The 144,179-nt window shown below is 43.4% G+C and overlaps 4 protein-coding genes across 6 annotated transcripts; 2 read left to right on the top strand and 2 right to left on the bottom strand.

Moving 5' to 3' along the window:
- Positions 1-28,772: 28,772 nt before the first annotated feature.
- Positions 28,773-32,858, top strand: LOC120046500 (calmodulin-1). Its single transcript, XM_038991786.1, has 6 exons — positions 28,773-28,893; positions 29,727-29,757; positions 31,594-31,737; positions 31,830-31,936; positions 32,017-32,152; positions 32,248-32,858. Exons 1-6 carry the CDS (start codon positions 28,891-28,893, stop codon positions 32,274-32,276), a joined length of 450 nt encoding a protein of 149 aa, XP_038847714.1. The 5' UTR covers positions 28,773-28,890; the 3' UTR covers positions 32,277-32,858.
- A 15,903-nt stretch (positions 32,859-48,761) lies between these two features.
- LOC120046499 (tetratricopeptide repeat protein 7A-like) lies at positions 48,762-98,708 on the bottom strand. Its single transcript, XM_038991784.1, has 21 exons — positions 98,372-98,708; positions 96,723-96,921; positions 95,202-95,365; positions 94,653-94,821; positions 80,756-80,886; positions 80,492-80,616; positions 79,630-79,708; positions 79,346-79,515; positions 78,293-78,356; positions 77,762-77,899; positions 77,075-77,158; positions 76,267-76,371; positions 73,210-73,327; positions 72,796-72,853; positions 72,297-72,369; positions 72,000-72,160; positions 64,030-64,146; positions 63,655-63,761; positions 59,257-59,391; positions 57,167-57,369; positions 48,762-49,609 (listed from the first exon to the last, which is right to left on the bottom strand). Exons 2-21 carry the CDS (start codon positions 96,853-96,855, stop codon positions 49,391-49,393), a joined length of 2,553 nt encoding a protein of 850 aa, XP_038847712.1. The 5' UTR covers positions 96,856-96,921; positions 98,372-98,708; the 3' UTR covers positions 48,762-49,390.
- A 72-nt stretch (positions 98,709-98,780) lies between these two features.
- LOC120045602 (multiple coagulation factor deficiency protein 2 homolog) lies at positions 98,781-102,787 on the top strand. Of its 3 annotated transcripts, none has more exons than XM_038990503.1 (4): positions 98,781-98,880; positions 99,240-99,452; positions 101,908-102,067; positions 102,183-102,787. In XM_038990503.1, the coding sequence occupies exons 2-4, from the start codon at positions 99,286-99,288 to the stop codon at positions 102,312-102,314; spliced, it is 459 nt and encodes a 152-aa protein (XP_038846431.1). In that variant the 5' UTR covers positions 98,781-98,880; positions 99,240-99,285; the 3' UTR covers positions 102,315-102,787. The 3 variants fall into 3 exon arrangements, with proteins under 3 accessions (XP_038846431.1, XP_038846432.1, XP_038846433.1); XM_038990504.1 differs by having other exon boundaries at positions 98,815-98,880; positions 99,217-99,452; XM_038990505.1 differs by having other exon boundaries at positions 98,820-98,880; positions 99,244-99,452.
- A 2,894-nt stretch (positions 102,788-105,681) lies between these two features.
- Positions 105,682-107,592, bottom strand: LOC120045854 (homeobox protein prophet of Pit-1-like). Its single transcript, XM_038990787.1, has 4 exons — positions 107,580-107,592; positions 107,204-107,320; positions 106,240-106,463; positions 105,682-106,026 (listed from the first exon to the last, which is right to left on the bottom strand). The coding sequence occupies exons 1-4, from the start codon at positions 107,590-107,592 to the stop codon at positions 105,682-105,684; spliced, it is 699 nt and encodes a 232-aa protein (XP_038846715.1).
- Positions 107,593-144,179: the final 36,587 nt, after the last annotated feature.

Genomic DNA, 144,179 nt, shown 5'->3' with positions numbered 1-144,179 from the left:
AGGGCACGACAACACCTCTTCCCCCTCAGGAGGCTGAAAAGATTTGGCATGGGTTCTCAGATCCTCAAAAAGTTCTACAGCTGCACCATTGAGAGCATCTTGACTGGCTACATTACCGCTTGATATGGCAACTTCTTGGCATCCTACCGTAAGGCGCTACAGAGGGTAGTGCGTACGACCCAGTACATCACTGGGGCCGAGATCCTTGCCATCAAGGGCCTCTATACCAGGCGGTGTCAGAGGAAGGACATAAAATAGTCAAAGACTCCAGCCACCCAAGTTATAGAATGTTTTCTCTGCTGCCGCACGGCAAGCGGTACCGGAGCACCAAGTATGGGAGCAAAAAGCTCCTGAACAGCTTCTACCCCCAAGCCATAAGACTGCTGAACAGTTGATCAAATGGTCACTGACTATTTACATTGATCCCCTTTTTTATTTGCGCTGACACTCTTGCACGGCTCTATGCACACTCACTGGACTCGACCCATACACACTACACTGACACTCCAACACACCATACGCTCACACACACAAAACACACGCGCATATTGACGCCACACAGAAACACTTTCACATACGCTGCTGCTATTCTGTTTATTATCTATCCTGATTACCTAGTCACTTTTCCCCCACCTACATGTACATATTACCTCAACTACCTCGTACCCCTGCTGTAACGTATATGCTAGGAGTCAGGAAGCAGGTGCACAAGGTGAGTTTAATAATGAGAATAAGCAAATAAGCAAAACAGGAGAAGCGTACTGAGCGTGAACAAAACCAATAGTGACTGAGGCTGCTGAGGGCTAAATAAATGGAAAGTAATAAAGGTAACGATGAAGTCCAGGTGTGCGTAATGATAGTTCCCAGGTGTGCGTAATGTTGGTTGCCAGGACCGGTGGTTAGTAAATCGGCGACATCGAGCACCGGAGAGAGAGAACGGGAGTAGGCGTGACACCTGCACATTGACTTGGTACCAGTACTCCTTGTATAACCTTGTTATTGTTCTTTTGTTGGGTTACTACTTCCTTTTGTATTTTTTTAAACACATTTTTTTAACTTTTTTACTCTGTACTGTTGGGAAAATGCTCGTAAGTAAGCATTTCACGGTAAAGTTGTATTCGGCGCATGTGACAAATAAAATTTGATCTGGTACAAGCAGCTCCTATGTGTACATCTATAACACAGGCTTTAAGGGCAATGGGAACTACCTGTGTCTGGATATACATTTACTTGACATTTTAGTCATTTAGTAGACACTCTTATCCAGAGCAATTAGGGTTAAGTGCCTTGCTCAAGTGCACATCGGCAGATTTTTCACCTAGTCATCTCGGGGATTCGAACCAGCAACTTTTCAGTTACTGGCCAAATGCTCTTAACTGCTAGGCTACCAGTTCAGAGACTCCCAGTTCAGAGTCTCTTCGATGACTGTGTCTACATGCTGGGCTTGTATCGCTGCACCTGCTTCGATTAATTTAATGGGAATGGGCTGACCTGTAGGGCCATCAATTAGTGTAATTGGCAGAATAAATGTGATCTCAACACTGTCTGTATCGATGTGCTAGGCAGCTATGACTGCTCCGGATATCTAAGGGATGGAAGAGAGTGTGTCATCCCTAATATCTGCCCTGCTTCGGCCGGGTCTGTCAACACCGTAGTTCCGTTCAACTGCAACTGTGGCACCGGATACATGACATTCAATGACTCCAAGTGCACGAACCTGGATGAGTGTGCCATTGGGCACTGTAGCCCCTTCTTCACCTGTGCCAACTTCCCGGGCTCATTCACCTGTAAGTTCAGGGCAGGGTACAGGGGCAACAGCATCACCTGTGAGGACCTGGACAAGTGCTCCATGGCACAGCAGTGCAACCCCAATGCCCTCTGCACCAACCTGGCGGGCATGTTCATCTGCAGCTGCCAAGTGGATTACTCCGGGGATGGGGTGATCCAGTGTCCAGATGTGAACTGGTGGACAATGGAGGCTGCTGGAACAATGCCACCTGCGTCAACAGTAAAGGTTCCTTCTCCTGTCTGTGTCCACACCCTGGTCCACACCCTGGTTCGACCTGGTCAGCCGCACCATCTGCCAGGATATACACTGAGTGTACAAAACATCAAGAACACCTGCTCTTTCCATGCCAGACTGACCAGGTGAGTCCAGGTGAAAGCTATGATCCCTTATTGATGTCACGTGTTAAATCCACTTCAGTTGGTGTAGATGAAGGGAAGGAGACAGGTTAAAGAATGATTTTTAAGCCTTGAGACAATTGAGACAACGATTTTGTATGTGTGCCATTCAGAGGGCGAATAGGCAAAATATTTAAGTGCCCTAGAACAGGGTATGGTAGCTGCCAGGCGCACCGGTTCGAGTGTGTCAAGAACTGCAACGCTGCATGGGGTTTTCACTCTCAACAGTTTACCATGTGTATCCAGAATAGTCCACTATCCAAAGGACATCCAGCCAACTTGACACAACTGTGGGAGGCATTGGATTCAACACGGGCCAGCATCCCTGTGGAACGCTTTCGACACCTTGTAGAGTCCATGCCCCAACAAATTGGGGCTGTTCTAAGGGCAAAAGGGGGTGCAACTCAATATTAGGAAGGTGGTCCTAATGTTCTGTACACTCATTGTAGATGTCCCAGGCCATGGAGGAGCCGTGCCACCTCAATGAGCGCTGCTCCAACACTTTGGGGGCATACAGGTGCCCTAGCCAGGTGACCATGGCCTGTACGGATATCAACGAGTGCAAAGTGGACAACCCCTGGCACGTCAATGCCACCTGTTTGAACACAGTGGGCTCCCATACCTGTACCTGTAAGCACGGATTCACAGGCAACAGCTCCAAGTGTGAGGATGTGGACGAGTGCGTTGCAAATGGCACCTGCCACCCGTGGGTACTGTGTGCTAATGTGCACGGCGACTTCTCCTGCTCTTGCCAGCAGGGCTTCACCGGGGACGGCTTCTGGTGCCAGGATGTGGATGAGTGTGCCCTCTCCAACGCCGCCACCTGTTCCCCCATGTCAGAGTTTGTCAACTCCCCCAGAGCCTACATTTGTTCCTGTATGAACAAGACAGTGACCTATAATGACACCTGTGCCTCTGCCTGCCACCTTCATGGGCTCTGCCAACCCTCATCCGCTGGCTACCTAGGCTTTGAGGGGGATAGACTCACCTGCTCTGACTTAAGTGAGCGACAGGAAAATGTGTGCTCCCAGAATGAGACTGTGTGAATATCCCAGACTCTTTTGCCTGCCTCTGCAAAGTGGGCTACAGACAGAACGAGACAAACTGCGCTGGTAAGAAGACTTGATTTAGTCACAAAAACTACCAGAACCACTCAATATTTCACAATAACCATTCAATTGCAAAGTCCTGTCTCTCTTTATTCAAAATCTGGTGTTTGATCTTACTTAGAATATGTTGTTCTGTACAATTGATAATGTGGTGAGACGGTGTTCAGGGGACTAATTCTCTCTCTCTCCTTCTCTCTCTTTTCCAATATGGATGAGAGTGAATCTGGAGAAAAGGAGTGCAGTATGTTTGCCCAGTGTGTGAGAGCCACCTCTGGTTTCTGTCGCCGTGGCTTCGCTGGCGATGGGAAGAATTGTTCTGGTAAGCATACCATTTCTCTTATCATTTGTATCATCAGTATACATTACATTACTTTGTTTAGACTGTTCATCTATACTGTACCTGCCCTGCTTTTTTGCTTGTGAGCTTTCTTTTAGCAACTTATGGGGCTGTTTCCTTGACACTGTCCGATTTTGGATGAATTATAAACATTGATGAGTGCCAAACCCAAAATGGAGGATGCCACCCCGTTGCCAGCTGCTACAACATGGTTGTGTCACATCTGCTCCCACTACGCCCTCTGGTGATCATCCGGTGTCGTCCTAACCTGCAGTTCTCCCCCTGTATACTCTCTCTCTCTCTTGGTGTGATTGTGTGGTTGGAGACAGGTGTGCTGGAGTCAGAGCAGATCCCTACCAGCTGCAAATCGTCCCATAAATCAAGACCTCTATATATACTCATTCCTGCCACCTCCACTCTGCTAGATTGTAATCTCTGCTCAGTCAGTTGTTATCTTAGCCTTTTGTCAGTTCTCAAGATCCTGTTGCTCTGCTGTACTTGTTTCCCTGCCTTACACTGTTTTGTCCTCTCGTTGCAGTTACCTCTCTGTCTCCTGTACCACATCTCACCACCCAACCACCTTGCCCTGGACTTCACTCACCACCACACCCTTGGATTTCCCTCAGGACCTGTTTACCCTGTTCAACTCAGTCAACTCCAACCTCACTCTATACTTAGGGTTTTTTCTGCAACTCATCTGAGCAACCCCAGTTCTGCACTCCATATCGCTCTGTGTACAATAAACATTTTGCTTCATTCATCTCTGCTTCTGAGTCCGCTCTTGGGTTCCCCTGTGTTCGCTTCATGTAACCCGTTGGTTCCTTCAACTGGCACCGAGGGCACTGGCTATGAGTGCCAGGATGTTGACGAGTGTCCCGACAACTCCACCCAGCCCCACAACTGCAGCTGCCTGATCCTTTCCAACAACACAAACGGTTGTCGGTGCCAGGAGGGGTACAAGGGGGACGGGTTCGTCTGTAAGGATGTGGATGAATGTCTCTCACCCTCCACCTGTGCGGGGAACATGACGTGCCACAACGCCCCCAGGAGGTACAACTGCACCTGTATCCTGGGCCTAGCTTACGGAGCAGGCACGTGTGTGTCTGAAGAGGACTGCCTGAATACCAGCAGTATGTGGCACCCTCACGCAGGTGTTTCAGCCTAGCTCAGTGCTGTCTGTAGTGGTGGTGGGTTAGCCAGTGGAAAATACAGAGGGTAAGGGTTGGTTATTTTCTCTAGTTGAACCGTGATTGGCTCAGTGTTCTCTCACTCATGGGGACACTACGTCACTGCAAAATCTACAAAGAGAGCTCGATGCAGCCCCTTGGATGCTGCCATAGAGTTACATTAGAAGTGCCATCCAAGAAGACTCAAGGTCATTGGCCACAGAAATGTCAAATCAGATTAAGTCTATGGTAGCTTTGATTGGACTGATCATGTCAACATCATACTTTCAAAATCTTAGCTAGCAAGCTAGCAGTCATCATGAATCAATTCGACAATCTACTGGCAAATCCTTTTCAATTCTTGTCTTATGAAGAGAAATTCTAGATAAAAATGTATCGGTGCTCATCGGCCATTGGACAAACATTATACAACAAGTTGGAAATCACAAAATTCAACAATGAGGGGTTTGGAAGGAATCGGTGGCTGACTGCAAGCATTGCAAAGCAATCACTAGCGTGCTATTCAGTGGAGTGGGCGTGTGGTCCAAGTCTGGGTTTAAGGGTCTTTTTTCCATGCTTAAAAGGATAAACATTCAACATTGGCCACGCTGTCAATCCAACATGACTTCTGCCGCGTTCAAAACATCCAACTCTGAATTCCATGTTAAAAACTCTGGCCTCTTTCTAAAGCTCCGACCTGAAGATCACTGACATCATGATTTGACCATGTTTTTTTCAGAGTTCCCAGTTGTCTTGAAAGCACCATAAATCCAGAGAATGACAGATTTTGATGAGTTTCATGACAAAATTTGCCCACGAAGGACCGACGCGCCACCTTCCTTTTCAAGTGAGCACAGCACAACAAGGTCCAAAAATGTATTGTATGCTGCTGCATAAATTATGTAATATGCCAACGAGATATGTATTCTGTAGCTAAGTGTATGTTGTGTAGTAAGCTATTAGTAGCCCATGTACCTCACTCTAATAATTTGGTCCCTTTTCCCCTCATAATTTAGCCTACTGTTCTGACTTGGTGGTGCACATGTAGCCAATAGCCTGTTTTTAGAGAAATATCATCAAATATTGTAAGAGCTTTCATTGTCTGCTTATATGCCCCCTTTATTTATCCTATGGTTCTGACTTGGTGTACAGGGAGAATACTGTAAGAACGGCCCATGATCTGAATTCTGTCGCTGTACATTTCAAAAGTGCTGAACAAATAGTTTTAATGACTACATCTGTGCTAGCTCGTCATTAATGTCTTAATCGAAATTACGGATTGCCTCTTATCCGCCCATCGTCCCCTTATGCCATAGTTTGTACATCTTAATTGTCAGTAGAAACCAGATTTGTTTAAGCAAGTCACCCATATCAGCTATGTTTTTTAATAAGGCAGTAAATGAGGCTGAATGAGAATAAATTCTGCCAGACAAGGCTCCGCTGATAGCCGGGTATAATAGCGGTAAGGTGTTCGGACTTCTGTTGGGACAGCTTTCTGTAGGCCCTAACAGTTTGTGGGCACCGTTTGTCACAGTTATAGTGTAATTAATGTATTGTGTTGTGTAGTGGCTTTGCTGGCATGCATCTAAAACAATTTGGGGGAGTTTGCACCACCAAGATTTACATGCTAAAATCGCCGCTGGCGTGGATGATAGTTTCATCCTGACGGCGCCCTGTCACAAACATGCCCTCTGCCACAACAGGCCCAGGTCGTTCCTATGTGTGTGGCAGCCAGGCCTCCGGGCATCAGGCCCGGTGTGTGGACCTGGATGAGTGCCAACAGAACAACGGAGTATGACACGCTGCTGCCACCTATTGTACTCCCCTTTACCTTCCATTCCCTAACTCTGTGTGTGTGGGTGGGGGGGGGGTGAAAGTGTATCATAATGTCATAATTATAATGTGGTGTGCCACTGTTTGAGTAACTGTGCGTTTCATTCACAGAGAGTGATTTGTACCTGTTTGGTGACCAGGTGGAAGATTGAGGATTGTGGTTGGACACAGAAGATGGGATCTCTCCTTACGTCACATCAATTTTGGATTTCCGCTTCATGGGCAAGCTGTTTGATCGGATCTATGTAAGTATCCACATCTTTACTCACAACTCTGACACTGGAACCCCCGAACTAAAGAGAGCAAGATAATAAGTGATGAGTACTATTTACATTTTTAGTACAATTCTATTTTTCCTCTATTTTGCAGTTGGAAGAAAATGTACATCACTGTGATTCTTCTCTGAAATGGCCTTTGCTGTGGACATTTAGTCAAACATTATTCTCTATCCTGCCTAGTTCTCAGATAATGGACTGTTCCAGTTCGTCAGTCAGAACTAGTTCCTGCTTCCTGTCCCCTTCCCTAAGGGTTTCTGCCATGCTGGCAGTGTTCTGGTACGATGCTGACCTCACCCAGGGGGAGGGGAAGCTGCTCTATCAGGTGAGAGGTCAAGGGTTGAGGGGTCAGGGGTGAGAATTGAATTTGGGTCAAAGTGGAATCAAAGTGGGGATGGACTAATCTAACCTTCTCTTCATTATCTTCTCTCATAGGAATACCACCAGCTGAATATGTCTGATATATATTCCCAAATTGTCTTCAATCGTACAGCGGAGGATGTTACACGGTACAGAAGGGCAAACCTGCGTTCACCCCAGCCTGCATTCTAAAGATCACCTGGTATCATGTGATGGCTGTCTACTACCAGGAAATAAACCACCTAGAGTATTGGTCTGTTTTCAATGTCCATGTTCCAGTTATGTCATACTCCAATAGAGGCATATACTGTAGGTGTCTATTGCTGGTAAACATGATTGCATGTCTAGCAGGAAAGTGGGTTATTGGACGGTAGGGTGTGGTTTGGTTTGCTCTGATGTTTGTCCTAGTTTGGCATCCATTGCTGTGTGCAATGTGAGAACCTCAAGTGTTAGCTGGGAGAATGTAACCTGGGAGAATGTAACCTATGTCAGTTCTCACCTATTATTTTTATTCCTGTGGTGCCACCTTGTGCCCACTTCCAGACTAACACCTTCTAGTACATCCTGACTACCGACGGGGAGCACTCCTTCGCCCTGCTATGCTTCGGGGAGTTGGGGTCCTGGCCAAAGGCTCCAACACTTTTTCAACGAGATCACAAATGAAATTAATCTATTTGGCCCAGGGTGGCGGTATAGGCCTTAGGAGGTGAGGGGAAATATAGGTCAGAGCCCAAACGGGACCCCCAGAAGAGGTGCCAGGTGTGGGCAGTAAATGAGCCTTAGCCGAAGGAGTGGGCCAAGGGGGTGTCGTCGTGCCCCTGTACCCACGCCCAAGCACTGGAGGATCTGGCATACGGGCCTGAGACCCTGCCCCTCAACCAGCAGGATCGGGTACGGATAAGGGAGCAACGGGGACTGCGCTGGGGTGACATGTTCCAGTCCATCCTGTCCAATGTATGTATGACCCACAAGGTCCCCTGTTGGCTGGATACAGCGAGCGCTATTTCACTAGAGCCACTGCACAGAAACACATACAGTGAGAACCAACAGTATTGGAACAGTGACAGTTTTTAGAGTCAGAAGTTTGTAGAGTCAGAAGCTTGATGTAAACATTGCGTGCTAGGAATATGGGACCAAGTAATACATTTTGACTACTGTAATACACATAAGTGAATTTGTCTTAATACTTGTGGTCCCCAAAAATGGGGGGGACATGAACAAAAAGTGCTGTAATTTCTAAACGGGTCACCTGACTTGAATGAAAATACTCTCAAATTAAAGATGACTGTATGCACTTTAACATCACAGCGATTGTATCATTTCAAATCCAAATTGCTGGAGTATAGAGCCAAACATCAAAAATGGGTCACTGTCCCAATACTTCTGGAGCTCACTGTGGGTAACGTCTCATTTAAATCATATAGTGAAAAAGATCAACCTGCCATTTGGAATGTTGTTCAAACCAATAAAACCATTCAATGATGTAATCACCGACTGCATGTCTTTTTAAACTACAAACTCATTCTTATTGCCTAACGATAGTTACGTCTTTTATCATTTCTAGTTGAGGATCTCCTTCCATTCCAGTGGTGTTGTATCCTGTCTCCTCTGTGCCACCTCTATCTGGCCATGACCCCCCTGGACCGTTGCCAAGGTTATGGCTGGGTGAGCGACTGCTGCATAAAAGCAGCCAAGGCAACACACAGCATTGGTGATCGCTTACCTCTACTCAGCGGAATGGGGTTAATTTACTTTCAACTCCTGTCAACTCGTTGAATTAATTATTATTTACTTGGATCACAATATATTTAAGCAATAAGGCCCGAGGGGGTGTGGTATATGGCCAATATACCACGGCTAAGGGCTGTTCTTAAGCACGACGCAATGCAGAGTGCCTGGACACAGCCCTTAGCCTATCACATGAATTGACGCTGGAGAGACGAAGCAGGTAAGGGGAGTCAAACATTAATAAATAACAGACATGGAACGAGACAGGAACAGCGTCAGCAAACAGAAAACAAAAAACAATCAATGCAGCAGCGGGGAACAGAGCTGGGGAACTGACAAATATAGGGGAGGAAATGAACAGGTGATAGGTGAGTCCAATAACGCTGATGCGCGTGACGAGGGAAGGCAGGTGTGCGTGATGAATGGCAGGAGTGCGTAATGCAGGGCAACCTGGCGCCCTCAAGCGCCAGGGGGACGGAAGAGCGGGAGCAGACGTGACAGTACTCCCCCACCTGGGCAAACCGGCCGAGACATGGGCGCTGGGCAAGCCGGTTGGGGCGTGGAAGCCTGTCGATCCCGCTGCAGAGAGGGAGCCCGATGATCCGGTGGAGAGTGACAGGATGGGACGCCATCCGAGTCAACCGGGGCAAGGAAACCTCTCGAGCCAGCTAGAGCGTGGAAGCCCGACGAGCTGGTTAAGGCACCCGCGGTTCCATCGGCGGCGACCCAGAGCCAATGCCACCATACCAACCGGAACGCTAGTACTCCCCGATGCTTCGTATGTTGGCTGCTGCATTCTGTCACATGAGTTGACGCTGGAGAGATGAAGCAGGTACGGGGAGTCAAACATTGAATAAATAACGGACATGGAACGAGACAGGAACAGCGTCAGAAAACAAAGTCAAAAACATATCAATGCAGAAGCGGGGAACAGAGCTGGGGAACTGACAAATATAGGGCAGGAAATTAACAGGTGATAAGTGAGTCCAATAACGCTGATGCACGTGATGAGGGAAGGCAGGTGTGCATGATGGATAGCAAGAGTGCCTGATGCAGGGCAACCTGGCGCCCTCAAGTGCCAGGGGGGGGGAAGAGCGGGAGCAGACGTGACATAGCCTTGGTATATTGGCCATATAACACAAACCCCCGAGGTGCCTTATTGCTATTATGAACTGGTTACAAATGTAATTAGAGTAGTAACAAGAAACGTTTAGTCATACTCGTGGTATACGGTCTGATATACCACAGCTGTCAGCCAATCAGAGTTCAAGGCTCGACCCACCAATTTATAATAATATATATCCCACATGTTTGGCCCCATTATGTGATAATAGACAGATCCATCGCACCGTGCCTGTCAGTGTAAATGTACTGTATACAGCCTTGGTTAGTGAATGGTTTCCTAGTCATGTGTATCTATTATGTCTGCAGGCATGGTGTACAGTAGCCTTCATTTCATCACCTTCAATGGGACTGAGTACTCCTTCAAGGCCCTGCGGCAAGTTTGTCATTGTGCACCTCTCCTCCTACACCAGCTCCAATATCTTCATGCTGCAGGGCGAGAAGGATGAGCTGGAGACAGATGGACAGGACAGACGGGTCCCCGCGGTGGTGATGATGGCTGCTTTCCACAAGGTCAGTGTGTGTGCGCGCATGTGTGTGTGCCTTATGGGTTGTATTATGGGCTGTAAATCTCATGTGGTTAATTATCCTTACCTCGGTGTGAATGTGTGTGTGTGTGTGTGTGTGTGTGTGTGTGTGTGTGTGTGTGTGTGTGTGTGTGTGTGTGTGTGTGTGTGTGTGTGTGTGTGTTTAGGTTAAGTGGCGGTGTGCATAGTCAGGGCAGCAACTACTCTTCCTGGGATCCAGCAAAATTAAGGCAGTTTATACAATTTAGAAAACATTAAAATACATTCACAGATTTTACAGCACACTGTGTGCCCTCAGGCCCCTACTCCACCACTACCACCACATATCTACAGTACAAAATCCATGTGTACGTGTGTGTATAGTGCGTATGTTATCGTGTGTGTGTATGCACGTGTCTGTGCCTATGTTTGTGTAGCTTCACAGTCCCTGCTGTTCCATAAGGTGTATTTTTATCTGTTTTTTTTAAATCTAATTTTAGTGCTTGCCTCAGTTACTTGATGTGGAATAGAGTTCCATGTAGTCATGGCTCTATGTAACACTGCGCTTCCCATAGTCTGTTCTGGGACTGTGAAGAGACCTCTTGTGGCATGTTTTGTGGGGTATGCATATGTGTTAAGCTGTGCGCTAGTAATTCAAACAGACAGCTTGGTACATTCGACATGTCAATACCTCTCATAAATACAAGTAGTGATGAAGTCAATCTCTCCTCCACCTTGAGCCAGGAGAGATTGACATGCATATTAGCTCTCTGTGTACATCCAAGGGCCATCCGTGCTGCCCTGATCTGAGCCAATTGCAAAAAAAAGTCCCTTTTTGTGGCACCTGACCACACAACTGAACAGTAGTCCAGGTGCGACCAAACTAGGGCCTGTAGAATAGTGTTGATAGTGCTTTTAAGAAGGTGGAGCAGTGCTTTATTATGAACAGACTTCTCCCCATCTTAGCTACTGTTGTATCAATATGTTTTGACCATGACAGTTTTACAATCCAGGGTTACTCCAAGCAGTTTAGTCACCTCAACTTGCTCAATTTCCACATTATTTATTACAAGATTTGGTTGAGGTTTATGGCTTAATCAATGATTTGTCCCAAATACAATGTTTTTAATTTTAGAAATATTTAGGCCTAACTTATTACTTGCCATCCACTCTGAAACTAACTGCAGCTCTTTGAAAAGTGTTGCAGTCATTTCAGTCGCTGTAGTAGCTGACGTGCATAGTGTTGAGTCATCCGCATACATAGACACGCTGGCTTTACTCAGTGGTATGTCGTTAGTAAAAATTGCAAAAAGTAAGGTGCCTAGACAGCTGCCCTGGGGAATTCCTGATTCTACATGGATTATGTTGGAGAGGCTTCCATTAAAGAACACCCTCTGTGTTCTGTTAGACAGTTAACTCTGTATACACAATATAGCAGTTGGTGTAAAGCCATAACACATACGTTTTTCAGGCAGCAGACTATGATTGATAATGTCAAAAGCTGCACTGAAGTCTAACAAAACAGCCCTCACAATCTTTTTATCATAAATTTATCTCAGCCAAACATCAGTCATTTGTGTAAGTGCTTTTTGAATGTCCTTCCCTATAAGCATGCTGAAATGTTGCATGCTGAAATTTTGTCAATTTATTTACTGTAAAATAACATTGTATCTGGTCAAACACAATTATTTCCAAAAGTTTGCTAAGGGTTGGTAACAGGCTGATTGTTTGACTATTTGAGCCAATAAAGGGCCCTTAACTATTCTTTGGTAGTGGAATGACTTTTGCTTCCCTCCAAGCCTGGGGGCACACACTTTCTATTAGGCTTACATTGAAAATATGCCAAATAGGAGTGGCAATATCATCCACTATTATCCTTAGTAATTTTCCATCCAAGTTGTCAGACCCCGGTGGCTTGTCATTGTTGATAAGACAAAAAATATTTCTCCTCTTCCACACTCACTTTACGGAATTCAAAATTACAATGCTTGTCTTTCATAATTTGGCCAGATATACTTGGATGTGTAGTGTCAGTGTTTGTTGCTGGCATGTCATGTGTAAGTTAGCTTATCCTGCTTATTATAGTAGTTGGCAATATCAGTTGGTTTTGTGACGTATTAGCCATTTGATTCATTGAATGATGGAGCTGAGTTTGCCTTTTTTCCCAAAATGTAATTTAAGGTGCTCCAAAGCGTTTAACTATTATTCTTTATGTAATTTATCTTTGTTTCATAGTGTACTACTTTTTATTCAGTTCAGTCACATGATTTCTCAATTTGCAATACATTTGCCAATCGGTTGTGCAGCCAGACTTATTTGCCATTAGTTTTGCCTCATCCCTCTCAAAAATATATATTTTTTAATTCCTCATCAATCCACAGGGATTTAACAATTTTTTTGTGTCATTTTCTTAATGGGTGCATGCTTATTAGTAACTTGAATAAGCAATTTCATAAATGTGTCAAGTGCAGCATCTGTTTGCTCCTCATTATACACCAGACCAACAAATATTCTTTACATCAACAGCATAGGAATCACTACAAAACATATTGTATGACCTCTAATACACAATATTAGGCCCAGCCTTTGGAACGTTGGTTTTCCTAGATATGGCTACTATATTGTGATCACTACATCCAATGGATCTGGATAGTGCTTTCAAGCAGATTTCTGCAGCATTAGTAAAGATGTGATCAATACATGTTGATGATTTCATTCCTGTGCTGTTTGTAACTACCCTGTAGGTTGACTGATAACCTGAACCAGGTTGCAGGCACTGGTTAGAGTTTGAAGCTTTTTCTTGAGTGGGCAGCAAGCCAGTCAATATTTAAATCACCCAGAAAATATACCTATCTGTTGATCACATGCATTTCACACATGTTATCCAGATACTGACTATTATCACTTGGTGGTCTATAGCAACTTCCCACCAGAAGCCATATTACTTCAACATTATTTAACATAAGATCCTCTCTAATCTTTACAGGAATGTGGTTCTGAATATAAACATCAACACCTCCACCATTGGCAATTTCTGTAAATGTTATAACCTTATATTGCTACCACTGTATCATCAAAGGTATTATCTAAGTGAGTTTCAGAGATAGTCAGAATATGAATTCCAACTGTTACTAGCAAATTATTGATTTCATGAACCTCGTTTCTTAAGCTACATATGTTAACGTGGGCTATTTTGAGCACTTTTCTTCTGGGATGCTTACTTGTTTTCATTGCTTAACTGGGAAGCTTAGCAGAAGTAGATATGCTCATGTTATTTATGTTAGTGCAGGGTGAGCTGCACACAGTGGACTTCCTCCTAGGGCACACCGCCTCAGTGCTAACAGTATAAATCTGGTTCAAAGGCACATGATTACTGCATACAATCGCTGTAGGATAAGCAGAAGCATTCAGGGCAGTTAGAGGGACATACATTACGTTACTTAAATTGTGTTTACAAACACCCCTGGTATAATGTACATTTGCTTAAACATTGTGACAACTCTGTGTCACAATGGTAGGAATTAACTGAGCTGGGCTTGGGTCATTGATAAGTCATTGTCTCAATGCAACCTTATAATGCTGTGAAAGGATCCAGGAAACACACTGATTTGGGTGGATCCTATCCTTCTTATTTTCCAAAAGGCATCAAAATTGACAACAAAAGTTACACCCATTGAGCTTCAATTATCACGTAGCCAGTTGTGAAGAGAATCCTGCTAAAGCGCTCAGTGCCACGATTCAGAGACTGCACAGGGCCGGATAATGTTTAGCAGAGAGTCAATCAGCTCTTTAAAATCCAGTTTCAACTGTTCAGAGCTGCCCTTCATAATGTCATTAAAACCCACATGAACTATGATAGAATCGATTTCCATGTCCTGACGTAGTACATTCGGGAGCAGTTTAGACATTGTTTTTGCACCAGGAACGGTCACATTTCTTACAATGGAGTAGAAGTCGACGGATTAATCGCCATGTCTGATTAATTAGGGCCAATTTCAAGTTTTCATAACAATCGGTAATCGACCTTTATGGACGGCGATTATGGCCGATTACATTGTAGTCCACGAGGAAACTGCGTGGCAGGCTGACCACCTGTTACGGGAGTGCAGCATCAAAAGGACCTTGTGGCTGCAAGGAGGTAAGGTGAGTTGCTAGCTAGCATTAAACTTATCTTATAAAAAACAATCAATCTTCACATAATCACTAGTTAACTACACATGGTCGATGATATTACGAGGTTAACTAGCTTGTCCTGCGTTGCATATTATCAATGCGGTGCCTGTTAATTTATCATCAAATCACAGCCTACTTCAACTTCGCCAAACGGGTGATGACTTAACAAAAGCGCATTTGCGAAAAAAGCGCAATCGTTGCATAAATGTACCAAACCAAAAACATCAATACACAAGTATATATTTTCTTAAACTTGCATATTTAGTTAAAATACATTAATTTTTGCAGGCAATATTAACTAGGGAAATTGTGTCACTTCTCTTGCGTTCAGTGCAAGCAGACTCAGGGTATGTGCAGCAGTTTGGGCCGCATGGCTTGTTGCGAACTGTGTGAAGACCATTTCTTCCTAACAAAGACCGTAATTAATTTGCCAGAATTTTACATAATTATGACATAACATTGAAGGTTGTGCAATGCAACAGCAATATTTAGACTTAGGGTTTCCACCCGTTCGATAAAATACGTAACGGTTCCTTATTTCACTGAAAGAATAAATGTTTTGTTTTCGAAATTATAGTTTCCGGATTTGATCATATTAATGACCAAAGGCTCGTATTTCTGTGTGTTTATTATGTTATAATTAAGTCTATGATTTGATAGAGCAGTCTGACTGCAGGGTGGTAGGCAGGAGCAAGCTTGTAAGCATTCATTCAAAAAGCTCTTTACTGCGGTTTGACAGCAGTTCTTAGCAATGCTTGAAGTACAGCGCTGTTTATGACTTCAAGCCTATCAACTCCCAAGATCAGGCTGGCAATACTAAAGTGCTGATAAGAACATCCAATAGTCAAAGGTATATGAAATACAAGTGGTACAGAGAGAAATAGTCGACGCGTCATAATTCCTATAATAACTACAACCTAAAACTTCTTAACTGGGAATATTGAAGACTCGTGTTAAAAGGAACCACCAGCTTTCTCATGTTCTGAGCAAGGGACTTAAACATTCGCTTTTTTACATGGCACATATTGCACTTTTACTTTCTTCTCCAACACTGTGTTTTTGCATTATTTAAACCTAATTGAGCATGATTCATTATTTACTTGAGACTAAATTGATTTTTTAAATGTATTATACTAAGGTCAAATAATAGTTCTCATTGTTCATTCAGTATTGTTGCAATTGTCATTATTACAAATGTATGTATGTATATAATCGGTATCGGTGTTGAAAAATCATAATCGGTCGACCTCTACAATGGAGCTGGCCAAAATCCTGGCTGGGGAGCAGCCAGGAGAACCCTTTATGGATGGGCGAGAGGCAGGAGAACTTGAGCCCGTTGCTCCCGGCGCCTGGTGCAGGCCTCCGACAGATGGAGAAGTCCTACTCGATCCAGAAAAGGGACTGAAGGTTGCTGAAGTCGACTTCGAAATCGTAGGAACAGGCACTGCGGCTGCAGACACCCCCAGCGACGAAGGTGCAGGAAGATCAGGCTCCAGGACAACGAAACTATTTGTTGTTTGTATCCACTCCGGGCCTCTAGTTGGGAGTATAGACTGTGGCCGCTGTCTTCGGCTTCCACGGCTCGTGAGATGCGACCATCGTTGATTGCCTTGCTCCTCTTGCTGTGCTCCTTCCACTCCGCTATTGCCCGGCCAGCCTGATAATGACAAACGACAAGGTGGAGATGCATCCAACAAGTACGAACGCCGTCCACCCACCAGCGTAGAAAAGGTCATCATTCCACTCTGCGTTTTCCCCAGTTTCTTACGTAGGCTGGCGACCTGTGTGATCAAGGAAGCCACCTCCAGCCTCTAATCTTTGGCAAGCAAACAATTGCCGGATTGGAACTCTGAGTGATCTGATTTGTCCCGAAACAAAGCTCCTACAGCGCTGGAACAGTTCATTTATTTCTCCAGACAAAGAGCGCTCCATTGCAAAGCTCATCTGGTATCATCTTCGTTAGCTTGATGGCTAGCAGCTTAGCATCTCTGTCAAGCAGGCTTCAACCCGTCTGCTAAGTGGGATTCCGGGACAAGAAATAGCAGTCCTCGCTGTTAAAAGCTAACTGCGTCGCGAAATCCACGACTGAATACCAGGTTTGGTATTCATATTTAAAGATTATTGGTTGTTTTAATCAAAAATAATAAACTAAGTGTTTCCAGCATATGGTTGTATCACAACCAGCCGTAATCGGGAGTCCCATAGGGCAGCGCACAATTGGCCCAGCGTCATCCGGGTTAGGGGAGGATTTGGCCGGGGGGGCTTTACTCTAGTGACTCCTTGTGGCGGGGCGAACACAGGCCACCCTCCACACCACCATGTGTAGCCCCCAGGCGAGACCTTTGGGGAGTTGCAGCGATGAGACAAGACTGAAATTGGGGAGAAAAAAGGGGGCAAAGTAAAGCAAACAAATGCAATCCTCATATCACCTTGAGGTGACATAACAACAGTGCCCTCTGCTGTCCTTGTAGATGAGGTGAACTGTACTTCGGTCAGTCGCTGTGCGGCGGGGTACGCCTGGGGGCTACACATGGTGGTGTGGAGGGTGGATGGAGGGGATGGTGGACAGCAGCTGGCTGCTTTGGTGGAGGCTCCCCAGGCCTTCTACAACCGCACTAGGGGCCTCTGGAGTTCCAACCACACCGATGACTTCCGGCAGTCTGACGGGAAGCTGATGATCTTCCCCAACAACAACCCTCCCCCGGAGGAGAGCCTACACCCCTTTGGCCTGTCCTGTGAGTGAGGCTTAAAGTCAATAAATCACATTGAAGGAGTTGGAGGCATATTGAATGTACATACCAACATACCACTTAGAATGTAGCGTTCCAGTGTGGTCTCTCTCCCCTAATATAGTGGATCACACAGATGAGTTACCCCTAACTCCACTCACAGTCACACATGGAGTGCCAAGTATTAGTAACAATTCACAGACATTGCTAGGTGTTTAAAGGAGTGGTCTTTCACCCTTTTAGCTTCGGTCTGACAAGTGGGTAAAAATACACACAGAGCCCCTCGGTTACATATACGGTCCTGTCTGTTCAGTCAGTGTATGTTGAAATCAGTTTGCACGTGTGTTCATGACATACTGTCTTCTAACGACACTGGCCTAGGTCTGGAGTCCCAGGAGCTGTACCTCAACCTGGCTATGGTGTTTGGTGACTCAACTGCTACGTTAGCCGAAGGTCCAAGAATTTGTATCTTTATTCTACATGTTGGTCCTTCCTCTTTGAGTCCCATACTGTTGTATGCTCTGTGAAAAAGTTGCACCCTGGACAAATATCTAGGAGCAGCTTACCCTCCCCAATTACAGACTCTAATCTTAATTATTACCCTAATTGGGCTGGTTTAGCGGGATAAACACAGAATGGACCTTAGATGAGCCTCTGTGCTACTTCATCCTACTCCAACGCATTCTACCACCCGTTGTGTAAGAATTCATCAAATGCGGTGTAGTGGTGATTGAGGTCAGTTGGCATGCCTCTCTATAGGCCATTGACATGCTCCAATTTCTCTCCTATGTAGGTAACATGCCTCCCATCGTGACTGAGCCCACGGTGATCCGCTGTAACTTCAAATCCACTGTTCACGTGCAGATCAGCACTCAAAATGGCAACAATATAAGCTTCTCAATGCTCTTCCCCAGACCACCACAAGCCTCTGTTGGGAAAAGTGAGCTACAAACACACACATACACATGCAACTCCCCTCTTAGCGAAGTTACCTATAATTCCCTCCTGTATCTCTCCCTATAGGTGATGGCATATTGACCTGGACACCACTCGACATCCAGCTCGTCGACCTGACCATCAGAGTTAATAACCAGCTGTTCAGCTCTCAGTTCACCCTCATCCTGCAGGTGTGCAACTGCTTCAACGGTGGCACCTGCCAATTCGACAGCATAGTGGACAACCATCTGCAGGGGAGATTTCAGGTTAACAAATACAGACATGCATAGACACAGACAAAACAATATGGGGAGCACTTCTATATGGACTTGGGTGTTTTCTCCCAGAGCGCACTATAGTCCTGGGTTTTGAGTGTGAGATGATATTCCCATGCCGATCAACCCACACACGCTTCCTTTGTGCCTTGTCCTCCCAGGTGGTAGGGTGTCTGTGGCCTAATTCTGTGGGAATACCACCGAAGTGTGTAAAGGGAAGCCTAGCTTCCCAGGAGTGCAGTGCCAGTCCCAGTCTCAATCCCAGGGAGAGACAGACCAGTTCACCTGTGGATAGTGCCCCCCCACCCACCGTCTATGAGGACAGGCAGGGATACAAGTGCTTTGAGGATGGTTAGTGTGCTTAGGATAACAAGGGTTGTGTTCATTAGGCACAAAATGTGGTATAAAACAGGGAGGGACTACCTGAAGCTCGTTTTCGTTTCCAGTTGCGAAACATTTTCAAACGTTTCCGTTGCATGCCCTAATGAACAAGACTCAGCTAGCAACCCCTCACCTGGATTCAGGAATTGATTCATTACTCGCGAAGATAAACTCCTGGCCCTATTCATTACCATTGAGCTGTCCTCATTCATGTCTCTCATTCTTTTCCTCTCAGACTTCTGCCTCCCTCCCTTCCGCTTTCGATGTCACAAGATGGCTGACAGCATCAGCTCAGGGTACAACTAAACCTGCAGGTGCAAGCCTGGCTTTACTGGGGACGGATGCCACTGTACAGGTACTGACCCTTGACCCCTAGATGGAGTTTTGTCTGAACTCTGACAAATTTCTAATATGGCTGCCATACTCTGTATATACACATATAAAGACAATGTAATAGATCTATAGGCCATATGTTACAGTTGTATTTATGGGGAGATTAATGTACATAATGGTAATTTTCTTCCTAATGCAGACATAGATGAGTGCCTGGACCACTCGGCCTGTTCCAAAGCCAAATTTTAGGGTTAGGTCCGTCCGATGCTCCTGTTGCTACTGTACTGAGGAAATCGATGTCTGTGGTACGTACACAGTATTAGCCTGTTATAACTGTTCCAGCATTAGCACTGCATGAAAGAGTATCTATGTAGGACATTATAACCCTGTCATGCATATAAAGGCTTTATTAAGGGCCCAGTGCAGTCAAAATTATGTTATTCAGTCAATCAATCAATCAAATGTATTTATAAAGCCCTTTTTACATCAGCCGATGTCACAAAGTGCTGTACAGAAACCCAGCCTAAAACCCCAAACAGTAAGCAGTGCATATGTGTCACGCCCTGACCTTAGAGCCGTTTTATTTCTCTATTTGGTTAGGTCAGGGTGTGATTTGGGGTGGGCATTCTATGTTGTTTGTTTCTATGTTTTGGCCGGTTATGGTTCTCAATCAGGGACAGCTGTCTATTGTTGTCTCTGATTAGGAATCATACTTAGGCAGCCTTTTTTCCTGTTGGTAGTTGTGGGTAGTTGTCTTTGTTTGTGCATGTATAGCCTTACAGAGCTTCACGTTCGTTTTTGTTGTATTATTGTTTTGTTGGCGACATTTGCAAATAAAGAAAAATGTACGCTTACCACGCTGCACCTTGGTCCATTCCATATGACGATCGTGACAATATGTAGAAGCACAGCAGCTAGGAAAATCTCCCTAGAAAGGCCGGAACATAGGACGAAACCTAGAGAGGAACCAAGCTCTGAGGGGTGGCCAGTCCTCTTCTGGCTGTGCCGGGTGGAGACTATAACAGTACATGGCCAAGATGTTCAAACGTTCATAGATGACCAGCACGATCAGATTATAATAATCACAGTGGTTGTAGAGGGTGCAACAGGTCAGCACCTCAGTAGTAAATCATTCATAGCCTATTATTTCTGTGCTTTGTATCATTATTGTAAACTAACACTGTAAAAGTGTGAACATTTGATCAGTGTTATATCCTGATAGATGCTAGCTGAAAATACAATCTACACAGGACCATCTATCAGCAGGTTTCGCATGGGTGGGATTTTGGCTTGCCTGGTGACCTCACCAAGCGGTAAATAAATTAATAGACCAATAACAAAGAGCGTTCCAAACCTCTCTGCCAATAAAAGCTAGTTTTCAGTTTCCCCTCCCCACTCAGACCACACAGACAGTCCTAGTAAAATTATTTATTGAGAAATAGTTTTTTGCTAAAAAGCTATTTTTGTTTATTTTTGACCATTTTAATGAAAACTATTACAGTAAGGCATTTAATTGTTACCCAATTTTTATTTATATATATACAGTATATATTGGGCCTTTAAGTAAAGTATTAACCAGATTGTTTTTGTATAATGATGATAACATTTATTTTGTTCCTTTGCTATTTTTAAATGAATCCCCAAATACTGCCCACATGACATTGCTGCGTCAGTGTTACCATGGTGATCATGACCACATCATAGAATATGAGGTCATCTGATGGCCTTGTTGTTGTTGGCAGGGTTCAATGTCTTCAACGTCTCCATGGGATGGAATAACCATGGTGCTGGAGGAGAGAGACTGAGACCGGTGAGAGCGTGTGGGCAGCCTGTCCAATCAAATCATTTTTACATAGGCCTATATTTGTGTGTGGGACATAAAACAAGCTGAAAGATCATTCATTTTTTCCTGACGAGGAAAAACTAATTTCCAGAAATGCCCCAGTTCTTTCTCTCTGCATTGTTGGAAAGGGCCCGTAAGCATTTCACTGTTATTCGACACCTGCCGTTTACGTAGCATGTGACAAATAACATTTGATTTGATTTAGTTTGCAGTTATAGGCTATAACTATAGGGTCTACAGATTTTCCTGGGAATGGGTGTGTAAATTTAGATGGCAGAGTGAGTTTTGCTGCTGGGTCATGTTCATTAGGCAGCAAATGGAGGAAAACAGATTGAAAAAGGGAGGGACTACTTAGACTTGTCAAATAAGAAACACTCTTTTCCGTATTCTTTTTCAAAATGTTTTAAACCGTTTAGGCCTATATTTGTGTATGGGACATACACTACCGGTCAAAAGTTTTCGAACACCTACTCATTCAAAGGTTTTTCTTTATTTTTACTATTTTCTACATTGTACAATAATAGTGAATACATCACAACTATGAAATAACACATATGGAATCATGTAGAAATTAAAAAAGTGTTAAACAAATATATTTTCTATTTGAGATTCTTCAAATTGCCACCATTTGCCTTGATGACAGCTTTGCACACTGTTGGCATTCTCTCAACCAGCTTCACCTGGAATGCTTTTCCATCAGTCTTGAAGGAGTTCCCACATATGCTGAGCACTTGTTGACTGTTTTTTCTTCCCTCTGCGGTCCGACTCATCCCAAACTTTTCAATTTGGTTGAGGTTGGGTGATTGTGGAGGCCAGGTCATCTGAAGCAGCACTCCATCACTATCCTTATTGGTCAAATAGCCCTTACACAGCCTGGAGGTGTGTTAGGTCATTGTCCTGTTGAAAAACAAATGATAGTACCACTTAGCCCAAACCAGATGGGATGGCGTATCTCTACAGAATGCTGTGGTAGCCATGCTGGTTAGGTGTGCCTTGAATTGTAAATAAATCACAGACAGTGTCACCAGCAAAGCACCCCCACACCATAACACCTCCTCCATGCTTCATGGTGGGAACCACACATGCAGAGATCATCCATTCATCTACTATGCATCTCACAAAGACACAGCGGTTGGAACCAAAAATCTAATTTGGACTCATCAGACCAAAGGACATATTTCCACCGGTCTGCCCATTGCTCGTGTTTCTTGGCCCAAGCAAGTCTCTTCTTATTATTGATGTCCTTTAGTAGTGGTTTCTTTGTTGCAGCAATTCAACCATGAAGCCTGATTCATTCCTCTGAACAGTTGATGTTGAGATGTGTCTGTTACTTGAACTCTGTGAAGCATTTATTTGGGCTGCAGTTTCTGATGCTGGTAACTCTAATGAACTTATCCTCTGCAGCAGAGGTAACTCTGGGTCTTCCATTCCTGTAGCGGTCCTCATGAGAGCCAGTTTCATCAAAACGCTGGATGTCTTTTGCGACTGGACTTGAAACTTTCAAAGTTCTTGACATTTTCTGAATTGACTGAGCTTCATGTCTTAAAGTAATGATGGACTGTTGTTTCTCTTTACCTATTTGAGCTGTTCTTGCCATAATATGGACTTGGTCTTTTACCAAATAGGGCTATATTCTGTATAGAAACCCTACCTTGTCTTAAAACAACTGATTGGCTCAAACGCATTGAGAAAGAAAGAAATTCTCCAAATGAACTTTTAACAAGGCACCCCTGTTAATTGAAATGCATTACAGGTGACTATCTCATGAAGCTGGTTGAGAGAATGCCAAGAGTGTGCAAAGCTGTCATTAAGGCAAAGGATGGCTACTTTTGAAGAATCTTAATTATAAAACTCACCTCCTGGCTGTGTAAGGGCTTTTTGACCAAGAAGGAGAGTGATGGAGTGCTGTATCGGATGACCTGGCCTCCACAATCACCCAACCTCAACTCAATTGAGATGGTTTGGGGTGAGTTGGACCGCAGAGTGAAGGAAAAGCAGCCAACAAGTGCTCAGCAAATGTGTGAACTCTGTTGGAAGACTGTTGAAAAGGCATTCCAGGTGAAGCTGGTTGAGAGAATGCCAATAGTCTGCAATGCTGTCAAGGCAAAGGGTGGCTAATTTGAACAATCTAAAATATATTTTGATTTGTTTAACACTTTTCTTTTGGTTACTACATGATTCCATATGTGTTATTTCATAGTTTTAATTTTTTGAAAAAAGTAAAAATAAAGAAAAACCCTGTGATGAGTAGGTGTGTCCAAACTTCTGACTGGTACTGTATATAAAACATACTGTATATTATTTATACTGTAATAGTCAATTGCTTAAAGCTGAGGGTGCTTTCAAAGTCCAATGTATTTCATAAAAGAAGAACTGGACACAGAAATGGATATAGACGAGAGAGAGAGAGAGAGAGAGAAGCAACGCATATTTCGTGCTGTGATTCTGACGAACACTCCTAGCAAGTACATTGAACTAATGGCGAGACGGCTCTGGGCGACGGAACTTGATAAACAGGTGAACAAACAAACATAAGGCACAGGAATAGCTCTAACTCTTTCCCCTGTGAAACCTCATGCTTTCTGATCATTGTTTTTATTATAGTTATTATATTCATGTGTAAAGCACATTGTATTATTATTACAGAGTGAGCATTGTCACATATTTGTACATGCAATGGATTCATCATTTGATTTTTCAGACAACAGGTTGTGGGATCCTCTATTTAACCTTCAGTCCATCTACTGTTGTACTTCATAGTGTAATGTCCACAGCTTCGTGTTGGACTTAGCATTGTGGTGGAGGGTATTGTCGGGTTCTGAGTCTTGATGGTTATGAAGACACAGAGAACAAACGACAAACACTTGAATCCAATTCTAGGTTTTATTTACTACCGGTCGGTAAGAGTAGTACACACGTAGCATACCAACTTTGTCATACAGGGGAGTCTCCTTTGCCTTAAACCTATGGAATGCATACAATAGTAATCATAATACATCTCAATGTTACAAAATAAACTAAATGCATAATGATATCCCTTGGCCGAGACATTCTAATCACTGAAGTCATGAACCAGACAATGACCTGCCCTCTAGTCAATAAGAAAACAAAGAGGGTAGCATGTTTCATGATTGCCATCCATGTTACAGAGAGGCATAGATGGTGAGACATATATATATCTGCCCGGCTATAGTTGTTAATATCCATCAGTAATTACAGTACCACCATACTTTGACCATTCCCATCATGTGGAGGTGGTATACTCTTTTCAATCAATAGGTGTCAGCAGTGAGTCACCCACACAGGGGCAGCAGAGAGGCTGATCAATCACATTTGTTTGTGGGTGGCTGAGCTGAACTGAATAGCACAGCAGCCACCTGCTCAGACTGCAGCCCTGGCTCCTTAGGAAGTGGCTGCAGCGTGCAGTGTGTTGCCCCCTGCAAGATGAGATCACCTGAGTTCCACAGGTCCCAGCACTGCAGAGCGGCCTGGCCCACACAGAGGCAGCGACGCTAGGGTCAAGGGCAGGGCCCTGCCACTGCACTCCCCAACCTACTTCCTGAATGTGGATCCCCCTTCCACCACCCCCCACACTACCCCAGCATAACCTCTGCGCAGCCACAGTTCCTCTTGTTTTCATCCTCTGGATGAAGCCAACACAGATAATGTCGAAGTCCTGTTCAGAATATTTATAGGAAAGAGCTATAAAGAGTAATTGAGATATTACATGGCAAGCAACACTACTGACACCTGAACGAAGAAACATCAAAGTTCTATTAAAGAAATACCAGGAAAAACTCATATTTGTAATAAAGGGATTAAGCGTTGAAGATGAAAATATGACAAGTACCTTGATAGCCTACTTTTATCCTGCACAGTATAATCTGGTACTGAACTGAAGGCTGCAGTGTTTGAACAGGAATACTACTCAGACTGCAGCAGACACCTGGAGCCACGCCAGAAAGAGGGAGAGGGAGGGGGGGGGGAGAAAGTGAGAACGAGAGATCAAGAGATTGAGAGAGCTGAGCGCCAAGATCAACAGCAGGAATTCAGTTTGACAGTTTCTAAGTGGTGTTGTCCTTCTGATCACCTCAAATAAAAAGGCCAGCAGATGACTTGAGCTACAAAGACACTCACAGATCGAGAAAGGTCCAGAGTAGACAGAATTAGAAGGATTCAAAGGATTCAACACTGAGCATGGACTGTATGTTCATATCCATTTCATCAGAGCATGATTGAAATAGCTTGGGAATACCAGCAATAGTAAATCCTCTTATCAGATTTGAAGGCATTAATCATATTTGGCTCATGATTATGTAATTGTGAATACAACAAGTCATTGCTCTGTAACATGTAGCTATTTAGGCCTGTGTTGGTTGGTTTCTGCCATAAGCCTGTTGTGTTGAACAGCATGGATAATGCTGTTATCACACATCCATAAAACCATAAAGAGCTGCATCTCTGAAGTAACCATTCATACTCACTGGGAGTATACTTCTCCTCCACATCACCTTTGACCAGTGGAGACCTTCTGGCAGGATCACCAATTGCAATTAGGAACTCTCCAATGAGATGTCTCTCTTAGACACAGCCAAATTGCCTTCAGTCATAAAAAATACATGCATTTTACATTCATACAACAAACAAACACACACAAAAAATACACATGCACACTCATACACACACACACACACACACACACAAATTATAATACCTATTCACATCCATACTACACACACTACAACTATTCCCCATCATGAAAGGTGACCCTCCCTCCTGGCATGGAGCCAACAGGTGCATTACAAAGCCCTCATACATGAATGATGACAGCGTCTTCTAGTTACACAGGTAAACATCCTCTCATATGTGTCACCTGCTTTGACCTCTGGAACTCCTCACATGCCACTTGTGCCAGTGAAACTGTGTAGCTTGTATAGAAGAACAATACCAACTCGTATCTAGGCGTGACGTCACAGCGACGCTAATGAAGATGGAGTGGAGGACACAGTACCAGAGTCCCTGACTACGGCCCTGCCTCCGCTACACATGACCCTTGGCCTTATGGTGTGAGACCAAGAGCAGCTATCTGAAGGAGTGTGTTCTGGGATGGGTTGCCTGTTGCAGATAAGGTCTGACTCTCGTACCACACATTCATACCATGCAGAGGAGAGGTGACATGACATAAATGTGGAGATTACTGGGCTAGCGCATAGGGATCCGTGTGCACACAAAATGAGTAAACTAGTCCATGTAAATGTAATGAAACCAAAACATAAACCGATACATATTCTGTATTCTGTGTACACACATCCCCCCCACAAACCCCTCACAACTTACATTACAGAGATTGCTTTCACGTTTTATAGACCATGAACTAATTTCTCCAGGGTTATTTATTTGTCCCTAACCAAGTCCCCAGGGACACAGGGAGAATGAGGGGGCATGTCATCAACCATCCAGCTGATTCTGCAAATGTATGGAAAGCACCATAATAGATAGATATGTAATGGTGTGCCCATATTGTGGCCGTTTATGACATATCAAACATATTTGGTTTACAATAACATAATTGCAGGATTATAAACGAAACAATGCATTATCAGATTCAGAAAATCCTTTCAGTCACACCAAGTGTATTTAAATACAGAGACACAAACATTTACAATGCGAAGTTGGTTCTTACATAAACATTGTATAACACGGGGCACGCCTCATATATGGTGCATTTTGTCACGGAAACACACACACACACAGATCCCAGTTTATCTGGTCCCTGTGACAGATTTAGGCATTTGTGCCATCTCCTTCAGACTAACATCATCTGCACTGGGAGTAAAATCCTGTTGCAGAAAAACAGATTTCACTGAATAGACTCCAGTGTGTTCCATATTAGGTAGAGAAAAACCTGGGAGGTGACATTGGATCTGCTTACAAGATCACAATTAATCTCTGAACAGAACAGAATGTAGTGAATAGAGTGAAACCATAGTTTCTGATGCTTCGGCTTTCATTTACAGTATGTCACCAACACAAAGTGTCTAACAGAACAATATTAGAAAGAACAGGCAGCATTCCATTTATGTTCACGAGGAAATGATCTCATGTTCTCTCCAGGAAGAGGAAATTTCACTAGACCTTTGACCGTCAGTCAAAGAGAGAGCGAGGTGACTTGGGGTAGAGAGATAGAGATGCTGTTACATCTTCACTGGTTCTTCAAATCCTCCTCAGCCTAAGTTTCCATCCTCCCCTTGCCCTGTGGCTCAAGTGGGACAGAGACAGGTGGCATGTGGGAGAAAGGAGAGCAGCCAAACATAAGAAATCAGGCTATCAGATACTACCATCCTCACTACCAACTCAATTAGACCTGAGAATCTAGTAAGCTGCATAAGTGACATAAGCGGTCGCTTAGGGACCCAGATCGCTAGGGGGCCTCAATTTACTAGTCAGGGTCTCAACTTACTGTTGAGAGTTAGAATAGTAGAATACACAATGTGCAAGTTCGAAATTTGGTTGTGCATCAGTTGTGCATCAGTAATTTTTCTCTTGTTATGTCAATCACTGACAGTCACTTAATAAGCCATGTCAGCGAACAATAATCATGGCCGAATACCGACTAGGCACGCAGGGCACGTGCCCAGGTGTCCTGACCACTACGGGTCTCCCATTGATTTTGTTAGTCACTCTCACTCAGATACTGTATCATGGCATAAGTCATGGCAAAATGTGTAGAGGGCCAACCAAATCTCACTTAGGGCCCACAAAATGCTAGAGCTAGCCCTGCTCATGACATTAACCCCCCCCCCCCCCCCCCCCAACTCCGTGATCATCATTGTAGCTTGTCATAAAATAACATCCAAAATATATATATTTTTTTTAAGTAATAGAGCTTGGTGTGGAATAACGTGAAGATTGAAGAGAGCATAGAAATATAAGACAATGTGTTGAAGTTGGCACTCCCTTTTTACTAAACTGTCCCCACCAGGAAAAGTGGATCATGGAGTCTGTGCTATGTATACTTTCAGCTCTCTGAAACGGAATGCATGTAATTTCCATCTGCTATGTATGATTTTCCATCTACGAAATGATTCCTACACTACAGAGAAGTACAATTATGTGCTTATTGCAAATGCGATGTATGTGTGGCCAACAATGCACCGGCAATGCAAGACCAAGGGAGTGACGCATTGCAGGTACAAACACACCAATCAGAGATCGCTATTTCATCCATCTACGTCTTGTGCCGCGCAAGGCATATCACTGACTAGCAGAAAGTATACATGCGCAGCTGGCCAGTCCATCTTCTAAAGCAACTTTTATGTTTAAATATGGCATATAAATTCATGTCGGTGAAATATTAACAGAGTTTAGGTAATTTTACAATTCATTTTACAATTAATCTCAATAAATGTGTGTTTGTGCTAATTTAGTAAATTACGAGAAAGGAAGTTGGCGGAGGGATCGCAAATGGGGGAGGAGTTAAAGTACAACGGTTAAAGGCGAGTCAAACTGCCTGCTAGTGCATTCCGTGAGATTGCAACATTAAGGTGCGTCTATATCTCCTTGCTAAGCGTCGTAATAAACCTGCTGCTACTATATCGCAATGGTAAGTGAACCGAATTCATTTTTTCCCCCTCGCTATATGGTTCAGCAGTTGTGGTCCTTCAGTTTTTTTCTCGACAAAAGTAGTTAGTTGCTTGACGTTACTGGGGCTTGACAGCCATGCTGTCTGAATAGGCGAACCTGCGTGCTTGCGCAGAAATTTTGCTGGCCGTCGTCGTGAGTTGGATACTTTAGCATTATTTCATGTCTTGCAGGAAGTTTAGTATAATAACTTAGTTAGCTAGTGACTGTAAAATGTTGGTAACTTGTTACATTAGTTAACGTTATATAGAAAGCAGCTGATGCTGACTAACGTTAATAAGCAAGACGTTACTGTACGTAGCCGAAGTTAGGGAGCTAAGATTACCGCCAATTTGCGGTTGGCTAGGAACATTCAATAGCTAGCTTGCTAACTAATTGATGTTAGAATAGGTCACGTTAGCCAGCTAGCTACATGGCTTAACGTTACTGTTCTGTCTTGGCTAGTGTCTAGCCAACACATTGGTAATCTCTAGTTTAAAGAGCATTCTCGAGTTTCCTGAAATTTGCTTCCGGTACTTGCTGTGTGTGTAATGTTAGCTGACGTTATGTATTTGTGTTGGCTAATTTGACTCGCTAACGTTAAAGCTAAAACTGCTAGGGTAGGTTCACTAGCTACTGTAGTTAACGTTGGCTAACTCTACTGTAGATGGTCAGTTGATGATGGATTCAGAGAGCTAATGTTTAAGTTAATGCAAGCCAGTTGCCATCACCACTAGTCGGTTAGATACTTGACATATGTTAAGTGGTGGCTCATCTGTTATAATTATTATAACCTCTATTCCCCCCCCCCCCCAGGCTGATCAGCTGACAGAGGAGCAGATTGCCGGTAAGACCGCATTGCACTCGTCTGTCCCCTACCCTGGAACGTGGCCCACTGTGGATCCCCCCCCACCTACTCGGCATTGGATTTATGTTTTTGCCTTTTAAGGCTTGCATCGGGACAAGCTGGTCATAAAACGATAATGAATGGGCAGGCTTTCTAGCCTCGGGTCTAAAGGACTCCCTCATGGGAAGCAACACAACATGCATTTTTATGATTTCCATGTCATAAATGATCAAATCTTAACGTGATCATCTGGTCCCACCTCTTGCTCAACTGCTGGTTGCAGCCTTTGGCCTGGGTGTGTCCTCTCCTTGTTGGATGGAATTCTGCTATCTAGTTCATGGCAGGAAGGCTGGCAAGCAAAGTGAGACTATGTTCAATTGGAATCTTGAGTCTGTAACATGACCCAGTGTATGCAAAACCTTTTCTACAGTAAAAAACAACTAACTCATGGAGAAGTTGGCAAGTTCACGTGGTTTTCCCCCTCCAGGACTGGTCAGTTAACACAAGTTGACTTGACATCTTTTTGTATTTTCTTTCATTAGTCTGCTGTTAGTCCCAACATGTTTTGCATGTCAGCAGTCAAGTTTTCAAGATTTAAGATTTTCAAAAAGCAGTGTCACTTGCCACCATGTGTTTTGCATCATGATGTAGGAAGTGACACTTTGCTTCTGGAGAACTTGACTAATGCCACTCCCAGCATGTTTTGTATATCAACAGGGGACTGGGATACATATCTTTTAGATTTATATTTACCTTTTCACTGCTGACTGTTGCGCTCTTTCAGTGGTGTAAGCTTTCCATGTGTAAAGTCTACTTCTGACGGGTTGCTGACAACATGTATCGCACCTAGTGTGTGTGGCTTGAATATTGTAATTGTGGGACAGTATCCCCTGAGTGTTTTGTACAGAGGATTTCAAACTTGATGCTAAAAAAGAACTAAACTGTGGCCTAGATGGCTGACCCATGTTTTCAACGTAGTCTACTGCATATGACATTTCGTGGCTGGCATTTTTCTAGATTTGGTTTTACTGGACAGACCCCAATATCTTGTGAACATGCTCTGGAGAATCTTGGGTGGGGGGACTCTGCCTCAGGGACGTTTTATTTAATGAAATGGGAGTATTGTGCATGAAGGTGACTAGTGTCTTATTAGGAATTGAAATGCGACTTCTCTATGGGAATTGTCTTTCTGGGCTGGACTTTAGTTAGACTGCAATACTGACGCTGTCCTCTGGGAATTTGAAAGTGTTTTTCCAGACTGGAGACCTTTTCCCCTTTTTTTTCAAAGGGCGTCTTCACTAGTTGTAGGTTTGTATTTTTTTTGGTGCCCATCTGTTAGGGCTTTGGTAAAGTGGAGGCAATTGATGCGTTGTCATGGTTATTTTTGTTTGTCCCCTGTGAGGGTTTCCTGACACTGGCAGGTCTATTTATTACAGTACTCCTGCAACAAAGGAAGTTCCTCTTTATACCGAAGGATCCTCAACTGCAGGCCTAATTGTGGTTTTCACTATGCTGACAAGCTGCTGCACGCCATGACTAATTGCAGACTTTGCACAGCAAGACCCCTGGCTATCACGATGGACTGCTTGTCATTCATTCTGTTCCAAGTCGGAAACTCTTTCTAGAGCTCTGACTTGTTCCCAGATGTCTTAATCACAATTTTATAGCAGGCTAGAGTTTAGGGTGGGGTATATTGCTAGAGAATTTCACAGGCAATAGTTATTTCATTGTGACACCTTTTTTGACTAGCCTTTCTGGGTTTCCTGTATCTGAGGAGTCACTTCCTCTGTTGGCAGTTCAAGAGGAAGGCCTCAGTTTCTGTTTATCTCTCTGCAGAGTTCAAAGAGGCTTTCTCGCTCTTTGACAAGGATGGCGATGGCACCATCACCACCAAAGAGCTGGGCACTGTCATGCGCTCTCTGGGCCAAAATCCCACAGAGGCTGAGCTGCAGGACATGATCAACGAGGTGGACGCTGATGGTGAGAAGCCAGCTCTTTCACAACTTCCTGTTAAGACTAGCCATGTGCAGTCACTGAAGAGATGTCCTAAACATGTTTCTTCTCCCTCCCAGGTAATGGAACGATAGACTTCCCAGAGTTCCTGACCATGATGGCGAGGAAGATGAAGGACACAGACAGTGAGGAGGAGATCAGAGAAGCATTCCGTGTCTTTGACAAGGTAACACACATCTGCATTCATCATGACAAGGTGTTTGGGTGTGGGGAAGTGCTCTCTAACGGACGTGTGCTCTGCTCTAGGATGGGAACGGTTACATCAGTGCTGCTGAGCTGCGCCACGTGATGACAAACCTTGGGGAGAAGCTGACTGATGAAGAAGTTGATGAGATGATTAGAGAAGCAGACATTGATGGTGATGGCCAGGTCAACTACGAAGGTTGGTACAAAATATTATTTAACTTTTCCTTAATTTAGATTTTCTTTATGTATTTGGATGGTGTCAAACTAACATTGGCTTTTTATCATTTGCAGAGTTCGTACAAATGATGACGGCGAAGTGAAGGCCTTGTACAGATATTTCTTATATAAATAACTTGCCTTTTTTTCTTTGTAATTTATCTGTAAAATCTTAATAGCCCTCCCTGCTGTCCAAAGGAACTGCATGTAAACTGCATAGGCTCTGAGTCCCCATGTCCATTTCTTTTGCTGTCATCGTGTTTTGGAGTGACGGCACGGTTGTAATAAGGAATGCCCGTCGCAGCCCCAGGGATTGGCAGAGCTTAGAACCGTCACATCTGCTCAGCTCCAGATGCGTGGTGACGGTGGAGACCTGTCAGCTGGTTGTCACTTGGCAACACTGAATGGAAACAGTGTAGAGGAGTCAACACTGCATGGACTACGGACAAAGTATATGAAATCTCTCAGCATTGCACTACTGCAAAAAATGACTGGTGTATCTTCTAGATACTCGTACAAACTCTTTTTGTATCTGCTGTTCTATACCAGAAAACAACTTTGTTTTAATCTTACTATGCTTTTTAATGTTTTACTCACTTTTCTTTTGTGGCCTTTGGCCGTGCTTCAACTAATTCATTCCAAGTTGTATATTTTTGTTTTCCAATAAAATTTACAATTTACCCAGATTTGAAATTGTCTTCTCAGCTGTAATAGTTTGTAAGTTAAATTTGTCAATGAAAGATTCTCCTTTTGCAAAGAAAAAGACATAAGCTGTTTACTAATGTGCCCATGTAAGGTCCCTGAGCAGTGAAAATGAGCATCAGCCAATGCCTTGTAACATTCAGCTCTAATTCCTATTGTCCTTAAAATAAAAGGACTGAATGGGATCAAAAGCTTCTATTTTTAATTGTACTCTATTAGGTTAACACTAATGTCTAGACCCTTTGCTAAATAGATGCATTGTGTGATGTTGGCTCAGTACCAGGCAGAAGCTGACTGCCTCATCTTATTTGGCATGAGTTCGCCTGGATAATGCTTCATGTCAAAACGCCAAGGCAATAAAATGAACTGCAAGTTCATTTTAGGTTAAACAACGAGTTTGTTTGCAGATATACTAAGTGTTTATTTTAAAGATGAAATGAAGCTCATTGTGTTACTCACCCATGCTTCCTGAGCCTCTACCCCTGCCACACTGCATAGTGACATGCTAGCTACTAGTCAATCGAAGTACTGTTCAGGGCATGGTAAAGCAGCTCTTGGATCTAGAAAGGCAGCATGGTAATAGGATTGCAATAACATTTAGCGTTATGGCCAAGGTAACATTGACGCCTGTGAGTTACTCATCAGTTCTGTTTCACCTTGAGGCTATTATGCTGCGCAGCACAAGCTTTGGCATTATCACAGCTATTTCCTCAGTGTCAAGTAACTACCATTATGCACAGTTAGAATTTGTGTGTTGGGGGGGATTAGGGGCTGAGGTACGAATATGATTAAACTTTTGTCTCTTGTGACAGGTTTGATTCTGGGATTTGAGATTAATCATTGGATTGTGTGGGTCCCTTTTTTAGCATGTTGCTTAGGCTGCGTGTACAAAGCCCAATTCTGATATTTTGCCCAGTTATTGAAAAAAAATGCTGATCTGATTAGTCAATATACCAATTAGTGGAAAAATATCAGAATTGGGCTGCCTGTGTAAACACAGCCTCAGTGTCACATGACATGAGACTCACTTGACAAGTAGTTTAAACATGAATTCCTGGCTCCTTTGAATCATATGTTCCATGTAGCCTAACAATGAGGCAGAAGTAGAATATTCTGCTCCTGCTCCCACAGAAATCTTAGCAGGCTGTTTAGATGATCTTTAGCTCTGGTTTATACTTACACTGCATCACTCAGCTGTATGTGATCTGAGAAGGGAGTTTGGGACTAGGCCACTAGAGACAGGTGCTTATAATAAAGGGGTCTTACACAAGTTATTCAACAGGGCCATAACCCTCTGAGAAGACGTGTCTAATAACTATTAACTTGATTTATTAAGGGTTTTCATACATGTGTCTATGTGACCGCCCAAATTTGTTGGGTAGAAGTGTGTTATGCATCTATATAATAGCTATTCTCATTCTCAAGGATACCCATTCACACTTATTTAAAGATCCCGATGAGTCTACAACTAACCTACCAAACAGTAGCATATAAAGATGACTGTCGCACTATAATGCCACTAGAAAACCAGTTATGACACATTTGGGACACATTATTAACTGTTCGTGCAGTAGGCCTGTGTGACATCACAAAGGATTCAATGTCATAGTGACTATGGCAATTTTGATTTGTGTCATAGTCAACATCCTAAACTTCAACCTGGGTCACACAGCGTCAGCTTGTCTGATAGAGGGAGAAGCTGTAACGGGATCTCTGTTGGACAAACAGCAGACGGTGAAGTGCGTACACACAGCAGTGGGAAAACACAAAGTTGGTGACATATCCCGCAATGATGCATCACGCAGGGCAGATGAGAGGGTAAGCTTAAGACTATTCAGTGTTATTTCCATCTTTGTATAGATACTGTATTGGGTGATAAAAAAATGGTTTGTTGAGAGCAGAAATATGCTGTGAAATGAGATCATCTTTGCCCGCAGGAGGAGTTGGTAGTCATAGGATATTATGGCTGTTGATACACTGAAGTTAGATTCAGTCTCTTGGCAAAGAAATACATGAGCTAAAATGCAGTCATTAAAATGCAGAAATGAATGAAGTCTGTATTATTTGGTCACATAGACTTCAAAATACAGTCCATGAACAAGCCGTTCTTCTGTTTGGCCTTTCTTCCATCTACAGGGCAATGAGAAAGGAGAGGTGTGACAGATGCGGCTGGTGGATGGGTACCTTGAAAGTAGGTGTTTTTAGTGAGGGGAAAACAACTAGCAGTTGGTTTCAGTAACACATCTTCACACCGTCATTTCAGAAAATGTCCTTAATACTGTATATCTACAGTAATAGTGGAATGATAGTGTTTCACAATATTTTTTCCCTCAAAATTATTGGGGCCCACACAAAATTACATTCAAATGGTGCAGCCTTCTAATTGGTCAACAAGACGGACCAGCTCTTGTTGTCAAATTGACTGGGCCCAGCAAATCTCTTGTTGTCAAATTGACTGGGCCCAGCAAATCTCTTGTTGTCAAATTGACTGGGCCCAGCAAATCTCTTGTTGTCAAATTGACTGGGGCCAGCAAATCTCTTGTTGTCAAATTGACTGGGGCCAGCAAATCTCTTGTTGTCAAATTGACTGGGGCCAGCAAATCTCTTGTCAAATTGACTGGGGCCAGCAAATCTCTTGTCAAATTGACTGGGGCCAGCAAATCTCTTGTCAAATTGACTGGGGCCAGCAAATCTCTTGTCATATTGACTGGGGCCAGCAAATCTCTTGTCAAATTGACTAGGGCCAGCAAATCTCTTGTTGTCAATTCAACAACGGACAAAACAAGATATTTGCTGGCCCCAGTCAATTTGACAACAAGAGCCGGTTTGTTGTTGAATTGTTACAAGTAATACCTTTAAGAAATGACATAAAACTCTCTATCCAGTGCAGTTAAAGGTGATGCTGTCCAAAAATGCCTTTTCGATCTCTGTTTCGTGTATATGCGGGAAATCGTGTGCGGGAGTTATAACATTTCTTTCTACAATTTTATAACATTTGTATATCTCCTTTTCCTTTCATCGCCATTCCCCCAGGAAACGCCCATCCCTGGGAGTGACCACATCCGGGACTTCATTGAGGAGGCTGGCATGAACCCGGTCCGTAGGACATATGGCTTTAAGGGTACGAGGAGAGTCGCCCAGATGTAGATGCATAAGGGGGACCTGCTGCTACTGGGAGCCTAAAGCTTCACTGAATCCACCCAGGAGGCCCTCCAACGTCAGCACTCCTACTCCTTTAAGAACTGCCCCCGGCCAAACAACTACACCCTGGGCAATCCGCGACAAGGTGGGGAGAGAATGTCAAGAGGAGGGAGACAAAAGGGAGGGGCATGGGGGGAGAGGAGATAGGGAGGTGAGGAGAAGGGGGTGTTATCAGCAGTAATTTATCTTCTAATAACACAGTTTTATTTGAAATTATAACCTGAGAGTTTGTCCAGGAAATTGACCTTTCACCATGCCACTACAATGTAACCGAGAAACCAGTGCCCAAGATACCCTGCAAGTAAACACTTGCATAATCTATCATTCAAATGTTGACACTGTCAAATCTGAGTCACTGCAAGCAGACTGCCTCTGATTCATCTCCTTGATATTTGAATCATCCCTAGATATCTTTTTCCTGTGATCTTTCATTTCTTCAAAACATGTACAAACAACAACCTGACCTCTCCATTCCAGTACCACACAACAGGTCTGGCCCACTGAGGTATAATAAGAACTAGAGACTGCCTCCAAGATGGCCGACCTTTGTTTTCAACGTAATCTACTCACGTTTGCATGCGCCATTTTGTGGTTGCTGCCGTTTTTCTTACTGGGAATACTACGTCTGCGCACTAGTGCCCAGTGCGCACTGGACAGACAAAAGTATTGCGTGAACATGATCGGGAACTCTGGCAGAGCACCTGGACAGCTAAACAAGCTAACCATCACTTCCCCTGGCTAGCTGGGGTCATGACCTCAGAGCATGAATATAAAATGTCAATATCTTCGACTGTCAGTGATGGAAGATTTTTTTCAGTTGAATAATTCAATGGATGTTTTGTGCACAAAGGTGAATAAATAAAGTATTTTATTAGGAATGTTCAAATTTCAGTTATCTATGGGGCCATCAATGGGAATTGTCTTTCTCAGCCGGGGTTTAGTAAAACTGCAGTACCGAAGCAATACTACATGTGCAGTCAAAAGCGTGCTTCCAGACCGGAACCCTAGCCCCTTGGTCTCTATCTATGCCAGTGGAGGCTGGTAGGAGGAGCTATAGGAGGACGGGCTCATTGTAATGGTTTGAATGGAATACGTGGAACAGTCAAACGTGTGGTTTCCATGTGTGATGTGTTTGATAGCATTCCATTTATTCCATTCGAGCCATTACAATGAACCCTTCCCCCTATAGCTTCTCCCACCAGCCTCCACTGATCTATGCCCTCTTCTCTACAGCGCCTCATCTCCTCTCTCACCACTCCTCTCCTTGCAGACACGTGATGTTTCGTTCGGCAGTGCAGAGTGCCAACTATCTGCCTGTGAATATCTAGTCTCCACTGGCTAAGACCAAGGCCCTTACATCGCCAACAAAGACTGCAGGCTCATGTGTTTCAGTCACTTTGGTTATGACACCCATCACAGAGTCTGTTCTCCGACCGCATTTGATTCATACTACGGCACTGTGTCGATTGATGATTCAAGTTCGGTTGCACTGTGTGTGCTGCAGCAAGTGCATCCGTACTTGATAGATATTTCAGCAGTGTTGGCAGCTGTCTCGTGTTGACAGAGAAGGAAATGTGTATAGAAATCTCAAGGGTGTCATGACTATGTAGTAGGGAGCTTTTTTCACTGTTAGTGGCGTGTCAGGGCTAGTCCAAGTTTACTGTCAAAGGTTAAAGAGCTCAACAAATCCTGTGGCGATTGTATTTGTGGCCACAGCCATTCAGACAGCTGCCTAGTTGATGAATTGAAGCAGGTACGCCATATATCAGTGGGTCAAGGGTCACAGAGTCATAATGTTTTACACTGAGAATAGTCAGCCAGAGAGTCCCTATCAAACTCGTTCAAATAGGCAACAGAGGATTTCTCTTGGATCCCTCTTGGATTCCTTTACAGGCTAAGAATGTGAAATAGATTTTCACATATTCCCAGAGAAATATCCCCAGGGCTTAGTGTTGCAAACCCAACAAAGAGGGCGATTGTTTTTAAAATTCTGATTTGACTTAATTTCTTCGTACTCTGACCAAAATGTGCCCCAGATTTGCACACTCAGAACAAACCATTTTTGGAGCCTTTATTTCCACGGCATTAACTCAATAGCCCAGCTGGGATTATCCAAATCAAATCATTATTGCTTGGCCATGGCCTCTGAAGTTTTGTGGTTGAGGATAATAGCTTGGAGGATCTGCACTACGTACACGCGGTACATCCATGGAAATAGAGGTGGTCGAGGACCTTCGCTGCAGCACACCCGTGATTAACAAAAGGTCAAAGGTTCAGCAGACATTTGCGGCATGGGCCAGTTATCTGTGCCAATGCCGGGAGAATGTGGCACTCGCTCTAGCAGCAGCGAAAAGTAGGCCAGGCGCCTCACACAGAGGCAGATCATCAGGGCAGATCATCAGGACAGCTCGTCGCGGGAAGGCGAGAGTGCTTCGGTCCCCCGTGTCCTTTCTAAAATCTCCTGTGAAATACACCTGCATTAACACCTCCGCCGCGGATCAGCTCCCCTGCGAGCTGATGGGCAGGTGGTGGATATCAAGTGCATTTGCCCAGCGTGAATCAAATGGCACGTAATGATAGCTATAGCTAGCTAGTCTGAGCCTCCCAGCTCAGGGACAGAGAAAGGCTCCTCCTAGAAGCTCATTTTCTTTTCTTCTCTCGTTCCTTGTGCTATGAATCACCCTATCAGGAGGGCTAGGGATGGATGGATTACCGGCTCAGCTTGGTCAGAGACATACAAATGTCCAGTAGCGGGAAGGGTAGGAGAGGCTGTGTGCTATTTTCTGCTTATGGTCAACAGTATGTGTGGGCAGCGGGGGAAAAGGATAGCTGGAAGCCATTGAAATAAATGTTTTGAACCTCATGTAATTAATATACTGTATATGCAGTGGTTCAAGTGTAAATACTCATACAATTGGAACTGCCTCAATGATCCAACTTCACCGTGTTTTGGCATTGAATGCTTATATAAACCTGATTTCGTGCCAGTAAATAATCTTCAAGACAACCATTCAACTTTGGTCCCTCTGAGCAGTTTTATTTGCCTTTGTGTGCGAGTTAGCCTAATATAAGTAATGAATCAAATGGTTCCTGTTTGTGTTCAGAGAGGGGGCCCTTGGTCCTGGACACACAAACACGCACACACACACTCCTAAACATCATGTCATTTCGGATGGTTAATTGAGCCCCTTATAAAAATCTAAACAGAAACCGTAATTTTTGCAGCTGGTATGTTGTGAGCTATTCTCTCTCCCACAGTCATGATCAGTGAAGATCTAGCTAGCTGTGTTCTAGTGAGTGTGTGTCTTGTTCGACAGAGGACATCAGGACCAGGGACCTATGAGCCTTCCTGGCAGATGGGTCACCACATACCATTATCAAATACTTTTGTTTTGCCTAGACACTTTAGAGACACTAACCAGGGAAACCAAAGGATATTAATCTGCATTGCAATGCTGGTTAACTAAGGGCTGGATTCATGGCCAACCCAAGAACGAATCAGTTGGATGGGCGTTTGATTCCATTGTTTTTTTCACGGGACCACCTACATTTTTTTACTGGGTTTTATAGTAAAGACAGTCATTTAATTGTAAAATGTAATTGTAAAAATGTATTACCTTTTAATGTGGCATGAATACAACCAGTCATGGTGTTTTCATCTGATTGTCAAACAAATCACTTAAAAAAGTAGGCTACCTTCAAACGTTTGTCCAAAATAATTCCAGCATCCGAACAGTGCACTGTGCACCCACCAACTTTCATTCACTAAAGCTTAACGTGTGCGAAGTTCGGTAGCCGATGTCTACACCCCTTCTTTGGGGATTGGTCTACAGTAGTACTCCTAAGAGGAGTGGGAACATTAAGCGTTTGTTGTCATTCGACGAGAGACGAATTTTCATGCACATTTTTTTGCACTTGAGAAACACTGCACCAAACATGTTAGTTAGATTAGGACGACTAAGACCTCGGCAAAAACGTGAAAATGAATGACAGATTTTGAGGAAGTGTTTCTGTCTTTTGATGTTGCTACGGTGGCTCTAGAGGGACAAAACAGTAGTATTGCCGCTTTTTTTCTCATGTTTCAAGTAAAGGTCTTTAGAGAGTATGCAAGCACAGACGCTCGCTTTGCCAAGCCGAGTTCTGCTAGGAGCAAATCAAACCTATGTATGTGGACGCCTTTAGCAAGTGGCCGAGACTATCTTCTGAGCATGCGAAACAGCGCCCCTCTGTCATAGTATATGACATCTATCTGATGCCGTCTTGCCAAAAAAAGAGTATGATATGCCATACTATTTTTGGCCAGACAGCATGAGATACATGAGCTACACATATGGAGACAGAGGGGTGCTGTTTCGCTCGCTCAGATGCTTTATCTGAGATTTATGCGTGTTTCTGTCTGCACGCGTCTCGGTCAAATAAATTATCAATATTTAAATGTTTTATTTGGACGGGCAAGGAGGTACGGTAGGGCGGGCCAGGCCCCTTAAGGCCCGCCCCAGCTGGATTCAATCCGTAGCGCCGAAGATCAGCGTTACAGCCTGATTGCGTTCGCAGAGACTGCAGTCACGGTAAACGCCGAGTACGTCGGCTCAATCGAAAATCACCTTCAAATTTCAACTGCGCTACAACGTTGATCTTCAGCGCTACGGATTGAATCCAGCCCTAAGTCCTTCTGCATACCCCACTCGCTCTCTCACTCTCTCTCTGCTGGCAGCCTGTCCTGCAGGCTGTTTTGCTTCCACAGTATCTGCTCTGCTATGCACTCGTGAGTGGGGGGGGGGAATGCAGTTCAGTCATCAATCACCTGCACATACAGTAGCTTAGTGCGGCTTGCTGCACATTCAACATTAGAAGAGCAGCCAGTGTCACACACTAAAAAGGGCTATTCTTACTGTCCATGAGCAAAACAAACACACGGGATAATGTGGACACAGGTTACACTGGCATAGACCTTGATAGGAATCAGACCTGTGGAGAGTAGGCCAAGTAGTTGTTGGGGTTTATACAACAGATCGTTTTTCGGTCCTGGATGCTGATTGGCTGAAACCACATTTTCATTATACTCTTGATTGTGGGAATAAGCAGAGAGAAAATCCTCTTCTCTCTGTGCAGCTATGAGAGAAAAAAACAGGGAGGGCATCTTTTGAGACATCACTCTGTGCGTCTCACTAGTTCCATTTCCTTGTATTGATATCAGTTCACAATGTCTGTATTCTCACAATCATCGCAAATATATCCCTAATGTCACTATCTCAGCACATCAGTTTAAACCTCCCGACACCTCACTTACTTGTCTTCAACTAGTGACACATACAAGTGGCTCAAGTGGTTCAAGAGCAGGGCACTTATTTCCGTTGTCATTATTTAGGGGGCTAAGGAGCACACTTTGAGGCTGACAGAAAGACATGCCTATTAACATGGGCCACAAGCCTGGTACCGTAAGTACTATGTGGTATCTGAGTATTTGCGGTGGGTGCATCATTGCTCTAGGCTGTGGTCAGGGGACACTACTGCCACTAGTGGTTAGAGAAGCGGGCAAGCATGGAGATGGAGAAAATCTGGTGCAGAGTGAGCTGGCAACCGGAGGGTTCCTGCCGTTATCCCAGATACCTTCGCCTGGTGTTGTGCCCTTAAGCAAGACACCTAACCCCCTACAATTCCTCCAGGGGCACTGCACTGTTGCTGACCAATTGCTTTCAGTCCCTTGGGCTGTGAGCATAAAGACACATTCCCATCTCTGTCAATAAAGTAGGCTAGATCTTATCTTATAATCCTTCATGGTCAGTGGTCACCATAACAACACTCTGATCTGTAACCTATGGCCCCATAGTGACAATTTAGCACAGCCCTTCTCTCACGTCCTGCATCAATGAAAGACGTGGGTTAGGCTGACACTCTCTCCCTCTCGCTCCTTGTCTCTTTCTATCTAGCCCCCAATTATACAACTCCCAGTTGGGGAGTTTCAGCGATGAGACAAGATCGTAATATCACGAAATGAAACAACTTCCTACGACAACGCGGAGGAGTCCGTTTTGGGGGCTGGGCTGCCCTACAATGGCGTTAAAATGTGTCTCCTATCTGTCCACTGTGTCTGCATTGTGACCAGAATTCCTAGTCTCTCCCTGTATGCACATTATTTGACAGATATTCTTTTAAAATAGTATTTAATTATTTATTTTTTAAAAACAACATTGATGCCACAAGTCAATGGTGTCACACGTTAATGATTTTAGAAGGCAATGATTTAAATTATTTCACTGTCCAGATAAAATCAAAATCAAAATCAAATCAAACTTTATTTGTCACATGCGCACAAGTGTAGACCTTACCGTGAAATACTTACTTACGAGCCCGTAAACATCAGTGCAGTTCAAGAAGAGTTTTAAAAATATATACCAAATAATCTAAAGTAAAAAATAATAAAAACTAACACAATAACGAGGCTATATACAGGGGGTACCGGTACCGAGTCGGTGTGCGGGGGTATAGGTTTGATGTAATTTGTACATGTAGGTAGGGGTGAAGTGACTATGCATAGATAATAAACAGTAAGTAGCAGCAGTGTACAAAACAAATGTCTACACTTGTAAGACACCCAGACACAATGGGTTCCTGACTACCTCTTGAAGTGATCAGGAATATCTGATCACAGTCAGATCACAATGTGTCTTTTGATTGTCTACACCTGTCTAAAAATGTGGGCACAATCAGAATGTGGACAAGATCAGGACAAAATATGTATGCTAGAACCAGGTATAAATGGGGCTAGTGAGAAAAGGATAACATCTGATTGACCCAGGTTATACCTTCTCTCCAAAAAAGCAAAATAAATTAAATCTTAGAAAAGGCACTGGGCTACATTTTATTACAAGAAAATGTGGTTCTAATGTCTATTAATTACTTGACATTTTGTGATATCGAAAAGCAAAGGGAAAGAGATAAGCTTGTTTAATTGATCACCTTCTAAACTCCATGTAAAATCCTCTTCAGGGTGGTGACAGATGGGTCAGCTGCAGCCCAGGTTTATTGTGGGATGAAATCACTCACTTTCATTAGAAATGATCTGGTGTCAACAAGGCCATCTAGGCAGAACAGGCAACTCAAACACTACCTATTGCATTTCTGGGACCTTTTGATTTCCGGAATAGCTAAAATAATTCAGGAGAATATTGGGAAGGACCAAGCCATGATAGTGGATATTTTGAAAGCCCTCTTATCCTTATAATTGGCAGCTTTGAACAGGAAGTGGTCCGGCATCAAACCGAGTGGGTCAAATGTTTTTGACTATTTGTGTTTTCCAATATTTGCTGTAAGGACATTTGTCCTGAATTGGCTTATACCAGATCTGCAGAGACAACAACAAGTATCATTAGTCACTCCAATCCACCTCACTCTCAAGGTTGATGACCCCATAGCACCAAACGAGCACACACAAACTTTGTTTATTGACAATGCATTGAACCAAGATGGCCGCCCGACCTAAACTTGCTTTTTTACGGTGAAAGAGGTTGAGGAGTCAAGGGTCAGGGCTGTACAGCAGATCTCCTATGTGGAGGAAATGTTGCTGCAAATGGTTTACGTCAATCAAGTGATCTGGATACAATCATTGTGAAGAAGGTGGATTTTGTAGCATTTATAGCCACAGTTATTCATTGTACTGCACAAGTGTCCAAGAAGCTGGACATCATTGTGTCTGCAGACTAAAAGTTTTTGGGGCTCTAAGACGGTAGAAGCACTGCAAGGACTACTGTCACCAGAAAATGTCCCGCCCTCATAGGATCCTTCTGCGCCTGTGTAGGGACCTGATTAGAATTTTAGATTTTAACAGAAAAGCAAGTTGATTTTGCTTAGTTTAACTTTACTTTAACTTTGGAGTGCTGTTCACTTATGTCCTCTCCGGCAGGGTCATATCCACTCCCATCGCCCCGACACCACTGTGTTGACAGATGGCTAAAGAATTCAGAAGGCAGCATGACACCAAGGCGGGCGACCAGGTATCTTTTTACCATGTCATTAACAGCTGTGATAGGCCGACATTACAGCTCTATTAAATGACCTATAAAAGTTTAATAAGTTTGAATAGGCTGTTTTAGTGAAACAAGGGGTCATTGTTTATCCTGTAATGGTGCTGGCATGATGTTTGACACATGGATGAGGACTGCGGCTGTTTAAGGGCGATCAGGTGAGTCGGACTGGTGAAATGCAAACTGGGGGCAAGGTTGGTGATAGCTCTGCTGCTGTAACTCATTTACACTAACTGGCTAACCTCAAACATTATCAAGAAGAATGAGTTACAATTGGAAATCTGCCTCTTCAATGGCTGCCGCCTTTTATGTGTCAACATCGTTATAGAATGCATTGTTAGGTTACCGGTTCCTTTGCTGATCATTAAAGGGATATAACTACGTAGGTTTATATGAAAAACCACACCAATGACCTGCCATAATTGCCCTCCTGGCCTAAAGTTATCACCTTGTACTGAAATTCAGGTTGCCACACAGAACCTATTGTTAGCGTCCACTCTATTAACTTCCCTCTGCCCTACAATAACCCTCTGGAGTTTGGCAGTCTCATACGGTTGCTCCCTTTTTGTCCGGAATACCACCTCACATACAGTACTGTACAGGGCTAATCATAGAAATAGAATGACTAGAACTGGCAATTTGTTCCATGAACGGTGGAACCGCAGCCACATTGAGTGTACCCTTGAGGGTACAGTCAAATTGCAGTTCAGGGGATCTTTACCTGTTCTAGTAATTCCATTTCTATGGGGCCAAAACTCGTTGCAAGCTTTATATGAAACGATAGTACAGTTTTCTAAAATGTTGGTATCACAAGCATTATAACGTTTTGTTACCTTGGTGTTACCGTGGTAGCGCTATACCGTGCAACAGTACTTTGGGCACTATTATGTTTTCCCCTGCAGTCAGTACAGTTGTTTCCCACTCAGCGACAACAACCAGATCCATCACACTGTGTGTCAGTGTGTATGTGGGGGGGTGCAGGCAGGCTGTCATAGGGGTGTAACTTGGCCCGGACACCCCCCCCAGCCCCACAGTGCTCAGGTTGAGTGACCTGGGACCTGGCAGCCCAGCCACCTCGGAGGGTAACGACAGAACCCTTCCACGGCCACCTGACATCACCATGATGCTGCTACACAGCAGACACGGTCACTGGGACCCACCTATACATAGGGGAGAATAAAGAGCTAGGGACAATCAGAGCTATTAAGAGACAATTAAGTCTCTACAAATAATTGTATGTGTGGCGTTCAGAGATGCAGTATTCATTAAAAAATCATGTTAAACACTATTATTGCACACAGAGTGAGTCCATGCAACTTATTATGTGATTTGTTATGCACATTTTTACTCCTGAACATACAGTGCCTTCGGAAAGCATTCAGACCTTTTGACTTTTTCCACATGTTAATATGTTACAGCCCTAATCTAAAATCCATTAAATAAATACAAATCCTCAGCAATCTACACACAATGCCCCCTAACGACAAAGCGAAAACAGGTTTTTAGAATTATTTTTTTTAAATTCAAAATATAAAACAGAAATACCTGATTTACCTGAAGTACCTGAAGTATTCAGACCCTTTGCTATGAGACTCGAAATTGAGCTCAGGTGCATCCTGCTTCCATTGGTCATCCTTGAGATGTTTCTACAACTTGATTGGAGTCCAACTGTGGTAAATTAAATTGATTGGAAATAATTTGGAAAGGCACACACCTGTTTATATAAGGTCCCACAGTTGACAGCGCATGTCAGAGCAAAAATCAAGCCATGAGGTGGAAGAAATTGTCCGTCGAGCTCGGAGACAGGATTGTGTCGAGGAACAGATCTGGGGAAGGGTACCAAAACATTTCTGCAGCATTGAAGGTCCCCAAGAACACAGTGGCCTCCATTATTCTTAAATGGAAGAAGTTTGGAACCACACCAAGACTCCTAGAACTGGCCGCCCGGCCAAACTGAGCAATCGGGGGAGAAGGGCGTTGGTCAGGGAGGTGACCAAGAACACGATGGTTACTCTGACAGAGCTCTAGAGTTCCTCTGTGGAGATGGGAGAACCTTCCAGAAGGACAACTGTCTCTGCAGCACTCCACCAATCTGGCCTTTATGGTAGAGTGGCCTGACGGAAGCCACTCCTCAGTAAAAGGCGCATGACAGCACACTTGGAGTTTGCCAAAAGGCACCAAAAGAATCTCAGACCATGAGAAACAAGATTCTCTGGTCTGATGAAACCAAGATCAAACTCTTTGGCCTGAATTCCAAGTGTCACGTCTGGAGGAAACCTGATACCACAAACCTGGTACCAGCCTCAGACAGGGAAGAAGGTTCACCTTCCAACAGGACAACGACCCTAAGCACACAGCCAAGACAAGGCAGGAGTCTCTGAATGTCCTTAAGTGGCCTAGCCATAGCCCGGACTTGAACCTGATCAAACATCTCTGGAGAGATCTGAAAATAGCTGTGCAGCAACGCTCCCCATCCAACCTGTCAGCGCTTGAGAGGATCTGCAGAGAAGAATGAAAAAAAAACTCCCCAAATACAGGCGTGCCAAGCTTGTAGCGTCATACCCAAGAAGACTCGAGGCTGTAATCGCTGCCAAAGGTGCTTCAACAAAGTGCTGAGTCAAGGGTCTGAATACCTAAGTAAATGTGATATGTTTTTTTGTTTTAATACATTTGCAAAAACTTCTAAAAACCTGATTTTCTTTGTCATTATGGGGTATTGTGTGTAGATTGATGAGGGGATTTGTATTTTTTTTAAATACATTTTAGAATAAGGCTGTAACCTAACAAAACGTGGAAAAGTAAAGGGGTCTGAATACTTTCTGAAGGCACTGTATTTAGGCTTGCCATAACAAAGGGGTTGAATACTGATTGATTCTAGTCATTTCAGCTTTTCATTTTTTATTAATTTGTAAAATTTCCGAAAAACATAATTACACTTTCACATTATGGGGTATTGTGTCTAGGTCAGTGACAATTTAATCCATCCAAGCTGTAACACAACAACATGTGGGAAAAGTGAATACTTTCTGAAGGCACTGTGAAATGTTTTAGATGTCACGTAGGCTAATTATTCAGTCTGGACTGGCTGGGTGATGAGCAGAACTGCCCTGAGCCCTTCATCAGCTGATGTCATCCTGAGAGGCTTTGCGGCAGGCTGGCCCATTCATTAATCTGTCTTCTTTTACCAGCCTTGTCCTGACCGAGCTACATTATAGATCACTTCACATCCGCACGGATTAGGCCAGTGCTTTTTATACCTCTCCATGGGGTCCGCCAGCCATTCCATGCATTTGATCTATTCAAGCTAGCACACATGATTCAACTTGTCAACTAATTATCAAGCCCTTGACTGGTGAATCAGGTGAACTAGTTCAAGGCTACAACAACATAGTGGGATGTCTGGTGGTCCCCGAGGAGAGATTTGATTTGATTCATCATTCATCTCCCATACACCAGCCCGGCGCAGGTGTCACACACGGGCTAATGAGGGGACGGACAGGGGGAGTGAGTGGTGGAGGGTAATGGAAGTAGTAGAGACAGGGATTGGAAGAAAATAGTGACAGTGGGTGATCTATCATCAACATAAAATACGGACATGCATGTGGCTTTTGATCATGTGCGAGCGAAGTAGGCCTATATGAAACAGAACGACTTTGATACGTTTTAGTCATAACTCTATCGTGGGGGTTGAAAGGGTTAATAAATTGTGCTTGCAGAGAGGGGACTGGGACGCTTCTTCTCGAAACAGAAATCAACGTAGAACACAGAGCCATTGGTTACAGCAGCCAATATTGCCAAACAGACTAGATACCTCTCCGCTTCCCCCGTTACTCAAACACGGGATGGCTGCTAGGCAACCAGGCCACATCACATCAGGTGGAGAAAGAGGAGAGAGAGGGAGGGATAGGGAGTGAGAGATAGAGAGAGACACAGCAATGGCGAGGGAGAGCAGAGAGAAAGGAGAGAGAGGATACAGAGAGAGAAAGAGAATAGAGGAGAGAGGGGGTAGTGAGAGAGCAGAGAAAGAGAGGGGGTTGTGATTTTCATGGCAGAAACTGCACTGGCAGTATTACATAAGATAGCAGCTCGAGTACCACTGTCCATATTAATGTGGTTCGGCACTGGGAAGTGATGAAGATTAGTCACAAGTGACAAGACAGATGAAGATGCACAATCCCACAGTGATTTAAGTCATTGTTTATGAGGACAAAGAAGGACAAATGATTGTAAAACAACACACACACACACACACAATGAATCATAATATTAATAATACAGACATGTACAATGCAAACAAACAGTGATTTGAACATAATGGATTATGTCAGTTACATACACAGGCTGAAGGGTCTCAGTCAATGAGAAGAAAATGTAATGATACTATAGGAATGATCCCTGAGAGTGGATGTATACGGTCTGTATAACAATGTAGTGGATGTATACAGTCTGTATAACAGTGTAGTGGATGTATACGGTCTGTATAACAATGCAGTGGATGTATACGGTCTGTATAACAATGTAGTGGATGTATACAGTCTGTATAACAGTGTAGTGGGTGTATACGATCTGTATAACAGTGTAGTGGGTGTATACGGTCTGTATAACAGTGTAGTGGGTGTATACGGTCTGTATAACAGTGTAGTGGGTGTATACGGTCTGTATAACAGTGTAGTGGGTGTATACGGTCTGTATAACAGTGTAGTGGGTGTATACGGTCTGTATAACAGTGTAGTGGGTGTATACGGTCTGTATAACAGTGTAGTGGATGTATACGGTCTGTATAATAGTGTAGTGGGTGTATACAGTCTGTATAACAATGTAGTGGATGTATACGGTCTGTATAACAGTGTAGTGGGTGTATACAGTCTGTATAACAATGTAGTGGATGTATACGGTCTGTATAACAGTGTAGTGGGTGTATACGGTCTGTATAACAGTGTAGTGGGTGTATACGGTCTGTATAACAGTGTAGTGGGTGTATACGGTCTGTATAACAGTGTAGTGGGTGTATACGGTCTGTATAACAGTGTCACGATACACTTGACTTGTCCATGAATGCATGTGAGCGATTATTATGAGTGCATAGACATAGATAAAGATGAAGAGAGTAGATAAAATGGAGAGGGGGAAGGGAGGAGAGCGAGAGAGAGAGAGAGCAAAAAGAGTGAAAAGGGCAAGAGAAGATATATTGCACCAATTTGCACGTGTAAATGATCATACGCATGTGTGTGTGTGTGTGTGTGTGTATATGTATGTGAGTGTGTAATACAGTAGTACCCTCTGTCTGCTCCTCACAGCTCACGGGGTATGATGGTGAAGGGCCTGATGGGGCAGGAGGACTCCAGCTCCAGGGCTGTGAGGAAGCAGTCTGGAGCCTGACTGCTGCCCTGTGACTGCAGGGCCTCCCCCAGGCCGCTCCACGCCTCGTGGGACGTGCTCTGGGCCTGCACCGCATCCCGCAGCACCTTCTCCCCCAGACCCACACGCCCACACCGCACCAACAACTGGCCCTGAGGAGGGGAAGGCAGGAAACAGGAGGAGGTGAAGTGATGAAAGGTGAGTTTGAATGGGGGATAAGTAATTGAGAGATTACAGAGACTTACAGATGTAAGATCTTAATTTGATCACTCTTTTGTTTCATGAAATGCAAACTTGTGGTGTAGTCAAGATTTAAAAAGTTTTCTAAAATGTGTAATTTCCACATAAAAAATGTCAGACTTGATTTGATCTTATGAAAAATGTATCAACCCCTACTAAAAATTTCCATTAATTATAATCCACATAATAATAATTCACATTTCCTGTTGCTGCAGGATTATTTTCCTGCAGTAGCAAACTGGTTGAAATTAAGATCCTACATCTGTAACTTTGGATCTAGCTTTGGCCATATCTAAACCATAGCTGTGTTCGAATACCATACTAACATACTGTATACTATTAGTTCATTTTAGTACTGTAAATGGTAGAGTATCCTTTCAGTTGAGCGTACTAGCAATTCGCCGGTCTACCGGAAGTTGATGCTGTTGCTATGTAACCTCTTGCTAGCTAGTTGGCGTAACAAATTACTAGTTAGACATTTTAGGACTTCGGGTGTGTTCTTAAATTCAATCTGGAGAGCCAGAGTGCGCTGGTAAATTCAGAGTGTTGTCAGATTTTCAGTTTGTAAATTCAAAGCGTTTCGCTCTCAGAGCGCTCTAGCCGAGGAGTAGGGTTGATTTAAGCGTTCTGACCTTACAACGGCAGTCAAGCACTCAAGCTAATGTTGGCTAGCTTGCTAGCTACTTCCAGACACAAATGAGAGTGACCACTGACCATTTTACTCGCCCTAGCAGAGCTGGTTAGGCAGTTTTCATCTTATCCACACAAACTGTTTTAATTACGCTTTTTTTGCCGACGTTAACTGACACCGGCCATATTCAACCTATGTTGAGCGCTCGTAAATTCATTATTCTGCGCTCTGCCTCTGGTACACTCAGACGAGAGTGCTCTGAAATCGGAGTAGATAGCCAGAGCAAATTTACGAAAGCACCCGAATGTCATTGAGAACGCACAGGACTATACCATTTAGCTAAGCTAAGAATGACGGGAATAATCAAGTCAATAAACGCTGGGTAGTTAGATAGCCTATAGTTAATATAGTGGCAAGTTTGATGTATAAGTAGCCAACTAACGTTAGGTAGCTAGCTAACATACCGGTACATACTGCTGTAATGATATGCTATGTGGTTTGTAAGGACATCGTAACTAACAAATTGTCAGCCAACATAACGTACAAGGTAACTTATTTGAAAAGTAATTACTTTATTACATTGATCAAAATGTTGTTAACATTTGTCATAATTAGTTAAAGCAATGAATTTGTATCCCCTATCGTTGGACTTCGGCTGCATATTTTCCACCATTTTCTTCAAATTTGAAAACGATGTGAAGCCACGCCCATTTCCCGAAGAATTTCATTATGGGCCCTAAAGTACGGCAATAGTGTCCTCTGCGTGTATACTTCATATTTTGGCGAATTTAGTACGACATCCGGGAACTTTTGGCATACTAACTATATCCATACTATGACCAATAAGCATACTATATACTCAATTCACGTCATAAACAGTACGGTTAGTGTGGGTAGTGCGAGTATTCGAACACGGCTCATGAGAACCCTCTGACACTAGACATAGCATGTCAGAGGGGCACTAAGGGCACATTTGGGTCTTAATGGAACACACACACACAAACAGGGGAGAGGAAGCCATGTCCAGCTGCCTAAGAGGATGAGATGTTGCCAGTTAAAGCTCCTGTTTGTCCCAACTCTTCATTTGCACTGGCGTGTCAGGTGATTGCAGCCAGAGGCATTTCCAGAAAGGATGGGATGTTCGTGTGATGAGGATGAGGATGACTACTCCCTATGTGTGTCTTTGTGTCGGTGTGTGTGTTTGTGGCTGTGTGAGAGGGCAGTAGTGGTCAGCCCAGCGTGACATGTCTCTTTAAAACTACTCTCTCTGTGTCTCCAGAGTCCAGCAGCATAACAGGGTATCACGCAACCGACCAACGGCATGAACACACACACACACACACACACACACACACACACACACACACACACACACACACACACACACACACACACACACACACACACACACACACACACACACACACACACACACACACAGCCTCCAGTGCAGGGCTTGCCTGAGGTCAAACAGCCGAGTCTTGTTATGCAGGCTCTGCTCACAAGCCCCAGATTAATTGGGCTGAAACTCAGAGAGCTGTCTAGGGGCTTTGACGCAACCTCCAATGAGGATGCTCTGCTCCCTCTGTCTCTCAGTCTCCAAGTTTCTCTCTGCTGTAACTCCATAGTCTCTCACTCCTTTTCCTGCAGTTGTTACTGTATTCTCTCGATGCTACTGACCAGAACTGAAGAAAAGACGGAAGGAGATCTTAGGTGGGGTGCAGAGACACAGTGGAAGATGCAGTATAATCACATGGTGGGTGTATTGCCATTGTTAAGGCACTGGCGTCCTCATCATCTCACACTGCCAGCGGGTCTTTGATCTATTCGTTGCCATTCCACTGCCCTACTGTCACCAGGACTTACACTCTGGGACTTATGGGAAATAACCACCCAAGAGTCGGTTCTGAAGTTTCAATTCTTCCATTCTTTGAAGTTTCTGGCGCACGCACGCACGCGCACACAGTGAGGCAGTGAGGGTTCACCACTGTATTTCCTCTCCTCGGGGTTTACATGATGCTGCCAAGTCTAATGCTCTTAGGTCAATGGTTCAAGGAAATAAACACCCTATACTGCGCCGTAAACAAGGCAGAGGAAAACAAACCCTGTGTTTAGAGAGAGGAGGGGAGAGAGCAGTAGAGAGAGAGGGAAACAGAGAAAGATTGAGAAAGAGGAGAGAGGAAGAGAGCGAGAGACAGCAGTAGAGAAACTGAGGGACAACCAGACAGAGCGAGAGAGTAAAAGACAGGCAGAGAGGGCCCTGTGCCAGTAGTATGTATCTGAGGCTCATCCCCTTGGTGCCCTGGTGGCCCGGGCCGTGACCCAGCGTGGCGCCTCACACCTGAACCCACTAATCCTATCAGAGATGTGGCGGTGATGTAATCCCTGCCTGCCTGGTTGAGCTGGCGGAGCTGGGCTGAGAGTGAGCTACGATTACTTGGGCCCTGGCCTTGCAATGCCCTATTCCCAAAAAGCCCTATTGCTGGGAGCCTTCGTTATCCCTAGTAGCCCTCTGGTAGCCCTGTCTCTATCACCTCTCTTTATCTCCCCCTCCCTGTCTCTCCGCCTGCCCGCTTGACCCTAGTATTGCCAGATTCAGGGTGCTCCGGAAAAGGACTAACCTGCTCGTGACCTGACCTGACTCATACACCCAGGGGAGCCAACCGATATGAGACACCTTATGTCAACACTAGACAAGCTGAACCAGCTAATCCAATCACTAAAGTACACGCCCATTCAGCTAACGAGAGAAAGCGGGAAAGAGATGGGGGAGGGGAGGGAGAAAGCGAAATGAAAGAAAAAAAACGGAACAAAGAAAGAGAACGAGAGGGAGGGAGAACGCAGAGAGAGAGAGAGGGAAAAAGACAGACGAAGAAAAAGAGGTGAACACATGCACATAGGCGAACAGGCACAAGCCAGCTCCCCTCCTCCTATCTTTCTCTCTAGCTGGTTATCAGAGGTATTGCTCAATAGAATATATTTCCCTGGTTGCTAGGCAATCCCATAAAGCGCCCGAGAAGGAGCGAAGTGTTATAAATAATGTATTTGCATTATCAAATGAGCTGCCAGCCACCCCCATCCAGAGAGAAGAGAGACCGAGAGAAAGAGAGAGTGGGGGGGAGGGGGGGGGGCATTGGATCACTGAAACGCAATTCATTCTATGAGATGAAGTGATTGCCCTTGACCGTATATCTGTATGCGTCTCTGTGTGTGTCTGCATCCGTCTGTGAATTATATATGTGTGTCTGTGTGAGTAGAAGAAAGGAGAAAGGGACAGAGAGGAAGAGAGCAGCTGGTTCAGTGAGAAGAGAGGCCTATGTGTAGCTAACTGACACACAGCTAAGCAGCAAGCAGAACAGAGGAGAGAGGAGCAGAGGTGCTGGGATGTGGAGGACGTTGAGAGTTGTGGTGAGAATCATTTAAACAGCAGAGTCAGGAAGAAGGCAGGGCAGGGAAGATCAGCTCCACTGGCTTCCCAACTCAGGCATCACTACCAATCCTAAAATACACCCAACCAACTGGCCCTGGGGATGAGTCACACTACCTACACTGGCTTTCATAATGTATCACACACACAGTTGAAGTCAGAAGTTTACATACAGTTAGGTTGGAGTCATTAAAACTCGTTTTTCAACCACTCCACAAATTTCTTGTTAACAAACTATAGTTTTGGCAAGTCGGTTTGGACATCTATTTTGTGCATGACACAAGTAATTTTCCCAACAATTGTTTACAGACAGATTATTTCACTTATAATTCACTGTATCACAATTCCAGTGGGTCAGAAGTTAACATACACTAAGTTGACTGTGCCTTGAAACAGCTTGGAAAATTATGTCATGGCTTTAGAAGCTTCTGATAGGCTAATTGACATTGTTTAAGTCAATTGGAGGTGTACCTGTGGATGCACTTCAAGGCCTACCTTCAAACTCACTGCCTCTTTGCTTGACATCATGGGAAAATCAAAATAAATCAGCCAAGACCTCAGAAAAAAATTTGTAGACCTCCACAAGTCTGGTTTATCATTGGGAGCAATTTCCAAACGCCTGAAGGTACCACGTTCATCTGTACAAACAATAGTACGCAAGTATAAACACCATGGGACCACGCAGCCGTCATACCGCTCAGGAAGGAAACGCGTTCTGTCTCCTAGAGATAAACGTACTTTGGTGCGAAAAGTGCAAATAAATCCCATAACAACAGCAAAGGACCTTGTGAAGATGCTAGAGGAAACAGGTACAAAAGTATCTATATCCACAGTAAAACGAGTCCTATATCGACATAACGTGAAAGGCCGCTCAGCAAGGAAGAAGCCACTGCTCCAAAACCGCCATAAAAAAGCCAGACTACGGTTTGCAACTGCACATGGGGACAAAGATCGTACTTTTTGGAGAAATGTCCTCTGGTCTGATGAAACAAAAATAGAACTGTTTGGCCATAATGACCATCGTTATGTTTGGAGGAAAAAGGGGGATGCTTGCAAGCCGAAGAACACCATCCCAACCATGAAACACGGGGGTGGAAGCATCATGTTGTGGGGGTGCTTTGCTGCAGGAGGGACTGGTGCACTCCACAAAATAGATGGCATGATGAGGAAGGAAAATTATGTGGATATATTGAAGTAACATCTCAAGACATCAGTCAGGAAGTTAAAGCTTGGTCGCAAACGGGTCTTCCAAATGGACAATGACTCCAAGCATACTTCCGAAGTTGTGGCAAAATGGCTTAAGGACAACAAAGTCATGGTATAGGAGTGGCCATCACAAAGCTCTGACCTCAATCCTATAAAAACTTGTGGGCAGAACTGAAAAAGCGTATGCGAGCAAGGAGGCCTATAAACCTGACTCGGTTACACCAGCTCTGTCAGGAGAAATGGGCCAAAATTCACACAACTTATTGTGGGAAGCTTGTGGAAGGCTACCCGAAACGTTTGACCCAAATGAAACAATTTAAAGGAAATGCTACCAAATACTATTTGAGTGTATGTCAACTTCTGACCAACTGGGAATGTGATGAAAGAAATAAAAGCTGAAATAAATCATTCTCTCTAATATTATTATTATTTCATATTCTTAAAATAAAGTGGTGATCCTAACTGACCTAAGACAAGGAATTTTTACTTGGATTAAATGTCAGGAATTGTGAAAAACTGGGTTTAAATGTATTTGGCTAAGGTGTATGTAAACTTCTGACTTCAACTGTACATACTTTACACGTCAGTCACACCCACACACACAGACTTTACACATCAGTCACACACCCACATCAACACACACACACCTCATGTTCCTGTGGCTGGTGGTGTGAGAACAGAGTATAGGACTGACAAACAGTATAAAGACCTAGTGAATCTAATACTACTGTATAGGCCGAGTGAATCTAATACTACTGTATAGGCCGAGTGAATCTAATAATACTGTATAGGCCGAGTGAATCTAATAATACTGTATAGGCCGAGTGAATCTAATAATACTGTATAGGCCGAGTGAATCTAATAATACTGTATAGGCCGAGTGAATCTAATACTACTGTATAGGCCGAGTGAATCTAATACTACTGTATAGGCCGAGTGAATCTAATAATACTGTATAGGCCGAGTGAATCTAATAATACTGTATAGGCCGAGTGAATCTAATAATACTGTATAGGCCTAGTGAATCTAAAAATAGCATTGTCTGGATAAGCCTCTCCCTTGGTGTAACCGCTGGTTATGTTGAATATAGACTACATCATCACGATATAACACTGTTTTATTGGGGAGTTGGGGGAGGATATTTTGGGGTAACGCCCAGAAAGATGGAGGGAATGAGCTGTTGCTAGGCAGCGAGCGGAAGAGCGAGCAAGTCTGTAGAACATCCGCTAACGTTGTTGAGCTAGCTGCATTTCTAATTACCGTCGCTCGTTAAACCAAGTTATTATTAGCTTGCTTGTAAACAAAGCTCATAAAACGAGAACAAGACCATGTCAAAATGGCCGCCACGGTTAAGGGATAGGAGGTTAGGATGAACACCAAAACCCTTTTAACAGCAAACTAGTACAGGCAGAGAGACAGCGAATTGAATGGGCATTGTGGGGAACCTACCGCACACACACACATTTAAAAAGGTCCCATCCTAACTGGAGATACTGTCTCTCAGAGGGGAAACTACAGTATTGGTTCTGAATTGTAATACTTGGATTGGAGCAAGCAGAATTGGCCATACTCCACATAACATGCTGTTCTGCTTACACATACGCACAGAAAAACACATGCAGGCGCACACTCGGACACACACAGCGACACACACAGTGATACAGACACACATCTGTCATAGGAGACAGTGGGCCAGTGCCAGCTGGCTGTGTTTCAGCTCCTCACCCCAGGGATTGGTACTCCCACTGGCCAAATATGGAAGCCAAGAGCACCCCCCCCCCCCCCCCCCACACACACACACACACACACACACACGAGCGAGAGAAAAGTACTGGCCTTATGTGGTCACACTGCGGCCACTGTTTAAGCCAGAGAAGCATTTACGGCTACACAACCAATGTATGGTCACTATGGAGACAGCATGTAGGGTAATGGGAGAGTTGGATCCAGGAGATGAGGGGGGAGAGGGAGATCTGGGGGGAGAGGGAGATCTGGGACTTTATAATTGGAGCATTTCTTACAGAGTGCTGTGGCTCACAGGACATATTTTCAAGATGGTTATCTGTTATTACTGAGGATAATAGGCCTGTTGATGGGCCCCAGGTCTTTGTGTGTGTGACTCTTACCAGGACTGTGTGTGTGCATATGTGTGTCTCACCAAAACTGTGGTACCCGTATGTGTGTGTCTCTCTCTCTCTCTCTCACCAGGTGCAGCAGTATGCGGTGTCCATTGGGGTGGATGGCCAGGGCTTCATCGTACAAACCCTTGGCCTCGTCCTGGTTCCCTTTGAGCTCGGCCAGCCGGCCCCTTAGCAGCAGCACGGAGTGGGAGTTGGGGAAGAGCACAGCTGCCTCCTGCACACAGAACTGGGCCTCCTTCACACGCCCCTCTGCCATGAACAACTCTCCTATGGGAGAGAGATGGCGGGAGGCGAGAGAGCGACGGAGAGAGAGAGAGAGGGGGGAGAGAGAGAGAGCATCGGTTGAGACAGCTGACAACAGTATGTGCTGATAGTGCCAGGCTAACACGTCACATCACCAACTGCACGGCCACCGTCGTTCGACATGAATGATTCTTGTTTCATTCCTCTTTGTTTTACCAGGTATGTTGATTCAGGACTCATTCACAAGGTTGACTTGGGGAATATGTCGAGGAGGAAACGACACATACTGTACCAACATGACATTGGACACATACCCACATAATGGACTGAAAGAAGATTCAGTCATAGGCACAGAGATACAGATGCATATTTACCCTGACAGACACACAAACAAGACCAGAATGCAGTGCCTGGGAAGTAATGAGGCTCATGCCTAAATAAGGGCATTGCATGCTGCAGCTGTGGCTCAAGACAAACCCCAGGCTGCCCTCAGCACAGACAAGCCCGCAAGCACCACACTGGCCAATTACAGGCTGGATAATGGGCCGGATAGTGGGCCATCCACAGGCCCCTCCCTCAGGCCACCACTGGCCAATGGAGGGCAGGACATTGGGATAGAGCTGTCTCTGGGGGAGAGTGGACACCAGAGGGACTGACAGCTTAACCATTAGAAACTCTTGAGGGGAGGCTTGCCTAAAACACTTTCACTTAGTGTGTGTGTGTGTGTGTGTGTGTGTGTGTGTGTGTGTGTGTGTGTGTGTGTGTGTGTGTGTGTGTGTGTGTGTGTGTGTGTGTGTGTGTGTGTGTGTGTGTGTGTGTGTGTGTGTGTGTTTGCCAACACCGTATATGCCTTTATGCGGTAGCCAAGTAAAGTGTGTGTGTGAATGTTTGTTTATCCGTTTTTCAAAGTGGGCACAGATGGGAGCTATTTGTGCACGCTATTATGCCCTCAAATAACGCTACTCAGAAAATATAAAACCACTATTCCGGATCCCATTTTCTATAAACAATTGTTCATATTCCTCACCTGGGCTTGACACCATAATGGAGAACACGAATAATATTAACGAATGTCTGTGCCTATATGTGAGATCATGCATAGTGGCTGTGTGTGTGCGTGTGTGTGTGTGTGTGTGTGTGTGTGTGTGCGTGCGTGCGTGCGTGCGTGCGTGCGTGCGTGCGTGCGTGCGTGCGTGCGTGGGTGCGTGGGTGGGGCCAGGTCATGCTGGGTGGTTGTGTCCTGCCCTGAGGTGAGGAGAAGTGCTGTGTGTGTTCGTGCTGCCTGCCTATTGGGCCGATCAAGATGTGAGATTTGAGGCAGGAAATGATGACCCACATGACAGAGGAATGTGACTGGAGAGGGAGGGGAGAGACAAGGGCATGACTGCCCAGCCACACATCCCTGCCTGTCTGGGAGAGGGGAACACACCCTGGGTCACACACAGGTACATTCACTACACTGGCTCGGTCTGTGCTGGGAGGGAGATATAACAGATGCCTCTAAAGACTAACTGAGGTACAGTATATGTGTATCTACTGTACATGTGATGTAAAGTTCAGTGGGGTTTGCAGTGAAATTACCCTCAAGGGTCAAATAGAAGACAAATGTCAGATGACGAAAACAACCTTTGCTTAAAATCCAACACAGGGAACTCGACCCCAACTCATCCATCGGTACAGTGATGGCCTTTCTCTCTGCTCAGTTCACAATTATAGGGTAGGATGCACACCCCTGCCCTCTGGCTCCAGTGGAGTGCACTCTCCCTCCCTTCCTATAGCTGGCAGCAGTAGTGTCCACTCCGGTGGTAGAGTCTACACTCCCTCCTGTAGCTAATTTCAGTGGGTAAGAAGCTTGTCCTAGCTGAGTCCAATGTACACTAGATAGTTATGTACACTCCCTCCCTCCTGTACCTGCTTGCAGCCAGATGCGCTCCAGGGTGGTCCAGATGTAGGTGGGGCCCTGTTTGTGGGCGGAGCTGGCGGCTGACACCTCTGACATGGCCTGCTCCAGGCGAGATAGAGCAATGGACGGACCACTCTGAGAACCTGACCCAGGGACAGTTCATAGTCAGCACACATACAGTATTATACACTATCACACACACAGAGCTTGATCTAGGAACAGTTGATACTTAGTCAGTACACATACACACAGAGCCTAGGCCCCTATCCACAAAGCATCTCAGTCTACACTTGACACTTACATGCGAATTCTGCAGTCAGAATATGAAGATCGCATTTGAAAAGACGCTTTGTGTTCTGATTGTGTTCAGATCTGGCTGACAACTTCAGGAGGTGGTCAGGGATGCATTGAGTGCGGATTTCTCCTCAGTCTGGACGCAATCAGGCTACTGAAAGCGCATACAGTTGTCAATGTCATCAGCACGCCTCCCACAAGTCTCCAGAAAACGTGTGTCTTGGGACCGAGGAACCTTTTCATTATAACATTGGAGGAACTACGTTCCTAGCGTTTGAGGAACGTGTTTGCCGGCCTCATAAACGCTAGCTAGCTAGCTGATATTTAGAAAGGAAGAAAAAAGCAGAGGAAGACACAAAATAAAAAGTTGAGTCAGAGTCTGAAGAGTGATGACAAAGGGAAGATGGCGGAAGTGGATGCTGAGTTTGAATCAAGCAGTGCGTCTAGCAAAGTTGGTGAAGACGAATGTTTTGACTGGACAGTAGTAGTGAAAACTGGAACAAAAAGGAAATTGTCTAAAATTGGAGTGGAGGATACGTGTATGAACGATAATGAATCGCTTGTTGTTGGGATGCGTTTGTTTTTTAGTAAGGATGCAAAAGTGGGAAACCCGTTTGAGGTGTCGAAAATGGTGAAGTATGCACTGGGAAAAGTAGAGTCTGTCAGAGTGACCAGGAGCCTCAAAAGAATCCGAACAACAGAAGTCTTGTGTTTTGAACTTCGGAGTAGAGCACCCGTCAAAGGAGTCATCTCAGGGGTGACGACAGACGTTCAGGTTGAATACATGAAGGGAATTCCTGGTGTGGATGGGGCCTGGCGTCTGACCCTCTGGGTGAATGGAGAAAAATAAGAAAGTCTGTCTGTCCTGTTGTTTTTTTATAAAGAGCAAATACCTACGCATGTGAAGCTTTGTTTTGTAAGATACGCTGTGAGAGCTTTCGTCCGCAAGCCATTGCAGTGTAAGAATTGTAAAGGATTTGGCTACGTTTCAAGTGTGTGTAGACAGACAGAGTATAATTGAAGAACAGTGTGTAGAAGGACGACGGTGTTGCAATTGTGCTGGGATCATGATCCCAACTTCCTGGAGTGCCCTTTAAGGGTGAAGGAGATTGAAGTGGCAAAAGTTAGAGCGGTCAATCGAATATCATAATATTATTTTGCCTATTCCACCGTTTGTAGAATGCATACCGGCATTTGAATATAGGACGGGAAAAGGGAATCCAGACACACTGTGGACACGGTAGACACATTTAAATGTAGGACGGAATTCCATCAACAGAACTCTATGATCAGAATACTGAAGCTGCATGAACTGTCAAGTAAAAGGCACACCTCAAAAAAATATATTAGGAATCCTGTTAAAACCTGTTTTAAGACAAAAACAACTCCCGCTCAGAGTAGATTTGAGGATGATGTTAAGACACTGCCTCTACACAAACTATGAGCCAGGAGTAAAATCAACTCATAAAACTTTATCTCAGCTGGTTATCATGACAGTTTGAGGTACTGCAAAGGAAATATAGTAATTACCCTTGTTGCAAATGATGGGGAATAACCAATCGCGATGAGACATTGCCAGCTGTGAACTCAATTGCATGTTTCAAAAAACCACCTTGAATGTGACTGTACATCAAATATTTCAATGGTAAATCATTTTTGCCTGAAACTATTACTTTGCCACTCATAAGTAATATGTTGGCATCCATATATATACACTGCTCAAAAAAATAAAGGGAACACTTAAACAACACAATGTAACTCCAAGTCAATCACACTTCTGTGAAATCAAACTGTCCACTTAGGAAGCAACACTGATTGACAATAAATTTCACATGCTGTTGTGCAAATGGAATAGACAAAAGGTGGAAATTATAGACAATTAGCAAGACACCCCCAATAAAGGAGTGGTTCTGCAGGTGGTGACCACAGACCACTTCTCAGTTCCTATGCTTCCTGGCTGATGTTTTGGTCACTTTTGAATGCTGGCGGTGCTTTCACTCTAGTGGTAGCATGAGACGGAGTCTACAACCCACACAAGTGGCTCAGTTAGTGCAGCTCATCCAGGATGGCACATCAATGCGAGCTGTGGCAAGAAGGTTTGCTGTGTCTGTCAGCGTAGTGTCCAGAGCATGGAGGCGCTACCAGGAGACAGGCCAGTACATCAGGAGACGTGGAGGAGGCCGTAGGAGGGCAACAACCCAGCAGCAGGACCGCTACCGCCGCCTTTGTGCAAGGAGGAGCACTGCCAGAGCCCTGCAAAATGACCTCCAGCAGGCCAGATGGCTGTTAAAAGCGTAATTTTGACGATATTACTGTTATTTCAACACACTCGTCACTCCCGTTTAACAATTCTGTATCACTTTGGCACAGTAGGCGTCAATGCCTATACGTTGGGCAATTGCAGGCATCTGGGGCTTATGTTAACTTTGATTGTGTTCGAGGAAAATGATTGAAAGATTTAACGTTGTATGCAACGTTGTCAACATTATCGGCAAGTCACTTATTATCTTATTATTGACGCTTGGCTTTTGCGCTAAAGCGATTTAGAATTTTTAAACGGGAGTGACGAGTGTTGATATAACGGTAATATTGTCAAAATTACGCTTTTAACAACCATCAGAATTGGTAAAAAAAATTAAAAAAAATGCATGCCAACATATTAGGCAATAATTAAGAGTTGGTAAAATGATCGTGTCAGGCGAAAATTATATCAAATATTTTACCACTGCAACATTTTATGTACAGTCACTGTGGTTGTCTGAAGCGTGACATAGAGTTAGTTCACATCTGGAGATGCCTCGTCGCGATTGGTTATTCCCCATAATTTGCAACAATGTCAACGTTAATGTGTGTCATCGCTATGTTTCCTTAAAACCACGACAGTCTGAGGTACCGCAAAGGAAAGATGGTGATGACGCTCATTGCCTTTGTTGTATTGATGGGGAATAACCTATCGCCAGCTGTCACTTCGATAGTACGCTTCATACAACCACAGTGACTGTAGCCTACATCAAATGTTGCAATGATAAAACGTTTTGATATAATTTTCGCATGACGCGGTCACTTTGCCTACTCTTAATTATTGCCTAATATCAAAGACACTACAAAACTCTGTGCTAATATGTTGGCATGCATAACCGTTTTTTTTTTACCAATTCTGATAGTCTTTGAAAGCGGAATTTTGACAACATTGCCGTTATATCAAAACACTCGTCACACCCCCGTTCAACATTTCGAAATCGCATTGGCACAGTAGTCATCAATCAAGTCACTTGACAATGATGTTGCATACAGAGTTGTATACAATGTTTGAAAGGCCTATCATTTTCATCGAACACAATCAAAGTTAACATAAACCCAAGATGCTTTCACTTGCACAATTTATTGTCATGCCCAATGCAGGCATCTTTTTTTTTAACAACGTGGTGTTGCGCTCCAGAGGGATACATTGGAATCATGTTGGTAATTACATAATCGATAGAAAAACGTGTTTATTTATTATCCTAGTGGTTATAAGTATTTAGGCATGTCATGTGAAATAGCCCTCGTGAAATAACTGTCAATAGTGCAAGATATAAGGCTTATGGTTGAATATGGGTGTAGATTATTTATGGTTTGATCATATCAAAATGCACAGGAACCGCATACTCTATTATCAAGAAATACCTGCTGGTAACTCTTAACTGGTTAGGACATTGCGTGTGGTGTCCAAAAAATCTGTCGACTATAGTGGACTCTTATGACTAAAGAGGCTTCATGCATAGCTTTTATTTTTACCCATAAGAGTAGGAGTAAAATGTCTCTATTCTCAGCACTTACAATTTTCTACTCGGAGACGCTTTGTGGATATGGCCCCAGGTTTTAACAAAATTCTTAGGTTCTTTTTCTGAGATGCTTTGTGGATACGGACCCTGGTCCTGGCACAGTTCATTCTGAATCAATACACATACACGAAAACCCCTCATTTACAAACAGCAGATCATATTTTGTAAAGATACACTATCCAAATACTGGTCTCTCTTGCTAAATAGATTTGTGTATTATCTCAATGAGACAAACCCGTCTAAACAAAGGTTACATGGACATCAATACACCCAAGAGGCAGTACAAACCAGTCTCACTGTCCTGGAAGTCTGGCAGGGTGAGGTGGAGGCCGCTGGGTTTGCGGTTGAGTGGAAGTGGCTCTGGTAGGTGGATACTGCTGCTGTCATCCCCCTCACTGCAACGCCACATGGCAGCTAATCAATACACAGCAGAATCCTTCCCAGCTCCCACTCAGCAGCAGCCATTATAGCCACGCACCCAGTGCAGTAGACAAACACACTCACAAGCACACACATGCATGCACACACCCACACATGAAACACAAACACATTATAGACACAGAGACAGACACCCACATGTAACACACTCATTAACCACATAAACAGAGAGACAGGCAGGCAGGCGGACATATAGACACAGACACACACACCCATTTCACACACCTGGTACGTGTGAAGTCATAGCGGCTCTGCCATAGCTGCAGCATGTCTTGGCAGGTCTGGAGTGCTACGCCCGGCCCATACAGAGCCTCCTCCAGCTTCACCTTAGTGAACAGCAGACTGGGTGACAAGGAGCACAAACAGCAACACATCAACACAGCATGCATCAATTAGTACACCATTAGCACTTTACACATCGATACACACATTGGTGTGCTGTACCATTTCCTTGACACATCAGGAAAAACACACACACACAACCCCCCCCCCCACAACATTGGCTCAATGTTGACACAACATTGCTGTGGTTGCTAGGTCAGCACATACTGTTGGCACGTCAACTAGGACCTGATGCTACCATCATATAGGATAAGCATGTTTATCACTGTATGTTCATAGAGCTTTGGTCCTCTGTTTTTCAACAGATGGGAACTGTGTGAGTCTGGAGGGTTACAATATGCTACAGTGGGAGGCTGAGCTGGGAAAGGAAGAGAGAGGTACAGTATGTGAAGGGAAAATACAGAAAGAGGGAGAGAGAAACAGTCAGGGCCCTTACTCATCCGTGAGAGAGAGAGAGAGAGAGAGAGAGAGAGAGAGAGAGAGAGAGAGAGAGAGAGAGAGAGAAAGAGGGACTTAAAGCCCCAAAGCGGATGCCTGTCTGTCTGCCTGCTGTCTGTCTGTCTCTTCCTGTCTCCCTGCTCCCCCAACTGGAGCCTCTTCAAATGATTCCTCTCTCTGCTCACCTCTTACTGACAGAGAGCTTGGGTTGGGCACTATCCAGATTTTCATACCGTCATACCGTTTCTGTACCATACCAGGGTATACGGTATTACCGGAAGTGCACACAGGGGACGCTATTGTTTGACTCGCAAAACAAGTTAGGCAACAGGGATCTTGATTCAGGAAGGGATTGAATGTCTCTGCTTTAACCAAGAAGCTTGATCTTGACATCTAGCCACTTAGCTAGCAAGGTAGAAAACCAAATGCATAGCTGGAGTCCTGAGTTGGATATCATTTATTTGACACAGCTTAGATTTCTTATAGTTATACTTAACTCATAGTTAGTTTTAAGCAATGGCGTAGCACGCACCCCCGCTGCACCCGCGAGGCGGGGTTGCCCCCAACCCAGAATTATACCGTCAGTATTTGAAAATACTCCGGTATACGGTATATATCGCCCAAGCCTAAAGATAGCACTGGTGATCAATAGCACAGCCAGACGGCCGGCAGCAGGGGAAAAACACCCGGTGAAATGTGGCTCGTTACCGGTTAACGGGTGGGTGGAAGGGCCGGGGTGATGGAGGGAGGGATGGGGGATGGAGGGGCGAGAGGAGGGGAGAGAGATATGCACAAAGTGTCATCTGACATGAGGATGAAAACTGTTGCTGACAGACGTGGTGTTACGGATACACCTGTCAGCGGGGCCAGTGGGGGCTGAGGGTTTCCTATTAGCTACCGTGCAGAGCAGCGTTTAGTAGAGGAGGGGTGTGCCATGTGTTAGTGGGCTTCCTACTGTGTGTGTGTGTGTGTGTGTGTGTGTGTGTGTGTGTGTGTGTGTGTGTGTGTGTGTGTGTGTGTGTGTGTGTGTGTGTGTGTGTGTGTGTGTGTGTGAGTGTATGCAAGCAGGCACACACACACATCTTGTGACATGCCGCAAGATGAATGCAGAATCAAAGCCTGGGATTAATCATTTTCTTTAGAACAAACTGCGAGAGAACACTCTCTCTCTCTCTCTCTCTCTGGCCTCCCTTCCCCTCTCCCTTTCCACAGCCTCCTCAGCTCTTTCGCTTTGTGCTAAAAACGCATTTCAAATTGGAAATGCACGGCTGTTTACTAGCTGATAACAATTTCAAACAGACAGAGATAAAAAAAGACGGGAAAAAGAGAGAGATAAAAAGACAGTGGCGTTTCCCAGTTGTCTACTTATAAAGCCACGCCGACCATTTAAGAATGCAACAGGCTATTACTGCATTTTAAGGTGAAAGCTCAATAAAAACATCTCAAATATAAGGACAATGTCTACACATTTCAACTGTTTCATCCAATTGCTCTCTGCTATTAAGATATTTACTGTAGCATCATATGGCTCGAAGAGATGTTTGTCTTTTGGGGGGGGGGGGGGGGGGGGGGGGGTCTCCTACGCTACCTATGGAAGTGGCGTACGAGACGTGAGAAATGAATCGAGATTTGCGTCTTTACACTACAGGAACGTGTGTGTACGCGGGTATTTTTATCGTAGAGTAAATGCTTTCTATTTGGGGAACAAGAAAGACAGAAAGTGAGAGAGAAAACAAGGATTCAGTGTGTGCTACAACAAATTGACAGTCTGTGCTGCTGTGGTGCAGAGATCCGATGACTAGCGTCACATGCACATACTGTACATGCATGTCATTGTGCACGTATGCTATTCAAACCAAATCCTCTTCAGCACAAATTCTTCACACATTCCCTCTTTCTCCATAACAACTGATGTTGACTGCTCCCTCCGCCGATATGACCTCTTGGTTGCCGGGGCGATGGGCATTCCTGGCGCAGGGAGGGCTGTGACGGGCTGAGCCTGGCAAAAAGCTCTTAAATGGGTCAAAGCAGTCAAATGTCTCTATGGAGAAGGAATGTGTCTGCATATGCATATGAGGGAGAGAAATCACTAGAATATAAGCTTTAGATTATACATATATATACAGTGGGGAGAACAAGTATTTGATACACTGCCGATTTTGCAGGTTTTCCTACTTACAAAGCATGTAGAGGTCTGTCATTTTTATCATAGGTACACTTCAGCTGTGAGAGACGGAATCTAAAACAAAAATCGAGAAAATCACATTGTATGATTTTTAAGTAATTAATTTGCATTTTATTGCATGACATAAGTATTTGATACATCAGAAAAGCAGAACTTAATATTTGGTACAGAAACCTTTGTTTGCAATTACAGAGATCATACGTTTCCTGTAGTTCTTGACCAGGTTTGCACACACTGCAGCAGGGATTTTGGCCCACTCCTCCATACAGACCTTCTCCAGATCCTTCAGGTTTCGGGGCTGTCGCTGGGCAATACGGACTTTCAGCTCCCTCCAAAGATTTTCTATTGGGTTCAGGTCTGGAGACTGGCTAGGCCACTCCAGGACCTTGAGATGCTTCTTACGGAGCCACTCCTTAGTTGCCCTGGCTGTGTGTTTCGGGTCATTGTCATGCTGGAAGATCCAGCCACGACCCATCTTCAATGCTCTTACTGAGGGAAGGAGGTTGTTGGCCAAGATCTCGCGATACATGGCCCCATCCATCCTCCCCTCAATACGGTGCAGTCGTCCTGTCCCCTTTGCAGAAAAGCATCCCCAAAGAATGATGTTTCCACCTCCATGCTTCACGGTTGGGATGGTGTTCTTGGGGTTGTACTCATCCTTCTTCTTCCTCCAAACACGGCGAGTGGAGTTTACACCAAAAAGCTCTATTTTTGTCTCATCAGACCACATGACCTTCTCCCATTCCTCCTCTGGATCATCCAGATGGTCATTGGCAAACTTCAGACGGGCCTGGACATGCGCTGGCTTGAGCAGGGGGACCTTGCGTGCACTGCAGGATTTTAAACCATGACGGCGTAGTGTGTTACTAATGGTTTTCTAAGAGACTGTGGTCCCAGCTCTCTTCAGGCCATTGAACAGGTCCTGCCGTGTAGTTTTGGGCTGATCCCTCACCTTCCTCATGATCATTGATGCCCCACGAGGTGAGATCTCTTCTTCCATTTTCTAATAATTGCACCAACAGTTGTTGCCTTCTCACCAAGCTGCTTGCTTATTGTCCTGTAGCCCATCCCAGCCTTGTGCAGATCTACAATTTTATCCCTGATGTCCTTACACAGCTCTCTGGTCTTGGCCATTGTGGAGAGGTTGGAGTCTGTTTGATTGAGTGTGTGGACAGGTGTCTTTTATACAGGTAACGAGTTCAAACAGGTGCAGTTAATACAGGTAATGAGTGGAGAACAGGAGGGCTTCTTAAAGAAAAACTAACAGGTCTGTGAGAGCCGGAATTCTTACTGGTTGGTAGGTGATCAAATACTTATGTCATGCAGTAAAATGCAAAATAATTACTTAAAAATCATACAATGTGATTTTCTGGATTTTTGTTTTAGATTCCGCCTCTCACAGTTGAAGTGTACCTATGATAAAATGACAGACCTCTACATGCTTTGTAAGTAGGAAAACCTGCAAAAAAAAGTTTGGACACACCTACTCATTCAAGGATTTTTCTTTATTTTTACTATTTTCTACATTGGAGAATAATTGTGAAGACATCTAAACTATGAAATAACACATAAGGAATTATGTTGTAACCAAAAAAGTGTTAAACAAATCAAAATATATTTATATTTTAGATTCTTCAAAGTAGCCACCCTGTGCCTTGATGATAGATTTGCACACTCTTGGCATTCTTTCAACCAGCTTCATGAGGAATGCTTTTCCAACAGTCTTGAAGGAGTTCCCACATATGCTGAGCACTTGTTGGCTGCTTTTCCTTCACTCTGCGGTCCAACTCATCCCAAACCATCTCAATTGGGTTGAGGTTCGTGTGATTGTGGAGGCCAGGTCATCTGATGTAGCACTCCATCACTCTCGTTCTTGGTCAAATAGCCCTTACACAGCCTGGAGTTGTGTTTTGCGTCATTGTCCTGCTGGAAAACAAATCACAGTTCCACTAAGCGCAAACCAGATGGGATGGCGTATCGCTAGTGTCACCAGTAAAGCACCCCGACACCATCACACCTCCTCCTCCATGCTTCATGGTGGGAACCACACATGCGGAGATCATCCGTTCACCTACTCTGCATCTCACAAAGACAAGGCTGTTGGAACCAAAAATCACGAATTTGGACTCATCAGACCAAAGGACAGATTTCCACCGGTCTAATGTACATTGCTCGTGTTTCTTAGCCCAAGCAAGTCTCTTCTTATTATTGGTGTCCTTTAGTAGGCGTTTTTCCTTCTGGTAGGCCGTCATTGTAAATAAGAATTTGTTCTTAACTGACTTGCCTAGTTAAATAAAGGTTAAATAAATAAATAAATATTTGTGGTTTCTTTGCAGCAATTCGACCATGAAGGCCTGATTCACGCAGTCTCCTCTGAACAGTTGATGTTGAGATGTGTCTGATACTTGAACTCTGTGAAGCATTTATTTGGGCTGCAATTTCTGAGGCTGGTAACTCTAATGAACTTATCCTCTGCAGCAGAGGTAACTCGGGGTCTTCCTTTTCTGTTGACGGTCCTCACGAGAGCCAGTTTCATCATAGTGCTTGATGGTTTTTGCGACTGCACTTGAAGAAACTTCAAGTTCTTGACATTTTCCGGATTAACTGACCTTCATGTCTTAAAGTAATGATGGACTGTCATTTCTCTTTGCTTATTTGAGTTGTTCTTGCCATAATATGGACTTGGACTTTTACCAAATAGGGCCTTCTTCTGTATACCAACCCTACCTTGTCACAACACAACTGAATGGCTCAAACGCATTAACTGGGTTAATGGCTGGGGGGCAGTATTGAGTAGCTTGGATGAATAAGGTGCCCAGAGTAAACTGCCTGCTACTCAGGCCCAGAAGCTAAGATATGCATAAATAGTAGATTTGGATAGAAAACACTCTGAAGTTTCTGAAACTGTTTGAATGATGTCTGTGAGTATAACAGAACTCATATGGCAGGCAAAAACCTGAGAAAAAAATCCAACCAGGAAGTGGGAAATCTGAGGTTTGTAGGTTTTCAAGTCTTTGCCTATCCAATATACAGTGTAAAATTTGGTTCAATTGCACTTCCTAAGGCTTCCACTAGATGTCAACAGTCTTTAGAACCTTGTTTCAGGCTTCTACTGTGAAGGGGGAGCGAATAAGAGCTGTTTGAGTCAGGTGTCTGGCAGAATGCCATGAGCTAAGTCAGGCGCGCGGCCGTGAGAGCGAGCTCTGTTCCTTTTCATTTCTAAAGACAAAGGAATTGTCCGGTTGGAATATTATTGAAGATTTATGATAAAAAACATCCTAAAGATTGATTCTATACATCGTTTGACATGTTTCTACGAACTGTAACGCCTTGTGAATTTGGATTTGTGAACTAAATGCGTGAACAAAAAGGAGGTATTTGGACATAAATGATGGACTTTAAAGAACAAAAAAAAATGTATTGTGGAACTGGGATTCCTGGGAGTGCATTCCGATGAAGATCAAAAATAAGTGAATATTTATAATGCTATTTCTGACTTCTGTTGACTCCACAACATGGCGGGTATCTGTATGGCTTGTTTTGGTCTCTGAGCGCTGTACTCAGATTATTCCATGGTGTGCTTTCGCTGTAAAGCTTTTTTGAAATCTGACACAGTGGTTGCATTAAGGAGAAGTATATATTTAATTCCATGCATAACACTTGTATTTTCATCAACATTTATGATGAGTATTTCTGTAAATTGATGTGGCTCTCTGCAAAATCACCGGATGTTTTGGAAGCAAAATATTACTGAACATAACGCGCCAATGTAAACTGAGATTTTTGGATATAAATATGAACTTTATCGAACAAAACATACATGTATTGTGTAACATGAAGTCCTATGAGTGCCATCTGATGAAGATCATCAAAGGTTAGTGATTAATTTTATCTCTATTTCTGCTTTTTGTGACTCCTCTCTTTGGCTGGAAAAATGGCTGTTTTTTTTTGTGACTTGGCGCTGACCTAACATAATGGCATGGTTGCTTTCGTCGTAAAGCCTTTTTGAAATCGGACACTGTTGTGGGATTAACAACAAGTTTATCTTTAAAATGTTGTATAATACTTGTATGTTTGAGGAATTTTAATTATGAGATTTCTGTTGTTTGAATTTGGCACCCTGCACTTTCACTGGCTGTTGTCAAATCGATCCCATTAACGGGATTTCAGCCGTAAGAAGTTTTAAAGAAAGAAATTCCACAAATTAACTTTTAACAAGGCACACCTGTTAATTGAAATGCATTCCAGGTGACTACCTCATGAATCTGGTTGAGAGAATGCCAAGAGTGTGTAAAACTGTTATCAAGGCAAAGGGTGTCTACCTTGAAGAATCTCAAATATAAAATATATTTTGATTTGTTTAACACTTTTCTGGTTACTACATGACTTTATAGGTTTTATTTAATAGTTTTGATGTCTTCACTATTATTCTACAATGTAGAAAATAGTAAAAATAAAGAAAAACCCTGGAATGAGTAGGTGTGTCCAAACTTTTGACTGGTACTGTAGATATATATATATATATATAGCTACAAATACGATATAAATGCAACAATGTTTGATTCGCTCTGTCCTTCTCTGACTCCATATTTCTTTATTTATCTGTCTCTATATCACATTCATTTACCGCTATCTATTTTCACTGTACCCCTCTCTTCTTGACACCATAGAGACCAACACTGACCCCAAATGGTCGTGCTGTGAAGAACATGTGTCTTAGATCATTATTGCAGACTCTAGGGTGAGGTGGCACTGCGAAATAATCAAAATAGCACGTGGCTTTCAAATATGCATATTCTTCTTATAGCAAGGCAACACCGTGGCACGGGCCAATTGCATGGTTGACTAATAATGTGTGTCTGTGGTTTATCATTACTGCATAATGTTGTCTGCTTCTCAGAGAGAGAGAGGGAGTACTGCAACTCCAACCTACATGGAAGAGTTGGGGTCAGTGCGGCAGTGTGAAAAGGGTAAGGGTGTGTGAGGGTAGACTCCTCAGCGCAGTGCGGATGCCTGGTCTGGCACATCTAAATAAGGCCTTCAGTGAGTGTGTGTGGCTCTGGTGAGGAGCTCAGACACCCTATCCCCACACAGAGGTCTGGGCCTGAGCCTCCAGAGCACCCGGCTGGGTGACACACACCAGAGTTAGTCTCACACTCGCTCACTCTCTAACTCACACTCACACTCTCACTCACACACAGTTCCATAATAGAGGAGAGTGGCGACCTACTTGAAGTTCTCAGGGTGTTGGCTGAGCGCTAGTGTGAGGGTTTCGAGGGCGTGTTGGTGGTGTTTCTGGGCACTAAGCAGAAGGGTCAGTAGGTGGAGGGAGTGCAGGTCGTCCCCACGCAGAGACAGAGCCACCTGCAGGGGATCCATGGCAGCTGCCACCTGCTCACACACACACATACCCACAGTGAATGGGTAGAGGAGAAACCGAAGGACAAGAGACACAGAAGATCCAAGATGGAGAACCACTATGAGGAGCCGTAATACAGTATATGTGTGTGTGCCAGTGCTGACTGACCTGGCGTACAAGAGCCAGCTGGAGAGACAGGTAGAGAGCAATCTTAGCATCATGGGGATCCATTGCATGGGCTCTTCAGAGGAGAGAGGTCACACTCAATGACAATGCAGAATAACACACAAACTGTAGTGTACGCTAACTATAAAAACAAACACACAGGTTAAGACCAACCTAGATTGACAGAATGGCCTTGTGGTTAGATTGTCCGCCCTGAGATTGGAAGGTTGGGAGTTTGATCCCCGGTTGAGTCATACAAAAGACTGTAAAAATGGGACCAGATGCGTCTCTGCTTGGCACTCAGCATTAAGGAGATAGATTGGGGGTAAGGCCCTGCGATAGACTAGCGTCCTGTCCAGGGGGTGTACTTGTACATCAAGCTGCCTCACGCTACAGAAACAGGAGCTAGGCTCCTGCTCCTATGAGCCGTTCTGAATTGCACAAGCCAAGCCTCGTGACAAAGGCTATTTACTTAGACGGACAGAGAGAGGTTGGTACGTACTTATGCAGATTTTGCAGTGCTCGTCTGTTGAACCCATCCCGATCAGCTTTCAGAGTGGCTGGAGAGAGATTAGGTACAGATGAACAAATCCATCAGTGGAAAACAAGGCATTTTGGGCGATATTTTCATGGTGGATTATAATGAGGTTTACGGTATTTATCGCAGTTCTGAATTCTGAAAATTTTAGTCGCCCTTTATGAGTACCAACTCATATTCATTCCTACACAATTCACCTCTGAATGAAATACTGCACAGGCGACGGGGAAGGCCAATTAAGAAAGTATGGATTATCAGGACAAGTGAGTTCAGTGGGTTCTCTCAGTGGCGGATTCCCGGTGAATCGGGACAAGGGCCACCGTTTGTTAGAGGAAACCAATCCTGCCTCGTAGAGCAGCTCATAGTGGTGTCTCTTACCGTCAGAGGCCTGCAGACTGCAGCACAGCCCCACAGTCAGGTATGCACGGGACAGGAACTCTGCAGCCTCCTCTCCCATGGACACCACACTCTGAGACAGGGCCTCAGCCTCCTCCAGCTATCACACACAGATACACGCAAAGATAACAGTCCGATGTGCTATGGGTCCCTAGAAGTACAGTGTCTAGTCTGCTGAAGTACTTACTAACCTTGTGAGCTCAACTGTGAACTCAAGTGTTTAAAGGCATGTTCAGTTGGTTTTCGGATTGTCTTGTTTAGTGAGCTTTTGTGTTTGTATAGTATAGAGCGTTTGTATAGTCTCAAGGGCTGTATCGTGGGCAGTGTGTGGTTAGTTTAAGGACACTGTAGATTCAGGTGAAGAACAGCGCACTAGAGTCCCCCGGCAAACAGTGCCAGACTGCAGTCAGTGTGGCTGAGCTGGGACGAGGTAAAAGCGTGTCACTCAGTGTGAGGTATGGGGAGGGGTCGGTGAATTGCCTTTGACACGGTGCCAGCAGAACAGCAGGACAGCTGCTTAGACTCTCCCTGACTACCCCCCCCCCCCCTTTACTCTCTCTTTCTATCTCTCCCCTCCCTCATCATCCTCCTCCTCATTCTCTATCCCTCTCTTTATCAGAATACAGACACTATCAACAAAGTTCCGTACAATAGAAAGAAAGAGAGCCATTGTGTTATTATGGGATATATATCCATTTGAATTGAGTTCCTTTTTGACAGTGTCCATTTTGATTTAAACAAAACATATTTGCCCATGGAAATGACTAAACATTTAGGAGATAAAGGTGCTCCTTTATTCAAGAGCATGTTGTGTCTCTACCGATGGCGGGCACAACACAAATGACCCAACTCAGATGATGTCAAATTAGGATCTAAGCTACAAACGGAGTTGACACGTTTTTAGATCATGTTTAATGACATAAATGTTGTTGCTTTTTTAAACTTTTTTTCTCCAAGACATTTTAAAATAGTTTGACAACCCTGCTTGTAAGCTTTTAAATTATGTCAATCTCAACAGTTTTCTTTATATTTTCCAGTGATTCATTAAAAAAATATATATTGTTTAATTCTAACATAAGATTATTCAAATATGCATTATTAAATGCTCCAGGGGTAATTTCCTTAGCATGTTTTTCTAGATTTAGAACATAAAACAACATTTAAAAAGCAAACATTATGCTTTAGGTCTAGCAAAGCAAATACTTCAAAAGTTTAAGCATACTGTACATTGTAGAACAGTTAAAAAAAAATATATCTGAATATTTACAACAACAAAAAAATCTTAAGGGGGTTAGCCATCAGTGACGGAATTGACAAGCCACTGACAGAGTTGACAGAAGATACTCAAAACAGACATATTTTTGCCTCTAAAAATACAAGTTCAATACAAACATTTGTAAGATATGGAAAACGATTCATTTTCAAATCTCCAATAAAAACATAACTATTCTAATAGAACTTTTAGCAGGGAGTGTCTACCAGAGTTGTTGCCAGAGAACTTAATGTTCATTTCTCTACCATAAGCCGCCTTCAACATCGTTTTAGAGAATTTGGCAGTACGTCCAACTGGCCTCACAACAGCAGACCACGTGTAACCATGCCAGCACAGGACCTCCACATCTGGCTTCTTCACCTGCGGGACCATCTGAGACCAGCCACATGCACAGCTGATGAAACTGTGGGATTGCACAACCGAGGAATTTCTGCACAAACTGTCAGAAACCGTCTCAGGAAGCTCATCTGCGTGCTCGTCGTCATCAACAGGGTCTTGACCTGACTGCAGTTTGGCATCGTAACCGACTTCAGTGGGCAAAATGCTCGCTCACCTTCGATTGCCACTGACACACTGGAGAAATGTGCTCTTCATGGATACATCTCAGTTTCAACTGTACTGGGCAGACAGTGTGTATGGCGTCGTGTGGGCGAGTGGTTTTCTGATGTCAATGTTGTGAACGGAGTACCCCATGGTGGCAGTGGGGTTATGGTACAACGGACACAATTGCATTTTATCGATGGCAATTTGAATGCACAGAGATACCGTGACAAGATCCTAAGGCCCATTGTCGTGTCATTCATCCGCCGCCATCACCTCATGTTTCAACATGATAATGCACAGCCCCACGTTGCAAGGATCTGTACACAATTCCTGGAAGCTGAAAATGTCCCAGTTCTTCCATGGCCTGCATACTCTCCAGACTTGTCACCCATTGAGCATGTTTGGGATGCTCTGGATCGACGTGTACGACAGCTTGTTCCAGTTCCCGCCAATATCCAGCAACTTCGCACAGCCACTCTATTCCTAGTCATGTAATAGGGCCTAATTAGGGCCTCATTTATTTATTTAAATTGATTGATTTCCTTATATGAACTGTAACTCAGTAAAATCTTAGAAATTGTTGCATGTTGCATTTATATTTTTGTTCAGCATAATAATATTGAAGAAAATTGGAAAATCCTGAAAACAAATATTTTCCCTTATTAAACTCCCTAAATGTAATTTTTACAATCAAATAATGCAACAAAAATCATATATATTTCTTTCAACTATAAAAATAACGTTCCCCAGTCGGACACAAATCCCTATTGGTCACTCCACTCCTACCAACTAGGGGTCAAAGACACTCGAATGACTCTAGTCCCAAAGTCCCAGACAATACAGTGCAAATGTGTAGTTCCTAGGTCGGTGAAAGGGTCAAGATGTGTGTAATTTGTTGCTCTTTGGTCCCATAGTATCCTATTGTGATTATGGCTGTAAGCTCCTTAGTCTCCCTATCCACCTCTGATCTCTAGCCCCTCTGTTGCCATGCCACCATGCGTCTCCTAATCCTACACTACCCCCCTCCTGGATCAACAACAGGCCCGGCATTGCTAGGCTGGTTATCACAGTGGTTGGGCGGAGGTGGGCGTTCGTGTGGAGCGCTGTTATGTAATAATGGTTGCAGCGATTCTGAATGGTGACCGACTGCCTGTATGGATGGTATGCATAGCATGTAGTGTAAAGGTATCGTCAAATAGAGAGAGACTGTGTGTGTCATTCACCCAATGCAGTTGGCCGATGCAGACTTTGGCGGCCAACATGGGCAGTGAGGGGTCCTCGGGTCTCATCCTGGCACACTCCTTGAGCACAGACACGGCACCCACACCCTGTAAAACACAGGCACACACACATGGTCACTGACACATCGAGAAAAGTCGTCACACACACACACACACACAGACTCATGCTTACGCACACTCTCCTACAGCAGTGACAGAGACAAACTAGTCTACTGATATAACAGGAGCATAGATCACACACATATTTACTTTCCGTATAGAATAACACAGAAAGGGAGTCATATAGGTAATTCATCAATGCACTACACACACACAAACTCTCTCTCGCTCCCTCACACACACTCTCTCTCGCTCCCTCACACACACACTCTCTCGCTCCCTCACACACACAGCTGGCCCTAAATAGAAGCAGATCCGACGACACTGAGGCCCCCCCCCCCATCCTTATAGGGAGCAGCCTATTTCCAGAGTTCTGCATTGATCTGCGGTGTCACCTCATCCTGCAGGCAGCCAGGCTAGGGAGGAGATCAATTCTCCTGTTTCACTCGGGAGGGTTCCAGATCTTTCTATCTGTCACACTCCTCATCTTTCGTTATCACTCAGTCCTTCTGGTTCACGCATTCTACTGATTAACGCACACACAACCTCACAGCAACATTTAGAGGATGAGTGATTACATATGCTTGCGAGCAGGTAGTAGTGCCAGATTAGAGTAGGATGGTGTGTGTGTGCGCGCGGAGGGGGGGGGGGGGGGGGGGGGGCGTGTGAAAAGATATGTCGATGAGCTCACCTTCCCACACGCCATGAGTGACAAGCCCAACTGGTGCCAGAGGTGGAACTCATTAAATGAGAACTTCATGGCCCGCTCCAGACACTGGAGGACACACACACACACACACACACACACACACACACACACACACACACACACACACACACACACACACACACACACACACAGATGCATTTGAGATATCAACCCACATTGTTGAAGGAGAGTGAGGTTTAGATGAGGGTTAGATGTTCATTTGACTAGCGGCCCACACCATGACACCTATGAGAGGAACGACGTCAGTCAGGCAGACAGACATAACCAGCGGCTTGTTGTTAGCAAGACTAGTGGTACCATGCGTGGCCCCAACACGTGAGAGGGTTCACCTGTCTGGCCTAGTGAGGCAGTGCTCAATCTCATTCACCTGGAGAGAAAAACGCTGCCAACCTGAACGTAAAGAGAGAGAAGCCTGGGTAAGCTAGAGAGAGAGAGAGAGAGAGAGAGAAAAAGGAGAGAAATAGAGAAAGAGGGTGAGAGAGACAGAGATTCTCTTAGAGAAAGAGCGAGAGAGTCCCTAAACCTGCTCGAAAGTGTACGACACAACAAGGGCACGAAACAGTTGTCGGAGGCAAATCTTTCCCTTCACACTGTGTAGCTAGTTAGGTTTTAGTACTTTGGCCTCCAGTGTTTTCGAGGCAGGCTTACCTCAGACAGCATGGCATACTGCCCCCTCCTGGCCATGCCGATGCTCAGCAGGTCGTAGACAGAGGTGGCGTCCTGCAAACTGGTCTCCCGCTCCTCCTTATGGTCGGGGGCTCGGCTGATGACTGCGTCTCCGCTGGCCTATAGGAGGCGGGGGGGGGGGGGGGGGGGGGGGGATCACATAGCTGTCTAGGATCCGATTCATACCAAGACTGTTGCGGTAGAAGGCCTATGAAGTGGCTTAATCTGCTGGTGTCCTTTCCTTCACCTGTATAGACAGGACTAGCGAAAGCAGACAGACAGACAGACAGACAGACAGACAGACAGACAGACAGACAGACAGACAGACAGACAGACAGACAGACAGACAGACAGACAGACAGAGAGAGAGAGAGAGAGAGAGAGAGAGACACAGAGAGACAGAGAGAAACACAGAGAGACAGAGAGAAACACAGAGAGACACAGAGAGACACAGAGAGACACAGAGAGACACAGCGAGAGAGAGAGAGAGAGAGAGAGAGATATATGTCTCACCGTAGACTCTGTGATGAGCAGCAGGAGCACAGCCTCCTCAACCACATCCTGGGGACAGAAGACGCTGCAGGGAAACACAGGAAACGTGAGCAGGAAGTGACACGTCACGCAACTGCCCCGCGCCATAGCTGGATCGCAGGGAGCGTCCTGTTTCTACTTCACCTGCTCTGGTGATATAACACAACCCTCCGACTAACCCGACAGTATCACAGTACGCCACTCTCTCCGGTGTCTCTCACGCGCACGCGTATAGTACACGCGTACACGTTTGTGCACGTGCTCGTCTTAACTTCCCTCTGGCTGAGCCCATGACGTACCAACTAAAGATACAATTGCAAGATACTACCAGGGCACTTCTAAACAAGTAACCCATGACAACGAATCTGCAATTGATTTCCCTGAGTGCATTCTCACTCGTGCATGTTGTCTGGGGTGTAGGGTTTGATATCGTCTTGAGGATAACGCAGACCCATAAGATCATATCGTAGAGATGGCGGAACGGCCAAAGGTAAGTCACTGACAAAGCCTTTGAAGTTCGACAATTTGCATGGGAGACGTAGCCGAATAGAAATGGAGGCTCTTGGAGCCTTGGGGGGAAAAAAAGCCAATGGAAGTGTGAACGCAACGTACAGTACGTGTGCTTCTATAGGAGAGGTGGCTGAAGTATACCATTGATCACCGAGCACTATAGTAGCATGGATAAATGCCTTAGCCGCAGAGCTCCTAGCCAATACGAGGTCAGAAAGTGGCGAGAACAAGTTATGTTCCATGTGTGGGTTTTGTATCACTGGAACAGTGGACGCCTGGGCCTCTAGGGAGGCCTGTCTTTGACCGTATTGATGCTCTGGGGCTATTTAAGCTCAACGGTTCAGTAGGAGTACACACAACCCCACTGTAGGGGAATGTGAGCTAATCTCTCAAGCCAGTGCTAATGTTGAATGGGGATTGAGTAATACCAGTGGATTAATGGGACTACACATGAAGGAGAGAAAGGGAGGGAGAGAGAGAGAGAGAGAGAGAGGGGAAGGAAGGAAATAGGTAGGAGGTATCGACCTGTCAGTACTGTAGCGTTGGGGTTGTTTGGGAGAGGGGTACATGGCATCCTTTGGGCCGGCGTTCCCTTCTCTCTGCAGCCAGGCGGAGGGTGGGAGAGACATGGGCGCCCAGTAGCTGTCCTCACTCACCGAGCTCAGCAACACCTCAGCCAGCTTCCGCGCTGCAGCCTACGAGACACGTTTAACGTAACGTAACGCCACAGAACACGACTAGGATTTAACTAGAGCCAGGACCGTTTTCCTGACTTTTTCCTGACGTAAACATAAAATACATATCCTCACCTTCCTGAAGCTCTGGGAGCCCCGAGACTCCACCACCCTGAGGACCCTGCGCAGCTGGTGGGCTCCCTGGGCCAGGTGCCTGACAGACAGACATGCGGACAGACAGACAGATGGACAGACATGCGGACAGACATGCGGACAGACAGACAGACAAATACACAGACAGGCAGACAGACAGCCGCGTCAATGAAACAAGTCAAACAGCTGAGCTGACAGCGACAAAGGCCTCGCAAAGTGAGAATGATGTCGAACGGGGATTGAGACGCGTCAGCGGATTGACGCCCTTTTCTTCTCTCTGAAGAAAATGGCGCCGACAGATAGGGCAGCCATGCTCCTAGCTCCTAGGCAACTTTGCAGTACGCTAACAGAATATGTAGACGATTAGGACAACACAGATAACATAACATGAAAAGAAACAGGTGAGTATGACACAGTCCCAACAGACATACCAGTGAGCGAGGTGAGAGTGATGGACTAAACACGTGGGTATTATACGGGTAAGGATGAGAGGAGTGAGATATCATATGGGTAAATCTAAGACAGCATCAGTCCCATTCTGTTCCTACATTGTTAATCATCCCTTCAAATCTGTGATAGGGATAAATAGTGTTTTCGCACACATGTCCACCTGTTCTCAAGCCTGGGGGGGTTATTCAGAGCGGTTCCACCTAAGTATAAATGAGTGGAGCTCAATCGTGCCACTACAAGCAATAACTCTGTCCTATCTGAGGTGCAATACTGACACCTACTGGTCAAAAACAAAAGTGCCACTCACTGTTGCTGAAATCACAATGCACTGTTCCAGAGCGGAAGAGGCAAAGCCTCCACCATCTTCGACTGCTCTACTGGGCCATTGACTCACCCCCTATGCAGCAGGCACAGGTATGCACTCTGTAGAGCCGCCTGCTGGAAGAAGCCCAGGTCAATGTCCAGTGGTGGAGGGGCCAAACTGGTCTTAGCTGCTTTAGAACTAGGGTTGACCACCATCTGCTAATACAACAGTAAAAACTTCAGTTGGTAAACACATATACCAAGTAGTTTTGTGCTGCTTTTCATCATGAAATAACATGCATTATCTGCAATGGGGGTAGAAACACCCAACAAAAACACACACAGACACACACACCTTATCGAGTTCTTGCAGGTAAACAAGAGAGGTGTCACAGGCCCTCAGGTAGCAGGAAAGACATTCCTCCTCTCTCTCAGACAGACGGACACGGGAGGCAGCTGACACTGCCTGGTGGTCCAGGGACAGGCCTGAGAGAGAGATAGAGAGAGAGAAAAAGAGTCAGAAAGAGTCCGAAAGAGAGTGAGAAAGAGAGTCAGAGAGAGAGAGAGAGAGAGAAAGAGAGTCAGAGAGAGAGAGAAAGAGAGAGAGACAGACAGACAGACAGACAGACAGACAGACAGACAGACAGACAGACAGACAGACAGACAGACAGACAGACAGACAGACAGAGACAGAACGTTTTTTAGTTAGGTGATGCATTTGACACTGAAAACAAATAATACTGTTGCTGGTAGGAAGACGCCAGTTTGTTTAGTATGGATAATGTGACATTTCGAGACAGTCAGTAGATGGCTGGAGGGGGAATGCGGTTACTGGCATAAATAAATAGAGTGAGAGGAGACCTCCAGGACTGCAGGGCGGTAGGGAGGACAAGACCAGACGCCAGCCTTAATCAAATAAGGAGCAGCTGCCAATAGACAATATCTCATCTAACAAATATTCCTATCGCATAACATTCCCTAAACAATATCATGGAAACTTTGAAAAGATGTTGAGAAACTATGCAATGTCAAACCTTTTACATAGTTGAGTGATTCCCATCAGGTCTTCTCTCTCTTAAGCACTCTTTACTTTGAACATATTGGCTTGACTCTAGTATTGTTCTACTAACATTACTTATAGTCCATTATGGTTCATTAAATGATAGACCTCAACAAGGCTACTTCATGAATTCTTCCCTTCAATTTAAGCAGCAGACACTGTGATGACGTCAATGTGTCAATGGCCAGGAAGCAATGACTCCTTGAATGTAATGAATCTCATGATGATGAGTGATGCTTATCAAACACAATTACCCAGACATGGACCAGCAGTGTGCTGTGACAATGGACAATGCCCTCTGTTTAACTGTGTGTGTGTGTGTGTGTGTGTGTGTGTGTGTGTGTGTGTGTGTGTGTGTGTGTGTTGCGTGTGCAAGTGCAAACCATCCTCACCACAAATTCTGATGACAGACACTCACTACCCTAGGAACACAATCTGATTAGTTCCAGTCCAACTATATATAAAGGGTTCCCTACAGCACTGTTTCCCAACTCCGGTCCTCAAGTACCCACAAACATACACAATTATGTTGTATACACGGACAAACACACCTCAATCAACTCATCTTACAGTATTTCGCAAATTCGGTCCTCAGGACCCCAAGGGGTTCAAGTTTTGGTTTTTGCCCTAACACTACACAGCTGATTCTAATAATTAAAGATGAATGATTACTTGATTATTTGAATCAGCTGTGTAGTGCTAGGGAAAAAAACTAACACTTCACCCTTTAGAGTCGCGAAGACCAAGTTGCGGAAACTCTGCCAAGGGCTTGATGATTAGTTGACAAGTTGAATCCGGTGTGCTTGTCTGGGGCTACAAAAATATACTGTTGGGGGTACCCGAGGACTGGAGATGGTAAACACTGCTCTAGAGACAGCTTTATTGAATTACTTAGACTAAATTCTGAATAGGCTCCCGTTATATTTGTAACCACTGCTGAAACCAGGAACTGATTTGGGTTGTGGAACAAACAGACACAAAGACACACACATAACATTAACTATCCTGTTGCCTAGTCACTTTACCCCTAACTATGTGTATTGTAAATATTTACCTCAATTCCTCGTATACCTCCACATCGACTCGGTACTGGTACCCCATGTATATAGCCAAGTTATTGTTACTCATTATGTATTTATTCCAAGGCAGTACCCACTGTTCCCCGGGCGCCGAAGACGTGGATGTCGATTAAGGCAGCCCCCCGCACCTCTCTGATTCAGAGGGGTTGGGTTAAATGGGTATGTCACACCCTGGCCTTAGTTATCTTTGTTTTCTTTATTATTTTAGTTAGGTCAGGGTGTGACATGGGGGATGTATGTGTTTTGTATTGTCTAGGGGTTTTTGTATGTTTATGGGGCAGTGTTCAGTCTAGGTGTATGTATGTCTATGGTTGCCTAAATTGGTTCTCAATTAGAGACAGCTGTCTATCGTTGTCTCTGATTGGGAACCATATTTAGGCAGCCATATTCATTAGGTAGTTCGTGGGTGATTGTCTATGTCTTTACGTTAGTTGCTTGTGTCTGCACTTTCGTTTTATAGCTTCACGGTCGTTTGTTGTTTTGTATAGTTTGTCAGTGTTCGTTTCGTTTTCATCTTCAATAAAAGAAGATGTATTGTTATCACGCTGCGCCTTGGTCCTCCTCTCTTCCACAATGTTACGACGATCGTGACAGAATCACCCACCAAACCAGGACCAAGCAGCGTGATACAAGGCAGCAGCGGCGATCGCAGGACTATTGGAATTGGGAGGAAATTCTGGACGGCGGAGGACCCTGGGCACAACCTGGAGAATATCGCCGCCCTCGTGAAGAGCTGGAGGCAGCTAAAGCCGAGAGGCGGTGGTATGAGGAGGCAGCACGGAAGTGCGGCTGGAAGCCAGAGAGGCAGCACCAAAAATGTATTGGGGGGGGGGGCTCTCGGGGAGTGTGGCAAAGTCAGGTAGGAAACCTGCGCCAACTCCTCGTGCTTACCGTGGAGAGCGGGAGTACGGGCAGACACCGTGTTATGCGGAAGAGCGCAAGGTGTCTCTTGTACGTGTACATAGCCCGGTGAGGTTCATCCCAGCTCCTCATATCGGCCGGGCTAGAGTGGGCATCGAGCCAGGTGCCATGGAGCCGGCTCAACGCATCTGGTCTCCAGTGCGTCTCCTCGGGCCGGCGTACATGGCACCAGCCTTACGCATGGTGTCCCCGGTTCGCCAGCACAGCCCAGTGCGGGGTATTCCACCTCGCCGCACTGGCCTGGCTACGGGGAGCATTCAACCAGGTAAGGTTGGGCAGGCTCGGTGCTCAAGAGCTCCAGTACGCCTTCACGGTCCGGTCTATCCGGTGCCACCTCCTCGCCCCAGCCCATTACCACCAGTGCCAACACCACACACCAAGCCTCCTGTGCGTCTCCAGAATCCTGTACGTCCTGTTGCTGCTCCCCGCACTAGCCTTGAGGTGCGTGTCCTTAGCCCGGTACCACCAGTTCCGGCACCATGCACCAGGCTTACTGTGCGCCTCAGCAGGCCAGAATCTGCTGTCTGCCCAGCGCCGCCCATCTGCCCAGCGCCGCCTGCGCTGCCCGTCTGCCCAGCTCCGTCTGAGCTGCCCGTCTGCCCAGCGCCGTCTGAGCTGCCCGTCTGCCCAGCGCCATCTGAGCTGCCCGTCTGTCCTGAGCCTTCAAAGCCGCCCGTCTGTCCTGAGCCTTCAAAGCCGCCCGTCTGTATTGAGCTTTCAGAGCCGTCCATCAGTCAGGAGCCGCTAGAGCCGTCCGTCAGTCAGGAGCCGCTAGAGCCGTCCGTCAGTCAGGAGCCGCTAGAGCCGTCCGTCAGTCAGGAGCCGCTAGAGCCGTCCGTCAGTCAGGAGCTGCCAGAGCCGCCCGTCAGTCAGGAGCTACCAGAGCCGCCCGTCAGTCAGGAGCTACCAGAGCCGCCCGCCAGTCAGGAGCTGCCAGACCCGCCCGCCAGTCAGGAGCTGCCAGACCCGCCCGCCAGTCAGGAGCTGCCAGACCCGCCCGCCAGTCAGGAGCTGCCAGAGCCGCCCGCCAGTCAGGAGCTGCCAGAGCCGCCCGCCAGTCAGGAGCTGCCTGAGCTGTCCGCCAGTCAGGAGCTCCCTGAGCTGCCCCTCAGTCCGGAGCTGCCCCTCAGTCCGGAGCTGCCCCTCAGTCCGGAGCTGCCCCTCAGTCCGGAGCTGCCCCTCCGTCCAGAGGCGCCCCTCCGTCCAGAGGCGCCCCTCCGTCCAGTGGGGTTAATTTGGAGGGTTGCCGTTAAGAGGAGGCCACGAAAGCGGGGATTGACTATGGTGGGTTGGGGTCCACGTCCCGCACCCGAGCCGCCGCCGTGAGAAGGCCCACCCGGACCCTCCCTTCTGTGTCAGGTTTTACGGCCTTTGGGGGGGGGGGGGGGGTACTGTCACACCCTGGCCTTAGTTATCTTTGTTTTCTTTATTATTTTAGTTAGGTCAGGGTGTGACATGGGGGATGTATGTGTTTTGTATTGTCTAGGGTTTTTTGTATGTTTATGGGGCAGTGTTCAGTCTAGGTGTATGTATGTCTATGGTTGCCTAGATTGGTTCTCAATTAGAGACAGCTGTCTATCGTTGTCTCTGATTGGGAACCATATTTAGGCAGCCATATTCATTAGGTAGTTCGTGGGTGATTGTCTATGTCTTTACGTTAGCTGCTTGTGTCTGCACTTTCGTTTTATAGCTTCACGGTCGTTTGTTGTTTTGTATAGTTTGTCAGTGTTCGTTTCGTTTTCGTCTTCAATAAAAGAAGATGTATTGTTATCACGCTGCGCCTTGGTCCTCCTCTCTTCCACAATGTTACGACGATCGTGACAGGGGAAGACACATTTCAGTTGAATGCATTCAGTTGTACAACTGACTAGGTGTCCCCCTTTCCTTTCCTTTCTTTCACAGCCTAAAGGAGAACATGTATGTATGTATGTATGTATGTATGTATGGAGACACTGATCTACATTCATATAAACATACCTGGGGCATGGAGACACTGATCTATATTCATATAAACATACCTGGGGCATGGAGACACTGATCTATATTCATATAAACATACCTGGGGTATGGAGACACTGATCTATATTCATATAAACATACCTGGGGTATGGGGATACTGATCTTTACTCACATAAACATATACCTGCGGTATGGAGATACTGATCTATATTCATATAAACATACCTGGGGTATGGAGACACTGATCTACATTCATATAAACATACCTGGGGTATGGAGATACTGATCTACATTCATATAAACACACCTGGGGTATGGAGATACTGATCTATATTCATATAAACATACCTGGGGTATGGAGACACTGATCTACATTCATATAAACACACCTGGGGTATGGAGATACTGATCTATATTCATATAAACATACCTGGGGTATGGAGACACTGATCTACATTCATATAAACATACCTGGGGTATGGAGATACTGATCTACATTCATATAAACACACCTGGGGTATGGAGATACTGATCTATATTCATATAAACATACCTGGGGTATGGAGAAACTTATCTACATTCATATAAACATACCTAGGGTATGGAAACACTGATCTATATTCATATAAACATACCTGGGTTATGGAGACACTGATCTATATTCATATAAACATACCTGGGGTATGGAGATACTGATCTATATTCATATAAACATACCTGGGGTATGGAGACACTGATCTACATTCATATAAACATACCTGGGTTATGGAGACACTGATCTATATTCATATAAACATACCTGGGGTATGGAGACACTGATCTATATTCATATAAACATACCTGGGGTATGGAGACACTGATCTACATTCATATAAACACACCTGGGGTATGGAGACACTGATCTATATTCATATAAACATACCTGGGGTATGGAGACACTGATCTACAGTCATATAAACATACCTGGGGCATGGAGACACTGATCTATATTCATATAAACATACCTGGGGTATGGAAACACTGATCTATATACATATAAATACACCTGGGGTATGGAGACACTGATCTATATTCATAAAAACATACATGGGGTATGGAGACACTGATCTACATTCATATAAGCATACCTGGGGTATGGAGATACTGATCTATATTCATATAAACATACCTGGGGTATGGAGATACTGATCTATATTCATATAAACATACCTGGGGTATGGAGATACTCATCTACATTCATATAAACATACCTGGGGTATGGAGACACTGATCTACATTCATATAAACATACCTGGGGTATGGTAACACTGATCTATATTCATATAAACATACCTGGGTTATGGAGACACTGATCTTCATTCATATAAACATACCTGGGGTATGGAGATACTGATCTATATTCATATAAACATACCTGGGGTATGGAGATACTGATCTATATTCATATAAACATACCTGGGGTATGGAGATACTGATCTATATTCATATAAACATACCTGGGGTATGGAGATACTGATCTACATTCATATAAACATACCTGGGGTATGGAGACACTGATCTATATTCATATAAACATACCTGGGGTATGGAGACACTGATCTACATTCATATAAACATACCTGGGGTATGGAGATACTGATCTATATTCATAGAAACATACCTGGGGTATGGAGACACTGATCTACATTCATATAAACATACCTGGGGTATGGAGACACTGATCTATATTCATAGAAACATACCTGGGGTATGGAGATACTGATCTATATTCATATAAACATACCTGGGGTATGGAGATACTGATCTATATTCATATAAACATACCTGGGGTATGGAGATACTGATCTATATTCATATAAACATACCTGGGGTATGGAGACACTGATCTACATTCATATAAACATACCTGGGGTATGGAGACACTGATCTATATTCATAGAAACATACCTGGGGTATGGAGATACTGATCTATATTCATAGAAACATACCTGGGGTATGGAGACACTGATCTACATTCATATAAACATACCTGGGGTATGGAGACACTGATCTACATTCATATAAACATACCTGGGGTATGGAAACACTGATCTATATTCATATAAACACACCTGGGGTATGGAGACACTGATCTATATTCATATAAACATACCTGGGGAATGGATATACTGATCTACATTCATATAAACACACCTGGGGTATGGAGACAATGATCTATATTCATATAAACACACCTGGGGAATGGATATACTGATCTACATTCATATAAACACACCTGGGGTATGGAGACACTGATCTACATTCATATAAACATACCTGGGGTATGGAAACACTGATCTATATTCATATAAACATACCTGGGGAATGGATATACTGATCTACATTCATATAAACACACCTGGGGCATGGAGACACTGATCTACATTCATATAAACATACCTGGGGCATGGAGACACTGATCTATATTCTTAGAAACATACCTGGGGTATGGAGATACTGATCTATATTCATATAAACACACCTGGGGTATGGAGACACTGATCTATATTCATAAAAACATACCTGGGGTATGGAGAAACTGATCTATATTCATATAAACGTACCTGGGTTATGGAGACACTGATCTATATTCATATAAACATACCTGGGGTATGGAGATACTGATCTATATTCATATAAACATACCTGGGGTATGGAGACACTGATCTACATTCATATAAACATACCTGGGGAATGGATATACTGATCTACATTCATATAAACATACTGGGGTATGGAAACACTGATCTATATTCATATAAACATACCTGGGGAATGGATATACTGATCTACATTCATATAAACATACCTGGGGTATGGAAACACTGATCTACATTCATATAAACACACCTGGGGTATGGAGACACTGATCTACATTCATAGAAACATACCTGGTGCATGGAGACACTGATCTATATTCATATAAACATACCTGGGGTATGGAGATACTGATCTACAGTCATATAAACATACCTGGGGCATGGAGACACTGATCTATATTCATATAAACATACCTGGGGTATGGAGACACTGATCTATATTCATATAAATACACCTGGGGTATGGAGACACTGATCTATATTCATAAAAACATACCTGGGGTATGGAGAAACTGATCTATATTCATAAAAACATACATGGGGTATGGAGACACTGATCTACATTCATATAAGCATACCTGGGGTATGGAGATACTGATCTATATTCATATAAACATACCTGGGGTATGGAGAAACTTATCTACATTCATATAAACATACCTAGGGTATGGAAACACTGATCTATATTCATATAAACATACCTGGGGTATGGAGATACTGATCTATATTCATATAAACATACCTGGGGTATGGAGATACTGATCTATATTCATATAAACATACCTGGGGTATGGAGATACTGATCTATATTCACATAAACATACCTGGGGTATGGAGACACTGATCTACATTCATATAAACATACCTGGGGTATGGAAACACTGATCTATATTAATATAAACATACCTGGGGTATGGAGATACTGATCTATATTCATATAAACATACCTGGGGTATGGAGATACTGATCTACATTCATATAAACATACCTGGGGTATGGAGATACTGATCTATATTCATATAAACATACCTGGGGTATGGAGATACTGATCTATATTCACATAAACATACCTGGGGTATGGAGACACTGATCTACATTCATATAAACATACCTGGGGTATGGAGATACTGATCTATATTCATATAAACATACCTGGGGTATGGAGATACTGATCTATATTCACATAAACATACCTGGGGTATGGAGACACTGATCTACATTCATATAAACATACCTGGGGTATGGAGATACTGATCTATATTCATATAAACATACCTGGGGTATGGAGATAGTGATCTATATTCACATAAACATACCTGGGGTATGGAGACACTGATCTACATTCATATTAACATACCTGGGGTATGGAAACACTGATCTATATTCATATAAGCATACTTGGGGTATGGAGATACTGATCTATATTCATATAAACATACCTGGGGTATGGAGATACTGATCTACATTCATATAAACATACCTGGGGTATGGAGACAATGATCTACATTCATATAAACATACCTGGGGTATGGAGATAGTGATCTATATTCACATAAACATACCTGGGGTATGGAGATACTGATCTATATTCATATAAACATACCTGGGGTATGGAGATACTGATCTATATTCATATAAACATACCTGGGGTATGGAGATACTGATCTATATTCATATAAACATACCTGGGGTATGGAGATACTCATCTACATTCATATAAACATACCTGGGGTATGGAGACACTGATCTACATTCATATAAACATACCTGGGGTATGGTAACACTGATCTATATTCATATAAACATACCTGGGTTATGGAGACACTGATCTTCATTCATATAAACATACCTGGGGTATGGAGATACTGATCTATATTCATATAAACATACCTGGGGTATGGAGATACTGATCTATATTCATATAAACACACCTGGGGTATGGAGATACTGATCTATATTCATATAAACATACCTGGGGTATGGAGATACTGATCTATATTCATATAAACATACCTGGGGTATGGAGACACTGATCTACATTCATATAAACATACCTGGGGTATGGAAACACTGATCTATATTAATATAAACATACCTGGGGTATGGAGATACTGATCTATATTCATATAAACATACCTGGGGTATGGAGATACTGATCTACATTCATATAAACATACCTGGGGTATGGAGATACTGATCTATATTCATATAAACATACCTGGGGTATGGAGATACTGATCTATATTCACATAAACATACCTGGGGTATGGAGACACTGATCTACATTCATATAAACATACCTGGGGTATGGAGATACTGATCTATATTCATATAAACATACCTGGGGTATGGAGATACTGATCTATATTCACATAAACATACCTGGGGTATGGAGACACTGATCTACATTCATATAAACATACCTGGGGTATGGAGATACTGATCTATATTCATATAAACATACCTGGGGTATGGAGATAGTGATCTATATTCACATAAACATACCTGGGGTATGGAGACACTGATCTACATTCATATTAACATACCTGGGGTATGGAAACACTGATCTATATTCATATAAGCATACTTGGGGTATGGAGATACTGATCTATATTCATATAAACATACCTGGGGTATGGAGATACTGATCTACATTCATATAAACATACCTGGGGTATGGAGACAATGATCTACATTCATATAAACATACCTGGGGTATGGAGATAGTGATCTATATTCACATAAACATACCTGGGGTATGGAGATACTGATCTATATTCATATAAACATACCTGGGGTATGGAGATACTGATCTATATTCATATAAACATACCTGGGGTATGGAGATACTGATCTATATTCATATAAACATACCTGGGGTATGGAGATACTCATCTACATTCATATAAACATACCTGGGGTATGGAGACACTGATCTACATTCATATAAACATACCTGGGGTATGGTAACACTGATCTATATTCATATAAACATACCTGGGTTATGGAGACACTGATCTTCATTCATATAAACATACCTGGGGTATGGAGATACTGATCTATATTCATATAAACATACCTGGGGTATGGAGATACTGATCTATATTCATATAAACACACCTGGGGTATGGAGATACTGATCTATATTCATATAAACATACCTGGGGTATGGAGATACTGATCTATATTCATATAAACATACCTGGGGTATGGAGACTCTGATCTACATTCATATAAACATACCTGGGGTATGGAGATACTGATCTATATTCATATAAACATACCTGGGGTATGGAGACACTGATCTACATTCATATAAACATACCTGGGGCATGGAGACACTGATCTATATTCTTAGAAACATACCTGGGGTATGGAGATACTGATCTATATTCATATAAACACACCTGGGGTATGGAGACACTGATCTATATTCATAAAAACATACCTGGGGTATGGAGAAACTGATCTATATTCATATAAACGTACCTGGGTTATGGAGACACTGATCTATATTCATATAAACATACCTGGGGTATGGAGATACTGATCTATATTCATATAAACATACCTGGGGTATGGAGACACTGATCTACATTCATATAAACATACCTGGGGAATGGATATACTGATCTACATTCATATAAACATACCTGGGGTATGGAAACACTGATCTATATTCATATAAACATACCTGGGGAATGGATATACTGATCTACATTCATATAAACATACCTGGGGTATGGAAACACTGATCTACATTCATATAAACACACCTGGGGTATGGAGACACTGATCTACATTCATAGAAACATACCTGGTGCATGGAGACACTGATCTATATTCATATAAACATACCTGGGGTATGGAGATACTGATCTACAGTCATATAAACATACCTGGGGCATGGAGACACTGATCTATATTCATATAAACATACCTGGGGTATGGAGACACTGATCTATATTCATATAAATACACCTGGGGTATGGAGACACTGATCTATATTCATAAAAACATACCTGGGGTATGGAGAAACTGATCTATATTCATAAAAACATACATGGGGTATGGAGACACTGATCTACATTCATATAAGCATACCTGGGGTATGGAGATACTGATCTATATTCATATAAACATACCTGGGGTATGGAGATACTGATCTATATTCATATAAACATACCTGGGGTATGGAGATACTGATCTATATTCATATAAACATACCTGGGGTATGGAGATACTGATCTATATTCACATAAACATACCTGGGGTATGGAGACACTGATCTACATTCATATAAACATACCTGGGGTATGGAAACACTGATCTATATTCATATAAACATACCTGGGGTATGGAGATACTGATCTATATTCATATAAACATACCTGGGGTATGTAGATACTGATCTACATTCATATAAACATACCTGGGGTATGGAGATACTGATCTATATTCATATAAACATACCTGGGGTATGGAGATAGTGATCTATATTCACATAAACATACCTGGGGTATGGAGACACTGATCTACATTCATATTAACATACCTGGGGTATGGAAACACTGATCTATATTCATATAAGCATACTTGGGGTATGGAGATACTGATCTATATTCATATAAACATACCTGGGGTATGGAGATACTGATCTACATTCATATAAACATACCTGGGGTATGGAGACAATGATCTACATTCATATAAACATACCTGGGGTATGGAGATAGTGATCTATATTCACATAAACATACCTGGGGTATGGAGATACTGATCTATATTCATATAAACATACCTGGGGTATGGAGATACTGATCTATATTCATATAAACATACCTGGGGTATGGAGATACTGATCTATATTCATATAAACATACCTGGGGTATGGAGACACTGATCTACATTCATAGAAACATACCTGGTGCATGGAGACACTGATCTATATTCATATAAACATACCTGGGGTATGGAGATACTGATCTACAGTCATATAAACATACCTGGGGCATGGAGACACTGATCTATATTCATATAAACATACCTGGGGTATGGAGACACTGATCTATATTCATATAAATACACCTGGGGTATGGAGACACTGATCTATATTCATAAAAACATACCTGGGGTATGGAGAAACTGATCTATATTCATAAAAACATACATGGGGTATGGAGACACTGATCTACATTCATATAAGCATACCTGGGGTATGGAGATACTGATCTATATTCATATAAACATACCTGGGGTATGGAGAAACTTATCTACATTCATATAAACATACCTAGGGTATGGAAACACTGATCTATATTCATATAAACATACCTGGGGTATGGAGATACTGATCTATATTCATATAAACATACCTGGGGTATGGAGATACTGATCTATATTCATATAAACATACCTGGGGTATGGAGATACTGATCTATATTCACATAAACATACCTGGGGTATGGAGACACTGATCTACATTCATATAAACATACCTGGGGTATGGAAACACTGATCTATATTAATAGAACATACCTGGGGTATGGAGATACTGATCTATATTCATATAAACATACCTGGGGTATGGAGATACTGATCTACATTCATATAAACATACCTGGGGTAGGAGATACTGATCTATATTCATATAAACTACCTGGGTATGGAGATACTGATCTATATTCACATAAACATACCTGGGGTATGGAGACACTGATCTACATTCATATAAACATACCTGGGGTATGGAGATACTGATCTATATTCATATAACATACCTGGGGTATGAGATACTGATCTATATTCACATAAACTACCTGGGGTATGGAGATACTGATCTACATTCATATAAACACACCTGGGGTATGGAGACAATGATCTATATTCATATAAACATACCTGGGGTATGGAGATACTGATCTACATTCATATAAACATACCCGGGGTGTATGGAGATACTGATCTCTCCAATCAAACAGACGTTTCCCAGTCGCATTTCATTCTAATGATTGTATTCATACAGCCTAGAACGGGCCACTTCTAAACCCATACAAGGTTATAGTCATCACAGGCCTATAATAACTCCTGCCATGGGAGATTAGGAACTAGATCATTAGGTACATTTATGCACAGTGCTGTTCAACTTGAGTGTTTTTCAGGGAAACGTGCCAGTCTACAGGCTTTGGCTGTCTCTTTGTCTAGTTCATCGGAAAGGCAGTAATGCCAGTATGCAAATCATATCTGAGCTCCATGTAATCATAACACTGTACAGATGGAGACTAAAACCAGAGGATACCTGATTGAAATCATCATTTGTAGCTCTGGGCTCGTATTCAAATAGCGTCTCAGAGTAGGAGTGTTGATCTAGGATCAGTTTCGATGTTTGGATTATAATGAATAGATGCTTGATGAAAACGGGCCCTGGTCATTTGTTTACTTTGTGCATTGAATATCCATTTAGCATAGGTCATAATCAAGTAAAAATCTCAGGTCACACAGAATGTTTCGTCTGTCTACTAAACAAATACCAGACAGGTCAAACATCATGTGTTTTCCATATCACCCAGTATCTGCCTATGAAATGATTGGTACCTTTGATGACAAAGGCCTCTGCGAGCAGACGCAGGTGGTAGAGGGGCTGCTCATCCCCCGTCAGCTCGTCTATACCCACCCTTGCACACATGCCCTGTGCGTCATGGTAACAGCCCTGGACATAGTGTATTTTGGCCATCAGGAGAAGAGCCTCGTTCAGGTGCCTGGGCTGTGTGGGGACAGACAGACAGACAGACAGACAGACAGACAGACAGACAGACAGACAGACAGACAGACAGACAGACAGACAGACAGACAGACAGACAGACAGACACGACAGACACGACAGACACGACAGACACGACATGACACAAGGGCTGTGAGTTTTTGACACAATGACAAACAGGTAAGTAAAAAAGGGAAGGCAGCCAATACCATAATTTTATTGTTAAGACTGTTACGAGAGACTAAGTGAAGAGTGACAGAGAAAACAGGTAAATGTGAAAATAATAGACTAATTGGAAACTTGGTGAGATAAGTTAACGAGATAGAATCGGAGGAAGTGAGGTGTAGAAGGAGGTGACACAGAGGGGAGATGCTCAGACTGACCACCAGCCGTCCCCTGCTCAGGATGGAGTTGAGGTAGCCCTTGGACCGGGACAGTTTGGGCTGGTTGATGTCCGTCAAAGGAGTGGCATTGCGTAAAAGACTCAGGTTGTCATGTAGACACTCCTCCAGAAGGGCCTCGGCCAATAACAGCGTCCCGTAGTCATCTGGAGAAGGGCAGAGGGAATTGGGACAGAATTCAGAGTAGTGGAAGGTTAAGTTGACTGAGTGCAGAGTGGAAGTTCAAGGTCAGGGGTCTGAAACTTTGGAAGCCAAAATAAACCCAGCCCAGTCCATCATAGCATAATTTCCCACAAGCCCCAGAGAGAAGGGGGAAAAAACACCAGTGGTGTCTAAAACTATAGTCACTGGATGGCAATAAAAGTCACTTGTAAACACATTCTGGATTAGGGCTTCCTGTTTGGTCCAGCTCTCACTTCTCTCACTCCTCTCCCGTCTCTGGTGGTGTATTCTGACGCCAAGTCTGTGACTGGTGTTTATGTTCTGGCATCTCTGACATACTGTAGCCCATCATGTTTATGAGACTGTCCCAGTCAAGGTTAATCACTGAAATGGAGGATCGGGGCTGCAGAATGTATAATGAGACATATAGTATGGTGTCTAAACACATAAAACAAATCATTCTGCTCTATAAAACATTAACTACAGTATAACAGCAATATGTTACAAATCAGTTTCACAGGGTGTGTTAATGTGGTGCATAACTTCTATGAATTATTCAGGAGAGGAACAAATCCTCCACATAGCATGTGGATAAAGTGACATTATTTTCAACACACCGTTGTAATCTCAAAACTGCTTGTGATTTCACCATTGTCTTGAATTGCAACAACTAGGGACAGTGTCAAGACAGAGGGCAAACTGTCACTGTCAAGACAGACTTTAACAGCAGACCAGCTAGGGATGACTTGAATTCTACACACTTTAGTCTAGAATAACACATTAAGAGTTCTGTACACTTGCAAGCATTTTGAAAATAGTTTCAGGTGGGCAGTGGGCATTCCATCCAGCCAATAATACATTTGGTTATTGACACAATAACAGTGGCACGCAGCAAGGTCATGAGCCATGTCACTTTACCCCATGTTTATTTTAGCCAGGTGAGGTAAGTAGCTACATTAGCCTACCTACTGAGTGTTTGAGTGGTGAGTTTGAATATATAGGCTTACATACATTGAAAATAATAAAAAAGGACAAAGAATTACAGTGATAGTGACAATCAGTTAATACATGTTCATTACAATATGTTCTGTGTTTTGAACATTGTCCAATGAGAAGTGTATGGTATTGATGTAGACAACGAACAGCTTTAATTACGCCTTAACTGCAGTAAAGTTGTTCATTGTTTGCAGAGTAGGGGAATGACATTGAGCTTACTTGCAGAATACCAAGTCCAACGCATGCGGAACTATTGCCATCCCTGTCCGGACATGTGACAAAAACTTACTGAGAAAAAACAAACCTATACAAAAATCCAACAGGTAGTCAGTCGCCAGCACTCACCGTCTTCGTGAAATCGTGCGGCCACTAGTTGCTCTACGATAGGGGGTATCTTGTCCCACTGGCACTCTGCTCTGTAGCGGTCGATCTCCGCTTCCAGACGGTATTGCGAGAAGGAGACCCTGCTGGTTGCCATGCCCGCTCTAGATCCAGATCTGTCTCGATGACCGTACTCCCCTGATACCCGGGGAGTAACTGCGGACTGATAAACAGAACATGAAAAAAGTGTAATGTAATCTATGAGCATGCATGTGCTGCTGCCCTACCTTCCCTTATACACATTATTGGTGGACATGTCAAAATAATATTTAACCACAGTGTATTCTTAAATAGCACACACAAAGAAAATGACTTTTAAACAAACTCAAGATAATATTGTACAGGTGCTTTCAGTTTGAGGATGAGATAGGAAGATGTGTGTATACCCATTGTGTGATTTTTTATTTTTACTTTCGTAGACTCAGATTTGTATATATTTCATAATAACTATCTATTCAATGAATTAGTTTATTATATAGCCAGTCGATATATTATAACTCCTTGTAGTCGACTCTACCCTATTATGCTTGTATTTATTTAGCATAAAATAGGCCAACACAGCGCAAAGATTTTAGGAAACAATAATGCTTGTCGAAGTATTCTGTTTTTTTCCCTTCTTATTTTCTTTAGCCTATTTACGCTACAAACCATTTGCTATCATATATGCCACTGTAAGGCGTTTGTATTGAAGTGCATTTTGTCCTAGATAACCCGTCCCAGATTTTCCTTCGAAAGCTTTCCCTAACTAGATCAATTAGCCTACTGGGATTAACGCTAATAGCCTACCAGAGTTCAGAGTGTATAGATAAAACAGTAACATTCAAACTGTGGATCTGAGAGACACATTTGGCAAATTATTATTCATGATTTTACCGCAGTGTATGTCCAATCCCTCAATAAATCCCAAGTAGGCTACTGTATTTAAAATGTCAGTTATCAACTATTTTAATTGACCGACTTCAGGATTTGGGACTATAGGTAGCTAAATTGACATCTGCCATATGGTCTGCTCAGACAATTCAGCACTGCACCGTAACGCGTGACTGACAAAATACGCCTCGATCACACCGACTATTTTTTTGCGTTTTGGTACCAGAAGACCATTAATTTCCAATGGAACGCTGCGTTTGCTTTGAAGCATTGCGTTGCAGAGCCAGTTGCAGTGCGTTCTGAGTGATACAAACATTGGATTTATCGAATATATGCATCAAATTGTATCCGTAGACGGCTTGACAGAAATTATAGCAGAAGGTGAATTTTTGTTGCACACATATCCAGATGATGCTGCGTGCCATTTTGCCCAGGTACACTGTAGGTGTGATCGAGGCGTACACCTGTTGCAAATCCATTGGCAAGAATGTAACACTTTACATGTTACACAAACTGGATACAAAAATGTATACATTTAATTGACGCATGCCTTATTTGTGAGTAAGGGGCGGGACGAACAGATTCAGCAGTCCAATGGTGGTCGTACAGTGAAAGTACGAATGTTACAACATACACTATTTGAGAATTTTAAAAAATATTACAAAAAAATATATGTATACACTATATGGGAATTATTATTTTATCGACCATTTGTTAAGAATATAAAACATTATTTCATATACCTTGACATGGTGGCAGAACACATTTTAGCAACCATAGTTTCACAGGACGGCTGCTAAATCGTCTTTCACAAAAGCATTACAAAACGACAGTTCGAGGCACTTGACTAGCTAACACAGCAAACTAGTGTTTAGGTCAAGTGCATTACCTACGACTACAAGCTATCACAGGACATTTTTCTATATCTAATCCAACCTCAAATCTTCGGAAAATAAATTTGGCGGCTTCATTTTCCCTATGAAAGGTTGACATTTGCTTGTCAGATGTGTTTACTTCTCAAATTCAACGAAACAAGTACATTCATGTTCGTGTTTTGGACACTGACAGGTGTCTGGTTAGACTATTGCACGCCTTCAAATCTCTGACGCAATATGCCGATATCCAATCAGAATTTAGCTGTCGTGTCCATGGGTTGAAAGGTGACTACGGCTCACAGCAATGCCCAAAAAGGGTGAAGATAGTTAAAATAAAAATAGCTGAAGCGAACGGTTCCAAGTCTGTGTTTCAGCTGGTGAGTATGCATTTTGATAATTAATATCGCTGAAGATCCAGTTCATTATGGAGGGCTTGTTATCACCGTATTGATTATCTTGCTAAACTAACGGATGTTCTTGAAAACCTGATAGATTTGTCTAAAGGTGCACTCTGCTAGTATAATTAACGGTAGTCAGCAATGTGTCTGTGTCTACAACATCACTAGTTAGTTTGCATCCCGAACTATACATATAATAACATATCAATGAAAACAATTAGGCCTATTACCTGCAAAGAATGCAATTCCATTTGATTAATCTTCTCATTCTTCTGCTATTTATGTGTTTCCAAAAATGTACATATGGGTTCATAGATGGAGCTCTCTTTCTCTCTCAGCTAGCTGCTCTTTCTGGCTGTCTGTGTAGTTACTGTACAGCCCAGAATGGTGTTAAGAGTAAGTGGCAGGAGGAGCGTTGTGTGGGGCTGGCTACTCCTGGTCTCCTGCTTTCTGCTGTCTGTCTGTTCGCATGAGCAGGCAGCCCAAGAACACCCACCGGAGGTTCACCATCCAAACATGCACCTGGACAAGAACATGGTCCATGACAGAGAGTGAGTACTGGGTCGTTTTCATTAGAGTACACCGGTCCAAAATGCTTTGCAACAGAACAAAAGCAAACATTTCTTATTGGACAGATTGTACCTTCCTTTTTCTCTCTGTTTCTGAGCATTTTCTTCCATTCTGTGTCTAAAGAACAGGCCACATAATTGTGAATGGGTAGAAAAATGTGCAATACTATTGCCTGCCAAAAGAACGTTAGGAGCCAAATTTTGTTTACAAAACAGTAGGAACACCTGCTCTTTCCATGACATAGCTTTCACCTGGTCAGTCTATGATTGCTCACGTATCAATGTCACTTGTTAAATCCACTTCAATCAGTGTAGATGATGGGGAGGAGACAGGTTAACACTCAACAGTTTACAGTGTGTGTCAAGAATGGTCCACCACCCAAAGGACATCCAGCGGCAGGTAGCCTGGTGGGTAAGAGCGTTGGGCCAGTAACCGAAAGGTTGCTGGATCGAATCCCCGAGCTGATGAGGTAAAAACTGTTGTTCTGCCCTTAAGCAAGGCAGTTAACCGGGCACCGACAATGTCGATTAAGGCAGCCCCCTGCACCTCTCTGACTCAGAGGGGTTGGGTTAAGTGTGGAAGACACATTTCAGTTGAATGCATTCAGTTGTACAACTGACTATGTAGCCCCTTTCCCAACTTGACACAACTAAGCATCCAGTGTCCCTGTGGAACACTTTCAACACTTTATACTCCATGCCCTGACGAATTGAGGCTATTCTGAGAGCAAAAGGGTGTGCAACTCTATATTAGGAAGGTGTTCCTAATGTTTTGTTCACTCTGTGTGTATGTGTGTATATATATATATATATATATTACACTGAACAAAAATATAACCCCACTGCCACAATGGTGCACTCTGTTCACAATGTTGACTTCATCAAACCGTTCGCCCACACGACGCCATACACGTGGTCTGCGGTTGTGAGGCCGGTTGGAGTTACTGCCAAAATCTCTAAAACAACTTTGGAGGCGGCTTATGCTAGAGAAATTAACATTCAATTATCTGGCAAAAGCTCTAGTGGACATTCCTGCAGTCACGAAGCCAATTACATGCTCCCTCAAAACATGAGACATCTGTGCATTGGGTTGTGTGACACAACTGCACATTTTTAGAGTGGCTTTTTATTGTCCCCAGCACAAGTTGCATCTGTGTAATGATCATGCCGTTTAATCAGCTTCCACTGGTTAGGTGGATGGATTATCTTGGCAAAGGAGAAATACTCACTAACAGGGATCTACACAAATTTGTGCACAACATTTTTGAGAAATATGTTTTTTGTGTGCGTATGGAACATTTCTGGGATCTTTTATTTCAGCTCATGAAACATGGGACCAACACGTTTTACAAGTTGCGTTTATTATATATGTATATATATCCAAACGTTTTTGGACACCCCTTCAAATTTGTGGGTTCGGCTTTTTCAGTCACACCCGTTCCTGACAGGCATATAAAATTGAGCACACAGCCATGAAATCTCCAATGACAAACATTGGTAGTAGACTGGCCCATACTGAAGAGCTCAGTGACTTTCAACGTGGCACCGTCATAGGATGGCCCCTTTCCAACAAGTCAGTTCGTCAAATTTCTGCCCTGCTAGAGCTGCCCCGGTCAACTGTAAGTGCTGTTATTCTGAAGTAGAAAGGTCTAGGAGCAACAGCAGCGAAGTGGTAGGCCACACGAGCTCACAGAAACGGGATCACCGAGTGCTGTAGCACGTAAAAATCATCTGTCCTCGGTTGCAAAACTCGACCGAGTTCCAAACTGCCTCTGGAAGCAACGTCCGCACACTAACTGTTCATTGGGAGCTTCATGAAATGGGTTTCCATGGCCGAGCAGCTGCACACAAGCCTAAGATCACAATGCCAAGCATACAATGACATTCTAGACGATTCTGTGCTTCCAACTTTGTGGCAACAGTTTGCTGTTTCCTGTTTCAGCATGACAATGCACCTGTGCACAAAGCGAGGTTCATACAGAAACGGTTTGTCGAGATCAGTGTGGAAGAACTTGACTGGCCCCCACAGAGCACTGACCTCAACCCCATCGAACACTTTTGGGATGAATTGGAACGCCGACTGCGAGCCAGGCCTAATTGCATAACATCCAGTGCCCGACTTCACTAATGCTCTTGTGGCTGAATGGAAGCAAATCCCCGCAACATGGTTCCAACATCTAGTGGAAAGCCTTTCCAGAAAAGTGGAGGCTGTTACAGCAGCAAAGGGTGGACCAACTTCATATTAATGCCCATGATTTTGGAATGCGATGTTTGACGAGCAGGTGTCCACATACTTGGTGTATATTGTCCAAACATCTCACTATGGCACCGAACCCAAACAGTCTCCCAGACGCTTGAATTAAAGCTTTACCTTGGCTGACAGTATATACTTGGTTAATGCACTGACCAGTGTCTCTTCTATGTCCTATCTGTATAGACACATCATGGAGCATCTGGAAGGTGTGATTGACAAGCCTGAGTCGGATATGTTGCCGCAGGAGCTGCAGTTGCACTACTTTAAGATGCATGACTATGATGGCAACAACTTACTGGATGGGCTGGAGTTGGCCACAGCCATCACTCATGTACACAAAGAGGTTTGTGTAATTGCAAATGATATCAACAGCCAATGATGCCACATACTGTAATGCATTTTATTCACCTATGTACACACACTCATGTACAGTATATGCGTTTTCCACCTTTCTGCAGGAAAGAGGAGAGGAAAGCCAGCCTATGAAAGAGGAAGACCTCATAAGCCTTATAGATGACGTTCTAAGGGACGATGACAAAAACAACGATGGGTACATAGACTACGCCGAGTTTGCCAAGTCCCTGGAGTAGAGGAGAGACGCTGCCTAACTGCTGAGATCTCTCTCAGTGCACTGCACATAACCACGTCACTTTCCATCTCAAAGCAAAATCTCTTGTTTATTTACCTGTGCCAGTGTACATGTCTCACGCTCTCTGTGGTGCTATCACTATCCTTTATCCATCCAGACAGCATATCAGGAGTGGACAAACTTTTTGGCTCGAGGGCCACATCGGGAATTTGAAATTCAAACGAGGGCTGCACAGATTCTTTTTTGACCGATTGGTTTGTCAAAGTCTTTTTTCGGGCCAGCAAAAGGGCAGTAATTTGAAAATATATAGGACCATTATATTTTCTATCTAATTTTAACCCAAAATACCCCCCCCTTGAGATCACCCCTGAGATAGATACAGTTGAAGTCGGAAGTTTACATACACCTTAGCCAAATACATTTAAACTGTTTTTCACAATTCCTGACATTTAATCCTAGTAGAAATTCTCTGTCTTAGGTCAGTTAGGATCACCACTTAATTTTAAGAATGTGAAATGTCAGAATAATAGTAGAGAGAATGATTTATTTCAGCTTTTATTTCTTTCATCATATTCCCAGTAGGTCAGAAGTTTACATACACTCAATTAGTATTTGGTAGCATTGCCTTTAAATTGTTTAACTTGCGTCAAACGAGTCGGGTAGCCTTCCACAAGCTTCCCACAATAAGTTGGGTGACTTTTGGCCCATTCCTCCTGACAGAGCTGGTGTAACTGAGTCAGGTTTATAGGCCTCCTTGCTCGCAAACGCTTTTTCAGTTCTGCTCACAAATTTTCTATAGGATTGAGGTCAGGGCGTCGTTATGGCCACTCCAATACCTTGACTTTGTTGTCCTTAATAAGCCATTTTGCCACAACTTCGGAAGTATGCTAGGGGTCATTGTCTATTTGGAAGACCCATTTGCGACCAAGCTTTAACTGCCTGACTGATGTCTTGAGATGTTCAATATATCCACATACTTTTCCTGCCTCATGATGCCATCTATTTTGTGAAGAGCACCAGTCCTTCCTGCATCAAAGCACCCCCACAACATGATGCTGCCACCCCCGTGCTTCACGGTTGGGATGGTGGTCTTCGACTTGCAAGCCTCCCCCTTTTTCCTCCAAACATAAGGATGGTTATTATGGCCAAACAATTCTATTTTTGTTTCATCAGACCAGAGGACATTTCTCCAAAAAGTACGATCTTTGTCCCCATGTGCAGTTGCAAACGGTACTCTGGCTTTTCTATGGCGGTTTTGGAGCAATAGGTTCTTCCTTGCTGAGCGGCCTTTCAGGTTATGTCGATATAGGACTTGTTTTACTGTGGACATAGATACTTGTGTACCTCTTTCCTCCAGCATCTTCACAAGGTCCTTTGCTGTTGTTCTGGGATTGATTTGCACTTTTCACACCAAAGTACGTTCATCTCTATGAGACAGAACACGTCTTCTTCCTGAGCGGTATGGTGGCTGCGTCGTCCCATGGTGTTTATACTTGCGTACTATTGTTTGTACAGATGAACGTGGTACCTTCAGGCGTTTGGAAATTGCTCCCAAGCATGAAGCAACTTGTGGAGGTCTACAATTTTTTTCTGAGGTCTTGGCTGATTTCTTTTGATTTTCGAATGATGTCAAGCAAAGAGGCAGTGAGTTTGATGGTAGGCCTTGAAATGCATCCACAGGTGCACCTCCAATTGACTCAAATTATGTCAATTAGCCTGTCAGAAGCTTCTAAAGCCTTGACATAATTTTCTGGAATTTTCCAAGCTGTTTAAAGGCACAGTCAACTTAGTGTATGTAAACTTCTGACTCACTGGAATTATGATAGTGAAATAATCTGTCTGTAAACAATTGTTGGACAAATTACTTGTGTCATGCACACAGTAGATGTCCTAACCGACTTCCCAAAACTATAGTTTGTTAACAAGAAATTTGTGGAGTCGTCGAAAAACAAGTTTTAATGACTCCAACCTAAGTGTATGTAAACTTCCAACTTCAACTGTATATATATATATATTATTATTACAGAAACTGCCAAATTTGTCTGCTGTATGCTAACAACTAAATGAGTTCAGTCATGTTGGAATTTAATATTTACCTAAGTGATGTTTTTCTGTAAGATTATGGACCAAAATATCTAAATTAGGCCATTAACGACAACTGCCTGTGGTCCTTAACTTTAAGTGTGGCCTTTACTATTACTCATAGTGGGAATTATACGGCTCAGAAGCAGCATAATGTACCACAGAATAAATATGAGAGTGTGGGAATGGCAAAGCAGGTTTGGAGGATTTGTCTGATCACAGAAACACGCTATGAACAGTGTTGCTTACAGTTGGAACAAAACGGAAGACAGTGTTTCGAAACAGGAAGTAATACCTCGGCTAGTGCTATAAGTATGCTCATTCTTGTTTTCAAAACACTTTCTCCCATTTGTTCGTACAGAACGCGACCCAGGTAACATAAAAGCCACGCACAATACAGGCCTGGTTCTGGTCAAACACAGGCAATAACAAATTAGTACTTTTTCTGCTGATCACTACATGCATCCCTAACGTGGTCTGTTACCCGCCTACCTGAACGCTCAACTCCACTTACAGTTTACAGCAGGGCTGATACTTGAGATTAGCAGAATCTGAATGTAATACCGGAGCTGTGTTGTACTGCGCATTGTGATTTCTTCGTCACTGGATTCACTTGACTTGCAGCACTGTGAGATCTCTGGGCGATGCCATTACTCAAGGGATAACTTAATTTGACAGATGTGCTTTAAGTAGAATGCATGGTTGTGTTGCTCTAAATGTTAGCTGCCTATTGAAGTGACAGTGTTATGCGTAGGTACACCACACTTGATTTTTTTTTTCTCCTCATGAGATGCATTGCTTTTCAAACAGTTACAGATCATTAGAAGGTTACCAGGTCTTGTGTTCTAAGGCCCAGATCTATATTGAACCCATGTATAACATTTCCAATACTGAAAAAGTATTTGTTACAAAAGAGTTCTATTTTCGTCATTCGGTGTTGGTTGTTCAGTGAATTCAGTTTATTTGAATAGAAATGTGTAATTGAAGACTATAAAATGTTAAAAGATTAGTAGACAGATGCAACTGTGTTGTCTGTGTAATATGCTTTTAATAAACACGTATGGAAGTATTCTCTGATGTAGTTTTATGTTGAGTATGTTTCAAAGTGGCATTCACACTGGCCTTTTGGAGTATGTTAGTGCAGTTCACTCTGAGGTATAGGTTATGTTTGAATGGGATCTTAAGCACTTATAAATTTGTTAGATATTGTACTAATTTGAATTTAATAACATATCAAACAAATTGCAGAAAAACAAATGTTATATTTTTTCTTTCAGGAAGTAACATCATACACAGGTGTTGCTGGGTGGGGCTCCAATGTTCCGTAGCGGGCTGTACCACTCCTCATGCTGGCGGGGGGGTTGTGGCTGTAGTGGGACTGTAGGATAGTGACACTGGCTGGTTGAGCCTTGTGTGGTGGGAGTGGGAGTAACCACCTGGGGCAGCATAGATGGGAACCAGGGGATATGGTGAGCCAGGGAGTGAGGGTAGTACTGACAGGTCATCCCTGTGGACTGAACACACATGCTGCCCAACAGTGCACCGTGCCCTGTCATTATGCCCATTGGCAAGACCTTTTGAGACGCACGCTCCTGCCTGCGGTATTTGGCACGCCAATTTTGGAACCATACCTGTCAAATACAATAAGAAATAAGTCTTAAGTAGGTTGAATTTGAGATTTGACCATTTTATAGGATAATTGATAATAAGTATGTCTTTTGTCAATTAAAACCTTTTGTAAATTAACTGTTTGAGTTAGTAATTGCAAGTATTATCAACCCCCCCCCCCCACAGGATAAAAAACGAATACGTGTGGACTGATAAATAGGCCTAGGCCCAATTACCTGTATGCGTGCTTCATTGAGTTTGGTGAGCCGTGCTAGTTCCTCACGGCAGTAGATGTCGGGGTAGTGGTTCTGTCCAAACACCATCTCCAGCTGGTCCAGCTGCTTGTGACTGAAGGTGGTGCGATAGCGCCTGCGCGCTGGGGATGGGTAGGCTCTCCCACGCCTGCTGAGGCCTAGGGCCATACTGTCAAATGGGACTTTTCTGACTGGGCTGCCCACATCTGTAGTCGGGATGAGGATGGGTTGAATGTGTGAGGACTTTGAATGGATGCTGCAAAGGCATTCCGTCTGACGTGAATTAAACTGTAAATTCTGGCTGAGTTTCTTTATTATACTCTCTAGTTCAGGTTTCATGATGTAGGCTGGAGAGGCCTATAGGCCTACTTGTGTTTCACTTTCACTTATAGGAAGTCGTCAAAATTTGTAAGGACACATTTCACTGAGGACTGTTCTTCAAAAAAGAGGGATTACATGACCTTATCTTTCCCATCAACCTCGGGCAACCTAATAGCCACAAGGCTTTGCTGACCAAATTCAATCTCGTGAGAAAGAGATACCAGAGATGTGGGGATTTGACCAAGATTAAGTTAACGAAAGTTAACAGTGACTAATTAGTCAAATTGGTTGACATAGTTGACTGGCTGTTCACGTTACACTGGATGGTGAACAGACAGAATTAACAGGGAACTGGCCAAAATAGTATTTTATTTGTAACATTTTTGTTGGTATTCTTTCTCAATCGTTTTCATGAAAGTCCAGAAATATAATGGAATTTAATATAAAGTACCTACATTTTTATTAACCAATACTACAGTATCAATTCATACTATTAAAATGTAATTCAGGCAGATATTAATGAAAGGCTTACGACAATGTATAGTGTGTTATTAATATTATAATATCATCATACAACTTTGACTGATATAATACAATTTTGACAGCAAATTTCTTTGAGACTGACCTGTGCTAGAGCTGACAGAGGTAATATCAGAATACACCTCTGCACACTCCTGCTTACTCCAGACACCATCCGCGGGTGACTTTCCCAGGGCCTTCTTCACCGGTGTGGTCTGTGATGCTACAGTCAGGAGCGCTTGGCATACATTGAGCTAGCTACCCATCTTTCCGGTTACGTAAGGTAACAGAAGGGCTACAGAATTTACTCAACACAGATGGAAAGTGGCTAAATGCTCACTGAATCACAAGAATTCAAGCATTAAGCTCGTCTATGGAATTGAAGCCATTGAAAACTGTTCATGGAAAATGTCTATCCTGTATCTTAATTTATCATTTATCATTGCAATTGTGCCTATGCCCACTAAGAGGTGACAACCTACAGCGTCTGTCCATGAGAGTGTGCAGGGGAGACTGTGCTCCTTACAGAGTAGTCCCTCCACAGCACACTCATGTCCTCTTTCGTCTTGATTTACAGTTTGTTTTAATCGCTATACTATTTTCACAAGTATGTGGTGAATTTTCAAAACTCTTAGTACAAAACTACAAACTCTTAACACTTGTAACACTCTTACATTTAAAACCATTCATTGTGCATTCATTTTGTTTGTAGACATCTTTCGTCACACGACCGTTGATCCAAAATATACTGTGAAATATAATGAGAACATTGATTTAATCACCAAAATTCAACATAATGATATCTTTTCAATTTAGTCATTTTAACAACCAGTTAATCTATTAGCAAAAAATGTAAGATACATGTTTCAATATTGCGCTTTGAATGTAGTATGCTACAGTACTGTATATTACAGTACATTACACTGTTTTCAGATCAGGCAATACACTTGCATTACCCATTAAAATTGACTGAACAACACATTTCCATAATTTGTATCCCATGTGTGATCAGAGGTGTGATCGTTGAAGACATCTTTCACAATGTAATCAAATGAAAGAAATGAAAGAAACAATGTATAGTAGGCTCTAGATTGCATAATGCCTGTCTTGAGCATTTGGCCATAGGTTCTCATCGAAATCACAGTATACAGTGGGGCAAAAAAGTATTTAGTCAGCCACCAATTGTGCAAGTTCTCCCACTTAAAAAGATGAGAGAGGCCTGTAATTTTCATCATAGGTACACTTCAACTATGACAGACAAAATTAGAAAAAAAATCCAGAAAATCACATTGTAGGATTTTTTATGAATTTATTTGCAAATTATGGTGGAAAATAAGTATTTGGTCAATAACAAAAGTTTATCTCAATACTTTGTTATATACCCTTTGTTGGCAATGACAGAGGTCAAACGTTTTCTGTAAGTCTTCACAAGGTTTTCACACACTGTTGCTGGTATTTTGGCCCATTCCTCCATGCAGATCTCCTCTAGAGCAGTGATGTTTTGGGGCTGTTGCTGGGCAACACGGACTTTCAACTCCCTCCAAAGATTTTCTATGGGGTTGAGATCTGGAGACTGGCTAGGCCACTCCAGGACCTTGAAATGCTTCTTACGAAGCCACTCCTTCGTTGCTCGGGCGGTGTGTTTGGGATCATTGTCATGCTGAAAGACCCAGCCACGTTTCATCTTCAATGCCCTTGCTGATGGAAGGAGGTTTTCACTCAAAATCTCACGATACATGGCCCCATTCATTCTTTCCTTTACACGGATCAGTCGTCCTGGTCCCTTTGCAGAAAAACAGCCTCAAAGCATGATGTTTCCACCCCCATGCTTCACAGTAGGTATGGTGTTCTTTGGATGCATTCTTTGTCCTCCAAACACGACGAGTTTAGTTTTTACCAAAGAGTTATATTTTGGTTTCATCTGACCATATGACATTCTCCCAATCTTCTTCTGGATCATCCAAATGCTCTCTAGCAAACTTCAGACGGGCCTGGACATGTACTGGCTTAAGCAGGGGGACACGTCTAGCACTGCAGGATTTAAGAGGCTCCTCTGTCCTCCACTCGTTACCTGTATTAATGGCACCTGTTTGAACTTGTTATCAGTATAAAAGACACCTGTCCACAACCTCAAACAGTCACACTCCAAACTCCACTATGGCCAAGACCAAAGAGCTGTCAAAGGACACCAGAAACAAAATTGTAGACCTGCACCAGGCTGGGGAGACTGAATCTGCAATAGGTAAGCAGCTTGGTTTGAAAAAATCAACTGTGGGAGCAATTATTAGGAAATGGAAGACATACAAGACCACTGATAATCTCCCTCGATCTGGGGCTCCACGCAAGATCTCACCCTGTGGGGTCAAAATGATCACAAGAACGGTGAGCAAAAATCCCAGAACCACACGGGGGGACCTAGTGAATGACCTGCAGAGAGCTGGGACCAAAGTAACAAAGCCTACCATCAGTAACACACTACGCCGCCAGGGACTCAAATCCTGCAGTGCTAGACGTGTCCCCCTGCTCAAGCCAGCGCATGTCCAGGCCCGTCTGAAGTTTGCCAATGACCATCTGGATGATCCAGAGGAGGGATGGGAGAAGGTCATGTGGTCTGATGACAAAAATAGAGCTTTTTGGTCTAAACTCCACTCGCCGTGTTTGGAGGAAGAAGAAGGATGAGTACAACCCAAGAACACCATCCCAACCGTGAAGCATGGAGGTGGAAACATCATTCTTTGGGGATGCTTTTCTGCAAAGGGGACAGGACGACTGCACCGTATTGAGGGGAGGATGGATGGGGCCATGTATCGCGAGATCTTGGCCAACAACCTCCTTCCCTCAGTAAGAGCATTGAAGATGGGTCATGGCTGGGTCTTCCAACATGACAACGACCCGAAACACACAGCCAGGGCAACTAAGGAGTGGCCTAGCCAGTCTCCAGACCTGAACCCAATAGACAGTCTTTGGAGGGAGCTGAAAGTCCGTATTGCCCAGCGACAGCCCCGAAACCTGAAGGATCTGGAGAAGGTCTGTATGGAGGGGTGGGCCAAAATCCCTGCTGCAGTGTGTGCAAACCTGGTCAAGAACTACAGGAAACGTATGATCTCTGTAATTGCAAACAAAGGTTTCTGTACCAAATATTAAGTTCTGCTTTTCTGATGTATCAAATACTTATGTCATGCAATAAAATGCAAATGAATTACTTAAAAATCATACAATGTGATTTTCTGGATTTTTGTTTTAGATTCCGTCTCTCACAGTTGAAGTGTACCTATGATAAAAATTACAGACCTCTACATGCTTTGTAAGTAGGAAAACCTGCAAAATCGGCAGTGTATCCAATACTTGTTCTCCCCACTGTATAGCGATCTGTCATAAACAAAAGCCTTTGCCAGTATCCATAAATTTAATTGTGTAATGAAGCATATGTGTAACTGTATGAAGCGAAGGTCTTAAGCCATGGTTTTACAAGAAGGGTTGAGGATTGTACAACCCAGAATGAAGGGTTTGAAATTATAAAGTGTCTGGTTTTATGTGTTGATGTCTCTTATGTTAATAGAAGTATAACCTTCATTTAAGATTAAATCTGAGTGTCCCTGTGTAGGATTTCCATGACACTACCAAGAAATGTATTGGTGAGTTATATTAATTATGCATTGAACTGCATCTATATATTCTGCCAACAATGCCTTAGTGTATGTCATAGAACGTTGAGTCAAGTGGAACCTATTTTTAAAACCTCTTATAAAGTTGGTTTTTGGGATGTTATATTTTTGACTGATTTATGATTGTCTGTTTGTTTCATATCTGCAAAGTAGTTAAAATGCTGTCAATTCCACTTTAAACTTTAGGTCACCAGTTGCTTTGTGTGCTAAACCTGAAAGGAGTTTTGCAATGGGAAGTAATTTCTGTACATTTTGATTGGGAAATGCTTCATGGTTGTGTTTGTATTCTTATGATTGGGATCTACTGGCTTATTTTGTTTATGGACTGTTAATCCTTGAACATCATGCTGTGTGTGACTGATGTCTTTCCATCGGCCCTCTGCAGTGTAGTGTTGCCTGGAGAAGTGGGTATACTCTAATTCTGCCAAAAAGTTCCCAAACGGACTGCCCAGTGAAGGAAAGGCACCCTGTGTGAAAAATCTTATGCTTTCCTGTTTCTTTGAGTTTTCCTATAGATTTTACAGATTTTCACTCTCAAAATCACTTTTTTTTAAATACAAAAATGTGATCGCTTAAGTCCACAACAATTCTTAAACCACATCAATCTGATTGGGTCAGAGCCTGGTTCCCCAGTGGGTGGGCTAATGTCCACCCAGGCCCATCCATGTCTACGCCCCTGATGCAAACAGCACATGATGACAATTGGGCATCACAAATAGCCTACTAACCAACACTTAGAACTAAACTTTTTCAACACCGGGTTTGCATACCCATTGTTGCCTTAGTTAGCATTTACTGGTAGATATCATAAATTGAAACGTCTTTCCTACCATACCGATGTCATTCTTCTGTGAGCTGCTCCATGCCAAAACCAGTTGAGAGCTGCACACTCTTGCTGACTGCAGATTATATTCTGCAGAAACTAGCCCCTGTGTGTGGCGCGCATGTGAATATATATGTCACGTGCTTTGCGATTGTGTAGGCTACTTTGTGCATGATTTCTCTATTGTACTAAATAATTGATAAATCGTATACCTCCACTACACTACTTTAATACGAATCAGAAGGGAGTAAGAAGTGAGTATACGCAATGCCCACTGAAAAATAATCAAATCAAATTTCAAATCAAATGTATTTATATAGCCCTTCTTACATCAGCTGATATCTCAAGTGCTGTACAGAAACCCAGCCTAAAACCGAAAACAGCAAGCAATGCAGGTGTAGAAGCACGGTGGCTAGGAAGAACTCCCTAGAAAGGCCAAAACCTAGGAAGAAACCTAGAGAGGAACCAGGCTATGAGCTGTGCCGGGTGGAGATTATAACAGAACATGGCCAAGATGTTCAAATGTTCATAAATGACCAGCATGGTCAAATAATAATAATCACAGTAGTTGTCGAGGGTGCAGCAAGTCAGCCCCTCCGGAGTAAATGTCAGTTGGCTTTTCATAGTCAATCATTAAGAGTATCTCTACCGCTCCTGCGGTCTCTAGAGAGTTGAAAACAGCAGGTCTGGGACAGGTAGCACGTCCGGTGAACAGGTCAGGGTTCCATAGCCGCAGGCAGAACAGTTGAAACTGGAGCAGCAGCACGGCCAGGTGGACTGGGGACAGCAAGGAGTCATCATGCCAGGTAGTCCTGGGGCATGGTCCTAGGGCTCAGGTCCTCTGAGAGAGAGAAAGAAAGAGAGAAAGAGAGAATTAGAGAGAGCATACTTAAATTCACACAGGACACCGGATAAGACAGAAGTACTCCAGATATAACAAACTGACCCTAGCCCCCCGACACATAAACTACTGCAGCATAAATACTGGAGGCTGAGACAGGAGGGGTCAGGAGACACTGTGGCCCCATCCGATGATACCCCCGGACAGGGCCAAACATGAAGGATATAACCCCACCCACTTTGCCAAAGCACAGCCCCCACACCACTAGAGGGATATCTTCAACCACCAACTTACCATTTTGAGACAAGGCTGAGTATAGCCCACAAAGATCTCCGCCACGGCACAACCCAAGGGGGGGCGCCAACCCAGACAGGCAGATTACGTCAGTGACTCAACCCACTCAAGTGACGCACCCCTCCTAGGGACGGCATGAAAGAGCACCAGTAAGCCAGTTACTCAGCCCCTGTAATAGGGTTAGAGGCAGAGAGTCCCAGTGGAGAGAGGGGAACCGGCCAGGCAGAGACAGCAAGGGCGGTTCGTTGCTCCAGAGCCTTTCCGTTCACCTTCACACTCCTGGGCCAGACTACACTCAATCATATGACCCACTGAAGAGATGAGTCTTCAGTAAAGACTTAAAAGTTGAGACCGAGTCTGCGTCTCTCACATGGATAGGCAGACCATTCCATAAAAATGGAGACCTATAGGAGAAAGCCATGCCTCCAGCTGTTTGCTTAGAAATTCTAGGGACAATTAGGAGGCCTGCGTCTTGTGACCGTAGCGTACGTGTAGGTATGTACGGCAGGACCAAATCGGAAAGATAGGTAGGAGCAAGCCCATGTAATGCTTTGTAGGTTAGCAGTAAAACCTTGAAATCAGCCTTAACAGGAAGCCAGTGTAGGGAGGCTAGCACTGGAGTAATATGATCAAATTTTTTGGTTCTAGTCAGGATTCTAGCAGCCGTATTTAGCACTAACTGAAGTTTATTTAGTGCTTTATCCGGGTAGCCGGAAAGTAGAGCATTGCAGTAGTCTAACCTAGAAGTAACAAAAGCATGGATTAATTTTTCTGCATCATTTTTGGACAGAAAGTTTCTGATTTTTGCAATGTTACGTAGATGGAAAAAAGCTTTCCTTGAAACAGTCTTGATATGTTCGTCAAAAGAGAGATCAGGGTCCAGAGTAACGCCGAGGTCCTTCACAGTTTTATTTGAGACGACTTTACAACCATCAAGATTAATTGTCAGATTCAATAGAAGATCTCTTTGTTTCTTGGGACCTAGAACAAGCATCTCTGTTTTAAAAAGTAGAAAGTTTGCAGCCATCCACTTCCTTATGTCTGAAACACAGGCTTCTAGCGAGGGCAATTTTGGGGCTTCACCATGTTTCATTGAAATGTACAGCTGTGTGTCATCCGCATAGCAGTGAAAGTTAACATTATGTTTTCGAATGACATCCCCAAGAGGTAAAATATATAGTGAAAACAATAGTGGTCCTAAAACGTGGGTATAAGTGGGTATATGGTTTATACCTGCGTATACCCTCCACTGACCTTTTGTGTTTTACAAAAAGTGCACTCTCCTACATGAGTGCGCTGGTATTACGGTTGCTGTCCTTTCAGAAACATGAACCTGTCACACATTGAAGGTTCACAGCTGCGGAAACATGTCTATAATAGATTAGCCTGTTAAGATATTCATGTTTCAAGAAAGAAATGTATATATTTTCCCTGGCGAAGCGGTTTTATGCGCTGACTGAATGGAAGCTGATAATTATGAGTTTTTTACTCAGCTGGTCTCCTGAAGAAATGACAGGTCCTCATTGTACGAGATCGAGTACAAATATATCCCACATCCAGTCAAGACACTCAGTATGTGGTCTCAAGACAGTACTCGAGACCGGTCGTCTCGAGTACTACAACATTGGCTACCAGACAATGAAAGAAAGTTGAAAACCAACAGAACATGAGAGAAATAGGCTACTGGTTTCAATGGCATTTGGAAGTCTTTATAAAAAAAATGCCTTTTTGCCAAGGCTACTTTGAAGCAAGGTAAAACATGCTCTCATAATATGTAGTAAAACTATCAGGTTTCAAACAATTAAGTAGCTACACTGAACAAAAATATACAGGCAACTTGTAAAGTGTTAGTCCCATGTTTCATGAGCTGAAATAAAATATCCCAGAAATGTTCCATAAAGCTTTTTCTCTCAAATTGTGTGCACATTTGTTTTACATCCCTGTTAGTGAGCATTTCTCCTTTGCCAAGATAATCCATCCATCATGATTAAACAGCATTATCATTACACAGGTGCACCTTGTGCTGGGGAAAATAAAAGGCCACTCTAAAATGTGTAGTTTCGTCACACAAACAGTGCCACAGATGTCTCAAGTTGAGGGATTGTGCAATTGGCATGCTGACTGCAGGAATGCCTGGTCACACCAGATACTGACTGGTTTTCTGATCCTTTTTCTAAAAGGTATCTGTGACACATACAGATACATATCTGTATTCCCAGTCATGTGAAATCCATAGATTAGGGCCTAATTAATTGATTTCAAGTTAACTAAAATCTTTAAAATTGTTGCATGTTGCGTTTATATTTTTGGTTCAGTGTATGTTTCCAAATGCATACTGCCTCCAGCTCATTGCAAAGTGTTGTGTGACGGGCTGATGAAGCCTGCCTTTCGTTGCCTATACATTTGAATAGCGAATGGGAAGTGTGCTTAAATTACCAGTTAATAAATAAATCTAGTAGCTCTTTTTCATCTTTAATCAAAAACGATTTTTAACAGACGATTGTATTTAGAATTGTTACACAATGACTGGGCTTATAAAAACACTGTCTGACAGATTTTCCTGCTCAAAGGCTGGATATGTATGATGTTCAGTTGTGATTAATAAGATACATAACGAATATACACACCTATGCAAATGAACCCATAGACGGATTAGCATGACCGGTCAAATGTATTTACATCAACTGGTATTTCCATCAATGAATAGGGTAAAAAGCATTTTTACGCAATGGGATTTTTCTTCTCCCGGACATTTGGCCAATGTCAATTTTATTTATGGGCTTTTCTATTTTTTTTAATGGCTAAAAGGCTATCCGAACGCTTTCCGGCCTGCTGTCAGTCCATCCATCCATCTTTCTATATACCATTAAGAATAGTACAGCGGCAGTGGATGGAAAGTTTCTCTGTATTGGCATGATGACTGGGAGTCCTTCACCTAACCAGGCTGGGTGATGTAGAGTCCTCGGAGACAAACACGCCAAAGCGCTGCTGGATCTATCTGGACTCCTACAGCTAGAGAAGGACTCCGTGGATAAACTAAACACGCTGTAGGTAACATAAAAGAGGGGGAATTAGAGAAAGGAGAGGGGAGAGACTGGTGGAGATTGTTATTTTAAATACAGTATGTTATCCCCAGTTTGGGCATGGTTTTTAATCACGTTCCGGCACTTCCACTGTTGGGAAAAGGAGCAAAACCATTAGTGAATAGAAAAGTAGGTGTGTGGTGTCTTTCTGTCTGAAACAGATATCGTCAAAACAACTTTTATGGGTAAGTACTAGTATTATTTTAACTCTTTTCTGACTTTGCGATGCGTATTTAACGTTTGTGAGGTGGCTGTGCTAAATAGTCACAACATTGGGTGTGACTGGGTGCACAGGACAGCTGATGTGATGTGATTACTCGTGGTGCCTCTCGGGGTCTGGGCAGCTGAACTGTCGTTCACCCACAGCGCAAAGTGGCCAATACTCCAAGGCACTCTGGGAATTTCCAATAAATTGTGGAAACCTGAGATGGACCCAGATACCACTGGGACGAAGAGATGAAGCTCTGGGCCAAACCCACAAGACCTATACCTGCTGGAGTAAAACACACGTACAAAAAAACGGCATACAAAATGTAGCTCGACATTAAATTACTTCACCAGTGGATAGAGCAGTGGGCCAGCAATGTACATGCATTGGACAGACAAGTGTAGTGTAGGGTGCGACATGCTACTGAAATTTTGCGGGTGAGGAGAACGCTGGGCATGAGGCGCTAGGCATGTATGACATGCGTTATCTGAATTAGTCCCACAGAATTCTACCTACGGAAGAGCGGCTTCTATGAAGGAACTTTTGAATGTCTTTGAACTTCAGAGAGTTGGTTTAACTAACGTTGGACCGGAGTTATCCCTTGATCATGACTCTGTTCCATTACATTACACAAATTTGCCACCTACAGTTTGAGAGCTAGACCAGAGCTAGCTAACAAGTTTGTGTGTGCAGAGCAGCACCAGATTTAAAAATAAATCACGTTTTACCTTTTTGTAGATAATATATCCAGTGTGAAACGTGATAACTATAGTATCCTTAACTAACATTGAAAAAGTTAATCCACTGCTTTCTAATGAAAAATATCTCCCTAATTCTGAATTACGCCTGTAACATCAGCAACTACAGTAAACTGCACGCTTAGAGGGAGAGGAGCAGGTAGCCTACACACATGCTGGCAGGCAGGCACTGGAATACGTTTCTGAGTGACAGTGAGGGCTTTGCATAGGCGCTTTGTTGCGTTTTTTGTGGGACTGGAAGAAAATGCCCAGCACGTAAAATAACGTTATTAAGCGGTTCCCATGCTTTTAATTAAAATGATTCTGTTCCTGATCAGTACAGATCATTTTCATTCTCGGTTCTGATTCTGTTCCTCAAAAAATAGTTTTTAGTTCTGTTCCCTAAACCTGTTCCAACCCCTGTTCAATCTAGAAGAAAAAGAAACGCACACCCATTAAGGCGAGGTGCTGGCTAGCAGAGTAGAAAACTTGAAAATAAGGGAGAGCCGCACACTCCAGGAGCTCAGATGCAAAAATGTAATTACCAATGTTTCGACAGCCGAGCTGTCTTCATCAGGGTATAGTCACGAACACTGCGGGATGACTCGTTTTTATAGTGTCAAAAGACACACAGGTGTCCGTAATCATGGCCAAGTGTGGCCTAATATCATTGGTTAATTCTCAAATATTAAAATGGCATACAACAGCATACAAAAAACAAATGGATAGCATACGATCATAGATTCATTTTAGACTACACAAGCTTACAAACAATTACAATGGCAAAGTCACAATAATCACAAGAATAGCTTAAGATCAAAGTCTATGTTGAGACCGAAGGGAGCAAGGGTCTTTAAATTAAAGATCCAGGCAGCCTCTCGTTTTAACAATAAATTATCAAGGTCAACCCCTCTCCTAGGGAGGGTGACATGTTCGATGCCAATATAACGCAGAGACGAAATCGAGTGGTTTGCTTCCAAAAAGTGGGCCGCAACTGGGTAAGTCGAGTTTTTGCACCTAATTGTGCTACGATGCTCTGAGATACGTACTTTTAATTCGCGCTTTGTTTTACCCACATCATTTTTACCACAAGGACAAGTTATAAGATAAATAACTGCCTTAGTGGAGCACGTAATAACACCTTTGATAGGGATCGATTTCCCTGTTTGTGGGTGTTTGAAGGATCTACATTTATAAGTACCATTGCATTGAGCACAGCCATTACACTTGTAATTTCCATCCAGTAGGGGCGCAAATAGACGTTGTTCGGGAATATCTTGGGGTTGTAAATCAGAGTGTACCAATTGGTCTCTGAGATTTCTGCCCCGCGAGAATACGACCAAGGGAAGGTCCGAAAACACATTACCGAGACTATCATCGGATTTTAGAATGTGCCAATGTTTGTGAACGAATCCCTTAATTTGTTCAGAGCACTTTGAATATCGGGTAGTTAGAACGCAAGAATGCGTCTTTTTGCGACATTGACCTTGAAAAAGGTCATGTCTCGTTTTGTTTTGAATTTTCTCAATGGCAATATTAATCTGATCATTTTTGTACTCCATCTCCTTGAATTTTCTTTGCGTCTCAGCCATATTTCTGTCGAAATCGGATTGTTTTTTGCAAATTCTTTTGATTCGACAGAATTGGCTGTAGGGCAAACCATTTTTCAAGGGAAGTGGGTCCAACCCCTGTTCAACCAGTTTGTGCCCAGTGGGTTGGTTCTGCTATTAGATGAAGCACAGTGATACCACAATCTGTTGTATAAATAAACAAAATATCTGACGTTGTATTCCCATTTGAACTTTGCTGTGCTTTAAATGGTTGAAAGCGCAGCGATAGACATTTGGATGACAACTAAACCAAAAACCAGACATTGTTTTTCCATTGGAATTTGGTTGTGCTTTTAGATGGTTGAAAGCATAGTCATCATAACACATTGGAAATTCAACGGTAACTCTATATTTGACACCTAGTGTCATAATACTGTAATGGGAATTTTAATGTTTGGGCTCCCGAGTGGCACAGCGGTCTAAGGCACTGCATCTCAGTGCAAGAGGCATCACTACAGTCCCTGGTTTGAATCCAGGCTGAATCACATCTGGCCGTGATTGGGAGTCCCATAGGGTGGTGCACAATTGGCCCAGCATTGTCCGACTTGCCTAGTTAAATAAAATAAATATGTTTTTGCTTTTCTTATAACTAATTTCTGTGTTCTATTCATGTTCTGTTCTAATAACCAATTTCTGTGTTCATGCAAGTGACTGATTTAACGAATCCTCACTTATCAGTTGCTGCAATTTGGCAGTACGCCCAGACCTTGTTTTGAGAACGAAAGATATCTGTTTCAAGGTCTCAGCTTAGAGAGAAGAAGCCTCTTGAGGTATTGGTATGTCACATGTTATGAACTAGTATTGGTAGGTCACATGAATGAAACGAAACAGTAATGATTCATTAATTATGCTAAATCATGCAAATATAACTTGTCTGTGTATAGTCGTATATAAGACAACTGCTGGGTCTGCCCAAGGAGAGCTCCTGATTGACATGTTTACTATGGTGCATTGAGTTGGTTGGAACCTCTCCAGCACGCTGACAATAAACAATGATTCATATTAAGATGGACTTCTAGTGTCTCGTGTGTAAGAATTTCCACAACAACACGTTATGACATGGTCATAACCATATCATAATATGTCATAACAGCTGACATAACTTGCCTGGCGGGTAGTAGTGCTGGGCCAGTAGCTGGAAGGTTGCAGGATCGTATCCCTGAACCTACAAGGTACAAATCTGTCGTTTTGCCCTTGAGCAAGGCAGTTAACACCCAATAATAGCTGTTCCCCGGGTGTCGATGACGTGGATGTTGATTAAGGCAGCCCCGCGCACATCTTTGATTCAGAGGGGTTGGGTTAAATCCACTCAGTTGCGGCAACTGGTTAGGTATCCCCTTTCATAACTGGTCATAACACTGCCATGACACATATTTTAAGACCTATTGTGACATTAATTGCATTATTTTATGGCTAGTTATGACACCTGCATAAGAGTGTCAAACTCCACAAAACCTACCAGACTAGGATGACTGCAGGAGCAGATTTCAGGAGCATGACAAGACGCCCTCTTTGTGACTGATGAGTGATGACTGACATAAGGGCATAATAAACGTAATAGGCCTATCTGGCTTATATGATTATGATGGTCATAATGCTTCTTATGATGGTCATAATGTATTTTCTTAGTCCAAGTAAAGCGACAGGATGGTCATGGTGCTTCATGAATGTCAAAGTGTATTTTTTCAAATGTATACAAAATACGATGAAAAAAACATGACTGTTAAGAATGAATTACAACAACAACAAAGGATTTCACTTTAAATCGTATTATTTATTCAAATGTGTTTTTTCCCTGGCAATAACTTTCCTTTAGTTTGAAAGTTTGTTTCTGCAGTCTCCCTCAATATCATCACCTCCACGCTTGGATGCAGCAGTCAGCAGATGCTTTACTTTCTCGGTGTCACGACTTCCGCCGAAGTCGGCTCCTCTCCTTGTTCGGGCGGCGTTCGGCGATCGACGTCACCGGCTTTCTAGCCATCGCTGCTCCATTTTTCATATATCCATTTGTTTTGTCTTGTCCCATACACACCTGGTTTTCATTCCCTAATCATTCTACATTTATTTAGCCTTCTGTTTCCCATCATGTCTTTGTTATTGTGGATTATTGTCGGGCGCTTTACCTTTGTCATGTTCCGTGTTTTTGGAACGTTATTGTTTTTATGTGCTGTATATTTTGGAACGGAATTAAAGTGCGCCTGTTCACTACACTCTGCTCTCCTGCACCTGACTTCGCCTCCCGTACACACCATTGACACTCAAAAAATATAAGAAAAGAACAGAAATCAGAATAGAGTATGCTACAATGCAGTGACACCGCTAAAGAAAGCTGAAAACAAAAATGTCATACAAAATATATTATGGCAATAGAAAAACACTATCACACATTCCCAAATACAATCATTTTCGCAATGTTTTCATAACGTAGCTAAAGCTAGCTATCAACTATTCATGTTGCTAGCTACCATATAGTTAGGGTAGCTAACTGTAGCTATTCAAACACTATCACTGAATATGGTGATATGCAAAACAACTAAATACCAGGATGGCCAACTTTTGAAGAAAGCATGGAGTGAGATTTTGCCTAGCTGTGAGTATGGGGAAATTGTACTGTTTTAAAGATAATTTCCTGTATTTTTACGTGGCTTAGGCCTAGTACCAGGGTGGGGGGGGGGGGGGAAACAGGTCAGGTATATTCAGAATGCTTTGAACATTAAATGAAGACTCAAAATTTGACGACTTTGTTACTTTGAGATTTTGGGGGGATGAAAATTAAAGTATGCAACGACAAAAAATTTAACTTATACTTGAGGTGTTTTGACACTTTATTCAGACAGTACTGAAATTAAAAGGGGAGACAGGCAAATATGAGAAAGTGGCAAGGTCAGTGTGAATGCTCTGCACAGGAAATACTAATATTAATGGTTGATGGCAGTGGGTAATCAAACCATAGATTGCAGTCTCCTAGACTGATTTCAAGGCAAGGACACAAACATTTTGTAATTTTGATGAACACTCTCTTTAAAAAAGGTCTGGAAGAAAATCCTGCTGGCTCTCCAGGAAGGTTGGTCACCCCTGATCTATGTTTCCCAAGTGCTGGTTGTTTGAAAATGGTGTTCGAAACGCCCTTTGTTAAGAATGAGAATTGTTCAACTGATCAGACTAAATAAAGGAAATTGATAATAACATCTCCTGAAGACAAGATGAAATAAATCTGCCCCTACACCCTAACCAAATAATTGTTACATTTATTGTGCCCCTTCTAGAATCAAACTTACACTTTTGGGTTCACAATCTGTCTGACAAAATTATTTTTAGTTACAAATCAGGTCACCCTACCAACCTTCCCTGCTAAAACAGACATGGGTCTGTCTGCTGCCTTTTTGTTGTCACAGCCTAAATGCCAATTACCAAAGGAGGGGACTAAATAGATTTTAGTACATGCTGTCACAAGGCTGCTTTCTGCGATAGGGACAGAAGTAACAGCAACCTCATTTTGTTGACAACATTGTACTGTGCTGTGCTGCTCTTTTTACAAATTTATAAACTCAGCGGAGAACGTTCTTTCTCTCCATTCAGCTCCACTCTAATCTTGAGGTGCATTTCTTTAAAACGTGCATCCGAATCCATTGATCCCTTACATACTTGTAACTACACCAATCAAATGATTCAATGTGCCGCGGTTCACAGTGCTGTGGCCAGACAGGCCAACGATAAAAGTTCCACGTGTGATGTTAAATTGCAGTCGCAGATGCTCCGATTTCAAAAGATTTGGACCACAGTTGAAAAGTTAACGCACTATACAATGGACTTAAAAAAATAAAAGTTTTATTTTTCAATGCATGAGATATAAGAGGTGAGGCGTGTGCGCGTGAGAAGAGGGTCAAATGCGTGTCTCACGACCAATGCGTGAGAGTTGGCAGCTCTGAAACACACCCATGCATTGTAGAAGCAACAACAGTGCATTTGATTCACTATATTGTATACAGTGGTAATTGTACAAACAAATTATAGAAGAGGCCTGTGTATTAAATGTAACAAAAACCCAGGGACAGCTAATAACAACTAGCTAGCTATGGTAGGCTAGCGAGCGCTTAGCGCTGATTTAGCTAACGTTATTGGTTAGTATGCTACCGTTGGATACACATATATAAAAAGTTACCTTCTAAAATACATATCATTAGCATGGTTCATATGTACTCATCGATTGTAAAAACATTTAAAATAATTAAAAACATTTAAGAACCAAAACGTTTAATGAAAATACATTTAATCCTAGATGCCATCTTGTCTCATTGATTTAGCTAGCATTCGTAAATTTGGCTACACTCATATGAAGGGGAAAACTTGTCTCACTTGTTTTTTTCACTCGGTCAAAACACTTAAATTATACATCAAAATGACGAGAACTCATCACAGTATTGATAAACATGTTATCTCTAGATTTCAAACGACGAAACCATTATTATAAATTATTATGAAAACAGGATGAAGAAGGAGACATGGACAATTTACATTTTTCCTCTGGGCTTCCTTCCTGCTTCTCTTCTTCTAACATATGAGGCGTGCGCCTGCAGCTAACGGTTTGAATGCCTCCCTGTAGTGGTAGCGTTGGACTAGTAACCGAAAGGTTGCAAGATCGAATCCCCGAGCTGACATGGTGAAAATCTGTCGTTCTGCCCCTGAACAAGGCAGTTAACCCACTGTTCCAAGGCCGTCATTGAAAATAAGAATTTGTTCTAACTGCCTAGTTAAATAAAGGTAAAATAAAATAAAAAATATTAAAGCAAAACCAATAATGTTGTGACAGCAAACTTTGATTCCAAAACATGGACATTTAAAGAAATTTATCACAGGACATTTTTGTTGTTGTTGTTGTAATAATATAAGCCAGATAGGCCTACCACGTACATCAGTCCTGCTCCTGCATTCGTCCCAGTCATCAGCGACAGAGCATTGGGCTAGGCATGTTTGACATCAATGTGTGTGTAACAGTATAACTTTACGTCCGTCCCCTCGCCCCGACACGGGCGCGAACCAGGGACCCTCTGCACACATCAACAACAGTCACCCACGAAGCGTCGTTACCCATCGCTCCACAAAAGCCGCGGCCCTTGCAGAGCAAGGGGAAACCCTACTTCAAGTCTCAGAGCAAGTGATGTAACCGATTGAAACGCTATTAGCGCGCACCACCGCTAACTAGCTAGCCATTTCACATCCGTTACACTCACCCCCCTTTCGACCTCCTCCTTTTCCGGAGCAACCAGTGATCCGGGTCAACAGCATCAATGTAACAGTATAACTTTACGTCCGTCCCCTCGACACGGGCGCGAACCAGGGACCCTCTGCACACATCAACAACAGTCACCCATGAAGCGTAGTTACCCATCGCTCCACAAAAGCCGCGGCCCTTGCAGAGCAAGGGGAAACCCTACTTCAAGTCTCAGAGCAAGTGATGTAACCGATTGAAACGCTATTAGCGCGCTCCACCGCTAACTAGCTAGCCATTTCACATCCGTTACATGTGTACAATTACAATGGTAATTACAATGGTAATTGTACAGCCTCCAGTATTTATGCTGCAATAGTTTATGTGTCGTGGAACTAGGGGGCTGTTATATCTGGAGTATTTCTCATGTCTTATCTGGTGTCCGCGTGAATTTAAGTATACTCCCTCTAATTCTCTCTCTGCTGTCCCCAGTCCACCTGGTCATGCTGCTGCTCCAGTTTCAACTGTTCTGCCTGCGGCTATGGAACCCTGACATGTTCACTGGACGTGATACCTTGTCCTGGACCTGCTGTTTTGGACTCTCTCTCTCTACCGCACCTGCTGTCTCTAACTCTGAATGATCGGCTATGAAAAGCCAACTGACATTTACTCCTGAGGTGCTGACCTGTTGCACCCTCTACAACCACTGTGATTATTATTATCTGACCCTGCTGGTGATCTATGAACGTTTGAACATCTTGGCCATGTTCTGTTATAATCTCCACCCGGCACAGCCACAAGAGGACTGGCCACCCTTCAGAGCCTGGTTCCTCTCTAGGTTTCTTCGTAGGTTCCTGCCTTTCTAGGGAGTTTTTCCTAGCCACTGTGCTTCTACATCTGCATTGCTTGCTGTTTGGGGTTTTAGGCTGGGTTTCTGTACAGCACTTTGCAACATTGGCTGATGTAAAAAGGGCTTTATAAATCAATTTGATTGATTGATAATAAAATTGCCAATTTTAGTAAATGTTATATAACATACTATTTACAAGTATAATGGAATAGTTTGCCTTGGTCGGATTTATGGGCTTTGACCCTCTTATGTAGGTGTCATAACCAGCCATAAAATATTGCAATATGTCACAACACGTCTAAATATGTCATGACAATGTTATGACAGGTTATGCCAGCTGTAAAGACATTTATGACATGCTAATGACCGTGTCATATCATGTTATGACGCTAGGTGTCAGTGTTACCAATTCAACTAACAGGGCTGTCTGAGTGGGTGAATATAGGTTGTAATCTCATTGATCAACGTCTCAACCAAATATTACTCAATTATCAATTTTGCAAAGACTTAATGTGCCCAGTGGGATAGGCCTACACATGCTGGTGCACATGCTGAAACAAATATACACTGGTACAGTTGTTGAAACAACAGACACACACACATAAATGCACATGTATACACAACCAGGCTGTTCTGTGGTTGCAGTTCTGTTCAGTATGGACAAATTCTTCCCTCACAGTTTCCCTGGACTGAACTGGGAGTGACCTGGCAGGCAGAATTGCAGCCCCGATGGAAGGAATGTGACCCAACTCTCCCCTATCCTGCCTGTATGTGTATGTGTCTGTGTATTTGTGTGTGTATGTGTGTGTGTGTTTGTGAGGAAGAAGAGCTAGGAAGTAAGGAAGAGAGAGAACACTCCACTACAGTGTTATGCAAAATCATGTTTTAACAGTCACTCATTTGCTGTTTTGAACATTCATTAAATAGTTTATAAAGCCCTCTTTCTCTTTTCTCTCCCATGGTGTCAATGGGGACTCAAAGTCTGCTGGGGCTCTCTGGTGGGTCACAGGTCACATAGTCACTTTGTTGAGGGGACATTCTTAACCCAGATCCCCAGGGGTGGTTTACTTTACACAAACTAGGCCTAACCAGCAGACACCATGGTTATGAACTCCAACAAATATAGTGCTCTTTCTGTCAAGTTTGCATGAACATTTGATATACTGTTTGGCAGTGTGATACGCATTGCCCAGTGAAAATGACCCCCCCAGTGCAGAACATATTGCTATTAATGGGCTGTCTGGTGTACTGGTGTATTACTCCCACATAACTTTCATTTGGGGGCATTCGGGGGCCATGTGGACAGACAGGTAGACATGCAGGCAGGCAGACATGCAGACCTACACTATGGCCTGGTCCAGAAAGATCCCATATCCCCTACCGCCTAGGCACTTCAACTATTGGTATATGCAATATGGAAACAATTCCAACTAGCCTATCAAAAGCCAGGTAAGGTGAACCTACAACCACATTGCTTTTCATATCCAATCCTTTCAGATCTACGCAAGTGCTTAAGGGTGTAGGGGCTAAGGGTTGTTTCTGGCTGGGGCCGGTGTCTCCCTCAGTGAGGGGTATCAGAGTGCTTTCAGTGAGTGACTTGGAGGAACACAGGTGGCCCTGGGAGCCAATAAACCGGGCTGCAGGAAAGAGGACACCACCAGGGGAGTCTGGACATGAGAGACATCCAGACAACAGCCCTGTAACCCTGTCCTGCTAACAGCTGAGCCTCAAAACCCCAGCACCGGCAAGCCGCCACACGCCACTCTCGCCTTTCATTTTCGTGCCTTTTTTTAATTTGCCCTCTTTTTCTAATTTCACCCCATTTTTCACTATTACTATCCATCTCGTTCTCATTGTGTGAAAAGAGGACATTTCGGGGAAGAGAAAATAACATGGAAAGAGTTTCTAAGTATTCTGAACAAAACTATAAACGCAACAACTTCAAAGATTTTACTGAGTTATATAAGGAAATCAGTCAATTGAAATAAATTCCTTAGGCCCTAATCTATGGATTTCAACTGTGCCGGGCAGATGGCAGACAGCGTGTATGGCGTCGTGTGGGCGAGCGGTTTGCTGATGTCAATGTTGTGAACAGAGTGCCCCATGGTGGCAGTGGGGTTATGGTATGGGCAGGCAGAAGCTACGGACAACAAACACAATTAAATTTTATCGATGGCAATTTGAATTTACAGAGATACCATGACGAGATCCTGAGGACCATATTTGTGTCATTCATACGCTGTCATCAGATAACACTTTTTTTCTCACCTAGTCGGCTTGGTGATTCGAACCAACAATCTTTCGGTTACTGGCCCAATGCTCCAGCCCCATCACCTCATGTTTCAGCATGATAATGCACGGCCCATGTTGCAAGGATCTGTACACAATTCCTGGAAGCTGAAAATGTCCCAGTTCTTCCATGGCCTGCATACTCATCAGACATGTCACCCATTGAGCATTTTTGGGATGCTCTGGATCGACGTGTACAACAGCATGTTCCAGTTGCCACCAATATCCAGCAACTTTGCACAGCCATTGAAGAGGAGTGGGACAGCATTCCACAAGCCACAATCAACAGCCTGATCAACTCTATGCGAAGGAGATGTGTTATGCTGCATGAGGCAAATGGTGTTCACACCAAATACTGACTGGTTTTCTGATCCATGCCCCTACTTTTTTTTAACGTATCTGTGATGAACAGATGTATATCTGTATTCCCAGTCATGTGAAATCCATAGATTATGGCCTAATTAATGTATTTCAATTGACTGATTTCCTTATGAACTGTAACTCAGTAAAATCTTTGAATTTGTTGCATGTTGTGTTTATATTTTTGGTCAGTGTATATGAGAGAGGGAGTGATTGTCACGTTCTGACCTTAGTTCCTTTTTTATGTCTTTATTTTAGTTTGGTCAGGGCGTGAGTTGGTTTGGGCATTCTATGTTTTTAAAAAAATGTTTTGGTCTGTATGTTATATTTCTATTTGTTTGGCCTAGTATGGTTCTCAATCAGAGGCAGGTGTCGATCGTTGTCTCTGATTGAGAATCATACTTAGGTAGCCTGTTTTCCCACTATGGGTTGTGGGTAGTTATTTTCCGTTTCAGTGTTTGCACCATACGGGACTGTGTCGGTTTTCATTTATTCTCTTGTTCTTTTTTGTATTTTGTATTCATTCTCGATTAAACGATATTATGGATACGTACCACGCTGCATTTTGGTCCTCCTCTCCTTCCACCAACGAAAGCCGGTACAGTGATTCAGGAAATAGATTTTGGTTTGGGAAACTCAGCAAGAGAGAGAGCTTTACCATATGCTAAATGAAAACAGGATTAGAAAAAAAACACAGAGAAAAGGTTCTTGTGGGGACTAGATTTTTTTTTTAAAGAGCAGTGGCAGGGTAACCATTGGTCAACAGGGAGAGTATCACTCTATTTCCTTCCTTTTTTTAAATTTAAATTCTCCATTCATCAACCACCCTTCATCTCCTTCTCTCCCTCTCCTATGAGAGCAGTTGGCTGGCATGCTCACAGCTCTTTCCTCACTTTTTAATGGGATCTTCCCAATCAAGTTTTTATTGCAGGAAATTTTAGCACACCACATTGCGTGAGCCGGAGGAACGCGCCATTCTTAGCTCCATGCTGTCAAGTGCCAGGGTGCCTTCGCTTGCCAGGAGAGAAGGGGGTGGAGGAGGAGAGGAGGCAGTGGTGTCAGATTGGTGCCAACATTACAGTTCTGGAGGACTTTTCTTTCTTTCTCAACAATACTGAAGTCAGAGAGAACGCTTGCTGAACCATTGAGCTAAACAAAACAAACATTGCCAGTCACAATAACACAGATGGAAGACGGATAGCATTTTCTTTGTTAGATTCTTGGTAATCTCTCGTGGACAGACACATGTAACATAACTGGTATCAAAGACTGGGATGCCGTGACTAACAAGGAACTTGTTCTTGTGTGCAAATTTTTTGTCACTGATCATTTGGACCAATCATATTTTGTAACACGTCTCCTACCCAGACCTTAATCGAGCATCTGACGCAATTACATGAGATTTTAGTTCTGGGTTAGCTGACAACGTCACAAAATCTATTTGCACGCTTCAATGGGGCAGAAGTCCCTGTGTTGTTGTGATTCTGGATGGCCAGATAGCTAGCAACAATGACAAGAAGCTACCTCGTATCTTGTTATCTCTGCTCTTTTTCTTTTCACCAACCTTCCAGACAAGCTTATCTCTGAAATAAGGCCTGTGGTTTAATAGCAATAATTTGCTGTACTCGCAGCCTCCCCAGTACTGTTCCAGCGGTAACCCTAATGAAGCCGACTTAAGATGAAAGTCAGCGAGTGAAGTTGGGGGAGGTGCATCTGCAACAGCCGAAAGTCAGACACTGTTTCAGGGGTCCCCAATTACATTCAGCCGTGGACCGATTTTTCCTTGAACGGATGGTCAGGGGGGCTGTCCAGAACACAGTTATAAATAATTTGTACACTGCAAATTGACCTCATGAATCCCAAACAGATATTGTATTTGACAAAAATAATAATTTCAAACCTTGATTGCATTGGGATATGATCACATGTGCCTCGCTCTTTATGAATTGGAATACTTGGAACAGATATATGGCAACGAAAACTACATTAAAAAAAATATATAAATATTATTTTGCTCAGAAAACTATTTCCAATAGCAAGGCTCAGATCAACATAGCTGCTATTGTTTATAAATGTATTTCTTTAAAAATGTCAAAATAAAGTTTTCTATACCCGCATATTACGCACTCACAAACTGATAATAATTGGTTAGAGAGAGTTCTCAAATATCACTTTCATTTATATCCCCCGTAGCTATAAAATCAGGGCAAAGTTGGTTCCTGTTTCAGTCACGTCTTTGGCCACAGTCGCATGGGTAAAAAAAAACACAATGCAGGTGATGGCTGCTTGGTGCAGTTGGTGAGAAGCTTGAAGGCGACCTTCAAAAACTGCATGACCTTTGATCACATGATTTTTGTCAAATTCATGTAGTCGCAAGTCGGATGACTTTTATAACCATAATGCAACATACTGAAAGGCGGTGACCATCAACTTCACAAAAGTGAACCGCTTGAACGCGCCCCTATTCTCCCTTAACAACAAGCATTATTTTTAGCTTCTGCACAGACTTCTGTCATTTCCTGTTGGTGGTTCAGACCCTGCACACTTGATTCAGCCCACAAGTATCACAAAGCCTCTGAGCTGAGGCTTTGACGCTAACACCATTCTCGAAACCAAACATGTCCTCTGAGCCCGGAGAATATAATCTCTGATCCTTCACTACCAAAAAAAATCCTATTTTCACCAGGAAAATACCAGCAAGACACCACCTATCACATTCCATTCCATTTGCAATGATCCTGCATCGGTTCGTTTGGTGTAGCCATGTCTGACTTGAGTGAGAAGAAGCACAAGGAATGTGTCTCTTCTTTCGGTCTCTTCTAATTTTCGATCTCTTCTTTCACAGTTCCAGGAACAGAGAGATCTGTACAGACAGAGCATGCATCAGAGGTCTAGAGTGACAAAGAAAGTCTGAGGGGGGGGCAGTAATTCCTCAACTTCTGGCTCTATTCCTAGAATTCCATTTCCCTCAGCACGGCTGCACGTAAAGCATATAAGCCCAACTCCCTGTGTGATAAACGATTGGGCAACATGAACATTGCAGTCCTAAATAACAACAGCACAACACATTTATTAGCGCTTTATAACAGCTTATTTGGTACTTCATAAAAAAAGCTTAGAGCCTAATAAGCTTATGTCGACAAGCCAAATTGACATGAGGCATGAGTCATGACGTCCTTGTGGATGTTTAAGTGGTTAGGGTTAGGGCGTGTTCTGCTTTGCTTACGATTGTGTTTACGTCCTTATTTACTGGTGGACCCCTTAAGGGGTTACATATCATACTCAAACCAACACATTTGAGAGAAGTAACCTTAAACTCACATGAAAACTGTTGAAATAGTGGCCAGTCCTGTAGTGACAGCAGTGTAAGTCACATGACTCCCCTGGGAGGTTGGTTGGGGAGAGGAGGAGAGATGCTGTGGTCAGGCCCTGACCCCTCTCACTGTTCTGGGCTAGAGAACAGAGGATGGAAAGGCTCATGGCCACTCTGTGGTTTCCCTCTCTGATTCATCCTTCTGGGAACAGGCAGTGGGAAAGGAAACCACAGGGAGACTTTCTCTCCTTCGTCTCATTCAGACACTACCTGCCATCCCTGTCTGCCTGTAGTGAAGGCAGGAATCCACCGCTCCTGGCTTCATCTTATGGTTCCCATTAATATTTTGAGTTTGTAGACTGACGTTTGTGTTGTTTAAGTGTTCACACAGCCAATCATCCACAAATCTGGGCATCTCCACCACACAGCCCCACCACAGGGCTCTCACTACTCCACCACATAGACCACGTGGTAGCTCCAGCTCAGGGCCCACACTACATCGCAGAGCCCTTGCTTTCTCTGGAAAGAGAGATTCAATAGACTGCTGGCATGTTAAGTCTACAGCACAAGAGAGCGAGCGAGGAGGAAGGAATTTGTCAGAAGTCCATAAGCACACGAACGAGATCCTGATTATAAGCATTATAAGTGAGTAGAGCTTCCTGGAGCCTTCAAGACACAGGGAAGCTGGGGGTGAGAGTAAGCAGAGCTCCTGGGCTTGGAGTTTACAGGAAGGCCAGCCAAGCAACAATGATACAGTAGGCTACACTTGGAGAGAGGCAGAGAAAGAGAGTGAGAGGACAAACAATTCAAAAGAGAGCAAGACAGACAGATGGATAAATACAGTTTGTGGTGGTATCATTTGTTCGCATTTTATATGCATATCATATCTGCTATGTATGTGACAGTGGGTTAGTGGGCAGCAATCACTTGAGGAAATATATGGAGGTACAGTAGAGAGAGAGGAATAGTGGAAGGACATGCCGGAGAATATTTTCCAGTGTATCTGTCAGAGGGGGAAAAAGAGGTCAGTCCAGATGCTCACTGTTAACATGTGTTCCGGCTTTTCTTCAGAAGACAGGGGAGGTTGAGGGGTGTGGTGTTGATGATGAAGATAGAACGGGGAGATATGAGAGAGAGAGGTGAGGAAGGAGCTAGCTGCGTGCTCCCTCGTTGACTTGGGCATGGGGAGTGAGGGGGAGAAAATCAGATGTTGGTTCCCAGATGTTGGACAGGTGGGAACTTTTTAATGGGGTGGGTGTGAGGAGGTTGGGGTATCACTAAGCCGCACTACATGACCAAAAGCGTGTGGACACCTGCTCGTCGAACATCTCATTCCAAAATCATGGGCATTAATATGGAGTTGGTCCCCCCTTGCTGCTATAACAGCCTCCCCTCCTCTGGGGAGGCTTTCCACTAGATGTTGGAACATTGCTGTGGGGACTTGCTTCCATTAAGCCACAAGAGCATTAGTGAGGTCAGGCATTGATGTTGGGTGATTAGGCCTGGCTCGCAGTCGGCGTTCCAATTCATCCCAAAGGTGTTTGATGGGGTTGAGGTCAGGGCTCTCTTCATGCCAGGCAAGTTCTTCCACACCAATCTTGACAAACCATTTCTGTGTGGACCTCGCTTTGTGCATGGGGGCATTGTCATGCTGAAACAGGAAAGGTCCTTCCCCAAACTGTTGCCACAAAGTTAAAAGCACAGAATCGTCTAGAATGTCAGTGTATGCTGCAGTGTTAAGATTTCCCTTCACTGGAACTAAGGGGCCTAGCCCGAACAAGGAAAAACAGCCCCAGACCATTATTCCTCCTCCACCAAACTTGGAGTTGGCACTACGCATTGGGGCAGGTAGTGTTCTCCTGGCATCCGCCAAACCCAGATTTGTCCGTTTGACTGCCAGATGGTGAAACGTGATTCATCACTCCAGAGAACGCGTTTCCACTGAACCAGAGTCCAATGGCGGCGAGCTTTACACCACTCCAGGCAATGCTTGGCATTGCGCAATGTGATCTTAGTTTTGCGTGCAGCTGCTGGGCCATGGAAACCTACAATTGAAGTCGGAAGCTTACATACACTTAGGTTGGGGTCATTAAAACTCATTTTTCAACCACTCACAAATTTCTTGTTACCAAACTATAGTTTTGGCAAGTCTCTTAGGACATCTACTTTGTGCATGACACAAGTAATTTTTCCAACAATTGTTTACAGACTTATAATTCACTGTATCACAATTCCAGTGGGTCAGACGTTTACACACACTAAGTTGACTGTGCCTTTAAACAGCTTGGAAAATTCCAGAAAATGATGTCATGGCTTTAGAAGCTTCTGATAGGCTAATTGACATCATTTTAGTCAATTGGAGGTGTACCTGTGGATGTATTTCAAGGCCTACCTTCAAACTTAGTGCCTCTTTGCTTGACATCATGGGAAAATCAAAAGAAATCAGCCAAGACCTCAGAAAAAAAGTTGTAGACCTCCACAAGTCTGGTTCATCCTTGGGAGAAATTTCCAAACGCCTGAAGGTACCACGTTCATCTGTACAAACAATAGTATGCAAGTATGAACACCATGGGACCACACAGCCGTCATACTGTTCAGGAAGGAGATGTATTCTGTCTCCTAGAGATGAACGTACTTTGGTGCGAAAAGTGCAAATCAATCCCAGAACAACAGCAAAGGACCTTGGGAAGATGCTGGAGGAAACAGGTACAAAAGTGTCTATATCCACAGTAAAACAAGTCCTATATCGACATAACCTGAAAGGCCGCTCAGCAAGGAAGAAGCCACTGCTCCAAAACCGCCATAAAAAAGCCAGACTACGGTTTGCAACTGCACATGGGGACAAAGATCGTAGTTTTTGGAGAAATGTCCTCTGGTCTGATGAAACAAAAATAGAACTGTTTGGCCATAATGACCATCGTTATGTTTGGAGGAAAAAGGGGGATGCTTGCAAGCCGAAGAACACCATCCCAACCGTGAAGCACGGGGGTGGCAGCATCATGTTGTGGGGGTGCTTTGCTGCAAGAGGGACTGGTGCACTTCACAAAATAGATGGCATCATGAGGTAGGAAAATGTTGTTGATATAATGAAGCAACATCGCAAGACATCAGTCAGGAAGTTAAAGCTTGGTCGCAAATGGGTCTTCCAAATGGACAATGACCCAAGCATACATCCAAAGTTGTGGCGAAATGGCTTAAGGACAACAAAGTCAAGGTCACAAAGCCCTGACCTCAATCCTATAGAACATTTGTGGGCAGAACTGAAAAAGCGTGTGCGAGCAAGGAGGCCTTACAAACCGGTCTCAGATACACCAACTCTGTCAGGAGGAATGGGCCAAAATTCACCCAACTTATTGTGGGAAGCTTGTGGAAGGCTACCTGAAACGTTTGACCCAAGTTAAATAATTTAAAGGCAATGCTACCAAATACTAATTGAGTGTATGTAAACTTCTGACCCACTGGGAATGCGATGAAAGAAATAAAAGCTGAAATAAATCATTCTCTCTACTATTATTCTGACATTTCACATTCTTAAAATAACTGACCTAAGACAGGCAATTTTTACTAGGATTAAATGTCAGGAATTGTGAAAAACTGAGTTTAAATGTATTTGGCTAAGGTGTATGTAAACTTCCGACTTCAATTGTATTTCATGAAGCTCCCGACAAACAGTTCTTGTGCTGACTGCTTCCAGAGGCAGTTTGGAACCCGGTAGTGAGTGTTTCAACCGAGGACAGACAATTTTTACACGCTTCAGCACTCTGCGGTACCGTTCTGTGAGCTTGGGTGGCTTATCACTTCGCGGCTGAGTCGTTGTTGCTGCTAGACTGTTCCTCTTCACAATAACAACACTTACAGTTGGCCAGGTAGCTCTAGCAGGGCAGAAATTTGACGAACTGACTTGTTGGAAAGGTGGCATCCTATGACAATGAAAGGCACTGAGCTCTTCAGTAAGGCCATTGTACTGCCAAATGTTTGTCTATAGAGATTGCATTGCTGTGTGCTCAATTTTATACACCTGTCAGCAAAGGGTGTGGCTGAAATAGCTGAAACCGCTAATTTGAAGGGGTGTCCACATACTTTTGTATATATAGTGTAATTTATTAAATACAGTAGCTTGACTTACTAAAGCATGGTTAAAAAATTAAGAGCATTAGGACTCAATTAGCGGAAAATCAAGACACTAGTCTAGGAGCCAAAGAAAGACAAAGATGTTGAATAACTTTTGCCATTAACAGTTTTTGAAATGGAATATGGATGGATAGGCTACTATCCCTGTAGTCCCTGCACTGTCTTCTATCTCTAGGTGACAGTGTGATTCGATAGGCCAGTTGTTCTTGGCTCAGGCCGGGGCTTCAGTTTGGCTAAGAGAGGAGAGGCGCAGCTTCTGGGCCGGCCCTCTCAGCACAGCCACTGGGAGGAGGTGATCTCTGGAACGGGTGTAAAATACTGTCTGCGGAGATACAGTATTTCTGGTATGAAATGGATGGGAGTGTGTGTGTGTGTGTGTGTGTGGTGTGTGTGTGTGTGTGTGTGTGTGTGTGTGTGTGTGTGTGTGTGTGTGTGTGTGTGTGTGTGTGTGTGTGTGTGTGTGTGTGTGTGTGTGTGTGCGTGCGCCTGGATGAGGTGAGCGGGAGGTCAGCTCACTTCGCCGCCACAGACTTGGCGGCAGTCCAATGCTGGAGATGCAGCGGCAGCTCTCTCCCTTCTCCCTACCGTTCTCTCCTTCCTAGTACTGTCGGCCTGGTTGCGTGCAGATGACATGCGAGAGCCGTTTGGTGTGTATCTGTGTTGAGCGCTGGACTTAGCACTCTGTGCAGGGAGAAACGTTTAGCTTTGAGCTTGATAAGGGAAGGAAATTAAAAACGTAAGTGGTTCAGGAGCGAGTGAGGAGTCGGAGCAACAAAAGGGTGACTCATTATTAAGGTTAATTGGCATTAATGGAAGCATAAGTTCATCTCTCAGAAGCAGAGACCTCAGCGCCATTCTACAAAGTTGATAGGAATGTGTTCTCAAAGACGCTAGACTGGCTAGAGTACCAAAAATATAGGATAGAGATAGTCACACCAGGGCACATAGTTTTTAGGTCACGAAAGGCCAGGGAGTGCAATTTAGAGACATACAGCTAGTCATATTAGCCTGGGTACCAGTCTGTTTAACTAGCCTGGGTACCCGTCTGTTTAGGTAACAGTCCACTCCCTGTACTCCATGTCATTTCCAAACAATGTTGTGACACAAGCTTCTTATCTAATCGAGCTACACAATTGTTTGGCAATGTCACAGAGTATAAGGAGTCAAATGTTAGGTAAACATACTGGCACCTAGGCTATAGTCATATAAACTGAGTATGCCTTTACAGATGAGTCCTCTATCTATCTCTATGGAACTGCCTCAACTCCTATCTGACTACAGTCTCCATCACTGTCCATGTTATTATCATTATTATCAGTACGGCCCAGTATATCACCGGGGCCAAGCTTCCTGCCATCCAGGACCTCTATACCAGGTGGTGTCAGAGGAAGCCCCTAAAAATTGTCAAAGACTCCAGCCACCCTAGTCATAGAGTGTTCTCTCTGCCTCCGCACGGCAAGCGGTACCGGAGCGCCAAGTCTAGGTCCAAGAGGCTTCTAAACAGCTTCTACGCCCAAGCCATAAGACTCCTGAACAGCCAATCAAATGGCTACCCAGAATATTTGCATTCCCCCCCCCCCACACTGCTGCCACTCTCTGTTATTATCTATGCATAGTCACTTTAATAACTCTACCTACATGTACATATTACCTCAATTACCTCGACACCGGTGCCCCAGCAGATTGACTCTGTACCGGTACCCCCTGTATATAGCCCGCTATTGTTATTAACTGCTGCTCTTTCATTTTTTGTTATTCTTCTCTCTTACTTTTTTTGTAGGTATTTTCTTAAAACTGCATTGTTGGTTAAGGGCTTGTAAGTAAACATTTCACTGTAAGGTCTACACCTGTTGTATTCGGCGCATGTGACAAATCAAATGTGATTTTATTTGATGTAACTTCTCCTATAATGCCTAATGAGGTTGGAGAACACATGGCAAGGGATCTGAGACCATTCCTCCATACAGAATCTCTCCAGATCCTTCAGACTCTGAGGTCCACGCTTGTGGACTCTCCTCTTCAGCTCATCCCACAGGTTTTCTATGGGGTTTAGGTCAGGGGACTTGGATGGCCATGGCAAAACCTGGATTCTGTGGTCAGTGAACCATTTTTGTGTTGATTTTGAGGTGTGCTTTGGATCATTGTCCTGCTGGAAGATCCAACCACAGCCCAGTTTAAGCTTCCTAGCAGAGGCATTCAGGTTTTGACTCAATATCTGCTGGTAATTGATGGAGTCCATGATACCATATATCCTAACAAGTTGTCCAGGGCCTTTGGAAGAAAAAAAGCACCACAACATCAAAGATCCACCAGATCCACCAGATTCTCCAGTTGCTTTAGACTTCTTAATTATTGCCCTGATAGTGGAAATGGGCATTTTCAACCGTTGAGCTATTGTCTTATAGCCATTTCCTGATTTGTGCAGCTCAACAACCTTTTGTCGCACATCATTACTGTATTCTCGGGTCTTTCCCATAGTGATTAATGACTAACTTGGCCTGTGTGTCACCTCATATTATTACCCCAGTGAAACAGGAAGTCATGGCTTACCACTTAAGTGTTTCCTAATCACTTAAAAACGTAAAATATGAATGGGAATTTACTTCAATTAGATTTTATTCATAAGAATTTCTAGGGGTGCCAATAATTGTGCCACACGTTTCTGAGAAAAATATTGTATTTTTTTCGATCATTTTACTTCAGTTAAAGGTTCGATTTTGTGATTATTTTGAATGAAAGACGAAGAGGATAAAGAAGGAAAAAAAAGATTTTTGCTCATATTTACCAAGGGTGCCAATATTAGTGGAGGGCACTGTATATCTAGGTCGCAGTTGTAAATGAGAACTTGTTCTCAACTAGCCTACCTGGTTAAATAAAGGTGAAATAAAATAAAAATAAAATATGCATCTAAGAAGTAGAAAATAATCACCAAATAATGTCAGTTTACATACATTTTGTTTCACAACTGGGTTATCAAAGTCCTGAAATGGGTTACCTTCTGTATTTGTACACATTATGAGCCGCTGACAGGTGAAGGTTGCTGGCCAGATACTTGCTAACATGTGGCTGACTGTTCCATTCATAGGAACGCTCACAGCGAGTGGATGTCTGCATGGTGCTGATGAGGGCCCCCTTGCTGGTCTTCTCTATGCTGCATGTTCGGCTGCAAACTGGACATCTCTCGAACAACTGCAGCAGGCAATCTTATGAGGTGGTACTGAATGGGAGGTTCTGTGACAGGGTGATATAATAGACAGCCAAGTGGTAAATTGCATTTTGTTCTAAAGAAGGGAGAAAGCGTTTTGCTAATGCACTTCACAACCAAAGTTACTACTAGTTGTATCTGCTTGGCTGGGGAATTAGCCTACTAGTTAATCAAGCCTTGTATTTTTGATTACAACTTTTCACATAACGCACATTACCTGTTGTTGTTGATGAAGCCGTCTGTGTCATCAGGGCTGTAACTCGAGTCACTATCAGAGGCCTCATGATGGCGAGTCCTTTTCACAGGACTCTGGCAGCAACAGAGGTGTCACTAGGGTATTTAAGTCACATGGCACACCTTTATTCGGAGGTCTTGCCTGACAAGCTTTGAAAATAGCAAAGTGAACAGTGAATGAAATGATTTTTGGAGATCCCTAAACCTAACCTAAACTTAACCCTAACGTTAGCCACCTACCTAGAATTGGTTAACATAGAAGTTTAGCAAATTTGTAAACATATAACACGAATTGTAATTCGTAACATATCATACCAAATGGGTGATGGACATCTACAAATTAATACATACCATATGAAATGTAACATACACTACATGGAGTGTCTCGGATGTACATGCAGAATACGAAATTCTCAGAGACCCGGTTGGGTGACGCCGTTACACTATTCAACCAACTGACATGTTTTGCTATGGCCATGGGTTGGGTTTGTTGCTGCTAGTTAGCACACTGGTGTAGTCAGACATGAGATAGCTAATACCAGCCTAAGTGCATGCAATATTTATTTGTGCCCTGAACCAGTACCTGGGCTTAAGGAGATGAGATGCCCTCTGACGCCCAGGATCCTTCAATTCAAAGTACTCTCAGTACTCACCAAAATATGGAGTTTTGCAGCAACTATTGTCATTACTGCCGTTACACACTACCTCATTCCAGTAGTGTCTTGGTCCAGCACCGGATTCCACAACTTATTGGAAATTCCCAGAACACCTTGGGGAATTTGTGGCTGAAGGCTAAAGCTTTAAAGGGCCTGAGGCAGGTTTACAAGTGAACTTGATGTTGGCATTGGTATTGTTATAAAAGCAGAGCTTGAGTTTCAGCAGCACATTTGATGGGGACCTGCCTGCAGCAATGTGCTGCTCAGAATCACTGATCTAAAATTCACCTTACATGCCAAATAACCACTCATTATGTGATCAAGATAAGCAAATCTGTGCAGCACCTTGCACAGGGCAATAACATCAAACATGTGGTTGGAGAAGGATTGTGAGAGCTTTGTGCATGTTCAGGTATTATGTAGAGGTCTGTTGGGGGTTCTTCAACAAGTTCAAGCTTTTGAGTCACACCCTGCAAGCCTACAGAATGCTTCCCATACTTGCTTGCTCACCCTTTCTCCCTCTGGGCGAGCTTCAATTATTTATAGGTCGGGTAGATAACTGGAAACCGATAACCCACATGCTATTTATACTTTATTTCAAGGAACAAATACTTAACGTTCGGGCCGTGCTTGCGTCTCCAGCCAGCTACTGGTAGGCCCTGGTGGGTAGGCTCAGGCTAGCCCTGGGAGGGTCGGACCAGAAAAGAGCAGCAGCCAGTCCCGGGGAAGGAAGGGGTGGGAGCAGGGATAGAATACAGAGAAGGGGGCGATACATGCAGTGCTCTCCGGCTAAACAGAGTAGACTAGCCCAAATACTCCTACTGTGTCGCTAGCTAGGCAAACTCAAGTCCAATAGACTCCCCAAACCAAATCCTGCATACCCTCATTTAAGTTAAGGTAAACTTGACTAGACTACTTTAAAAAGGTTAGGAAATGCTCAATTAATTGTCTAATTGTGAATTATCCCTTTAAGGTAGATCGAATGGTGAGAGGTAAGAAAATGCAGCACAGTGAGAACGAGACATAAAGGACGAGAGACCAAAGCACCATTTTGGATTACACTTAACAGTTTTATTTGGAATATTAAGACAATGAAGCATAAGCCAAGCACCAAGTGACAGCTACAAGTGTCGCATCATATGGTTCTTTAAAAATGAACAGGTTATACTGGAAAGAAACAACTGTCTGAATGGTGAAGCAGATACACAGAACAACAAAGACTGAAACGTGAACATGATTACGTAATTTACACTGCAAATCCTTCCTGACAGCAGTAAAAAAAAAAAGAAAAAGAGAAAAGAAAAGAAAAGAAAAAAAGAGAAAATGGAACAGCGATATTCATCTGACCCAAGTTTGGTAAGCCTGTGGTGGTGGCCCCAGATTTCAGAGGACTCTTGTGATTGGTCAGAATGAATAAGGCAGTCTGAGAACACAATGGTGCTTTAGAATGACAACCATTAGTCACCATCGCCATGGCACCCACATCCACACAGCAACCAATGTGCACATACCGCATTAAAGTGACAGAGGATTACAACCATTGTTACAGTACACTCCATTGCATATTAGGGAGAAGAATGAAAAATAATAAACTTTAGTCATACATCATTCTTTCTTTTACCATTTGCATATAGCATTTTTACCCAGCTTTCCTAAAAAATAGGGGGTAAGATGAGAATAAAACGGTATTTTTCCTCTAAGAGCTGAAAGGATGAGCCGTACCAGGGACATCCAGTACTAGATCCAAGCCAGGGGTCATGATGTGGTCAAACAGGGACAGCTGGTGATATGACCTGCCTGTCTCAGATTTATAACAAGACCCAGTGGTTTCTTTCCACAAACATTTTATAGTGCAGCTAATAGTGTCTTTCTACCACTGATATAGTTTTTCAAAATAGTAAATTCACGGCATCTTTTTTTAATTATATATATATATTTTTTTTTACATACAGAATATACATGTAAACACCTTTCTTTGTTTTCCCATTTCTGGGGCCACAGACAGAGGTGGTGCTGGCAAAATGTGGTCCTTTAGACATCCCTGGTATTAGGCAAGTGTGTATTTCAATGTGGGTTTGTGTGTGTGTGTGTATGAAAATTAGTGCACGTGTTCCAGACATTTTATGCACCACAGGTTAAAAAAAATTATCTTCAATTTATTCTTAATTATCCAAGGGTGTTTCTTCTACAGGCCATATGGCAAACGTGCCAGTAGTGTAACGGTCACAGATATTTCCCATGGGGAAAACGGGGGTGGAGAATAGATCCTGGAACTAGCCTGACAGCGGGCCTGCCTGAGAATAGGGGGGGAAAGAACCATTGTTCATAGGGGTTCACCCCTCACAGCAGACTCCACATCCGCTCCACCGGACCCCTCTATGTGGCTCTGTCCACACACACACCTGTGAGTCTGCAGGTCAACAGAACAGAAATCTGCATGTCCTCCAACATTGCTTATAATGTATGAACACAAATGAAATACTCCAGGACCACCATCTTCTCCTGGCACACCCACATTCACACATCCTCACCACGAACGAATAAACACAAAACGCACACACAATTAAAGTGCCATTACTTCAACAAATCCGCCCCCCCCCCCCCCCCCCCCCCCCCCCCCATTACCACAGCAGGAAACTGGGCATTCAATGGTAGGTTGTGTGACTGGGGTGCTACTCTTTTAATGCCAACTTTAGCCTGGCTCCCAAACAGGGCTGGGGGCTGCAGTAGCATGTGAAAGGGAAGCAGACTGCAACAGGCCCCAAGTCCCCTCCACATTATCCCAGCAGCATTAGCAGGGTGATGTTGAGGATGTGGTCTGAGAAAGAGAGGCAGGGGGAGAAAACTGTCTCCCTGACGAAGAGTCACACAGCACCCATTAGGAAACAATGGCCCTTTTAGCACCCGGTACATTTAGATCCCGGCGAGATAAATTTAGCCAGTGATTAGCGCCCACGGGTGCCAGTAGGCCGTAGCATGATAGACAGGTGGTAAAGAGTAGGTGTGTGCGAGCGTACGTGGGCAGGAGAGTGAGTTAACAGATAGCCCATACAATATGTCAGGGTGATCGAGAGACGATGTGTACATAGAACATAAAAGTGCACATGCAAGTGACTTATATGCCAACGTATTTCTTTCAAACAGTCCCCCACAGCCCTTAAGTAATGGTCATAGATCTTACAAATGGGCCATTTTAACATGCAATCTTCAAGCTTTCTGAAAAAGTGCGGGGGGAAATGTTGCTGACTCACTGTAGTAAGTTCTCTGATTTTTTTTAGGAGACCAGGTTTAGGAGACGAGAGCGGGTGGGGATATATATATATCTAAAAAAAAACATTTAGTTGATTTGATCATTATACTAATTGACCCTTAACAATTAAACACTTTCCTACCCTTCTGCCTCCAAACCATAACACATACCCACACAACCTTTCATTAGTACACTGTTATTATAGAACAATGAGTTAGTCATTAAAAGCAGTTCCAAGACTGAGGTGTGAGGCGTTGGGGGCTCGTCTCTGTTTCTACCTGGTAACAGCGCATGTCCTGTAGACTTCAGCCAATCAGGCATTATTGGGATATGGGCAATTCTCCACGGTAACTGAATTATGCTGAGACTCACTTTAAAATGTATGCCGAACAAAAACCATTGATTTAACAAACCATACAACTCTATGCACAATGACTACTTTGAAGAATTTACACAGTAAAAAAAAACAACGATGTATTTACTGGAAAAACTGTGCAGATGAAGAAAGGTAACATAATTACGGTATAATCTCCCTCAGTTAAATTCTGTTACCAAACTTTGCATCTGCACAGTTCTTCCTAGAAAACATTTTCTGCTGAAATTGTTAAAAGTAGTCCGTGTGCAGAGAGTTATATGGTTTGCTAAATTTTGAAATCAAAGTTTTTGTTTGGTATAGATTTTAATAGTGAAAAATCTTGAGTCTTATCTTAATTCGGTTACCATGGAATTGCTGTATCCATCCCAAGCTTTGATTGGCTGCCATTGAAATGTTTGTTAAGTTTTGAAATAAAATTCTGTATTGTCATTTTAAAAAGAGCCCTAGACAACAATACAGGCTGTGTGCAACACCGTTGAATAACAGAGCTTTGGTCACAGACACAGATGCACATGAATAAGCTAATCCTACGCATTCATTCCACATTTTATCATTCACGGTCCTTCCTCTCTGATAACCCTCTACACACACCTGATTTGTGTCAGGTAGTTAAAACAAACATCTTCCCTGCAAATCAGAGAGAAGGGATTTGAGAGTTGCCTTTCTAACCAGGATAAAAAGAATCACTGATATCTCAGCGATAATTCGTTTAGAGCTATATTAGTATACATTGTCAGATAATATCTTCATATACATGTTAGCTGTAGGCTTCCTAATTTTTCAAAGTGTTACATAGATTTTATAGACCCTGTGGCTATGCGCGTCTCTATAGGTGAACAGTTCTAAAGCATGTCCAGTGTCGAAGTCCTCCAGGACCTGACGCTGCCATGCCCCACACATCTAGTCACACCTATTAAACCCAAAAAGTTTTATAAGTGAAGCCCACTAATTATTCTAACGGATTGGCAAAATGTTCTTGATTAAGTTCAATTGAAAAATATATCTTTTTTTAATCAAAATGTGCACCAATGAACATTAGAGAGCAAGCTCGGAGCTCACTGTTCTTCATCATTCGTTTTCCGCCTCGCACTCATTTAAAGGACTACATGAATGAGAAGTGCTGCTGGAGTATTCCATGCGCCAGGCTCAAGAGTTCAAAGTAGATTTTTTTTTTTTTAAAGACACAGAAAGTATGGATTCAAACAGGAGGCTCTATGAAAGGCACATAGGTTATGCTTTGTTGTATTTGTCTTCCTGATGCCAGCTCTCACAATATGCTGGGTTATTATAGGACATGGCTAGCAGTGACAATGTGAAGCAGGCCCTTTCCTGGCCATTATGCCGCCCTAGATGAGACCAATAAAAATGGCCGCCCTCCCTTACAATGTTGGCCCGCAATGGAATTTTATGAATGCCCATCCATGTGGTTGGCCTACCGTTTGTAAAACAGGCAGTTGCATTGGCATTATTAGTCCTGATTCCTGTGACTAATTATTTGGGCTATTTAAGCTCTGAATAAGCTACCCCAACTTCATCGGGAGTTATCCTCAGCCTATTTACAAGGAGAATCCGTGTGTTCACACAGCGGGAAATGCAGAAGTCTTTCTTGTTTCGCTATGATGCAGCTCATCCAAAAAAACGGATGAATACAAACGTGAAAATCGCTGATTATCATGTCAATTTAGCCTAAGGGGTGAAACTCCCGGACATTAGCTGTGAGTAGCTTGATTTTCCTTTCCAGATATTGTCTATTTTACTTTGACTCGTCCCGTTTTTGGAAATGTTGTTTGTTAACATGTCATACGTCGACGAGCGTTTTTTCATGTGATTGTGCGCCATTTAGGTTAGGCTATTTGATCGGAGAAACCTGCATAGAGTAAAGGGTCCGTCTCATGACATTGACATACGTTTGATCTCCAGCATGTAGGCTACAGAAAACGCCACTTTC

This window comes from Salvelinus namaycush, chromosome 4 (assembly GCF_016432855.1).
Source record: "Salvelinus namaycush isolate Seneca chromosome 4, SaNama_1.0, whole genome shotgun sequence".
Classification (NCBI taxonomy): domain Eukaryota; kingdom Metazoa; phylum Chordata; class Actinopteri; order Salmoniformes; family Salmonidae; genus Salvelinus; species Salvelinus namaycush.
The sequence above is the reverse complement of the archived record's forward strand: the minus strand, read 5'-3'. Positions and strand labels throughout refer to the sequence as shown.

Coding starts and splice junctions, on each gene's coding strand:
- LOC120045602 (XM_038990503.1), top strand. CDS start 99,286: ATGGTGTTAAGAGTAAGTGGCAGGAGGAGCGTTGTGTGGGGCTGGCTA. Junction 99,453..101,907: donor AACATGGTCCATGACAGAGA/GTGAGTACTGGG, acceptor CTATCTGTATAG/ACACATCATGGAGCATCTGG. Junction 102,068..102,182: donor TCACTCATGTACACAAAGAG/GTTTGTGTAATT, acceptor ACCTTTCTGCAG/GAAAGAGGAGAGGAAAGCCA.
- LOC120045854 (XM_038990787.1), bottom strand. Junction 106,464..107,203: donor CTCTGTCAGCTCTAGCACAG/GTCAGTCTCAAA, acceptor TCCCGACTACAG/ATGTGGGCAGCCCAGTCAGA. Junction 106,027..106,239: donor TCAATGAAGCACGCATACAG/GTAATTGGGCCT, acceptor TGTATTTGACAG/GTATGGTTCCAAAATTGGCG.
- LOC120046500 (XM_038991786.1), top strand. Junction 31,738..31,829: donor CAACGAGGTGGACGCTGATG/GTGAGAAGCCAG, acceptor TCTCCCTCCCAG/GTAATGGAACGATAGACTTC. Junction 32,153..32,247: donor TGGCCAGGTCAACTACGAAG/GTTGGTACAAAA, acceptor TATCATTTGCAG/AGTTCGTACAAATGATGACG.
- LOC120046499 (XM_038991784.1), bottom strand. CDS start 96,855: ATGGCAACCAGCAGGGTCTCCTTCTCGCAATACCGTCTGGAAGCGGAG. Junction 80,617..80,755: donor ACCTGCAAGAACTCGATAAG/GTGTGTGTGTCT, acceptor TTGTATTAGCAG/ATGGTGGTCAACCCTAGTTC. Junction 57,370..59,256: donor GCGCATCTGGCTGCAAGCAG/GTACAGGAGGGA, acceptor TCTCTCCCATAG/GAGAGTTGTTCATGGCAGAG.